Below are 144,179 nucleotides of genomic sequence, written 5' to 3'. Positions count from 1 at the left end.
CCAGACTTCCCTGTCCATCATCAACTCCCGGAGTTTATTCAAATTCATGTCCAGTGAGTCAGTAATGCCATCCAACAATCTCATCCTCTGTCATCCCCTTCTCCTGCCCTCAATCTTTCCCAGCATCAGGATCTTTTCAAATGGGTCAGTTCTTCACATCAGGTGGCCAAAGTATTGGAGTTTCAGCTTCAATATCAGTCCTTCCAATGAACACCCAGGACTGATCTCCTTCAGGATGGACTGGTTGGATCTCCTTGCAGTCCAAGGGATTCTCAAGAGTCTTCTCCAACACCACAGTTCAAAAGTATCAATTTTCAGTGCTCAGCTTAAAACCATTGCCTTTGTTGTGCAAAAGCTTTTAATTTTCATTAAGTCCCATTTGTTTATTTTTGCTTTTATTTCCAATATTCTGGGAGGTGGGTCATAGAAGATCTTGCTGTGATTTATGTCGGAGAGTGTTTTGCCTATGTTCTCCTCTAGGAGTTTTATAGTTTCTGGTCTTACATTTAGATCTTTAATCCATTTTGAGTTTATTTTTGTGTATGGTGTTAGGAAGTGTTCTAGTTTCATTCTTTTACAAGTGGTTAACCAGTTTTCCCAGCACCACTTGTTAAAGAGATTGTCTTTTTTCCATTGTATATCCTTGCCTCCTTTGTCAAAGATAAGCTGTCCATAGCTTTTGCACAACAAAGGAAACTATAAGTAAGGTGAAAAGACAGCCCTCAGATTGGGAGAAAATAATAACAAATGAGGAAACAGACAAAGGATTAATCTCAAAAATATACAAGCAACTCCTGAAGCTCAATTCCAGAAAAATAAACGACCCAATCAAAAAATGGGCCAAAGAACTAAACAGACATTTCTCCAAAGAAGACATACAGATGGCTAACAAACACATGAAAAGATGCTCAACATCACTCATCATCAGAGAAATGCAAATCAAAACCACAATGAGGTACCATTACACGCCAGTCAGGATGGCTGCTATCCAAAAGTCTACAAGCAATAAATGCTGGAGAGGGTGTGGAGAAAAGGGAACCCTCTTACACTGTTGGTGGGAATGCAAACTAGTACAGCCACTATGGAAAACAGTGTGGAGATTTCTTAAAAAACTGGAAATAGAACTGCCATATGACCCAGCAATCCCACTTCTGGGCATACACACTGAGGAATCCAGATCTGAAAGAGACACGTGCACCCCAATGTTCATCGCAGCACTGTTTATAATAGCCAGGACATGGAAGCAACCTAGATGCCCATCAGCAGATGAATGGATAAGGAAGCTGTGGTACATATACACCATGGAATATTACTCAGCCGTTAAAAAGAATTCATTTGAATCAGTTCTAATGAGATGGATGAAACTGGAGCCCATTATACAGAGTGAGGTAAGCCAGAAAGATAAAGAACATTACAGTATACTAACACATATATACGGAATTTAGATAGATGGTGGCGATAACCCTATATGCAAAACAGAAAAAGAGACACAGAAATACAGAACAGACTTTTGAACTCTGGGGGAGAACGTGAGGGTGGGATGTTTTGAAAGAACAGCATGTATATTATCTATGGTGAAACGGACCACCAGCCCAGGTGGAATACATGAGTCAGGTGCTCGGGCCTGGTGCACTGGGAGGACCCTGAGGAGTCGGGTGGGGAGGGAGGTGGGAGGGGGGATCGGGATGGGGAATACATGTAACTATATGGCTGATTCATGTCAATGTATGACAAAACCCACTGAAATGTTGTAAAGTGATTGGCCTCCAACTAATAAAATAATATTAAAAAAAAAAAAAAAAAAAAAAAAAAAAAAAAAAAGGGGGGTAAAATTTCCTAAGATATTAATATAGCAATAGGAATCAATAGAAGAAGCATTTTGCTTTAGTTAGATACATATAAAAACGTTTATTTTCAGGGGTCCAGAAATCATCAATGAGAATGCTATAGTAGGAATTTAAAGGACATTCTTTAAATAAAAAATTTATTTCTCCATAAAAAAAAAAAAAAAAAAAAAAAAAAAAAAAAAAAAAAAAACCATTGCCTTGATTAGGCGCAAGTAATGTCTCTGCTTTTTAATATGCTGTCTAGGCTGGTCATAACTTTTCTTCCAAGGAGTAAGTGTCTTTTAATTTCATGGCTGCAGTCACCATCTGCAGTGATATTTGAGCCCAGAAAAATAAAGTCAGCCACTGTTTCCACTGTTTCCCATCTATTTGCCATGAAGTGATGGGACTGGATGCCATGATCTTAGTTTTCTGAATGTTGAGCTTTAAGTCAATTTTTCACTCTCCTCTTTCACTTTCATCAAGAGGCTCTTTAGTTCTTCTTCACTTTCTGCCATAAGGGTGGTATCATCTGCGTATCTCAGGTTATTGATATTTCTCCCGTCAATCCCACACTGATCCTAATTCGGCCAATAACCCAAGTTTAAAAACTAAAATTCTTAGCTTCAAGTACCATTCATTAGGATTCCAGTCATCCAAATGATTTTGATCTGAGCTTGTTTTAGGTTCTGATCGTGTATATATGGATGGTGAATCAAGATACCTGTGTTGGTATGGTGTTGATCCAAATGCTGGAAACTTCATGACTGGACTGCAAATAAGAAGAAAAACTTCTTGAGGAGAGGCCCTCTATCCATCCTTCTCCTCCCATTCTTTGATATTTCACCCCACATATCTGTTTTGATTAGAGTGGAAAACTTTTAAAATACTTTTCTCCAGCAGCTAATTTTTTCCTTCTTCCACATTTATGTCCTTCTTCTGGGGCATCATTATCTGGGCCACTGAGAAGGCATGGGCATTTTCTGTTTGGGGCCTTATATTTAAAAAGTTTCATTAGTGCCCCATCTGGAGTTTAACTGAGAAAATGTTGAAAGTAGAGTTGGCTTTCAAAATCTGCAGGTTTCACATCCACAAAGTTAATTAACCTTTGATGGAAAATATTTGTTTAAAAATCCAGAATGTTACAAAAATTAAAATTTGAATTTTCCATACACTAGCAACAATTTATGTAGCTTTTACACGACATTAATTATTATAAGTAATCTAAAGATGACTTCAAGTATGAGGTAGGATGTGCATAGGTAATATCCATGCTTACATGCTCTGTTGCTCAGCTATGTCTGACTGTTTGTGACCCCATGGACTATAGCCGTTCAGGTTCTCCTATCCATAGGATTTCTCAGGCAAGAATACTGGAGTAGGTGACCATTTCCTCCTCCAGGTGATCTTTCTGACCCAGAAAGATGGCACCCACGTCTCCTGCATTGGCAGGCAGATTCTTCACCACTGAACCATCTGGGAAGTCGCACAGTGACATCCAATTGTGTGTTTCCACATGTTCTTCTTCAGAACTACAATTTCACTATAGGCAATACAACTTTATTAAAGCAATTTTCATATTAAAAGTATTAATTTTCCTTGTTTGTTGTTCTCTTTTGTACTAGATTGCAAGCTCCTTGCAGTTAGGACTCTCTTTCAATACCTTCTGTGTGACCAAAGTCTGTAAAGATATTATCATTTAAGTAGAAAGAGCTAAAAATATTTGAAGAACAATTAGAAATTTTGGCAATTTTGTGCTAAATCACAGTCCCTTTCCTTATTCTTTTAAAAAGTGATATTTTATAGAATGCCATCTTCTGCGCCTTTCAAGATAAAAGAAACCTGCACCTCTATAAATAATAATTGCAAATTAGATTATCTGCATAAAATAGCTCTTACAACACATTATCAAACTGAAATATACATAAAGGACTATATAGTTATTGAGGGCAGGAGGAGAAGGGGAAGACAGAGGATAAGATGATTGGAAAGATGGCTGGACAGAGGATAAGAGGAGACAGAGGATAAGATGGTTGGAAAGCATCTTAACGGGCATGAGCAAATGTCCATGTCGATGGACATGAGTTTGAGCAAACTCTGGGAGCTGGTGAAGGACAGAGAAGCCTGGTGTGCTGCAGTCTGTGGGGTCGCAAAGAGGCAGACACAACTTAGTGACTAAACAATGAAAACAAAAACAACAAAAGTAGTATAAATTGATGAAAGTAGCATAATTTTGTCAAAATTTTCCTTCAAATTTTAAGAAAATATAAAAGGCTCATTTTTCATTTTCACTACAAACTTTATTAAACAACCTTTTCACCATTTTGTTCCACTATATTTTGCCATTTTTTCAGGCAAATTCATAATCTCATCTTTCCAAAACTTTTTTACCCTTTTGAGCAAAGAACTATGCCAGGTGCCTTTTATGATCTTCCAGGGAATTGAAATTTTTTTTCATTAGAGAATTTTGTTAAGACCGAAATAAATTAACATCTGAAGAAGTAACATCTGGTGAATATGGCAGAGGAATCAGAACTTCCCAGCCAAGCTGTAACAGTTTTTGCCTGGTCATCAAGGAAATATTTGGTCTTGTGTTATCCTGGTGGAAAATTATGCATTTTGTTTACTTATTCCAGACACTTTTTTTCAAGTGTTGCCTTTAGTTGGTCTAACTGGGAGCAGTATTTGTCAGAATTAATTGTTTGTTGTCCAGAACCTCATAATAGAAGACTGTCTTCCAGCCTTACATATACACAACCTCATCTTCTTTGGCCGAAGACTGGTCTTTGTTCCGGTTGGTGGTGGTTCATTTCCCATGCCCCACAATTTTTTCCATTCCACATTATTGTACAGTTTCCACTTTTTATTGCCTGTCACAATTTGTTTTAGATATGGAACATTTTCATTACATTTAAGGAGAGAATTACATGTGGAAAATATGGTCAAGAAGATTTTTTTTTCCACTTAACTTATGAGGAACCCAAACTTCAAAGTGATTAATATAACCAAACTGGTGCAAATGATTTTCAACTCTTGATTGGGATATTTTGAGTCTGTCAGTTATCTCAGGCATGGTATAGCATTGATTTTTCTCAATCAATGTCTTGATTTGATTACTATCAGCTTCAACTGGTCTACCTGATGATAGAGCATCATCCAGTGAGAAACCTCCAGCACACACTTCACAAAGCACTTCTGACACTTCTGATCAGTCACATCACCTGTGCATACACTGCACAAATCGTTTTTGTGTGTATTTCAGTTGTGTTTTTACCTTTTTTGAAGTAACAAAGCATAGTATACTGCAAATGTTGCTTTGCTTTCATCTTAAATAGTAAAACAGCAAACAAAAATTCATCAGTTTTGATAAGTTCTTTTAAAATGCATACTATGACAGTTGTCACAATCCAACCTAACAAAATGGCTTTGAACGAAGTTAAAGACAATTAAGAGCTACTCAAGCCATCTTACAGAAAAAAAAAAAAAAAAGCAAATGAACATTTTGGCCAACTAATGTAAATATATATTAAAATTTAGAAAGCTATACATGAGATTTATATTTACATCAAGTAATTCAAAGGTATTCTAAATGATTGATCTTATCATATACCTTTCCTTCATTTTAAAAATAATCTGAGTTCTCATTTTTCTTGTTCTATTTTATTTCCCCCCAGATAAACTAGCTTTCAAGAACCATAAAGGTGCATGGCAGAGTGAATGGCCCAGAAGGTCAGGATTTCTGTCCTGAGGCAAATAAAGCAGACAAGCACAACACACTCTAAGTATGAGATTTCAGGAATGGAGAAGTGAAAAGGCACGCTGGCTTGACTTTCAGGAATGCTGCAATGCACTTAAAATTAAGGTCAAAGGCACTCATGCCGGATTTCCCTTACCATTCCTGTGTAGCAGGATTAAGCAAGAACAGATAATGTATTCATTAGGGCAAGAGTTAGGACAAGAATAAATAAACTTGGAGAACCCTCACACAAGGAATAAAATGATACTTGCTATTTTACCCTGAAAATGAAACAACTTATGGTTATAATTACATAATAAAATAGGCTGGCATTTTACGAAAAATGACACCAGAAAGACATTGCTTCCTCTTCAAACTCTTAATCATTATAAATTGATTCCAACGCATATTTTAAGCTTTGTGTTTAGACATTGAAACTTTATGTAATGGAATATGTGTTCTTGTGTTTACAACTAGAAGGGAAAATAGATCTCTTTTCTTACTTTCATAAGCAATGACCAAAATGTGGATTTGGGATATTGATTTTCCTGGAACTTCAGAAATAAAACTAAGAAATTTTATCACCCTCACTCTTACTATTTAATTGTATCATATTGGAAAAGTTTATTGGTAATAACCTGGTTGGGCAACTTTAATCTGTCCTTCACATCTTAAAAAGAAACTGAAAGAATTTTCAAAATGACTGTTACTACTTAGGGGTGTTCTATTCATGGCACCTAATTCTCAGTAGTTAATGTTAAAGCCTTGCCAGAATAAGCACTCCACGTGTTACTGTAACTTCAAATACGAATACTGTTTTCAAAATTGTACACTGCTATTTTAAATCATACATTTCAAATAGTCAAAATGTCATGATCATAAGTCCTTCTTGTCAGAACAATAACACTCATAGTAATCATCCGTCATTACTGGTCATTTCCCAGGTGGTGCGCGTTGGTAAAGAACCCGTCTACCAATGCACGAGACATAAGAGACAGTTTCAATCCCAGGGGCGAGAAGATCCCCTGGAGTAGGAAATGGCAGCCCACTCCAAAAGTATTGCTTGGAAAATTCCATGGGTAGAGGAGCCTGGTGGATTACAGTCCAAAGGCCTGCAGAGAGTCAAACATGACTGAGCACACACAAGCACACACATGCATCGGTTATTAGGATTTGTGATCATTACTAGTGTTAAAACTAAGAAAACTGTGTCTGTGACAAGAAGTTTTTATGTAATATTTCCTCCGTTTTTCACAACCACAGTATGAAGTAAGTATGTTAGAGTCTCTGTTTCAGTCTTTGAGAGGTTAAGTTATATATGTTCAAGGTTATACAACCCATCACCTAGGGCCAGCTGATGCCAAAACCTGTGCTATAAAGCATATTATTTCTATTATGTTGAGTGCCAAATGTATGGCCATTCTCCCTAATCCTTAATATGCTGCATTTATAGATGCAGAAACTGAAATACAGTCTGTAGATACTTCATCCATGAGCACACAGGCAGGAAGTGAATGATCCATGGTTGAACCCATGTATTGTTTTGTTTTTTTTTTTCCCCTTTGATGATAATGATATCACAGTTGAAACACAATAAAGATCACCTCTCCTTTGTAGAGTCTTCAAATTAATGACAGTTCAAAGCAAACTTAATTGTTTTACTTTTTCTAAAAATGATCATACTGATTACTGAAGTCAAGACTTCATAAAAATTATTGAGACTTACTTTACTTGCTAGTGATAAGTAAGTTGTCATTATCTTCACAGATTTGGCAAAATTTCCAGGATAACTGAATTCAGAGAAGCTTGTTTTCCAAGTGAAGACTGATGTTCAGAAAAGCTGAGACTTCAGTGAAGCATCCGCCAGCTAGATGTGGATTCGCATTTGATTCTGCCAGTGTTCCTCACTATAATGGTCATTAAATTCTGGTTATCATGGCAATTTTATGAATCTATTGTTAGAGAAACTATGTGTTTATTCTGAGGCAGAGAGATCCTGGCTATAACTCTTGAAATGAGTTTTCGACCACCAGAATAATCTGAATAAGAGAAACTCCTTTACCCTAGTCAATGTCTATAATGGGAGTTTTACTTCATAGGAGCATAGATTCAGTCATCACAGGCTGCCAAAAGAACCATAATTCTGTTATGTTAGGCAATGTTTCTGATTGCTAGTTTTCAGATTTGTGAAACAAGCATAGCAAAGTCTGTTTTAAGAGTGTGCGTCCTCTTTTCAGTTTAAATAATGTAAAATGTTCAGAGCAGCAATGACTTATGCATGTGTGTAAATAAGCATACATATGCATATAGCCATGCATATGAAATACTACAAAAATAAGACATGTAATATATCACATTATAACACCCATGTAATACATATAGTATTGCAGCAGTAGTAGTAATGCTGATGGTATTTCATAATGATGATGCATTATACAATGCAGCAGGTAAATATATATACAAGCAACAGAAAAAATAATTACAGAAATCGTACTGACAAATTCCAAATCCCACCTTCTGGCATACAACGTATTGCACAATCCACAGCCTGAATCCACGTCCAGACTCTTTCGGTAAATGAAATTCTTGGACCCTGTACTCTAGGAGCCGTGTGCAATCCCCTGACCTGCTCAGCACTTTTCTGTCAGTATCTTTGTTAATATCATTCTGGTCCTCAGAAATCTCTGGGAATATCTCCCCCTAACCCTTCACATCTTCAGAGGTTGTAGGTTTAATCTCAGGACAGGCTCTACCTATTCCTGAATTCTCATTCTGCAATGGTCGGTATGTTTTCTTCTTTACACTCTCTTAGCTTCTTGCAACATAGTATTGGTGTCCCTGATATAAGTTCTTTGAAAATGGACACCAAACCATGTTCTCATATGATTCCCTGATGTAGGAAAGTACTCCCTTTTAATCACAAATTAAGCGTCATTTCAGTTGAACGATTGGGTTAAATATTTTTCACAATTTTGCAACAGAAGAATACAGTTGAGCCCAACCTCAACAGGGATTAAGGAAGAGTCCTACCTTACTGCCAATCAAAATTTGGTATATTTCAAGACATGATAAGCAATAATAAAGATGGTTTCCAATGGTACATATATACAAACATTCTGTATTTTAATGTTTAAGCTGTTATACTAATGTTTATTTATTAATTAATAAACAGTAATTAATTTACAGTAATTAAACCATAATTACTTATTAAAATAAGAAATTAGCCTTAATTAATTAATCACTGTTTATTATACAGCTTAAAATTGAAGGCTGGAAAAGAAGGGGACGACAGAGGATGACATGGCTGGATGCCATCACCGACTCAATGGACATGGGTTTGGGTGAACTCCGGGAGATGGTGATGGACAGGGAGGCCTGGGGTGCTGCGGTTCATGGGGTCGCAAAGAGTCGGACACAACTGAGTGACTGAACTGAACTGAATACAGCTTAATTAATATTTAAGCTGTTATATTTAAGCTGCTATAATATTGAAAGAAGTATTATCAGCACATGCCTCTTTAAAATGTATTAATTTGATGACAAAAATTAAGTAACACTACAAGTGGTCAAATGTGTGGATGATACATGCTGAAATGAAGCTTTGGAAATGAAGTTCCAGGATAATGTGGTTAAACAAGAGTCATGGGAGGAAGAGAACTGATAAGTTAGCCCATTCTCCAGGTAAAGTATTTGTGGTCTGGAGGTGTTACTGTGAGCGAGTAACTTTCTCAGACTCTGCGGCATGGGAGTCTGGTGATAGGCTGTCAGGGCTCGCCTGCATTCGTTATGTCATACACAAAAGCAGTGAGACACATGCCAAGGATAGGCATCTCTGTCTGCTTGTAGGAGATCTATAGTAAATCTGAATCAGTGATTAGATTAAAATATTTTGGTCATTTAGTTCATTTTAAAGGTGTTAGTGTGAATGTGAATTTTAGAAAATACCTTTTAGGAAAGCTTCTGCAAATTGTTCCAGCTGTGCAACTCTAACTACTGTCCTTGAAAATATCCCTTACTGAAAAAAAGTTACAGGTTTAAAGTGTATGTACCTCAATGTGTACTTGCATTATACATTGTACGGTGTTATATATGTAAGCTAATCAACATTATGGCATTTTTCATATACGTGCAAGCCACATATTACTTCTTGTAGTTTTTCTTCTAGAAGTAATGCAATATTGTATGCTTCTTTGTCATCTCTCAATTTTCCTATCAAGGAGCTTAAATAGACTCTACAACGTGACTCCTTTAGAGAATACACATATGCACAAGAAGTTTTCTGTTAGGAAATCTGAAAAAAAAGCAAAAGCAAAACCACAAGCATTTGACTGAACAAAGTCCATGTGTAAAGCTATTTCTATGGAGCAGATAGTATATAAAAGACTGTCTTTAGAGAACCTTCCTTTAAATTGCTGAATAGTACAAAGCAAATGGTAAATAGTCCCTTTGGTGTATTGTTAAGTCATTTTTTTTTTGTTAAGTCATTTTATGGCCACCAATATCTCTCTGGGTGACACCTGACCATGCCTACTCTGTAAATTAAAATCAACAGATCTCAATTAGACGTAACAAAGCATGCTTGATAAACTAAGCATTTGATCATGGTTGTGTTTTTGAAATGCTGTCCAAATTGGCCTGATTATTGTTATGACTATTTTGAATTGCACTTGAAATCACTAGTAACATAAATATGAGCTTCTAAATTAATAAAACATATCATAATGGACCCAACACAAGCACTGAATATCTCAGCACAGGTATGAAATTTTGTATTGTCACTTAGAATGAAAATAGAGTTCAATTTAATTAATAGAATCATTGTGGTCCTTAATTATCTCCAGATATTTTTAAAAACTATTATGTATATTTTCTATTCACTAATCTTACTCAACTTGATTGAAACTCTAAAAGTCTTCTAATTTAATTTCTAGCAGATTTCTAATTATTTTGCAGAGAAAAACTCTGCAACCTAGCGCCCTTGATTCTTGGTTCAGATCAAGTTTGCTAGCTTTATTCAACTTAACTAGATGCATGGGCTTCCCAAGTGGTGCAATGATAAAGAATCTGCCTGCCAATGCAGGAGACACAAGCGATACCAGTTTGATCCCTGGGTCAGGAAGATCCCAGGGAGTAGGAAATGGTAACCTGCTCCAGGATTCTTGCCTGAAGAATCCCAAGAGGAGTCTGGCAGGCTACAATCCATGGAGTCTCAAAGAGTTGAACATGACTGAGTGACTAGCACACACATACACACGTTATATATGATTTTACGTATCTTATTTCTCTTGCTTGTGACATTTACCACATAAATACCTCTGCTCTTTACTCTGTAAATCCTACACACCCCTGAAGACTCCATTTTAAACTTGCTACATCTACATGATCTTTGTTATTTCCTGGGTGACTTCATCAATGGAGAAAATATTATTATGGTTGTATCAGGCTACCTCAGTTCCAGAAATCTGTAGTTTTATTTTAAGAGTTTCTGTCTTATATTGTTTCGTTTCAAAAATCTTGAAGTCATCTCTCATTTTCTCAAATACCATATTCAGTCTATCATAAAATGCTGTTAGCTCTTCCTTCAAAATATATCCTAAGTGTCTCACCACTTCTAGGGAGACCAACTTCTTACTACATCCATCCCTGCTACCCATGTCCAAGCCTCCATCATTACAAACAAGCATCTTTGCTGTGTTTCTCAACTGATTTTTTGGCAAACACCTTTGTCCCCCTAAAGTTAGATAATATACTCTGAAAAGGCCTTTTTGTTTCTTCCAAAAGAAAAATGAGAGAACTTACAATGGCCTAAGAGACCCTACAGAAATTGTCAATTGATGACATGTTTTACCTTATTTCCTATCAGTAACACCTTGCACGCATTGCTAGAATACACTGCTGCGTTCTCCATTTCTTGATCACAAATACGCCAGGTGATCCCACCTCACAACTGGTGCCTTATTTGCTCCAACTTCCAACGACACGAATCAGTGAGGTGTCCACACGCTGCTTTCTAATACACGCTACCTCAACCACACATCTCAGACTGAAACCCCATTCAACCACCAGCAGTCTCCATCCACCTGGGCCTGTGAATATTTCCACAGCACATAGAACTTACTAAGTATGCTATTTATTATTTATTATTCTTTATGGTTTGTGTTTCCTGCTTAAATATAAGGCACCCCAAAATGAGGATTTTCTTGATCTTTTTTTGTATATTGCCATAATCTTAGTGTACAGAAAGTTTAAGGTAGGAAATATTTCATATTTTGTTAAAATAATAATATGTAATCTTTTTATGTGCATATTCCAGTCTCCTCAAAAGGACTAGATAATTTTTAAGGTCAGTGAATGCATGCTAAGATGGTTTAGTCACTTCCAGCTCTTTGTGACCTTATGAGGTATAGCCCACCAGGCTCCTCTGTCCATGGGATTCTCCAGACAAGAACACTGGAGTGGGTTGCCATGCCCTCCTCCAGAAGATCTTCCAGGCCCAGGGATTGAACCCACATCTCTTTTGTCTTCTGCACTAGCAGGTGTGTTCTTTCCCACTAGCACCACCTGGAAAGCCCCTTTAAGGTCAGTGTGTGTGTGTGTGTGTGTGTGTGATAGTAACTCAGTCATGCCTGACTCTTTGTGACCCCATGGACTATAATTCATCAGCCTCCCCTGTCCATTGATTCTCCAGGAAAGAATATGGGAGTGGGTGGCCATTCCCTTCTCCAGGGGATCTTCCCAACCCAGGGATCAAAATGGGGTCTCCCACATTGCAAGCAGATTAATTACCATCTGAGCCACCTCTGGCTCTAATCCCCATTGAATTCCACTGCAAAAAGCGCTGCCACACTTCTCACAAAGAGGACTCTCATTAAACACGTGCTAATCAATGGATACTGTGGGTGTCTTAGGCTCTGGAAACTAGCCCTCCAAAAGCAGAGCTGCCTCTTTGGAGGCCCCCCCCCCCCCCCCCACATCATGCAGCATGATTTGATTTGATTGGACAAATCAAAGGATTTGCTTTGCCAAAATACATAGCTTCTGCTGATAATAAGTCAGAGTTGAAAGGGAGTGGAGGTAGAAAGTGTTAAAAAAAGGAAGCCACCTTGTTTAGTGGTGAGTAATGAGGACCAGGTAAAAGGCCATTTGCAAAAGAAAAACAAAAATCATTCCAGATGACAGTAATTGCAAAAAATGTGCTCATGCTGACTCCAAGTTTCAAAGGCTAAAGATGAGTAAAAGGATGAAAGTCGTTATCTTCTGTACAAGAATTAAGTAAGAAAAAGCCCTACTTTATCTCCTTTCTTTGGCTATTAGCATTGGAATTAGAGAAATATTCATGAGTTTTAGAAAGAGCCATTAAGAGGAAAATGATTCTAGACGCTATAAGATTTTTATATAATTTTCCTTAGTGCTTTAAATGATAATTTGTTTTCATTTAGAATTCCTTGATTTTTTATATACACACTACTTGTGAAATTAAACATATTAACATTATTTTTTAATAAGACCTGTGTTTTAATTCCAGGCCTGTTATTAATAGTTGAATGTCATTGGGAAATGTAGGTAACCATCTAAAATTTCTATCACCACCTACAAATTAACAGTAGAAAAGCACACTCCCTTCCCAGTGTTGTTTTAAATTTGACATTTGTAGGATAGCCAAAGCAAGGGAATTCCAGAAAACATTCACTCTGGCTTAATTGACTATACTAAAGCTTTGACTTTAGTATACTATACAAGCTTTGACTTTTGACTGTGTGGAATACAACAAACTGTGGAAAATTCTTAGAGATGGGAATACCAGGCTACCTTACCTGCCTCCTGAGAAACCCATATGCAGGACAAGAAGCAACAATTAGAACTGGACATGGAGCAACTGGTTTCAAATTGGGAAAGGTGTACTTCAAGGTTGTATATTGCCACACTGCTTTTTTAACTTACATGCAGAGTACATCTTGCAAAATGCCAGGCTAGATGAAGCTCAAGTTGGAATCAAGACTGTCAGGAGAAATATCAATAAACTCAGATATGCAGAAGGCATCACCCTTATGGCAGAAAGCAAAAAGGAACTGAAGAGTCTCTTGATGAAGGTAAGAGAGGAGAGTGAAAATGCTGGTTTAAAACTCGACATTCAAAAAACAAAGATCATGGCATCCAGTACCATAACTTCAAGGCAAATAGATGGGGAAACAGTGAAAACAGTGACAGACTGTATTTTCTTGGGCTTCAAAATCACTGCAGATGGTGGCTGCAGCCATGAAATTAAAAGACTTTTGCTCCTTGGAAGAAAAGCTATGACAAACCTAGACAGCGAATTAAAAAGCAGAGGCATTACTTTGCCAACAAAGGTCTGTCTAGTCAAAGCTATGGTTTTCCCAGTAGTCATGTATGCATGTGAGAGCTGGGCCAGAAAGAAGGTTGAGTGTGAAGAACTGATGCTTCTGAACTGTGGGGCTGGAGAAGACTCTTGAGAGTCCCATGGACTGCAAGGAGATCAAACCAGTCAATCCTAAAGGAAATCGACCCTGAATATTCATTGGAAAGACTTATGCTGAAGCTGAAATTCCAATACTTTGGCCACCGGATGCAAAGATCGAACTCATTAGGAGACACCCTGATGCTGGGAAAGATTGAGGGCAGGAGGAAAAGGGGACGACAGAGGACGAGATGGTTGGATGGCGTCACCGATTCAATGGACATGAGTTTGAGCAAGCTCTGGAAGATGGTGAAGGACAGGGAAGCCTGGCGTGCTGCAGTCCATGGGGTCACAAAGAGTTGGGTATGAGTTAGTGACTGAACAAAAATAAAAAAATGTTTTATTATCAAAAATACAATCAAATGGATAGACAAAAATAAACTAACTATCCAAAGGAAGATATTATTTATAGATGGTGAAAAGATGCTTAAAGAAAATTACCCACAAAATCTCACAGGTTGAGTGTAGTAAAAATGGAACTGAATTCAAATATTTTTAAGGTTAATTTTATAGTTTTCAACACGTACATTTTTGTGGACTACTTGCTTATTAGATAAATCATCACCCCAAAGTCATATCTGCATTATTCATATTTCCTCTGGAAGGAAATATTCTGAGAGGAAAAAAAAAAAGCTAGAAAGGTTTAGGGAAAATCAGATTGGTGAAAAGGACTTCAAAAAAAGTTATCACGTTTCAAACAACTTGAAAGCTATATTCTAGAGATAAAATTTAAAGATAAGATTCAGAAAGTGTGCCTAGAACTTGGGGGAGGTGAGTTTTAATTCCAGAAAATAGACCTTACCTTCTCAGATATGCTTAGCTTCACTTTTAGGTTTTTATTTTCATGAAAATGTGTGATATTGCCAAACTTAATCCTTCTCAAGTTAAGAACAGATTTCATGTCATATGTCTTCATTTACTATCATTGTTCACTTACAATTTGGCAGCTGACTGTCACATGTTGACAAGCTGTTTCTGTCTTCTCTTTTTTTCTATGCATTTATATTTAGATTTAAAGAAATGTCATCCTTTTACTAGGCAAACTTCAAATTGCATACCATGAAATTGTTTTTTAGCTATAAAAATAGAAATCACATTATTTAAATTGCCTTTCTATATCTCCCAGTCCTTGAAAATGTGTTTTTGTATTCCTCTTGAGTTTTTCCTCAAATCTATCATTTTTTTTCCAATTTATTTATTTAAAAGTCTATCCAAGGTCCATAATATAAGTAGAAGCTTATATTAAGTTTCTCTCTCTTTTTTTTTTCATTTATTTTTATTAGCTGGAGGCTAATTACTTTCCAATATTGTAGTGGTTTTTGCCATACATTGACATGAATCAGCCATGGATTTACATGTGTTCCCCATCCTGAACCCCCTCCCACCTCCCTCCCCACCCCATCCCTCTGGGTCATCCCAGTGCACCAGCCCCTGGCGTTTGTCTCATGCATTCTCTTTTGACCTTGTTGTTGAGTATTCCCTTTTCCAAAAGGACCCTTCTTTTTTCCCCATTTTTCTGTCTTAGAGACAACTTATACATGTGGCTCAGTGGTAAAGAATCCAGCTGCAAATGCAAGTAACACAGGAGACTCAGGTTCAACCCTGGGGTTGAGAAGATCCCGGGAGGAAGATCCCATTTCTTAAAGGCAATCCACTCCAGTATTCTTGTCTGGTGCAGGAACCTGGTGAGCAACTGTCCATGGGGTCATTAAAAAGTCATAAGCGACTGAGCACACACATATCATTTATTATTATTATTATGATCGATAAACCAATGTAGATATCTAGTGTTTTTTTTTTCCCCCAAAGCTTTACTAATCTATTGCTTAGAGAGCTTTTTTGGATAAAATTCTAAAGAAGAGTTCATTCATTATCTACTAGTTGATATCACGGATAAACACAATAATCACTACTCCTTATCAATTATTGAGGTCCTACCGTGAGCCAAAATCTATTATATATGTTGGTATATAATTGATTTAAATCTAACAATAATCTAGGAAATCAGGCTTTATTGTCTCCAATGTTTAGAAAAAATAAAAATTCAAAGAAGTAAGTTGGCTAATGTCACATGGATAGTAAGTAATTGAGCTAGGTTGAACCGAAACAAAAAACATATGTCTTTCTGACATCCAGAGTTGTCAGAGCTTGGCAGTGCCTTTGTTGACTGCACACCTCTAGAGATGCTGGTCCTATTAACCCTGTTCCTAATTCTACGTGCATCAGGCCTCTTGACTGCTACTATAACCTTGTCACTAATTATAAAATTTCAGCCTTCTGGATGTGAAGCACCAATGCTTGCTCTTTACTGTTTGCAACCCCTATCATCCCAATTGCCGTGATACAGCCAATAATGTATGACCCTTTCCCCAATCTGCTCTGCCGCAGAGGGTCACCACTGAAATTCTCACGGATATCGGGACTTCCCTGATCTACACTGACCTTAGCCAGCCCTTTAGTGAGCTCCAGGACAAATATATTCTAACAAGGTTGTCCCTCATGAGAATTAAGGGAAGGGGTTTGACTTCAATCCCACCAGCTATTAAATGTGGACTATCTCAGGAAAGGATGTGACCTTGGGTGAAGCATCTCTCTACAGATAAGAAAATCCTGAAGGATACAAAGTCTGAGCAGTCTGGCACATAACAGTTGTATAATTATTATTTAACAAATGAGTGAATGAATAATAAAATGAAGGCATGATAGGAAAGAACTTTCAGTAAACAGAATAGATTCATTAAACAATAATAAAACAAAATAGTAAAAAAAAAAAAAAGACAAAGTCGCTATCTTCACTAGTACTTATTTCTGAACTGCTAGTGTAAAATCTCAAAAATTTCCAAACCAATTCAACCATCGCTCATGTAATGACAAAACAAAGATTAAAATGGAACATATAGTGAGTCATCTGAAAGTGAATCCAAAACCCCACATCTGGCTACCCAGAACTCTTTCAGTGTTGGACTGAATGGAACTTTGCATCATGGCACTTTGGCTCAATGTAGACACAGCTGTTTCATTCTGCTGGAAAGTCCCAACTGTGAACACAAGATAGTGAAATCCTTATTTCCAAACAAAATGCTAAGCTTCATGCCAGCATTTCTTAAAGTTTCTAAGTGACCTTTTAATTATTGAGAATTTTTACAATTATAGTCATCCTCCTTTTGTTTCCTTTCATTGAGAAATGATTAGAGTGAAAAAAAAAAAAGTCGAGTTAAAAATGGTTTCCATTTAAACTTCTGTTTTTATAGGATTTTATTACTGAAAAATGACCCTTTTCCCCCTAATTCCAGGTCACTTTTGAAAGTTTGATTAACCATCTTCATCAGCCCTGGAACTGGAAATGCATTTCTGGAAATGTGTCTCTACTATTGACCAATGGTCATTCAGAAGATTGGAAGAAATGAATAGTAGCAGGATTCTCTGATTTAAACAGGCAGTTGAATCTTTCAAAGGATATAATGGATTCCAGAAACACTGTCGGGCAATGGTGGGTCTATTCATTTTCTAGGATTGACACAAAGTGAGGTTTAAAACAGTAGAAATGTATTGCCTCACAGTTTTGGAGGCTTTGAGTACAAGATCAAGTTTTCAGCAGACTATGGTCTCCCTGAAGCCTCAAGGGGAAGACACTTGCTTGCTCTTTCTCTTTTCTGGGGATTGCCAGCAATCCTTGGCATTCCCTGGCTTGTAGCGGCGTTACGACAAGCAATGTAATGGACAATAGAGCAACGTCTGCCTCTGCTATCACATGACATTTTCCCCCTGTGTCTGTCTGTCTAAGTATTCCTCCTCTTATAAGGACACCAATGGATTACGACCTACTGTAGCTTGGCATCCTCTTAATAGTATTATCTTAACTCGACTGTATCTGCAGAGACCCTATTCCCAAATTAAGGTCACAGTCTCAAGTGTAAGGATTAGGATTTCACTAGTTTAGACTAGGAGTAGGGGATTCAACTGAATTCCCCAACAGGCTATTCACATTCATAGCTCAAAGTCACATTTAATTCACAAATCACTTCAATTCTTTCATGTTTTCTAAACATCTTTGCTTTTAGTCATGTTGTACAGTTGTACAGTCAAATAACTGTGCCATCTTATTCTGTCTTCTTTCTAAAAATGAAAAAGAAGGCTGTATGTTTCACTGGAGAAACAAATTGTTGTATGGAAAGAAAACTCAAAAAGCTTGAAAACTGCAAGAAAAACAACAAAACAAAACTCAAAAGGCTTCAAAAAGGCAATGCATGCCTGCGTACTAAGTCATTTCAGTTGTGTCCGACCCTTTGCGACTCTGGACTGTAGCCCGGCAGGCTCCTCTGTCCATGGGGTTCTCTGACATGAATGTTGGAGTGGGTTGCCTTGCCCTCCTGCAGGGGATCATCCTGACCCACAGATGAAATCTGGGTCTCATGGGTCTCTTGCTTTCGTAGGCAGCTTCTTTACCACTAACACCACCTGGGAACCGCCAAAACTGTAACATTTGTATGTAAAAGGCAGAATGTATTAGCTTATTCACCACTTCATTCATTTATTCAGCAATTATTTTTAACACACCTAAAACAGCAGAGAATTCCTCTCTCATGCTTGCAATCTAATTGAGAAAAATGATAATGAATTTTTAACCGAAAAGACATGCTAAATTACAAATTATAATTAAGTGGAGGGAAGAGCAGTGCAGATGGCGGAAATGGCATGTGTAAAATCCCTTGGATGAGAAATGCATAGTATGCTTGGAGATCTCAGAATAAGCTTCTAGAGGCAGACAAGGCTGGGGTCAGCCTTGGAAGGATAGAGAGGTAGGCTAACAGAGAACATTTGAGATCTCAGAAAGCTGAGATCGTGGATATTCAATCATTATCTGGAAGCTAAAGAGGAGCATATAATTAAATCATGTGAAAATGATAGCATATGAATTATTATGAAGCCATGTAGGTTTCTTTAAAAGTAACCTTATGTTTACCGTGATGAAAGCACATATTGCAAATACATTTCCATTATGCTAATCCAGGAATGTTTCCAGCAGTGTCCTTTGTTAAACACAAATGTGAAAATATAGAAGATATCGGTCTCTGCTTCCTTTTCCTCTCACAGAGCAGAGACCAATAAATACATTTTATTCATCTATAGTCTTTAAATATCCTAAGATTCTTGCAAATTCCTAGGTGGTAAGAGCATAAGGATCTTCTTTGGCCCTAAGAGTTGGCTTTTGAACCTGTTTCCGGAAAGAGGACTCCAAATCCTTTGGAATTTCCAGGTTAAAGGAGGGTCTTTTGTTCTAATGATATGATCCTTGGTGGGCTCTTGGATAGCTTCAGGATGTGGACTGGCCCCACCAGAAGAAGCAAATCATGATTAGAAAATTGAAACTTTCATCCGCACCCCATTAGCCAAGAAGAAAAGAGGGACTGAAGATGAGGTAATACTTGATCATGACTAGATGGTGAGGCTTGCATAAAAACCCTCAAAGTGTGGATCTGGGAGGGTTTCCAAGTAGCTGAACAAAAGGAAGTCCAGGGAGGGTGGCATGCCCAGAGAGAGCATGGGCGATGCCCCTTCTGCTTCCTCTGCACCATGTCCTACACATCTCTGCATCCAGCTGTACATCTGTATTCTTTAAAATCCTTTTTTAAAAATGCATTTATTAATGATTGGCTGTGCTGGGTCTTTATTGCTATGAGGGCTTTTCTCTAGTTGAGGCAAACGGGGCTACCCTCTAGCTATGGTGTTTAGGTGAATTGCGGAGGCTTCCCTTGCTGAGCGTGGCCCCATGGCTCATGGGCTCAGCAGTTGTAGCTCCCAGGCTTTAGAGCACAGACTCAGTATTTGTGGTCCGTGGGCTTAGCTGTTCTGCAGCACGTGGGATCTTCCCAGACCAGGGATTGAACTTTCGTCTCCTGAATTGGCAGGTCGACTCTTTACCACTGAACCACCAGGGAATATCCTTTACTACCTTTTATAATAAAGTGGTAGATGTGTTCTCCTGGGTTCTCCGAGTACTTCTTTTGAATTATTAAATCCAAGGTGGGGGTTTCTGATGCCCCTGATTTTTAGCCAGTCGCTCAGAGGTACTGTGGACAACCAGGGGACTGGTGATCTGTGTCTGAAGGAAGGGCAGTCTTGTGGGACTGAGTGCTTTAACTTACGGGATCCGAGGCTACCTACAGAAAGTAAATGCCAGAATAGCTGATGTGGAAAACCCATCCATCTGGTGTCATGAATGCGAAAGTGAGCTGAGTCTTTCTGAAACAACATAGTAGAAAAATACCATCAGGCAAGTGAGCATATATATTTTACATTTAGCTGCGAGAATCACTTACATCATAGAAGTCATTTTTATTTTAGACGAATACAGATACATACAAATAAAAGTCTCCATGATGAAGTTAATCTACTTAGTTTTACACATTTCTCAGTTTAGTTCCTAAGTCTCAGAATTGTAATGGACTTGTTTTCATGTTTATTGGAATCATATTTCATTATTGATAGATGAGAATTCTAGGCTTCTACAAGTTAAAGGAGTTTCATCAGGTTATAAAGATTTGTATCAGCAGATCCATGCCCAATGTTAGCCAATATGTCACTTTTGAATAAATTAAAGAAAGAAAAAAGAAAACCAAAACAAAACATATTTTTTTCTTGGGAGTTGCAGACAGAGGGATGTGTGGAGCTGAAATCCCACATACCCTCCACTCACCAAGCCATCCCTCCCAGTGTGGGACCACACTTTGTATCCTCATCAGGGACACAGTCTACCGATGTGAGTATTCCTGAGCAAAAAGAAAATGAGGACCCAAGTTTTCTGATGCACATCCAAATGGCTCCACAATTTCTGTAACTGCACCTCAAAAAATACTTTTCACATAGAAGCAGAATGACAATCGTGCTGATATAATAACTAAAAATTCTCTAAGCCCTTTGTTCAGTTTCTTCAAAACAAAAATATAATTATTCCAGTCCATACTAGTTAACCCAAGCATTCAGGTCTGCGCACAGTCCTTTGGCAAGTTCTGGTATTCCCAGTGCTGTCGTAAATGCTGAATAAAATGTGAATGATTAAGTCTTCTGAGAAGCGTGGGAGAGACTGTGCGGCTGAGACCTAGAACAGAACTCTCGGTACATAACTCTGTCCAGATTCTGAGCTAAGAAGTGGACCAAACTTTAACACGGCTTCTAGCAGCCCGAGTCCAAGTCGTTTGGACAAGCCTGAGACTTTTGGAGTTCCTATCTGAAAAAGCATCGTCAAAAGAATTTAGTGCTTGGTCTAGTCAACACACGATGATACACCTTTACTTTCCTTTCTTATCATTTACTGAGAAGGTATTACGATTGTGGATTCTTCCTCTAACCCTTCGAGGTATTATGTATTTTCTACAACTCAGGGGTGATAAGACTTCTGTCTCCAGGTCTCTGCAAGAGGAAGCAATCCTAAGTGAGATAACTGAGAGCTAGCAGACATAGCTGACCAAATCAGTATTCACACCAGCCAACCCTTTGTAATTTTTCACTTCCTTGACTCTCATTGAGCACTCTCTCCCTCCTTCTCCCTACTCCATCCTTCTTCCTTTAAAATGCCAGGTCTTATCTATGCAAAGCAGAATGGAGCTCAGCTCTTTCTCCTGCTGTTAGCAGTTACTGAATAAAATCTGTTCTCACCACTTTATCAAATGTTTGAATTTTTTTTTCCTTTTTGACACATCTAATAACTTTCAGGAGGAAGTAAGCATCCTTCAAAACACATGACTTAATGATCTCAGCAATATGTGATAAAACCAAACAGAAGATACAATAAACCACGTCATTGCTAGGGAGCGTATGGCTAGCCTGAAATGTACATTTTTCTATAAAGGGATGCTCTGTTTTTGAATAAGGCTGATGAGCAATCAAATCCTCATATTTGAGAAGGCTGACCACAGATTCAGAAAAGAGAGGGACCCTGCATTAGAGCTGTAAAAAGAGAAGGTGGTAAGTCTAAATGGGAAAGAAGGAGGTATGTAAACAAGGAAAATTGAAACCAAGAAAAAAAAAATGGACCATGAAAGCTGAAAAAGGAAAAAAAAAAAAAAAAAGGAAAATGATAGAAATGATAGTTAATTGTGAGTGGAAAGGAAACACAGGCAGGGAAAGTAATGAGGAAGGAGTGGGGAGAGGAGATGCACATTTGTCTTGCAGAACTCCTTTGTGTACTGAGCTGAAGCCCAAGGAAGTCTTCCATGGGTTCAGGACACACACTTCTTCCTTATCTTATAACTTCTTTATATATTCTGAAGATATCTTCTCCATTAACCAAAGGAAACTGGATGCTTTTAAGACCTGCTCCTGACAGAGGCTAATTAACACCCTTAGAATTTAAGGACAAACCTCTTGCCCTAAAGGAGCTCTCAGGTTAATGAGTGAGAAATTATTAATACTGTCAATAGATGAGTTCAATTGGAATCTCTGGTCCCTTTAGCAACCTGTCATTTTGCTCTTAAAGGAATCAAGTTCTCAATTCTAATACATTTGTCAGGATGGCTAGAGAGTAATAGATGATTTGAAGTTGGGCAGATAGGAGGCCTGGTTGATTATGCAGAGCAGCACACAGCTCATGTAAAAGGTCAGTCTCACCCACAACAATTATACAGTCTCTTTTTATAGCCTTCATGCTTTATTGCTGACTTTCAAAGTTAGACAAGAGCATATGACAATGACAGAGATATGTAGATTTCATAATTTGATCACTTGCTTGCTTGTCTAATCCAGCCAAATTTTTGGAAAGCAATCATTTTAAATGTCCATCACTCAAAACAGAGCGTACCAATTCTAAACAAAATTTTGAATTGCTTGAGGTAAGTCTTCAGTATTCTTTTGTATTTTTTTAATCCCTTTTTTGTCTCAAAATAAAGGCCTCAAATTTCCTCAAGGTGATTGCCTCAAGTCTGAATTTCCCAGTTTCTTGTAATGAAACCCATTGTCTTATTCTTTATTCTTTTGGAAGGTAAATCGCTGCTCGATGTCAGCCTTGAATAAATCTTGAAATTTTCATGGAGATAATCTTTTCAGACAGGTATATTGCTTTGTAAATGACCTTGAAAATCCTAAATCAGGAATAATAGTGGGAACTTAAGCCACTATTAGAAGATGTTGTTCAGCAGGATTTGAATACATCAGGCTAGGCAACACTTGAAGAGCTTAAAAAATCATATCCAAAAATGAAGCCTCATATGTCCTTTGAGTAGAGCAACCACATTTATCTTTTGATTTCTGTGAAAGGCACTTCTACAAGTATTGTACTATTATCATTATGGCCAAAATTAATGAAGAGACATTTCTATTATTCATTTTTATAACTAATCATGTTTCACCTATGAGTTTTAGCATGATAATTTTTTTTAAATTTCCATTATATATAAGGTAAAATTGAGATACAAAAGAGTCCAAAAGTTTTTTTGGGGGGGTTTATACAATTAAAAGTCAGATCCGTGAAGCCAACTTCTATTTTTCTGGTATTTATGACAGTAGGAGGTTTATCAGGGCACGATAACTTCTCTCAGGCTTAGAATTAATGATCTAATAAAGTAGAAACTCTACACTCCTTTTGTAAGAGCAAACAAAAGCTGTTCTGTAGAAGAGAGATGGGCAAAACAAAAGACTGTATTTTAGTTTTTTTCAGATATAGTGGTTAAGAAAGACAAGTATATTGCTACAAATAACAGGATATGTTTTAAAAAGTCAGTGAATTTTACAAACAATTAATATTGGACTGGCCAAAAATTTAATTTCAGCTTTTCCATTAGATGTTGTGGGAAAATCCAAATGAGCTTTTTGGCCAATCTAATGATTCGATTATTGATGACTGAAATCTATCGGATGAATGCATACAAAGAAATAAAGTAGAAATCTGAAGCAAGGCCTCAACGTGAGATCAATCTAACCTGTATTATCCCAGGGTTTTCATGGAAACATTAATATTCCCTTCAGGTTATTAAGCATTTTTTGATAAATATTTATTTTATCCTTATAATTTTGATGGGGGGTTAAGTGAGGCAGAGATTTGAGTGTTCTATTATGATCTAGAAATGCACTAAAGGCTGAGATACTGATTCCGTCAGGTCATATCAGAGACAGGAGAGAAGTCAGATCTCTAGACTAGAAGATCAGTGTTCTTTCTAGGAAATCACCTAGAGAAAGGTGGGTCTCAGTTGATGGTGACTCAGGAACCTTCCCCTGAGGTTCTCAGCCCCTGAAAGCTGCTGCCTTCCAAGTATAAAGGTACCTACTGCACATCTACACTTTCTTTTCTCTTGGAACCAGAACCAGTTTAAATGGTTTTCTAGCTCTGGCCTTCTTTGATTCTGTGGGTCCAGCCAGGTGTCATTCTCTGCCTCTGTTGATGATTGAATTCTTCCTGAGTCACAAAAAAAAAAAAAAAAAAAAAAAAAAGGTCTCTTGGTGGAAGCTGTGATGAGCTACTCAGATACCTACCCCACAATGCGGGAGTTAAAAATCCTGGCTTTCTCCCTTGGGACAGTTAGGAAGGATTAGTTCATCTTTGGGATCCCCTCTAGGGTTCGCTGAGGCTTCCCTTGAGGCTGCACTCAACTCCCCCCTTCGCTCACCCCCGCTTCCTTCCCTGTCCTCGCCCCTTGTCGTTCCCCAGAGTCCTCCCCAGCAAGCCCCCTGTGCACCCGAGCCTGCCTGTCTCAGGAACCACTTGTGGCAGAACAGGGGAGCCCAGCGGGCTGTGAGCCAAGCAAGGCAGCGCATCCATAATGAAGTTCTGCAAGTCACTGATCTCTCCGGGTCTGCATGCTTTTATTCACCAATGCACATGTTAGATCAAATGATGTCTAATTGTCAGTAGTCAAAAAGAGCTACAAAATCTTCCATTCTGTACCCTGAGTAGCACTGACTTCTCGCAAACTGAGTACTATACCTACCCTCTGCTTTATTTGGGCCAGGGAGCTGGGGAAGCGGGGAGGTAGTGGAGACTTTCTATCTATTGTTTCCTTCTCCTCGTCCTCTCTCTGATTTCCGCTCCCCGCCCCCCCCCCCCCCCCCCCCCGGTCTGCTTTTCCTAGATTTGGCTTTTCGCAAATCACAGCCTGTCTATTCTTGTCCCCGTTTACCCTGTACCCTGAGAGCTGGTGTCAGGAGTCACAGTCCCTGTCTATCCCAGCCTCACTCAACCACCAGCCCGGGTGCTCTGCGGCAGACGGTGCCAGCAAGCCCCCAGTCCCTTCTGCATAAACCAGTGTTACACTGGGTGCTCTCATCTTAATTTGGGGTTATGGAAGATCAGGGGTGTATCTGAGATGGGTCTGAATAACTTAAGTCTGCATGTGGGCTGTTCAGTTTGGGACCCGAGACTCTACATACTGTTCATTTTTTTTTTTTTTTTTTTCTTTTCCCTATTCCTTCTCTTTTATCCACGGTCCTGGGTTTCTGCCTTTGCTCCTATGAATTACAATCTATTTTTCCTTAAAAATGAAGTTTTATTCTAAATTCTACTTTAGCTGTCTGGGGTCATATTAACTGTACCGAAAAGCACCATTTACTTGAATAAGGGTTTCTGCTCTTCCCCACCCCATTTATATTCTGTACAAGTTTTTGTTAGTTGTTTAGACTTGGTGAAATATGAGTATGAAATATGCAGAAATATGTTCTAATGTGAAGAATAATAGAAACCATAGACCTGATTTTGAGGCTCATCTTTGAATAGGAGCTATTGCATTCACCCCACCTACCAGCTCAGACTCACATAGCTTTATCCCTGGTGATACCATCATTTAGATAGAGCTGACCTCTCCCCCCACCACAGAGGATTTCTACAGATTAGTTTTTATGAGTTCTCTTCCCATGTTTATAGTTAAGTTTTATAACATTTCATAAAAATAAATAATGTGTATTATTTCATAATAATATACTGTTCATATCATTAATATATGAATGTTTTCACATATTTCATAACAAAATATAAATGATTGGTATGAGTTTCATCAATTTCTGCTTCTAGGCAGACGTTTTTTATATATAAGATTGATTAGACTTTAGGATTTCAACCAAAAGGCTTTCATCTTCATTCGTAGTGTTTCCAAAATAGTCTCTTAAAGAAAGAGTAATAAAAAAAAAAGAAAGAAAGAAAGAAAGAAAGAGTAATATTGTAAGACATAGGGTTTACTGCCTGCCCTGGACCAGCATAAGTTTACAGTGTGAAATAGGAAGACAAATAACATGTAGATGCTCAGAGAACTACATGTAGGGAAAATGAAAACCTATGGGTTTTTAGCCCAAACACACACACAAAAAATCACTAATCAAAACAATATATTTGCATTCAACCAATAACACTAGAAATTTAGCTTATTGTAATATGAGGAATAGATACACTTACAGTTAGAAAGAAAGAATATAAATTAATGTGGCTTCATTTTGCAGGGATGAGTTAAGACAAACCAGTTGCTAATACAGACAAGTTTTCTTTGATCTTCTGAAAATGTGGGTCAACAGCTTTAAGCAATGCTGAAGAGAAAATAACTTACACTGGCATGTGTTGGCACTTCCACGACTTTAGCTCCCAGATAAGGCTAAATTTAGAGAGAATAAGCATTTCTCCTTTCATATGATCTATCTCCACTTCTAAAAGATGACTAGAAATATGAGAACATTTGTGAAATATGGGTGATTGCTGAAAAGAATGTTACCAATAACCCATGTCTGTTCTTAGAAAATGAAAGATAGAGTGAATACTCTGTCAGTACTGACTTAGGTGCATCCATTAATTTGATCCAAGCCTTTGTCCCTTTTGAAAAGAGGCTAATCCTCCGAGGGAAATGCTCGAGTGTATGATGGGAGTGGATAATCAGACATTGTTCATCCTGACATTTGGGGGAGAGAAGTATAATCTTGACTTTAATCCAGACCCATCCTTGAGAAAGTCACACTTTGCATAATTACACAGGCTGAAACAAGGAAGCATAAATAACTCTTGGCTTTTTCAATATTTTGTGACCACTCACTGGGGACAGATAAACATTTCTGTACAATAGCCACAGATAATTACCCTATTGTCTGGTTTTACAGAATTGTGTCTACCATAGGGTTCCAAATGTTTTCTTGCTTTAATAAGACCTTTAAGAGTGCAGAAATCCAAGGGAGAAGATACAGACCTTTTGTGGATAAAGAAAGATTCAGAGAACATGATCAGTAACAAAATGATAAACTAAGGGTGAAATTCAACCTCAATTCCAAGGAAAATACAGTGTTAAGGAAAAAAGTATAGACTGAGTATTCATGTTAACAAGATTGAGCATCTCAGCTCCGCACAGCTACAGAGGGCATCTTGCAGAGCATATTAGAAGGAAGGAGAACAACAACAGAAATAAAAACAAACAAAGCATTTACAGCAAATATGTAAGGAAAAACAAAGGCATTCACAGAGAAGAAAATACCCTTGGCACATACAACTTGGTCAAAGAAGAATAGGATTTAAGACGAGGACCCAAAGGAATTAAAAATGATCAGAGATATCGTTGGATTAATGTCCACCATGCTTTTGATGGTTTCCTATTCATTTGTCCTTTGTGTCTTTTTTATTTTTGATTCTCTCTGCCTCCTCTGTATTTAATTGAACATTTATGATGCCATGTTCTTTCCTTAATTAGCATATCAATAGAACTTCTTTTTAGATAGCATCCACATAGAATTTGCAAAATACATATGCAACTAATTGAAACCCACCTTCAAATAATACCAGACTACTTCAAAGCAGAAATCTGATGATGAAATATTTCTAGTTTCTCCCTTTTGTCCTTTAAATCAGGGCAGTCAATCATTTCATTTTCCCATATAATTAGTCTATACATGTGTGGTCTCAATAGACCAATGAAAAGGCAAAGACTATTGCTGTGGATAAAAATGAAGTTGCAACTATATGTTTTCTATGAGAACCTATGTTACATAAACAAAGGGGTCAATTCTTTAAGAAGTCGTAATACTGTATATCTATCTAACAACCATGTTGTCAAATACATGAGGCAAAAACTAGTACAGTTGCAGGGAGAAATAGACAAACTTCAGGGAGAAATAGAGCTGCAATATTAAAAAAAAAAAAAAAAAGAAAACTTATGTATGTTGGGGAGAATAAATAAAGCTAGTTTTGCTCACATATGAAATGAATGTCTATATAGAGACAAATGATATACAAAATTCACAACTTCACAAAGAACTAACAGAAAATTACTTAAACTCAACAGTGATTATAGCAAGGTCACAAGATATAAGATTAATATAAAAAAGTGAACTGCTTTTTTTAGTATATTGACAATGAATATTTGAAATTTGAAGTGTAAACAGAGTACCAGTTAAATTAGTATAAAAATGAAATACTTAGGTTGATTTTAACAAAATATATATATAATCTCTATGAAAAACAAATTAACAAATGAAAAAAAACAACAAAATATAAAACTCAGATGAGAGAAGATCTAAAAAAATGGAAAAAATATACCACATTCATGAATTGGAAGACTCAATAGTGTTAAAATGTGAACTCTTCCCAAATGGTCTATAGATTCATAACAATCCCAATCAAAGCTCCAACGAGCCATTTTAAAGACATACAAACTGACTGTAAAGTTTACATGGAAAGACAAAAAAACAGGATCATCAAAAAATACTGAATCAGAAGAACAAGTTTGGAGAACTGACATGAACCTGATCTAAGCAATGTGATCTTGACGAAAGAACATACAAATTCATTAGCTCAACAGAATATAGAGCCCAGAAATGTCAAAATGTCAAAACAAATATAGTGAAGTTATCTTTTTAAAAAGAGCAAAGGAAGGTGGACAGGGAAAGGGCATGTTTTTCTAACAAATGGTGGTGAACAATTAGATGTCCTTATGTTAAAAAAGAAAAGAAAAAAATAGTCTAGACCCAGGATTTTTACTTTTCACAAAAGTTAACACAATAAATCCCATAAAGGTAAAATGCAAAACAATAAAATTTCAAAAAGACAACATAGAAGAAAATCTCTATTTGATTATGAGTATTTAGATACAGCACCAAATACATAATTAATGATAGAAAAATACATACTTAGCTGTACTACAATTCAAGACTTCTACTCTGTGAAAGATACTATTAAGGGAATGAAAAGACAAGCTAAAGAATGTGACAAAATATGTGTTCAATTTATATCTGATAAAAACTTGTGTTCAGACTATACAAAAAGTAGTTTTTTCTTAATTTTTTAAAATATGAAGTACAGTTATTTTTTGTAATTTTAATCATTTCAGGTGTACTACATAGTAATTCAATATCTTTATTGATTGTCCTCCATTTAAAATCACTATCAAATACTGACTGTATATTCCATGTGCTGTAGGTTATATCTCTGCAATTTATTTATTTTGTACTTAGTGCTTTGTACTCTTAATCTCCTTTACCTATTTTGTCCCTCTCCCTAACCCCTCCTATCTGGTTACTACTAATTTGTTCTTTGTATACTAGTAACTTTCTCAAAAATAAGGCAAAAATACTCAATTAGAAGATAGAAATAAGATCTAAACAGACACATGACCAACAATGATAGATAGATATCATCATTTTCTCTCACCTGCCTGTGTGATACAGAAATATGAAAAGATTCACATCATTAAGACACTTCAGATGAAATTAAAAAAATAAATAAATATACCATGAAACATCTATTAAATTGCCTAGCTTCTTGATGAAAGTGAAAGAGGAGAGTGAAAAAGTTGGCTTAAAACTCAACATTCAGAAAACTAAGATCATGGCTTCTGGTCCCATAACTTCATGGCAAATAGACAGGGAAGCAGTGGAAACAGTGGCTGACTTTATTTTTGGGGGCTCCAAAACCACTGCAGATGGTGACTGCAGCCATGAGATTAAAAGATGCTTCCTCCTTTGAAGAAAAGTAATGACCAACCTAGACAGCATACTAGATAGCAGAGACATTACTTTGTCTACAAAAGTTCATCTAGTCAAAGCTATGGTTTTTCCAGTAGTCATGTATGGATGTGAGAGTTGGACTATAAAGAAAGCTTAAGGCAGAAGAATTGATGCTTTTGAACTGTGTAGAAGTTGTAGAAGACTCTTGGGAGTCCTTTGGACTGCAAGGAGATCCAACCAGTCCATCCTAAAGGAAATCAGTCCTGAATATTCATTCGAAGGACTGATGTTGAAGCTGAAGCTCCAATACTTTGGCCAACCGATGCTAAGAACTGACTCGTTGGAAAAGATGTGAAGGCAGGAGGAGAAGGGGAAGACACAGGATGAGATGGTTGGATGGCATCACCGACTGGATGGACATGAGTTTGAGTAACCTCTGGGAATGGTGATGGACAGGGAGGCCTTGCGTGCTGTGGTCCATGGGGTTGCAAAGTTGGACACGACTGAGCGACTGATCTGTACTCTTACTTACCAGAGCTCCGTTTATTTGCACACAAACACACACACACACACACACGTTAGAGGAATTTCTCATTGATTACCTTTGCTTTCAACTCACACACAGAAGGAGGAAGGGAATCTCCCCCTCCTTCCTCTGCATCACACAATGCCATGTTTTGCGTTTGCCCTGTAGACTCCCAGATACGTTGTCTCGTTGGGATCAGTTCAGTTCAGTGCAGTCGCTCAGTCGTGTCTGACTCTTTGTGATCCCATGAATCGCAGCATGCCAGGCCTCCCTGTTCATCACCAATTCCTGGAGTTTACTCAAACTCAAGCCCATCGAGTTGGTGATGCCATCCAGCCATCTCATCCTCTGTCGTCCCCTTCTCCTCCTGCCCTCAATCTTTCCCAGCATCAGGGTCTTTTTCAATGAGTCAATTCTTCGCATGAGGTGGCCAAAGTACTGGAGTTTCAGCTTCAGCATCAGTACTTCCAATGAACACTCAGGACTGATCTCCTTTAGGATGGACTGGTTGGATCTCCTTTCAGTCCAAGGGACTCTCAAGAGTCTTCTCCAACACCATAGTTCAAAGGCATCAATTTTTCTGCGATCAGTTCTCTTCACAGTCCAACTCTCACATCCATACATGACCACTGGAAAAACCATAGTCTTGACCAGACGGACCTTTGTTGGCAAAGTAATGTCTCTGCTTTTTAATATGCTGTCTAGGTTGGTCATAACTTTCCTTCCAACGCGTAAGTGTCTTTTAATTTCATGGCTGCAGTCACCATCTACAGTGATTTTGGAGCCCCCAAAAATAAAGTCTGACACTGTTTCCACTGTCTCCCCATCTATTTCCCATGAGGTGATGGGACCAGATGCCATGATCTTAGTTTTCTGAATGTTGAGCTTTAAGCCAACTTTTTCACTCTCCTCTTTCACTTTCATCAAGAGGCTTTTTAGTCTTCTTCACTCTCTGTCGTAAGGGTGGTGTCATCTGCATATCTGAGATTATTGATATTTCTTCCGGCAATCTTGATTCTAGCTTGTGTTTCTTCCAGCCCAGCATTTCTCATGACGTACTCTGCATATAAGTTAAATAAGCAGGGTGACAATATACAGCCTTGACCTACTCCTTTTCCTATTTGGAACCAGTCTATTGTCGTTGGGATAGCCATCTACAATGTGTCTCTTGAAGAGCTGTTATGCAGTACAGTTTTCTGTACTTGATTTTTGACATGCTTTCAAGAATTAGAAATAGGTTCAGTGCTTCTGTGTGTGCTCAGTCATATCCGATGTTTGTGACCCTATAGACTGTAGTACACCAGACTCCTCTCTCCATGGAATTTCCCAGGCAAGAATATTGAAGTGAGTTGTCATTTACTTCTCCAGGGGATCTTCCCAAAAGTGTGTGTTTTTCTCTCAGTCATGTCCAACTTTTTGCCACCCTATGAACCGTTGCCCGCCAGACTCCTCTGTCCATGGGGTTCTCTAGGCAAGAACACTGGAATCGGTTGCCATTTCCTCCTCAGGGGGACCTTCTTGAATGTACATGAAGGAGACTTCATCAATGTACATTACAGGATACCCCAAGTTAACCTGTCATAGAAAACTGTCTCTTGAGCCTTTAAATTCTATACTGGTTCGACACCTCTGGCTGGCAGGTTGTTTGTTTATTTGGGTTTTATGATGAAGACCTAGGGCTGTATTTTTCCATCAATCTGATTGTGAATCTAACGGCAAAGTTGAAGTGTCTATTTTTCTTGGTATCCTTAGAAAAGATGGTTGCAAATTACTCTATGGTTATCATTCTGTTCAGCTTATAAGTAGCTTATTATTTTTGCAACCTATTTCTTATAATAAAGTAGCACAAAAAATTAAATAGAAGAAAGTTCAGTTGCCATATAGGCTATGAAAATGATTTGCTGCTGGTGATTTTCAAGCTTGATTCTAAATAGATTTACTATGAAGGGCACTTGGAAGACGTGATTCAAATTTTGCTCTGTTAAGGTATCTTGAAATTATAGAGTCACTCTCCTAAAATTTTAAAAAGTGTACAGCTTAGGCCCTTAAGGGTGTAGCAGTGATAAAAGCTTTCATAGACATTTTTAAAAAGCAACACTTCATAGTTTTCTCTCTCCAGTAGTTATCTAGTATACTTGTAGAAGGAAGGCAATGGAAACCAAGAATAAAAATAGCTGAACTCTCCACAACTGGGCTTCCTGCCTCCTTCCCCTGTTCAGAGAAAAGAGGAGACACCATCTTGCAATAGATGTTTCACAGACAGTTGGGTTTCCCCAGTGACAGTCGGCTTTTGGTGCCCCGTATCTCTTGGTTCTTGTTGTTGCCAAATGTTGGCCTGGGAATGGTGGTGAAATGGGAGCAATTAATCTGTAGATGAGGAAGGGCTTCCTTTAGCAGTTGAAGGGTACCGTCTGGCACAATTCCAAAGACTTGTAGTGTTTTTAGTGTGGGAATTTCTCGAAGTTCAAGTAAGTTTCAGGCATTATTTCATAGCACTCACTGAGTGATAGATGTTGGAGGTAGTTCAATTGGTAAAATTCTGGAAAGCAGTCATTTTTTCAGCATGACAGGGATCAAATCCTCATCTCCTGAGTCTTTTGCTTTGGCAGATAGATGCCTTACCACTGAGCCACCTGGGAAGTCCCAGGTTCAGTCCTTCGTGGGATGCTAATGCCACAACTCCCTATACTAAAAACACCTTGTAATTTAAAACAAATCAACTGTAATATATGTTTAGAAATAGATATGCGAATTTCAAGATTCCCATGCCTTATCTCCCTAATTATTTGATCACTTTCACTCTCCAAATATCTTTCATTTCCTTAGTAAATACATTTAGCAATATATGTCAGTTCAACTCCCTATTTTATTTTACTTGCTTATTCAGCTTTCTCTGCTAGTAGCTAATTTCCCTGGAGTGAAAATACTTGTTTCCCTTTAAATGCCTTCTATGTGGATTTAGGACCCTGGCTGGATTCACTACATTACTTTCTCATAAGTTTCTTGATTGTGCACACACATTGTTTCTCTTTCACCATTCCTGATAGAAATGCTACTTTATTCTTTTACTAGTTGCTGAAAATATTTCAGTAACACACTGCAAGGACTTACATGATCACCACTGCCGCCACCTTCATTTTTGAAACCTTTCAATGGCATAACAAATCTCTTAGAAATAAGTCAACTTTCCCTAATTTGACTGTGCTAGGCAGAGTTTTAAAAATCCCTGCCTCGAGATGTCCGTCTCCTCGTCCTTCAGTTAAACTCTAACTGCTGGAAGAAGACTTTGCAGATATAATTAACATTGATCATCAGCTGCCTCTAAAATAGGGATAAGATCATGTATTATCCAGGTGAGCCCAGTGCAAGCACATGAGCCCTTACAAGTTGAAGAGGAAAGCAGACGTGTTCATCAGAGAGACGCAGGTGAAGGGTAAATGAGGAAGTTGTGAAGCTTGACCCATGGTTCCTGGAAGATGGTGTTTGGGAAAATGGGAGGAGATGCAGGTGGCCTCTGGGAGCAAAGTCCAGTGTACAGATGGCAGGCAACCAGGAAACAGGACCCCACCTTACAGCTGCAAGGAACTGAATTCTGCTCATGACCTGAGTGATCTCAGAAGCAGGTTTTCTTCCAGGGCCCCCAGAAGGGAAGGCAGGCTACCCCACACAGATTTCTGCTTAATGAGACTCTGAGCAGAGGATACAGCTGAGCCCATCAGGCTTCTGACCTACAAGACTGCGAGTTCGTATTTGGTTGTTGTTGAAAGTTCCCACATTTGTGTTTGTTAGTTGCAAGAGAAGATGAATACCAGCCCCTCTAGCCCACTCTTAGGGCTTGCCAGGTGGCCCAGTGGTAGAAGAATCTGCCTGCCAATATAGGAGACACTGGAGATGTGGGTTCAATCCCTGGGTCAGGAAGATCCCCTAGGGAAGGAAATGGCAACGGACTTCAATATTCTTGCTGGGAAAATCCCATGGACAGAGGAGCTCAGGTAGAGTCCATGGGGTTGAAAAGAGTGGACAAGACTGAACAATGACAGCCTACTCTCAGTCTCACTCACTCTGCCTGAGTCATTCTGGTTTTCTTTCTGTTTTTCTATTTTTTATCTTATTTTTCTATTTGTTTTCATTTGCCATTTTTTTTCTATTTGTTCAGATTGGAATATTCTTTTGAGTTTGTCATATATTTAGCATTTATCCATTCTTCAGATTCTGGGAAAGACTGAAGGCAAGAGGAGAGGAGAAGGGAATGACAGAGGACCAGATGGTTGGATGGCATCAGAGTCTCAAAGGACATGAGTCAAACAAACTCTGGGAGATGGTGAAGGACAGGGAAGCCTGGCAGCCTGCAATCCATGGGGTTGCAAAGAGTTGGACATGACTGAGCAACTGAACAATAACAAATCTTCAAATCACAGTTCAGGGTTAGCTCAGGGTTAGAACTTCAGGAGAGGAATTATGTTAAGCTGAATCTTCAAAAATTTGAATTTCCCTCATATTGGCAAGTAGCCATACATTTGTTTTAGCACTTTGATGAGTTGTCATTGTACATTTATTAAGCTGAACTGAACTGAGCTATGTTATTGATTGATCCCTTAACTAGACTGCAGGCCTCAGGAAATGAAGATCATCTGCATTTAATCACTGTTACATCCTCAGCATCTAGTATGGGCTGAGGAAATCTGAGGTAAATGAGAGAATGAGCTAATGAATTGAGGTATTATGTATGAAATTTGCAAAACCAGATCCATGTAACATCAATTTAAGTTGAGCTCCCACCATGACTAGTCATCATTTTAGGGAGGATGAAAATTCTATTTTCTATGATCTGACATCAGATCATATTTTCTATGATCTGATAAGCTTTGCATCCTTTTGATTATACATTTGAAAATATCTAGGTGATAAAAAAGAAAAGAAAATATCCAGGTCTAAATTTAAATAAACTATATCAGATATTTCTATTCTTCCCAGTAAGATGACAATATAGACAGAAGAAGTACAACCTTGCTTTACACGTTACTAGATTCATATTTATATCCCTCACATATTCCCTAATGAGATGTGGCAAAATTTAACTGTAACACTGTGAGCATACAGCATCTCTGACATTAGAGAAGATGGTGGGAGTGGAAAGACGATAGAGAAAGAGAGAGAGAAGCAAGTCAAAGAATCTAACTAAAACACTGATATGAGTGTAAAGGCCTAAGTAGGCCAACAGCAATGATTCCATGCATTGTATTTATAGCAAGAAAAATAAGCAGATCTAACCTCCCACAGGAGGCAACCTATGAATTGGCAGCAGCGTGTTGGAGAAACAAAAAAAGGAGGCCACGCTGATGGATTCCAGGTCTTTGGCTCACCTGGCAGAAAGGGGAGGCAGGAAGTGCTGCCAGCGCTCCTGGAAACCCTTGAAGGAGGGGAAGGAAATACTGGACTTCCCCCTTCCTTGTATATCCCAGCCTCCACCAGCACCTCCCAAACTCGGACATAAAGGAGCTGACATAGGAAAACAGTAGGAGCAAAGGCCTGCAGAGTTCAGTTTTCCTATGAGACAAAGCAGCATAGGGGAAAACAGAAATGGATCCAGCAAATATAGGCTGGATCAACGACCTCTAAGTGCAAGATCCTGCCTCTCATTTTATATATCCACGTATAAAGAAATCCATTTGCTTTATACTTTAAATGCAACAGAAATAGGATTAACTCAAAAATTAGTTTTTTCTTCATCTCCTTGGGAAGGGCAAGCTACAATCTAGCGACACTTAGTGATAACATATTGCTATTGTTCAGCCAAGACTTGATCAACAATAACCTCATTCACCAAAGTTCACTTTGAACTCTCATGAAAAGTCGTAAGTAGTCCTAACTTTGGCTATGGTCCGTGGGGTCACAAAAAGTTGAACACGACTGAGCAACTAAGCACAGCAGAGCAGCCGTCATAACTTTAAGGAAAACTGATCGTTATTGCACTGGAGTAGATGCTGTTAATAATATCTAGAATGGACTCTGTGAGCAGATTTATTTAATTTTTACATTTGCAGTATATCTAATATGTTTCCTTGAGCTGAGGAAGAGAAGGTTCTCTAGCATTAAGAATAGATTGAAGAGGACAATAAGGTAAGAATATGATCTCTTTATTCAATCTAAGTTTATACTAGTCTTTAGACCAGATTCCCTTTCTTAACACTTATGTGTATCATTTAGTATGAAATGCATAAAATTCTGTTCCAGAATATTTACTTTTTTAAAAAGACTTTATTTATTTAGAGAATTTTCAGGAAAAAATTGATAGGAAGACAGTGAGGTTCAAAATTTATCTCCTGCCCCCATACATATTAGTACATAACCTCCCCTATCATCAATATCCCCTACCAGAGTGGCACATTTATTACTACTGATGAAAATACATTGAAATATCACATCACCCCGAATCCATAGCTGATAATATGTTTCACTCTTGGTATTATACATTGTATGATTTTGGACAAATGTGTTAATATAATAACATGCACTTATCTTTATTGAATCACAGAATATTTTCACGACCCTAAAATTTTTCTGTGCTCCACTTACTCATCCTTTACTCACTCATGATCCCTGAAAACCACTGATTTTTTCACTATCTCTCTATTTGTGTCTTTTACAAAATGTCATGTAGTTGGAATCACATAGTATGTAACCTTTTCCATTGGCATTTCTCATTGAGTGAAGTGAAGTGAAAGTTGCTCAGTCATATCGAACACTATACAATCCATGGAATTCTCCAGGCCAAAATACTGCTGTGTGTAACTGTTCCCTTCTCCAGGGGATCCTCTTGACTCAGGAATTGAATTGGGCAAAAATTCTTTACCAGTTTAGCCACCAGAATAATATGCATTTAAGTTCACTTCATGTCTTTTCATTATTTAAGTTCATTTATTTTTAGTATTGAATAATAGTCCATTGTTTAATGTACCACTGTTTGTTTATTCACTGAAGAACATGTTGATTGCCTCCAGATTTTGACAATTTTGAATAAAGCTGCTATAAACATCCACGTGTGGGTTTTTGTGTGACTGTAAATTTTCAGTTCCTTTGATTAAATGCCAAATATATAATTGCTGAGTTATATGGTAAGAATATGTTTAGTTTTTTTAAGAAACCACTGAACTATCTTTCAAAGTGGGTATACCATTTTGTATTTTTACCAATAGTGAATGAGAGTTGCTATTGCCCTGTATCTTCACTAGTATTTGATGTTTTCAAAAGTGTTCTGAATTTTGGTCATTCTAATAATCATGTAGTAGTATCTTGTTGTCATTTTAATTTTCATTTCCCTGATGACATATGATATGGGGCATCTTTTCATATGTTTATTTGACATTTATATATTTTCTGTGGTGAAGAGTATGTTAAGGTCTTTGGAAAAATTTATAATCACGCTGTTTAATATCTTATTGTTGAGCTTTAAGAGTTCTTTGCATATTTGAATAATAGTCCATCAGATCTATTTTTTTACAAATATGTTTAACTAGTCTGTAGCTTTTCTTCTCATTTTCTTGACATTATCTTTGCAGAATAGAAGTTTTAAAAAATTAATCAAATTCAGCCTATTCTGTTTTTCATGGATTGTAACTTCGGTGTTGTATCTAAAAAGTCATCCTCAAACTCAAATTCATCTAGATTTTCTCCTACATTATCTTCTAAGAATTTTATGATTTTGCATTTTACACTAAGGCTTGTGATTCATTTTGAGTTAATGGTTGTGAAGAGTGTAAGATCTGTCTCTGGATTTGCTTATTTTTTGCATATGGATCTCTGTTGTTCCAGTGCCATTTCTTGAAAAGACTATCTTACTTATATGGCTTTTGCACCTTTTTCAAATAATAGTGCCCTCCATTTGTGTGTATGCTGTCTCTTCAGTTGTGTCTGACTCTTTGTAACTCTATGGACTTTAGTCCACCAGGCTCCTCTGTCCATGGGATTCTGCAGGCAAAGATACTGGAGTGGGTCACCATGCCCTTCCCCAGGGGATCTTCCCAACCCGGGGTTTAAACTCACATCTCTCACATCTCCTGCGCTGGTGGGCAAATTCTTTACCACTAGTGCCACCTGGGAAATTCCATCGTTCTATTTATTTTTAGTCTATTTATGGGCTCTCTGGTCTTCTCCATTTAACCTTTTTTCTAGTTTTTCATTGATATGATGTTTTAATTACTGTAGCTTTATAGTAAGTCTTGAGATCAGGTAGTATGAGTTTCCAACCATATTCTTCTCTTTATAAATCAAGTTGAAAGTATTAGTATCTTGACATTATTGAGTATTCCTATAAATGAACAGGAATATCTATCCATTGATTTGGTTCTTGTTTGATTTTGTCCATATGGGTTTTCCCATATAGCTCTTGTACATGGTTAGACTTTTACCTAGGTATTTCATCTTGTGGATAGTAATATAAACAGTATTGTTTACAATTTCAAATACCACATAATCATTGCAGTTATGTAAGGTATTTATTGACTTTCATATATTAGCCTTTAATCTCACAAATTTACTATAATCAATTATTACAAAAGTTTGTTTTTTTTTTTTTTGCTAATTCTTTTCCTACATATTCAATCATGTCATCTATGAATAAAGACAATTTTGCATCTTCCTTCTCAATCTGCATACATGTTATTTCCTTTCTGGTCTCATAGCATTGACTAGAGCTCCAAGCAAGGTGCTAAAAAGACAATGGGGAGAGGCAACACCCTTGCCTTGTCCCTGATCTTAACGAGAAGGCCTCTAGTTTCTCACCATTTAGGATGAAGGAGGCTATAGCTTGTTTGCAGTTATTCTTTCTCAACTTGAGGAAGTTCCCCTCTAGTCCTACTTTTCTGAGATATTTTATCACGAATGGGTGTTGGGTTTTGTCAACTAGCTTTCCTGAGTCTATTAATATGCCCTTAGATTGTTGATGCAGTGAACTGCATCAGTTGCTTTACATATGTTGGACCAGCTTTGCATTGGTTGCTGTTGTTCAGTTGCTAAGTCATGTCTGACTCTTTGTGACCCCATGGGCTGCAGCACACCAGCTTGGCAATAAATACTACTCGATTGTGGAAGACAATTCTTTTTAAACATTGTTAGTGGGTTTTTTTTTTTTTTTTTTTTTTTTTTTTTTTTGCTGATATTTCGTTGAGGACTCTTACATCTATGTTCATGAGAGAGATTGGTACAAAATTTTCTTTCTTTGTAATGTCTTTTTTTGTGTTGGTATTTGGGTGATGCTCCATATATATATATATATATATTTAGGACATCCTTGGTGGCTCAGATGGAAAAGAATTCACTCCTTGGTTCAATACCTGGGTTGGGAAGATCCCCTGGAGAAGGGAATGGCAACCCCCTCCAGTATTCTAGCCTGGAGAATCCCATGGACAGAGGAGCCTGGCAGGCTACAGTCAATGGTGTCACAAAGAACCGGACATAACTGAGTGACTTTCACTTCACTAGTTTAGCTAATGGCTTATCAATTTTATTGATCTTAATTAAGAATCAATTTTTGGTTCAGATAATTTTTAAATGGATTTCCTGTTCTCAGCTTTGTTGATTTCTGCTCAAATTCAAATAATTTCTTTTTTCATATGCTCACTTTAGACATAGTTTGTTCTTCTTTTCCTAGGTTTCTAAGGTGAAATCTTAGATAATTGATTTTAGATTTTTCTGCTTTTCTCATACATATTTTCAATAATAGAAAATCCCCACTTGTCATGTTTTTGCTTCATTCCACAAATTTTGTTAGATTGTATTTTTATTTACTTTAAAATATTTAAATTTTCATCTTGATTTTTCCTTTGACCTATGTATTATTCAGAACTGTACTGTTTAATTTACTTACATTTGGGATTTTCCATTTATTCTTCTATTTTTCATTTCTAATTTAATTTCATAGATCTAAAAACAGACATTATATGATATCTATTCTTTTAAATTAATTAGGGTATGTTTCATGGCCCAGAATGTATAGTATCTTCATGAATTTTCATGGGAGCTTGAGATGAATGTGTATTATGTTGGATTAAGTAGACTATAGATGTCAATTAAATTGAGTTGGTTGACAGTGTTGCTGATTTCAATTATGTACTTACTGATTTTCTGCCTGATAGATCTGGCCATTTCTAACAGAGCAGTTTGAAGCCTCTATTGAACTCTCCTACCACAATAGTCAGTTTATCTATTATTCTTTGCAATTCTACTAGTTTTGCTTCTCTTATTTTGATATTTTCTTGCAAGGCATATACACATTAAGGATTGTTATGTCATATTGAAAAATTTAGTCCTTTATTATTACATAATACTCCTTTTTTTACCCCTGATAATTTTCTTTTCTTAAAGCCTGCTCTCTTTGAACTGTGGTGCTGGAGAAGACTCCAGAAAGTCCCTATGACAACAAGGAGATCAAACCAGTCAAACTTAAGGGAAATCAACCGGAATATTCATTGAAAGGACTGATGCTGAATCTGAAACTCCAGTATTTTGGTTATCTGATTTTAACAGCAGGCTTATTAGAAAAGTTCCTGATGCTGGGAAAGATTGAGGAGAGAAGAAGAGGGTGTCAGAGGATTTGTCTGGATGGCATCATTGGTGCAATGGACATGAACTTGGGCAAACTTCAGGAGACCATGAGGGACTGGGAGGCCTGGTGTACTACAGTCTATGAGGTCACAAAGAGTCGGACATGACTAAAATCCGTTCAGACCAGTTCAGTCACTCAGTCGTGTGTCTGACTCTTTGTGACCCATAGATTGCAGCAGAGCAGGCCTCCCTGTCCATCACCAACTCCCAGAGTTTACTCAAATATATAAGGGAACTTCCATAACTCAGATACTTGCATTTATTCTGCTGAAAATGTTATAGCATCTTATCAGTTTAGATCTACTTCCATAGATATTGTCATTTCATAGATGATAAAAAGAAATAGAAACATTTTCAAGAAGGTGATTAATATGTTACATTCATTCAGTACATTGCTCTCAGTTATTTTTTATTTATTATTGTCACATAGTTAATTTTTAAAATTAATTTTTAAAGGGACAAATGAAGGAATGTTTGTTTTATTTGTATATCTACTGCTCACACATGATTCCTCTAATATTGTAAAAAAAAAACAAACCGAAAAAAACAAAATTTTCAACTAACAGGAGAGGAGGTGCAACACAGAGGTCAAGAGCATGGACATAGAACCCAGTAGCTTAGTTTTAGAGTCCACACTAGTAGTACAACTTTGGGCAAATAAATCAGTTTCTTCATGGGTTAAATAAGACAGCCCTCATTTCATAGGCTACTCATTATGAGCTTAAAAAAATGCATTTATAATGTTTGGAATTCTTCCTGGAATACATTTTTGGTCTTACAATCCTCAGCAGAGGGAAGACACCCAGAGAGTGCTCTGCTTGGCAAAACTGCCAAACACAGGCCATGGGTGGTCACGGCAATGAAACTAACACAGTGACAACTGAGAGCTCACAGAACCCACCTGCCAGTGCAGGAGACCCAGGAGATGTGGGTTCGATCCCTGGCTCAGGAAGGTCCCCTGGAGGAGGAAATGGCCACCCACTCATGTATTCTTGCCTGGAAAACCCCATGGACAGAAGAGGTTAGGGGCAGAGTTCATGGGGTCTCAGAATTGGACCTGATTGAGCAACTGAGCACTTCAGCAATTGTTAAGTTATAAGAATACTAATTTATTAATTCACACAAAACTTGGCTTCATATTTTTTATTGCTATCCCCATTCTGTCAATGATGAATATAAACTTAGAAAACTTAGATAAATTTATAATTGTCCTATACAAATTTAATGATAAAAATATAACTGATATCCTTTTTAAATGTTCTTACCTACTCTGAATATTTGTAATAAATTCATTCTTAGAAGTCCTGGATATAGCTGATAGTTAGTCATAATTAGATTGTCCATTAGTTTTGTTCTTGCATCTGGGATTTTTTGCAGAAGAAGCAAAGAAGGCTAAGGCAATTCTCTTGATATCATGGCTGAGAGAACAAACTTGTCGTCCTTCTGGACACATATACTTGCTCTGTTTACTCAGTAGGAGATTACAATTAAAAGTTAAACAGTAAGCAGATGTATCTCTACCTTGAATATTGATATCACATCATTGATTTTATTATTATTGAAATAAATATTTTCTAACCTTGTTGCTTGTGTTTTAACTGTGCTTGGCAGGAATGTAAACTGCAATAATCTGACCCATGAGTCTAATAATTAACATGCAATGTGATAAGGCAGTGATAAGACATGAGCACTATGTTATGGAAGAACAACAAAGACAAAAATCTATCAATATAGTGATGAGGGGAGAGTGATATCCGAGGTCAATCTTGTTAAAGAGTTTCTTAATAACATAAGGTGAGAGAAACAGCAAAGAGAGTCATACACTCAAAGTCATGGGGCATTGAAAGAAATATACATAATTTGGCATAAAGAATCATTGGTACAGCGATAAAGAATCTGTCTGCTGGTACTGAAGACTCAAGAGACATGGGTTTAATCTCTGGGTTGGGAAGATCCTCTGGAAAAGGAAACGATCGCCTGCTGCAGTGTTCCTTCCTGGGAAACCCCATGGACAGAGGAGCCTGGTGGGCTACAGTTCATAGGGTTGTAAAAGAGTGGGACGTGACCTATCAAATGAGCACACACACAGAGAAAGACGCAAAGTGTCTTTGCCACAATGGGGAAGAATGTAGACCAAGACATACCTATGGAAGAGAGATACTACAGATTTAGGCAAAGAAAAAGTCTTGATAGAACACAAATGGTTTTCTTGGTTGATCCCTTTGGCTATGGAAAGTGAATGCAGACTATGAGGTAGAGAATAAAGTGGTCACTTTGAATTTTAGAAATATAATTCTTGTGCAAAGGTTTAGTGATGAATACCTAGAGATAGTAAAATGTTCAGAAGCTTTTAAATAGCTTTTAAAAATAATGTATATAAAAGACAGTAAAACATAAGGTGGCCAAAAACTTTGGCTAAGAACAGAAAGTGTGTGCTTATTATCATGGCTTATCTGTGTGGCCAGTCAGGGCACCTCTGATGTAGAATGTCTTTGGTTAATCGTGAACTACAGCAAAGCAGGAGATTTGCCAATTTTGTCTACAGGTATGTAGGAACAGATTAGTTATGAATTATTTAGAACATGTAAACAATATAATGACTAATTATAGAACACCTTCAAGCTTAGAAAGCAAATTTGTAAAAATAGATGGAATGCTGGGGCTTCCCAGGTGGCTCAGTGGTAAAGAATCCACCTGTCAATGCAAGAGACATGGGTTCAATCCCTGGATCAGGGAGATCTCCCAGAGAAGGAAATGGAAATCCACTCCATTATTCTTGCCTGGAGAATTTCATGGACAATGGAGCCTGGTGGTCTACGGTCCATGGGCTCGCAGAGTCGACCATGACTTAGCGGTATGTGTAACATCACATGAATCCTGTGCTGATATGGGTAATCCTTCTAACTGGCATGAACACTGTAGAGGTTTTCATTTGTGTACACACCATCATACTTTCAGTGCATATATGTGTATCCACAGAAAATAATGCTTTTTTATTCAATAGTATATATTTATGATATTTGCATGATGTTAAATGTAGCTTTGATTTGTTCATTTGAACTTGTGCATACCATTCTCCATTTCATGAGTACATAGAATGTATATTTACCATTCTCCTGTTTTTAGGCATTCACAGTTTACCAGGTTACACTTTTACAAATACAGTTATTATCAACAATCATATACTTGCTAACTGATGCAGTGATTCTGAATGTTTTGCTCTGTATTTTTGTCAGAAGTTGATGGCACCACACTTTTAAGTGCTCATCAACATCTCATGTGTAAAAGAAGGAGTATGTCTTTTCATTATTGATTTTTTAAAAACTTTAATTGTACTCAATTCCCATCAAAATGAACAGCTCGCACTGGAATGACCATACTCCCTAAAATCTGGTGGAAATTTATCATTCATTAATGTATCCAGCAAAACACCTTTCACATTTCTTTTTATTTTTATTTTTTTTTTTTGTGAAACGAAAACTACAGAGGTGGTAGAATGTAGAATTTATCCAGGTTGTTACTGTATAATTCATATAATAAAAATTTGGATTCGTTTTTGTTAAGAAAAAGTAATAGAGCTCTAGGATTTATTTAATGGGAATGTTTATTTTTCAAATATCCATTTTAAACCATTAGACAAATGTTAATTTATCCTACTATAAAAAGTGACATATGTTTTTGTAGTGAGTTTCAGATTAATATTTTTGACAAAAACCTCAATGTTAAACAATATGATTAAACTCTAAATGAGAAGGTGATGGTGCAAATAACAGCAAGTTTCTGCATACAGATCATGTATCAGCCCTAAACTAGGATCATAATGGTGATCCTCGTTATGTAAGGCACTTATGGTTATGTAAGACACTGCTACTTTTGTGAATGCCGTTGTCCACTCTGTTTTATACTCCCAAGTTCTTTATTTTTTAAATGATTCAATGACTACTTGAAACATATTGTTCTACTGTTATCTTAACATCTTGCTACTGACAGTACAGTTAATTTGGGGGTTTTATGTGTACGTGCTTCTTCTTTTAGGTAATGTATTATGATGGCTTTAGGATCTGTAACATCCCATGCTTATGCAAAAGATATAAAAATATGCCAGTCAGCTTTAGTTGAAAATGAGCACTCATTTTTTGGGAGGTTTGGGGTTTTGTTTTTATTTTTCCTAGCAGGAAGAGTTGCCTGAGGAACAAGTCACAGAGACAAGGGAGAGAGACTGCACATAAAAGTCAAAGGTCTTAGCATCTGAGTCACCAAGCAAATAGTTAGGTAACTCCACCACTATTGCTTTTCTGAAAATAAGAATGATGCTCACTCCACAAAGTTTCACTATGTCCCTTTAGTGTCTTGTTGATGAGTGTTCTAGTCAGAACATTAATCCAATGTGAACGAATGTTGTTAATAACAAATGACATAAAAACAAATTTGTAACATGTCACACTATGCCACATAGCACTTCTGAGTGCAAAGTATTTCTCTACAATGGGAATTTATAAGTTACTACTTCTTAAACAGCTTTCTAGATGCCAAGGATTTGGCAATGTTTTACACTTTCATGTCCGTACAATTGAGACCAAAATTTATTAAGTACATTCTGAATCATCAGAATAATTTGCACATAAGCTCATGTAATTATGCTGGTTACATGCACGTTTTTTATTTTACTTGTATTAGATATAAATATTAACAATACTAATTTTATTGACACAGGTTAATAATAGACATAAAGGGAAGTATATACTGATTGTTAACTAAATGAGTTTACAAAATTTGATTCCAATCCCATCACTTCACAGAAAACAGAAGGAGAAAAAATGGGATTAATAACAGATTTTATTTTCCTGGGTTCCAAAATCACTGTGGATAGTGACTGCAGCCCTGAAATTAAAAGACACTTGCTCCTTGAAAGGAAAACTATGACAAACCTAGTCAGTATATTAAAAAATAGAGAGAGCACTTTGTCAACAAAGATCAGTATAAGTAAAGCTATGATTTTTCCAGTAGTCATGCATGGATGTGAGAACTGGGCTATAAAGAAGGCTGAGGGCTGAAGAATTGATGCCTTTGAATTGTGGTGCTGGAGAAGACTCTTGAGAGTCTGTTAGACTACAAGGAGATCAAGCCAGTCAACCCTAAAGAAAATTAACCTTGAATATTCATTGAAAGGACTGATGCTGAAGCTGAAATTCCAATACTTTGGCTATCTGATGCAAAGAACCAAATTGTTAAAAAAGACCCTTAGGCTGGGAAAGATTTGAAGGAAAATGGAGAAGAGGACTGTAGAGAATGAGACGGTTAATTAGCATCACAAACTCAATGGACATGAATTTGAGCAAATTGCAGGAGATAGTGAAGGACAAGACAGCCTGGCATGCTGCAGTCCATAGGGTCACAAAGAGTCGGACACAAGTTAGCAACTGAACGACAACAAAAATCCCTTTTTTAAAACAAAAGTTTGAAAAAAAATACATGTGGTAGAAAAACTGTTTCCTATAGCATAAGCCAAAATGGACGTAATCCAAACAGCTAGGCATTATCTCAGCCATTGTCATAATCACATATGAGTATCAACAGCTGATACAAAGATTAGATTCAACAGCTGAACTGTCTCATAAAAAAAAATGTATTACAGGAACCAGTTTAAAAAGGAGGTTTCATGTTCAAATCTAGGAAAATTCGGGCATCAAAATAATTGAGGACTATAATGAATCACAAGTCTATAGAAAAATGATGAAATCATGAGTCTGTACAACTAGTAAGGTAAATCAATAAAAAGAAGAGAAGGAAAACCTCTTACTATAGTAGAATGCTGAGTGCTGCAGTAGATGCCTCATCAGTTTGTATGTTTATCAAATTCACCACTTATATTTCAATTGTTAATTGAAATATTATTATCATCATGGTAAATATTGGATAGCAAAAGCAAAATAAAAAATTAGATGCCCAATCTAGGGCAGGGTTCCCCAAACTCTGGACCAAGGGCCAGTATCTCCTGTCAGATCAGTGGCAGCACTAGATTAGAAGCAAAGTGTACAAATCACTGCAGATGGTGACTGCAGCCATGAAATTAAAAGACACTTGCTCCTAGGAAGAAAAGCTATGACTAACCTAGACAGAACATTAAAAAGCAGAGACATTACTTTACCAACAAAGGTCCTGGTGGGGAAGATACCCTGGAGAAGGAAATAGCAACCCACTCCAGTACTCTTGGCCTGGAAAATTCCATGGACAGAAGAATCTGGTAGGTGACAGTCCATGGGATCGCAAAGAGTTGGACACGACTGAGCAACATCATTTACTTAGTCAAAGCTATGGTGCTTCCCATAGTCATGTATGGATGTGAGAGTTGGACTATAAAAAAAGCTGGGCACCGAAGAATTGATGCTTTTGAACTGTGGTGTTGGAGAAGACTCTTGAAAGTTCCTTGGACTGCAAGGAGATCCAGCCAGTCCATCCTAAAGGAGATCAGTCCTGGGTGTTCATTGGAAGGACTGATGCTGAAGCTGAAACTCCAATACTTTGGCCACCTGATGCAAAGAACAGACTCATTGGAAAAGACCCTGATGCTGGGAAGGATTGAAGGCAGGATGAGAAGGGGACGGCAGAAGATGAGATGGTTGGATGGCATCACCAACGTGATGGACTTGAGTTTGAGTAAGCTCCAGGAGTTGGTGATGGACAGGGAAGCCTGGCGTGCTGCAGTCCATGAGGCAGCAAGGAGTTGGACATGACTGAGCAACTGAAATGAACTGAACTGAATTGAACTGAAAGTGCACGATACATGTAACAGGCTTGAATCACCCTGAAATAATCCCCTACCCTTGTCTGTGGGAAAACTGTTTTCCATGAAACGGGTCCCCACAGCAAAAAAGCTTAGGGCCCTGATCAAGGGAAGTGTTTGGTAAGGAGCAAAATATTTACATGACTCAAGTTCCTTTGAATTTGGTTTTCAGTAGCTTGCTGGGATTTGAGCATAATTTAGACAGTATAAAACAGACTTTGTTGAATAAATCTAGGTTGGTGAAATCATTTTCATTCACTCATTTTAAAGTATTTATTGAGTACTTAGATGTATCACGAGCTGTTCTAGACACTGGATACCAGAATTTTGCCTTTTTAACACTCTACTTTGTAGCAAAGTCTTGGTTTGTGATAAAAAAGACCTTCTTGTCACCTCTTTCATCAAATGCTTGAGAACATATTCTCTGAAAGAGGCACTGCATTGCTAAGCGTGCATTCCATAATTTATTCATTGGAGAGACAAGACATAAACTTGAGACAATGTATTGATATGTGCCAATAAACTTTAAAGAAAAAACAAAACAAAACCTGACAGTGTTTATAACATAAAGTTATCCTTATTGACTCTAATAGTGCCAGCCTTGAAAACTTGCATGGAAACTGAGCATGAACACTCCTGGATGGAATTTCACTCAAAGCCTCTGCATTCAATCCAGCAATGAACCCTGTGGGTGGGTTTGGTTCATAAAATTGTGACCACTTTCGAAGGCATTCACAGGAGTCTGAAGCTCTTAATACTGTTCCCGTACAACACAATCTACTTTGGCGGTGGTAGGAATCATTAGTCATTCTGGTTGAAAGCTAATGTATTGGATTTAGGTGAAAATTACCATAATGCAAAGCTCTAAAAAGCAATATTCTTCCAATCAGTCTTTATGTAAATATGAGTGATGCTGATTAAACATTGAGTATAAAATCTGCTACTACCTGAGTACAAAATTCAGAGACAGGTTGGTGAGACTGTCATCAACCACCTAATATAATTAAGCAATATAAAAAAAGTAAAAGAAGACACATCAAGAAAGTCATAATTACATTTTGCTCTTAATTTCATTGAAGCAGCATATAGTTCCCTGATTTTCCAGGAAGGAAAGGAGTTGAGTTTTATGCCATGTTTAATTTGTGTTCTGCCGATGACCTTTTAGTCTGCATGCTTAGTTTATCATGTCTGTGCTCTCCTCTGTTTTTCTTCACTAATAATTTACTAGAATACATTTATTATCTTACAAATTATACAACAGTAGAGTGTGATGTCTGACATTTTTGTAGGAGTATTAAGCTTAAGGATGTATCACATTTTATGTACTGTGTGTAATGAGTAATGAAATATTCTAATACTTTTTGTACATACAGGTTTAGTAGACTAAATTTCCAGACTCTTTCTAGATCAGACTAATTAATTATTAACATTACTTGTAGCTATATCATAACCCAAATGATGGAATCATATATAGATATGTGTTTATGTATCTATTTTTATGTATATACATATACATGTATATATCCATACCATTTTATATAATTTAAAATTTTTAAACATTTAAAGTTATTCTGTTATCCATTGTTCTTTCTTTTCTTCCTCTACTTCCTAACCTACTCCAGACCTCTGCCTTACCCCAAAACCAAAGAGAAAATCTTTGCTGTGTTTTACTGAATATTTATTTTTCAATCCAGCATTATGCATAATCACAGAGAAAATGTTTCTCCTGTAACAGTATTTTCTGATTCCATATTCATACTCCATATTCCATATTCCATACTCCATATTCATACCCATCTTTTTTCAGTTATATCTTCAAATTGAAAAAAATTAAAAAATAAAAAACTGAATTAAATAAAAATAAAGCAAAAATACTTTTTTGTTCAGTAAAAATTGGATTCCAAATCATAACTTCTGGAATAGGAGAAAGCTCAATGACAGATTTTGTTGAATATGACCCTACATATTTGTCATAAAGTAAGTTTCTAGTGAATTTTACATATTTTCACAGAGATGACAAATCTCAATGCCTGAGGATATCAGTCTCATATGTAATATTTGCAGGATTATTACTTTAAGCTTTAAAGATTTTTAAAAAGACATAGACATGCGGATTAAAGCAAATACATTAGCTTCAGTAAAGACCTGATCGAGTTGCTCAACAATACTCCTGAAATCCTGCTTTCAATCTGCCCTCACTGTGCCTCCCTATGTACATTCCAGATGACTTTATTAAATCCAAAGCTACATACTTCCTTGTTCACGTCCAGCGAGAAAGAATATTTGTCTTCCTTCTACTTTCAATGATCTTTCAACTAGATGGTCCAAACTTGGCTTGTTCTGTGTCTTATCAAAATAATCACTAGAGAATTCCCTGGCAGGCCAGTGGTTAGGTCTGTATTCTGTGCTTCCAAAGCAGAGGGCACATGGGCCATCCCTAGCCTAGGAGCTAAGAAGCCACATGCCATGTGGCTTCCAAAGAAAAAAAGAAAAAAACTTAATCATTAGCTAGTGCAATGAAGTGCACTGATTTTTTTTGTCCCAAGTTCCTACATCCCTACAGTAACTGGCTTTTGAACACTTTCTCCACTAGAGACACAGGAAGCCTGGAATGGAAACTCAATTTGTTAGGAAAGAGAAGGGGAGCATAAATGCAAAATATTTCTACAGTAGACACTATTTAACATGACATGTTATATGACTGTGCTCACTTATAGAAACAAAAGCACCTCTCCTTAATACCAAAAAAAAAAAAAAAAAAAGGCACTTAATCCTCAAATTCTTTACGTATTACACAGTGCAATGTAATCCAGGTTACAGGCATAGATAAGACCACACAGATCTTCTAAACATGTCACATTATGAATAAGTAATGGAATCATTAATCCAGAGAGATAAAATTAGTCTAAAGCCAAACATCTAGATGGTGGCAGACTGGAACCTATTCATTCCCAGACTGATACTCCTTATATTAAGTGTCTCCTGAGAATTATTTGGAAGCAATGAATAGAAGACAGAAAATCTCTTCTGCTGCAGTTGATGAGAACAGAAACACTTGTATCCTCCCTTTGTCAGTGGGAACTGGAATTTCAAATGTAAGTCCTTCACATAATGGTCTTCTAGTTTGGAAATCTCTTGTTGTTTAGTCACTAAGTCATGGCTGACTCTTTTGAGATCGACATGGACTGCAGCCCACCAGGCTCTTCTGTCCATAAGATTTTCCAAGCAAGAATTCTGGAGCAGGTTGCTATTTCCTTCTCCAGGAGATCTTCCTGACCCAGGAATCAAACACACATCTCCTGTGGCTCCTATATTGGCAGGCAAATTCTTTACCACTGAGCCACTACTATTTCAGTTTGGAAATAGCTCTAAGTATAACTTTCCAAATTAAGAGCATTCACTTAAAATAATGAAACCATATGTACTTTTTTAAAAAGAAATACAAGCAGTCATTATGAAAATACATTGCTTTGTACTTAGGAATTAACTTGTGTTAGTAATAGATCCATTATACAAGCACATAATTCTTTACTTGGGGATTAACTAGTGTAAGGAGGAAAAAGGATTTTTCCATTAAGTTGCTTTATTTGTTAACTGAGTATAAGTACATCACTTTGAAAAGACATGTATTATTTCAAAGCACAAAAGAACAGTTGGTTAATAAATAATTCTCTTGTGCAATGATCTCTAACCTTTCTGGAGGTGCCTAGAGATAATATATCATAATTTGTTTGATTTTGTGATTTCCTCCAGTCTTTCTCTTGGGTCTAACTGAAATTCTACTTCTCTATGAAGCTTTAAAAAATTTTTTATTTAAACTGACAATTCCAAACTTATCTGTTTTCTCCCAGATCTAAACTTTGCAAAACTTGAAACTTATGTACCACAGAGCTTGGCATTTAATTGTATTTTGTTGACCTCATGGGACAAAATCTTGCTTCTAAAATATAATCATAAGCTACTCTATTTTCTAGAAACTGAGTATTTCTTTCCAACCTGACAGCTCTGATTTTCACAGTATTTAGAACATAATATATAATGAATACATGATGAATGACTAACTGAATCCAGAGAAAGAGAAGGATTTTAGTTTTCTTTCTTTTTTTTTTTTTTTTTGCAAAAAAAGTAGCCATTATTTTATTATATTTATCAAGATTTTTGTGCCCTGAGAGAAATAAATAAATCCAGTAAGTATCACAAAAGTGGATGAGGCTCTCTTAACTAAAAATAAATAAATAAATAAATAAATAAATAAATAAAAGTTTGAAATTGTATTTATGCATACAAATATTTGAAGTATTTTTCAAATTTGGGCAATACAAGCGTAGAAATGTGCATAAAATATAAATGTAGATTTTAATGAATCATTTAAAACTGAACACTTAAATAAGAGCCTCCCTTGAGTAGAAACAGAATACTGTTAGCATCCCTTCACATCACAACCCCTCCCCTCTCCCTAACGACTTTTAAAGCCTACTTCCTATCCTTATTTTTCTCATTATTTTCGCTACATAAATATACATGACTGAACACTACCAGCATGCATGGCTCTCTGCCTCTCTTGCTTCGATCAACCTTATGTTTATAAGATAAAATCATGGGTTGTGTGTAGCTAGAGTTTGTTTGTTTTTGTGGCTGTGTAGAGTACAGACTGGGCAACTGAACAAGGATGCCATAAGCATGGATTTACCACCATTTGCGTATTCTATAGTCAATAGACATTCGACTGGTTCCAAATTTAGACTTCATAAACACTTGACAGGGTTCTATGTGTCTCCTCAAGCATGTATACATGCAGTTTTGTAGGTTTACTACTTAGGACATGTTTTCTCAATGGAAGCATATTTGGATATTTTGGGCACTACAATTTTTTCCTTTTTTTTTTTTTTCTTTTTTAAATTTTATTTTCAAAAAATTATTTTCAATTGGAGAATAATTACTTAATAATATAATGATGGTTTCTACCATGCATCAACATGAATCAACCATAGGTGTACATATATCTCCTCCCCCTTGACAATAATTCTTTTTTAAATAGCTATTCCGTGAAATACAAAATGTCTAGCCCGTACCCACTGGGTCCCAGTGTTATTACCACCACCACCATCAGCCCTAGATGCGAGCAGCCAAAAATGCCTCCAGGCACGTCCCTGGTGGTCCAGAGGTTAAGACGCCCTAATTCTACTTCAGGGACCTTGAGTTCGATCCCTGGTCTGGGAAATTTCCCACATGCCTTGCAGAGTGGACAAAACACAATGCCTCCGGATATTGGCAGATGTCTTGGGGAAGTGGTGAGTGACAACTGCCCCAGTTGAGAAATAATGACCTTAGGAGAACTTCTATAAATAATAGCAAATATATTTTTCTAAGAGAAATTTCCAATTTTTACTTCAACCTGAGATTTCCCACTACTCACCCTTCTCACTAATGCTTGATGAATTTGTTTTCTAGGACTGTCATAACAAGCCCACAGACTGGGTGACAGAAATTTATTTTCTCAAGTTCTGGTGACTGAAAGTCTGCGATCGAGGCGCTGAAAGGACTGGTTCTCCTGAGACCTCTCTGTCCTCGGGATTCAGATGCCCACTTTCTCACTGCGTTCTCATGTCCGTTTTTCTGTGCGTGAGAATCCTGGTGTCTCTTTCTCTTACAAGAACACCAGTCTTATTGGATTAGAACTTCACACTTATGATCCCAAATAATCTTAGTTACCTCTCTAAAGGCCCTGTCTTCAAACACAGTCACATTGAGGGTCAGGGCTCAAACACAGGAATTTTGAGAAGGGCCGCTTCTTAGTACCTGACACTCTGTATTATCAGCGTTTCAGTCTGCAATTCTGGATATGTGTCTTCTGTCCACAGTGAGCCTCTCAGTTATGTCCTCTTCTTTGCAACCCCATGGACTGTAGCCCGCCAGGCTCCTCTATCCACGGAATTCTCCAGGGGAGAATACTGGAGTGCGAAGGCATTCCCTTCTCCAGGGGATCTTCCTAGCCCAGGGATCGAGCCAGGTCTCCTGCATGGCCCGCAGATTCTTTACCCTCTGAGACACTGGGGAAGCTCCTTCTATCCATAGTCATTTTTATTTTTATTTTCTATGTTTCTTTTTTTTCCCAATTATTTTTATTAGTTGGAGGCTAATTCCTTTACAATATTGTAGTGGTTTTTGCCATAGATTGACAAGAATCAGCCATGGATTTACATGTGTTCCCCATCCCTATCCCCCCTCCTGCCTCCCTCCCCATCCCATCCCTCTGGGTCTTCCCAATGTATCAGCCTTGAGCACTTGTCTCATGCATCCAACCTGGACTGGTGATCTATTTCACACTTGATAATATACATTTTTATTTTCTTAATAATTAAGGAGCTTGACACTTTTTCAAATGCCAATCGCTTATGCAAATTCTTAAGTAAGTGACCTTTCTGTTAAAATCTTTCAGTCAATTATTTCTTTTATAATATCTTTTAAATACTTCTTTTTTCTTATTGATTTGTCAAAGTGCTCTAAACATTCCCTTTGTCAGTTATTGTCATTACAGGTATCCCCTCCCCCTTTGAGGCTTTGCATTTTAGTCCCTTAATTGTGTTATTGAAGAAGTAAAATTTTAGTTTAACTGTAGCTAAGTTCTTCAGCCTTTTTCATCCTGCCCCTTGATTTGTGTATGTGGCACATAATGTGAAGTTACAGTCAAGTTTTGGGTTTTCTTTATGGATGTCCATGTGACAGATATTATTTAGTGAAAGACCATCCTAGCATGTTTTTCTGTAATGTCTAACTTTGTCATAAATCAAACTGAAGTAACTAAAATTACTCTGTGTCCTGTTTTTTTAAAAATACATAAAATTAGTAAACCTTGGAGTGTGAAATCTCTCTTTAACTTGCTTTGAACAGCATTCAGTACATACTTCTAAGCAGAAGTATTTTCGGCAGCATGATTAGGTGGAAAATTTGATAAATTACAAGAGATTGTCTCTCCTTTTACATACTTGGGCTCTGAGCTCAGTGTTCTGTTTTATTTCAGCAACATTGGACAGAGGTTAAATTCCTAACAATTGAAAACTGTATGGAAATTTCATTCCCAGAAGTTGGACCAAATTATCATAAGCCAACTTATATGTCACAAAAGGGCTTATTTAAGGGAGTTCATATCATGTCAGATATTAATAAAGTTATTATTTTTAAAACTTTTAAGATTTAATAGGCACTGACTTTATGTCTTTTTTTTTTTTTTTTTTTTTGTAACCCTCAAAGCAGCCCAATAAATTAGGTCAATATAATAGACTTGCTATCTGGTAGGAAACGTGTGTGCCCAAAGTTTTTTTCAGCCAGTAATGTAAAGTCCAGATTCAACTCTTTTCTGCCTTAACCCAGAGTCTGCATTCCTGAACAGTTATTTACAATGTATCCAGATTGATAGGAAAAAAAGAAAAAAAAATACAAGAGGAACCCTCATTAAATATTTTGGAATATTTGAAGTTTCATCACTGAGAAATATTGTAATATTCCAATAATTGGAGACCAACTATTAAGAATTTTAAGGTGCTAGATTTTGTCTCTATCTTAGAAAAAAATCAAACTTAATTGAATAACAATTCTGAAAACAAAAACAGCTCCCTTAAGACCTGAGAGTTTTCTGGCATCGGTGGCATTTTAATGAAAAAGCTAGAAGATTAAAAACAAAAAGCTAGAAGAAATTTATTCATTGGATGGGGTGTCTTAGTAAAGGACTTCTAAGTGTTCTCTAGATTAAAGGTGTTGCAATTTATATTATTAAATATTATATATACATATAATATTTATTTAGCTTTGTGTTCATGGGATGAAGATTCTGTTAAAAAAAAAGCATATATCTACCTTCTATTGACTTATGATAAAGAGTTCACAAATATAATTGGTAGATAATAGATTTAAACTGAAATATTTAAAAATAGTTACTATACTTGACTTAGATACTTGACAAAGATAACTTTTAAAATTCATCTCTTTATGTGCATGAGGAACTTCCCAGGTGGTTCAGTGGTAAGAATCTTCCTGTCAGCGAAGGATATGCAGGAGACGCAGTTTCAATCCCTGGGTCGGGAAGATCACCTGGAGAAAGAAATGGCAACCTACCCCAGTATTCTTGCCTGGGAAATCCCATGGCCAGAGGAGTCTGGTGGGCTACAGTCCATGGGGTCACAAAGAGTGGGACACGACTCAGGGACTGAGCGCGCACGTGAATGATAGATAATGGAGTTTTCATTTCTCCCGATGGAGCTGTTTACAAAATGTTATACTGCTTAAAATGTGAACCAGAAACCCCATGCCATTAATACCATGCTTATAAAGCTAGAAAGTTTATTTCATTGAGGCATGATCAACTGGAGATGTTATGCAAAATAGAATTATAATTTGAAAAGAGTACAATAACAACAAAGTTAGGCCCTAATAGTTTTCTTCTAATCACTAAGTTCATAAAGATTACAAATGTGACATTAATAAATATTTACACTCTCAAACATTTCTGAAAATTTATAATACTATGTTATATTAAAATAATTACTATCTATACATTTTTCCCATATAGGTTAATCCATTAGCTACTGATACTGTACAGAGGGACACTGATAAGATTAGGATAGACTATACTTTTACAACAAACATCTCCTGAAACTAAGAATATTTGCTGAAATGTATGACTTGCACAATGCCTACTGTAGATTGGGACTTCTCTATGGGACAGCTCTCCCCTTTTCAGGGAACTAGACAATTGATTAAGTTTCACATTTTGGTTCCATTATATGAAAACATAATCATAGCAAGTGAAGTGATAGATTCCACCAATTACAATTACATAAATTTGTTGTTGCTGTTCAGTCACTAAGCCATGCCTGACCCTTTGACGTTCCATGAATTGCAGCATGCTAGTTGCCTATGTCCTTCACTATCTCCCAGAGTTTGCTCCAATTCCTGTCCATTGAGTCACTGATGCTATCTACCATCTCATCTTCTACCACCCCCTTTACATAAAATGTGTAAATAATTCAATAGTTAATGCCAAACCATGATGATAAAAAAGTTTAAAAAGGAAGATACATCTATTTCACATTAAATTGCTAAAAATATGATCAAAGACCTTGATTGCTTTAAATCAGAGAATATAGTTTTCATCTGTATCTTGTGTTGTGATTGAATATGAAAGGAAAACACAAGGATCTTAACAAGAATTAAGTTCTGTGCATTAAGGAGAAAATGATCACATGAATAGCCATAAGCATCATGGATGAAATATATTCGTAAATTCTTGGCAGACATACTGTTTAGGGTTATGGTCATAGAATTGTACTTATCCTAAGTAATAATGACATCCATTAAGGTCAAAATCATTAGACTAAATCTCTGTATGCTAGTTACACAACGAATTTGTTTCATCTGGCAAAGTTCAGTTAAACTGTAATTCATTATTTTCTTTTTTCAAATTTTATCACATATTACTACTTAGATAATAAAATATAAAATAATTTAAATACACTTTATTTTTATTCTATGACACATAACTTATTAGATTTGAGGGAGACATAAAAGTGGAATGTGACACCAGTTGAGGTAATAATTTGAAAAATTATTTTGCTAAAGTATCATTTCAGTAAAGTTTAACAGAAAAGATAATTAATAAAATGCCAGTTCACACTCCCATTCTGGAAATCAGACCTGATGTGTTTCAGAATTTAGATTTTTCTGATTTGAGAAAGATGATGCAGAATTCAACAGCCAAACACTTTGAAATTTCTCCAGCAAATATAAGAAAATTAAATTAAAAAGTCATACATAAACCATACACATTGCCATATCTATGTGGGACAGTTTTTTCAGCATGAGTTTTGGTGAGGTCAAATTTGCCAATAAATGAATTTAAAAAAAAAAACAAACAAACTGGATTTTCTGAGTTTTTTGGATTTTAGCATGATGGATAAAATTTGTAAATGTGCATTAATTTGTGCCTGTTAAATGCATAGACAATAGCAAATGCAGAGTTATTTTTGTTGGTTTCATAGAGAGTAGTGATCTGTTCATGTAATTGATCAGTGAGCTGGATTGTCCTTAGTGGCGACCAGCATCCCTTTCATCTTCACCTTGTAAAGCTCGAGTGTAATAGATTGCTCCAGAGAAGAGTCTGGGGCTATATTTCCCGAAACTCTCTTCTTCCTTTGACAAATAGTCATTCAACATTTAAAAGATGGAAGAGAAAGATAACTGTTTCAACTGAGGTTAACTGAGTGGGTGAATGAATGGCAGGAGTACATTTCAAAGTGGTTTGTTGATGAGCGCCTGAAAATCACACATCCAAGTGCTACATTCCAAAACAGGGTAAGGCTCTTCCTAAACTAACACTTTTATTTTCAGATGTTCCAGCGGACCCAGAGAGTTTCTCTGTGCGCTGTGGAGGACAACCCCACCCATCCTTTTGAGGCTGCGAGTGGAGACCTTGGCAGTAGTTTCCCTCTAAATCTAGCTGAAATCCTTAAAACCAAAGTGACTTGCTTTTCTGAGTGAATCCTAAGTACACTCAGTGAATCAAATATAGTCAATGAAGGACTAGTTTCAAATAGTTAAAAGGGCTACAATTTGTTATGTTAATTTTTAAATTTATTTAAAAGCAAATAGAATGTTAATGTAATAATCTCAGATTTTCTATATTTAACTTAGCTAACCTATTTAAACAAGGGAAGTTGCATTGAGCATTCTTTCATGCCCACAAGGATCTTCACTGTAGACTCATGCCTCCAGTTTTTGTTGTTGCTGTTGTTGTTGTTTTTAATAAAATGAATCTGTTTTGGCTCAAACAAACAAGAAATTGTTAGAATTATAAATATCCTGTTCTCTGAAGACATTTATTATTATTATTATTATTTAGCAAAAAATACCCTCTTGTGATTGACCTTTACCAATCAACCCTATTGTTTGCTGTTGGTTGTTAAGTAGCGTCCCACTCTCTGCAATCCCATGGACTGCAGCATGTCAAGCTCCTCTGTTCTCTCTCTTCTGGAGTTTGCTCAATTCATGTCCATTGAGTCACTGATGCTGTCTAGCCATATCTGCCTTCCCCTTCTCCTTTTGCCATCAACTTTTCCTAGCACCAGGGTCTTTTCCAATGAACAAGTTCTCTTCGTATCAGGTGGCCAAAATATTGGAGCTTCAGCTGTAGCATCAACAGTCCTTCCAATGAATATTCAGGGTTGATTTCCTTTAGGGCTGACTGGTTTGATCTCCTTGCAGTCCAAAGGACTGTCAAGAATCTTCTCCAACACCATAATTTGAAAGCATGAATTCTTTTGTGCTCAGCCTTCACCAACCCTTTGATGAATCCCAAATCAAAATCTTCAGTATAAATTTAAGTTCTTTAGGGTTAACTTACACATTAAAGAATTTTGCTGAATGATGATTTTATTATATGTCTGAAACTGCTAACACAACGCTCTTTAGGGTTAACTTAGACTTGAAAATGGTGTTGCTGAATTTATGAAAGTGTATTTCTCTATTCCAAAATAAGAGTTTGTAAAATGAAGTGTTAATCAAAGTTAAATGCTTCCAAAGACCTCCATGTGATATTACTGCTAATTTAAGATTTATGCTACTAAATATATGCTGACTAATAAATCCGTCCTGGAATTATAACCCTACAGACGATTTGGCATGGGGACAATTATTCACAGCTGCATGCAAGACGCCACTAAATGAAAAGTGGCATAACTACTTATGTTTGGCATACTGTTAACCACCTCCTGTCAAAAAATAAAAATAAAACAAACTAACCAAACTCTATTTTTTCAATGAGTTTCGAAGAGGGGGAAAGAACCACAGCTGAATAAAAAAAATAAAATGGAAAAGATAAGTTCTACAGACATGTTGGAGAGAATTGATTCAACTGGGTGTTTGCAGGGCTCATGGACACCATCTCTGTCTGTTTCATAATATAGACTGAATTCCTACCATAGGAGTGCAATTGTAACCTGAGATCAGAGACTGACAGAGATGGGTAAACAAGTCCTCTCTGGGTAAACGGCACCTTACTTACAGGTGAGTGAACTCACTGACTGTTTCATGCGATCTTCAAACCCTGTTGATGAATTATGCTCAATATATATATAATGTTAATTTTCTAGAGACTATCTTTTATTTTCATTTGTTGCCAGACTTATTTTCTCACATCACTTTTATATTCCTTCACTCTTCTGCAAATTTCACTGCGATCTTTTAGAAAATAAGAAGGGGTTTCCACTGAGAAAATGTTTGGGCTGTGTTTTAGGTTTGTTTTATTTTAGGTTAAGAAATAAATTGCAAACTGTATTCCAATATTGTTACGGTAGAAATTAAAACCAGCCAGCAATTTTTGAAATAAACGCTAAAGAAACAAGTATGTGCCAAATGTTTAGCTGTTAACTTCAAACGATGATCTTATTATAAACACCAAGATGACCTTTGAAACTTAAAGTCTTTTATTTAAACATCTCACAACCTATTGCATGACTATTAACTTTCTCAGACAAATCAGTAGCTTTTTCAACATCATATCATTCTGAAAATTTCCAAAAAAAAATGGTGTAAAATATACCATTGAGAATATACTTAACAATTATCATGATAAATTATATTACAAGCAGATGCTTTTTCTTCCAATGAGTTGACCTCCTGTTTGAGGAAAAGGAAAGAAATAAACACATAAAAAAGTATTCTTTTATTTTGGAGTTAAATAGTAGAAAGCAGAATAAGTCCTACTAAAGTGAACCTTTTTTCAAATGCATTGAATTTACAGAACAGGCTAAGGCAGAGTTGGCTGTCAGCAAGCTGTTAGAGGTTGTTGTGTGTTGAACTTCACGTTATCTCTCCTAAGATGACCTTGACGGAAACTACAACTTGAAAAACTACAGTAGTTAAATAGAAATATTGCCATGTCCAAATTAGATTTTATATTATTATGTGATATTATCAAATACCAGAACTATTTTTAAAATTAAATAAATAAGAGTGATTTAATTTTGCCCACAACAAATGGTTTTCCTGAATTTTTCAAGGGGGCTGCCTTGTGGAGAAAATATCATTCACGGGGATTTGGTTTAGATGAGCTTATTATGCACTGGAGAGCAATAGGAATGGAAAGACAAGATACTGATAAAATATTTTATCAAGTGTCTCTGGTTGAAAATCACATTTTTCTCAAGATTTGAGAGAATAAATTTAGCACATTTTGTGTTGATTGTAGGATGAGAATAATGCATGAATGTAAATTTCTGTCATCACTGAGCATCACGGCTACTGTGAATTTACCTTTGATGATGGCACTTCACTCTCAAGAAAATGTCTATTCTCTCAGCCCACTCGAATTTGTTGTTATTGGTATTTAGCTACTAAGTCATGCCCGACTTTTTGTGACCCCATAGACTGTAGCCCACCAGGCTCCTCCATCTATGGGGTTTCCCAGGCAAGAATGCTGGAGTGGCTTGCCATTTCTGCTCCTGAGAATCTTCCTAACCCAGGAATTGAGCCCACATCTATGCATTGGCAGTTAGGTTTTTTACTGCTGAACTACTGGGAAGCCCAGTCTTTTTTTTTTTTTTTTCCCCTTTAAATCTTTTTGTCACTTTGCAAAAGAAACCCTTAGCTCTCTACTTTATAAGCACTGAGTTGACACCCTCCTGTGACTCTTCTGAGGGATTTCATTTTAAAGTTCTGGCAGTGTCAGTAAAAACAGACACAGATGGCATTGACCTGTTCTACATTCATAAACATTACTGATTTTTCTTTAAAATTTTTACAATAAAGTTGAATAGACAAGATGGTAGCCAATTATTTAAAACTGCTTTTTTGAAAATGAATCTTGACTAGCTCTAATGCCAAATAGAATATATTTTGATATCACCATGTGTGATAAAACTGAACTTGTACTCTTTACCTGATGTCAATAGGACAGGTATTATTTTTTCCAGGTTTTGTGACATCCCTGGAAAGACCAATAGTCAACAAATGGCTAGTTTGAGTGAAGACAAACTTCATGGAAAAGTTCCCTGAACTTTCTGGATCTTAAGTTGCCCCATTTCAAGTATATAATCAACTGAAATATCAGGCATAATTCAAACATTAAAATAAGCATAGACTCATATTTTTTCTTTTGATAACCAACCTAGACAACATATTAAAAAGCAGAGACATTTACTTTGGCAACAAATATTCATCTAGTCAAGGCTATAGTTTTTCCAGTAGTCATGTATGGATATGAGAGTTGGACTATAAAGAAAGCTGAACACCAAATAATTGATGCTTTTGTACTGTGATATTGGAGAAGACTCTTGGGAGTCCCTTGGACTGCAAGAAGGTCCAACCAACCCATCCTTAAGGAGATCAGTCCTGGGTGTTCATTGGAAACTGATGCTGAAGTTGAAACTCCAATACTTTGGCCACCTGATGTGAAGAGCTGACTCATTGGAAAAGACTCTGATGCTGGGAAGGATTGAAGGTGGGAGGAGAAGGGGACGACAGAGGATGAGATGGTTGGATGGCATCTCCAACTCAGTGGACGGGAGTTTGGGTAAACTCCTGGAGTTGGTGATGGACAGGGAAGCCTGGAGTGCTGCAGTCCATGGGGTCGCAAAGAGTCGGGCACAACTGAGCGACTGAACTGAACTGAAATGAAAGTGTACAATAAATGTAACTGGCAAATTTGGCCTAGGAGCACAGAATAAACCAGTGCAAAGGCTAATAGAGTTTTGCCAAAGGAACGCACTGTTCATAACAAACACCCTCTTCCAACTACACAAGAGAAGACTAACTCTGAGCTTTGGATTAAGAGGTTAAAACCACAGTATCTTAATTAAAGGTCCTTAGAACATACCTAGCTACATGGACTTCTATCACTAGACATTCTCTATGTACAATCTCTTGATGGGTAGTTCCTTTTAAAAATATATAGTTACAAGATATTGGCTTGTATGCTTTTCTTTTTGCAGATATAATGTTTACATTTTTTTTTAATGTTGTACTAGTACAGGCCAATTGCCCTTTAGTCCTCTTTTGACCATTGCCTTTAGTCCTCTCAATCGAGTGTAAAATATGATTTTATCACAGGAAATGGCCATTCACATATTTGATGAATTGGTATGCCCCTGTGTATCAAACTGAACTATGAAACAAATATTGGCAAAAAAAGAAAAGAAAGAAACAAGGAAAAGAGAAATAAAATGAGGATACATTGGATCATCACATAGCCAAACACAGGCAGGGCAGAAATGCCACTATTAGGGAATCATGGGAACAAGAATTGGTGCCACTCGAGCTCTTTCTCTGGACTGTGCTTCTCCATGTGTTTGACTGAAGTCCTAGTCTTCTTCGCTTAAATTGTTGTGGATTTTTTAACCTATGTAATTAATCTAGAAGTAGGAACTTACATTCATCCATTATCATAATTTAGTTTTAAGAAAAAAGTCAAACTGCGTTTAAATTGGCTGAAATAAGAAAAAATGTATTTCTCTCTAGTAAAAAGAAAAAAAATCCGTAAGTTGCTGATATGGGGATGGCATGATCAACTATCATTCATTAGAACCACAGATGCCTACCTGAAGAAAGATGCTGGGTCTCCAGCTCTCAGCTGTATTTCTGCCAGCAGAACGGAAGTTCCAGAAGTACAACATGCCCAACTTTGATAGAGAATTGCAAGAAACTCATAGATCATATCTTTCAGCTCCTGCAGCTACAAGGGAGCCTGAAAAGTGTCACCTTTTAGGTGGAGAGCAATGTACTGGTTATAAATGTGTGTTCTGTTGCTAAGGAACCAAAAGAATAGATGTGAAAGCACTGAGTGGTCTCTGCACCATGAAAATATGAATATATGTGTTGTTTGATACATTTCTTATTTAAAAGCTGTAGTGAAAATAAATGTATAATTGAATTTTTCATGGCACTTAACTGAGAAACTTTAAATAAAGGAACTCTAAGAAAGGCTTTTTTGAGAAAGCAAAGCCCTGAGTTCCTTACTAGTTTTGCTTAGCTATAAAAGTTAGTCTACAAAACATTTACATTTTAGTTACTATAAAATTTAAATCTATGTTATTTGTATTTTTTTTCATGACTTCAATTTTCTGGATGTTTTCTCAAATGTCCAATAGATTTTCTATAAAAACTGCATAAATAATCCCAAGGATCATTAATTTGTTAACTTCATATTATTTAGGGTATTAAATTTATTAGAATATATCTATGGAAAACTTTGCATTTTCATTTAAATTTGGGACCATATTTGAAATAAGAAGTTTATTTTACTTGCCCACTTTGTAATAATTAGCCAACTCACTACAAACTCATTAATATTTTTTGGGAGGCAACTATTATATAGCACTAGAAAATTTTTGCAGAATTAGTTTTATATCTGTATATATATGGGTTTCCCAGGCAGCACGGTGGTAAAGAATCCACCTGTCGACTCGTAAGATACAAGAGACACAGGTTCCATCCCTGGATCAGAAAGATCACCCAGAGTAGGAAAGGACGACCAGCTCTTATATTCTTGCCTGGAAAATTCCATGGACAGAGAAGCCTGGTGGGCTACCGTTCACGGGGTCACAGAGTTGAATACAACTGAACACACAGAGTGTGTGTGTGTGTGTGTGTGTGTGTGTGTGTGTGTAAACACAATGCACAGATATATATTTTTCAGGCAAGATAATTTCAGTGTATTAATTTTGAAACACAGAACAGAATCTTCATTTTCTACAAAATTAATTGCTAGTTTGGCAAGACAAAATTTTCGCTGTGTTGTCAAGTATATATGAGATGGTTTAATGGCATCACCAGCTCGATGGACATGAGTTTGAGCAAGTTTTGGGAGTTGCTAATGGACGGATAAGCCTGGTGTGCTGCAGTCCATGGGGTCACAAAGAGTTGGGCGTGACTGAGCACCTGAGGAGAACTGAATATTAAGAATCTTTGACATAAGAAAGGGAGCGAGTCTAGGTTGCTGGATTCATCTGTGAACACGTGTTGAGTGTAATCAGTCAACTAACACGGACACTTCGCAACTGTATTATCAGTCATGCTAGATTCATGATGTTATTCAACAGTCATGCTGTTATCCAAAAGCTTATCACAATTTGGTTTATAAAATGCCTTGCTGAAATGAAAATGAGCTATAGATGCCATTTTTCTAGAAAAAATATTATATCTATCCAAAAGAAACAAGGTCAATTTGAATTATTCTTAATGAAACAATGATGGCCTTTAGAAACTGAACTTTAATTTCAAACCCTTATAAAATATCAGTTCAGGTTCTTTTTCATAATCTTACCAGGCATTGTGTCCAGTGAATTAAAATGGTTTGCATGTTTTATTGTTGTTGAAGTATAATTGATTCACAAATTGTATTAGGGTCAGGTGTACAACATAGTGAAAATTTATTTAGGTTATACTCCATTTAAAGGTATTATAAAATATTGGCCATATTCTCCATGTTGTCCAATATATCCTTGTAGCTTGTTCGTTTTATGCAAATTAGCTTGTACCTCTTAATCCCCTACCCTATCTTCCACCTTTCTCCTTCCCTCTCCCCACTGGTGATCACTAGTTTGTAGCAGGATAATTTACAACAGCCAAGACATGGAAGCCCCTTAAGTATCCATCAACAGATGAATGGACAAAGAAGATATTATTTATATATATATATATATATATATATATAGCAAAGCCATAAAAATAATGAAATTCTGACATTTGCAACAACATAGATGGACCTAGAGAGTATTCTACTTTAGTGAAATAGACCAGATAAAGACATATACTGTATGTTATCATTTAAATCTGGAACTAAAAAATAAAGCAACCAACTGAATATAACAAAATAGAAATACGCTGGTCCTCATTTAAGGACTGACCTCCTTCTGGTCTTCCACTGTCATAAAAATTGTGCTGCAGCGGCCACAATACCACTTTCCAGACAGAGGACTCCCTCTGCCAGGGGTCAGGGCTGTGGCTGGATGACAGCTGCAGTCTTCACTCTGCCTTTGAGAACTGCCCTTGGCTAAAGAGGAAAGCTGGCCCAAGGTTATCCTTTTGCTTCCAGCGGTACCACATTTGCAATGACTGGTTGACGTGGCGATTGAAAGGCCCAAATATTTGGACCCTTTAATCCCACATGGGCACAACTCAGATGGACTCGCCCCCAGCCTCAGACTATATCTTATGGTTTCCTATGATTGCAACTGAAGAGTTCTTTATTACCTAGGATTTAATTTTCTTGAAATGGCAAACCAAAGCTCATTTAATATAGTAACAACTTGGCACTCTTTTCTCATAATTATGTCTATTATTAACTTCATAATTTCCAGTCAAATTTGCTTTATCCAGAATACAAAAGCAAAAAAGTAGATTAAACTATTATTCTCCTTTATTCTAATGAGAAATATCTATCTTCTATCCTCTATGCATTATACAAGGTGAAGTTTTCCAAGAAAATGAAAGGTTGGCTTAACATCTGGAAATAAATTTAGCATCTCAACAGAAAAAAAGGAAAAAGGTTATTTCCATAGAGGCATGAAATGGCATTTATTAAAAGCCCAGTCCCTGCACCAAACCCCCTGCCCCCAACACACACACATAAGCAAACAAAGAAAAGACATTCTCAGTAAATAAAAAATAGAAGGGAACTTTACAAATGTGAATTTACCTACCAAAAAAGAAAAAATCTACAGTCTACAAAAACTCTATAGCTAAGATGATATTTAACAGGGAAAGGTTGAAAGCTTTCCCCTTAAGCTGGGAACAGGGCATGAGTGTCTATTCTTACTATAGCTACTTCTTGGGGTTCTAAGCATCACAAAAACAGAAATAAAGGGCATCCTGTTTGTAAAAGAATAAACAACACATTCCTTAATTGTCTCTTTAGAAGATATCATGAAATCAGTAGAAAAGCAACTAGAACTAATAAAAGCTTTTGTATGGATATAAAATCAATATACAAAAACTGATTATATAAATATATATTTGCAACAGACCAGATTAAAAATCTGAATTCAATTTTTAAAATGCCATGCAAAATAGAACCAGATTCCGATATCCTAAGACATTAAGCAGACAATGGCTGTGTAAGAGCTGTGCATTGAAAACTATAAAATTTGCTAAGAGAGTTTAAGAAGACATAGTTCAGTGGAAGACATTCTGTGTTCTTGGGTCAAAAGAAAGAACTTTGCTAAGATGAAAATTCTCAAATGAATTTGTAGATTCAACAAAATTTAAATAAGAAATCTCATAGCATTTTGTGCTAAAGATTATGTGCTGTGCTTAGCTGCTCAGTCATGTTCTACTTTTTGCAACTCCGTGAACTGTAACCCACCAGGCTCCTCTGTCCATGTGATTCTCCAGGAAAGAATACTGGAGTGGGTTGCCATGCCCTCCTCCAGGGGCTGACTGGAGTTCATCCAGAGATGAACCGACTCTAAAATTCATATAGAAATTCAACGAAGTAAAAAGAAAAGGCAGTTTTTCAGGACTTATACTATCTGAATCCTAGTCTCGTTACAAGTCTACAAGATTCAAGAGGGTATGTACGGGTGTCAATTTAGATTGGTCAACAAAATTCAACACAGAAATAAAATCCAGAAAAAGACCTACACATATCTGGTTAATTGATCAATTCAGCTGGAGCAGTTAACTAGCAATATGTAAAAAATATAGTCATGAATATATGCTTCATACCATTTAAAAATGAATTTAAATGGGTCATAGGTCTTTACAAAAAGTGTATAATTTTAAAGCTTCTACAAGAAATAAAGGAAGAAAAGTGTTTTGATTCTTCAGTTCTTGCATAACACAGAAACAAGATTCATGAAAAAATCATTAATCAAATTGCTTACATGTTAAACCACCTGTTCTTTAAAAGAGCTTTCCCCATGACTCAGATGGTGAAGAATCTGCCTGCAGTACAGGAGACAGAAGATCCCCTGGAGAAGGGAATTCTCACCTGGAGAATTCCACGACAGAGGAGCCTGGCAAGGGTCGAAAAGAGTTGGACACGACTGAGCAACTAACGCTTCCCTGTTAACAGAATGACATGACTGTCTTCATACTTGGAGAAAATATGTGTAAATGACATATCTGGAAAGGAATACATGATTCCAAATACATAAAGAAAGTAAAAAATAAAAAACAATAAAACATAAATAGCAAAAAAAAAAAAAAATGCTTATCATTCTATACTCACAATCTTTTACTTCCTTTTCCTCTCTTTTTGGTACATCAGCACCAAATGGCTTTGATTTCATACATACCATAAACTCTTGAGAATTTTATCTTAGCTGTAGCGTAGCATTCTGTTAATCACGCTCATCCACCCCTGCTCTTCATTTCGCTAATTAACACTTTTTCCTCAAGTGGCAAACCATCTGTCTATGACTCCTTCACCCAAGCTTGTTTTAGATGATCCTCTTCTGTGTTCCAATAGCATTCTCTGCATATTTCTAGCAAAATTCTTAAAGGCTATGTGCACTTCCTTTCCTGTACTTTTGGCTTCTTCAAGTAGTGACCCTGAATCCCTTAGCCTCTAGCAGAGGGAAAAACGCAAAGGAGGCATCATTTGAATGTTTGTTCGGCTGAACTGAGCTCTACTTCCTTCATGAATTGCTCTGTTCCTCGGGAGAACCAATAAAATTGATGTGAGTTATTTTCAATGTATGTGCATAGTTAAATATCCAACTATTATATTCATCTACAGGTTCTTATCTCCACAAAACCCCAAGAATTGGGATTAAAAAAAAATCTCACAAGATATGTAAAGTAAAATGAAGTCATGTGAAGGAAGTAGAAAAAATAGTGTTTTGATTACCTAGGTTAAGCCACACACAAATCAGGAACCATATTTTATTCTCAAATGGAGTGATAAAAGAAACAGGTTAGGTTTAGTGATATTTTGATGATGACATTTATCAAACATTCATGTGCAAAATTTTATTATTTTGCTCATAAATTATGACATTAATTATCATATTAATCAGTAATTATAAGTATTAAAAATGATACATTAAAAACAAGTGTATGTAATATAAATAATATGTTTAGTTAAAATTATAAATATTTTATAATTTATGGAGAATAATTCAGCCTATATTCATTACTTTTGTTTTTGAAATATAAGTCATGTAATGGAAAATATAGTGGAATAAAACACCCCTTTAATTAGATCATTTTATATTAACTGTGCTAATAAAAAATTAGATATTGGATCATAATTCTGGGAAGACATATCTTGGAGCTCCTGTGATCATACCTGCATCTCTTCTATTTCTGATAATGTAGCAACAGTTCAAGGAGAAAGGGGATTGCTGGTGACTGCCAAAGTCACATGCTTGTATTTTTTAATACTTTGAATCATAGAAATATGTTTGTGTTATTTGAATTCCCTTGATTTGTACTACTCAACCTCAGTTTCATAAAGTAAAAATAAAATTTAAAAATTTCTTGAAAGTGTGACTTATTTGACAGAAAAACATGGTAAATAAAACCAGTATCCTAGCATTTCTGAGGGCTTCCTTTGGAAATGCCTCTCTAGTCCCATTGGGAAATTTGTACAAGTTTCAGGAATCAGATATGCCTTTGAAAGTCTCTTCTGTATATTATTAACTGGAAGTGAAAGTGAAAGTCACTCAGTTGTGTCCAACTCTTTGGGACTCTAGGCCTAAGAATACTAGAGTGGGTAGCCTATCCCTTCTACAGGAGATCTTCCCAACCCAAGGATCGAACCCAGGTCTCCTGCATTGCAGGCAGATTCTTTACTAGCCAAGCCACCAGGGAAGCCCAAGAATACTGGAGTGGGTAGCCTATCCCTTCTCCAGCGGATCTTCCTGACCCAGGAATCGAACCAGGGTCTCCTGCGTTGCAGGCGTATTCTTCAAAGCGCCAATACAAATAAGGTACTGTTATGCTAATTTATTTCACAACAATTCCTCTTGGGCAAATGTTCTGAAGTCTTTAGCATGTTTTTGTTGTGATCTGCTCACCTGCATGTCCTCTGATGGCCAATTTGAGCCACCCTTCTCACATAAACTCTCCCTGCTCCTACTACACTTTCACAGAAGTACAGTTGTAGTTGAATTGCCAACATGATATTGTTGCTGGCTAAAATCTTGGCCTTCTCTGCCCCCCAAAGCTGAATGAAGAATATAGAGACGGAGTCTGGAGAAAATAGAAAGGTGACTTTAATTCTCAGCCTGAGGAAAGGGCAAAACTTGTAGGTTCATGCTTCAAGAACTGTGCCCCACCCCTTTCCACGGGATTTTCCAGGCAAGAGTACTGGACTGGGTTGCCATTTCCTTCTCCAGGGGCTCTTCCTGACCCAGGGATCGAACCTGGGTCTTCGGCATTGCAGACAGACGCTTTACCATCTGAGCCACCAGGGAATTCTCCAGGGGAGTCTAGGGGCTTTTATAAGATGCGGGCTCACAGTCAAGAATGAGGGATGAGGAACAAAGGTGTTAGGATCTTGATTTCTTCCTCTTGCATTGTTTCAAATACAGTCATAGACCCAGAGGGGTCGGGTAGAGAGGGAGGTGGGAGGGGGGATCGGAATGGGGAATACATGTAAATCCGTGGCTGATTCATGTCAATGTATGACAAAAACCACTACAATATTGTAAAGTAATTAGCCTCCAACTAATAAAAATAAATGAAAAACAAAACAAAACAAAACAAAGACAGTCATAGGTTGGCATCAGTAATGCAGTAATTGAGTCTGGCAGTTCAGTGCTCTGTGACCTTCTTTCTGATAATTAACTACAAGGGGAAGGGTGTGGTAAGGGTAAAGAGCAGATACGGGGTGTATTCAGCATAGTGAAAGTGAAAGTCACTCAGTCATATCCGACTCTTTGCAACCCCATGGGCTGTACAGCCCATGGAAATCTCTAGGCCAGAATACAGGAGTGGGTAGCCTTTCGTTTCTCCAGGGGATCCTCCCAACTCAGGGATCGAACCCAGGTCTCCTGCACTGCAGGTGGATTCTTTACCAGCTGAGCCACCAGGGAAGCCCATTTAGCATAGAGCCAAAGGAAGATAGGAGAAGGCAATGGAAACCCACTCAAGTACTTCTGCCTGGAAAATCCCATGGACAGAGGAGCCTGGTAGGCTGCTGTCCATGTGGTCCCTAAGAGTCGGAAGCGACTGAGCGACTTCACTTTCATGTATTAGAGAAGGAAATGGCAACCCACTCCAGTGTTCTTGCCTGGAGAATCCCAGGGATGGGGGAGCCTGGTGGGCTGCCGTCTATGGGGTCGTGCAGAGTTGGACACGACTGAAGCGACTTAGCAGCAGCAGCAAAGGCAAATGGGTGTGAAGTGTAGCTCCTGCAGATTTAGGGGGGCAAAAAAGCAAACTTACAGATACGCAGTTAGGAGCTGTTAAAGTAAAGAAACTAGGAGTGTTCAGGGAAAGAAAAAAAAAAAAGATTCCTCTTCCCCACCGCCTTTGCACTGCAAGGATATGGAAAGTTGACACTGGAGTGACATCGTGAGGGAGGCGTTGACGGGGACCGCCTGCCCCCACCAGGCACAGCCGTCCCCACCGGGTCCCGGGAAGGGGCACACACTCACAAGCCACCACCCACCGGGAGACTTATGGCAGAGCAGTCCTCCTGGGGTCCCCCACCCTACCGCCTTTTGCCCAGGAGCCCCGTCATAATCAAGTCTCTTGCACACGTGTCTCCTTAGAAAATTCATTCCTGAGTGTTACACAAGAGCCCACTCTTGGACCCCAGAAGGGGCCCCCCTTCCTGCAACAATAAGATGTTCTAATGAGTGAGAAACTCAAGCAGATGGTGAAGGACAGGAAAGCCTACAAAGAGTCAGAAAGATTTAGACGTAGTGACCAAACAGAAACAGTGGGGAAGTGACTTTTCACCAAGTGGGCTTTAAGTGTGGGGATATGAAAGGATGACTCTATGGCTTAATACTCTTTACTGACACACTTCTTCATTTTACATATAAATTCAATACAGACGGTAATGAGGCATGTATACCTCCTTATAGTTTGTATGACATTGTCCCCTTAGTTCTATGGAATACTCTGTGAAGAAAACCTACTTTAATAATATTGTATTGTTTCAAATCTATTTCCAATTACTTTGAGAAATAGTCTCTGTATAGCAACACATTTTAAAAACAAATCTTCTAAGACAAACAGGTTAAAATGTCCTTAATTTTGAAAAATTGGGATAAATGTGGCAGAGAGTGCCTTATAATTTTCCTTGTCTCTGGCTTTAACTGCAAATCAGTGTGGTACGAGTCAAACTGAATACCAAACAAGTGTTTTATTTGTGAGTCTGTCTATAATAAAGCACACACACACATTTAAATTTCTAACAAGGCATTGTAGGAGCCAACTGCTTACTTCAAATGACTAAGGGAAAGTTTTGAGGTTTTGAGTTTCTTAATTGTATATTCCAAGGGTTGAGAACATAAGTGGAAAACTCTTTGTGACTCATAATCAAAGACGTGACAAAACCAAGTCTAAAAAAGATAAATATACCCAATTGAGAATATTATTTTCTCCAATCAGCTTGTCTGTTTGTTAGGAAATAAAGTAGCACAGGCATCATTAATGGTGAAAAACTTAATGTAATGTCAGGGCACATGGCACTGACTGGTTTGCATGCGTAAAATGAGAAACGAGTCCATAAATCTCAACTGTAGATGGTGGAGGGGGGGAGGATAAAGCTAGTTCTCTCTCTTGCCATACCTTAGTAAATGAACTACATTAAAACATAGCAGCAATATCCAGTCTACTTTTCTTTCTTTCTTTTTTTTTTCAATCTACCTTTAAAGTGAAAGTGTGTGTTAGTCATTCAGTCATGTCTGAATCTTTGCAACCCCAAAGATCCTAGCCCACCAGGCTCCTCTGTCCATGGGATTCTCCAGGCAAAAGTACTGAAGTTGTTAGCTATTCCCTTCTCCAGGGGATCTTCCTGACTCAGGGATCGAAACTGGAATCTTCTGCATTGCAGGCTGATTCTTTACCATCTAAGCCACTCAGTTCAGTTTAGTTTAGGTCACTCACCCAGTCGTGTCCAGCTCTTTGCGATCCCATGGACTGCAGCAAACCAGGCTTCCCTGTCCAACACCAACTCCTAGAACTTTCTTAAACTCATGTCCATCAAGTCGGTGATGCCATCAACCATCTCATCCTCTGTCATCCTCTTCTCCTATTGCCTTCAATCTTTCCCAGCATCAGGGTCTTTTCAAATGAGTCAGTTCTTCACATAAGGTGGCCAAAGTATTGGAGTTTCAGCTTCAGCATCAGTCCTTCCAATGAACACCCAGGACTGATTTCCTTTAGGATGGACTGGTTGGATCTCTTTGTAGTCTAAGGGATTCTCAGGAGTCTTCTCCAACACCACAGTTCAAAAGCATCAATTCTTCAGTGCTTAGCTTTCTTTATGGTCTAATTCTCACATCCATACATGACCACTGGAAAAACCATAGCCTTGACTAGATGGACCTTTGCTGTCAAAGCAATGTCTTTGCTTTTTAATATGCTATCTAGGTTGGTCATAACTTTCCTTCCAAGAAGTAAGTGTCTTCTTCCTTTCAAGAAGTAAGTGCAGTCATCATCTGCAGTGATTTTGGAGCCCAAAATAATAAAGTCTGTCACTATTTCCCATCTATTTGTCATGAAGTGATGGGACCAGATGCCATGATCTTAATTTTCTGAATGTTGAGCTTTAAGTCAACTTTTTCACTCTCATCAAGAGGCTCTTTATTTCTTCTTCACTTTCTGCCATAAGGGTGGTATCATCTGCATATCTGAGCTTATTGATATTTATCCAGGCATCTTGATTCCAGCTTGTGCTTCATCCAGCCCAGCGTTTCTCATGATGTACTCTGCATAAGTTAAACAAACAGGGTGACAATATACAGCCTTGATGTACTCCTTTCCCGATTTGGAAACAGTCTGTTGTTCCATGTCCAGTTCTAACAGCTGCTTCCTGACCTGAATACAGATTTCTCAAGAAGCAGGTCAGGTGGTCTGGTATTCCCATAATTTGAAGAGTTTTCCACAGTTTATTGTGATCCACACAGTCAAAGGCTTTGGCATAGTCAATAAGGCAGAAATAGATGTTTTTCTGCAGTTCTCTTGTTTTTTCGATGATCCAGCGAATGTTGGCAATTTGATCTCTGGTTCCTCTGTCTTTTCTAAAACCAACTTGACCATCTGGAAGTTCACGGTTCACATATTGCTGAAGCCTGGCTTGGAGAATTTTGAGTATTACTTTACTAGCATGTGAGATGAGTGCGATTGTGCGGTAGTTTGAGCATTCTTTGGCCTTGCCTTTCTTAGGTATTGGAATGAAAACTGACCTTTTCCAGTCCTGTAGCCACTGTTCAGTTTTCCAAATTTGCTGGCATATTGATTGCAGCACATTCATAGTATAATCTTTTAGGATTTGAAAGAGCTCAGCTGGAATTCCATCACTTGCACTAACTTGTTCGTAGTGATGCTTCCTAAGGCCCACTTGACTTCACGTTCCCGGATGTCTGCCTCTAGGTGAGTGATCACACCATCGGGGATACCAGCAGCAAATGGAAGATGTTAACTACTTAATGGGGGCACTCTTCATTCCAGAGAAGGTCAGTTTGCCCATCATCACCTGGCATCAGATGATTTCTGGAATAAAGAAATGTGGAGCCTGCAGGGCAACCTGATCCTTATCGGCAATCCCTCCCCCTTGAATATAAAGCTCCTCACAGCCCCTCAAGGGGGCACACAGTTTTGAGGGTTTTAGCCTACTGTGACCTCCTTTGTCTGGCAACCCATCAAAGTTATCGTTTTCTACATCACCCGAAATTCTGCCTCCAAGATTTAATCCAGTGTCTGGATACAGAAACTGGAATCGGCTTCAGAATCATAGAGCTCAAGGCAGATCAGAGTCTCGTTGTCTGCCTCTGTGTTTGGGTTGGCAATATGTATCTTGCTATTCTTGATGATGTCTCATGTAAATTTTTATCTGAGATGAGCAGAAAAATATGTCTCTTGCTTTTATAGACTTTTCACTCATATAATATATGGATTTTTAAATGATCTCAAGAGGATACATTGCTGAAACTGAGATGCATGCATGTGTGCTCGGCTGTGTCTGACTCTGTGACCCTAAGTACTGTAGCCCACCAGGCTCCTCTGCCCATGCGGTTTTCCAGGCAAGAATCCTGGAGTGGCTTGTGATTTCCTTCTCCACAGTCTCTTCTCTGACCAGGGGTCGAACCTGCATTTCCTTTATCTCCTGCATTAGCAGGCAGATTCTTACCACTGAGTCTCCTGGGAAGCTCCAAACTGAGATACCTTCCAAGTAAAAACAACAGCAACAAAGAAACATAGAAAATAGAGCATAATCAAAGTTGGATTTCCTTGACAGTTTCACAGTCTGAGCAAATATCATCTGTTTATTTTACAGACTACAGTTATTTTTTCAAATCTCTTTTTAAATAATTTTTCTACCAAATAGAAGATCAAAAGTAAATCCGTTAATTGCTAAGTAGTTATTAAGATTAAACATGCCTCTTTGTTAGCAAGGTCCCTCAATTGGCAAACTTCTTTGAAGGACGTTTGTCTATAAAGCAAGTGTCATTTATGCTAGTTCAAGCCAAACTGCCCTTAGGCAAATACACATTAGAATGTACCTATTGAAAATTAGAATTTGATAACTTTGTCTGATAAAACTAAGTATTGGTTGAATTTGTTTTCCCCTGGGTGGATCTCATCATTTTATCTGTACGTTTTGCATACATGCTAAGTCACTTCAGTCGTGTCCAACTCTTTGCAATCCTATGGACTGTAGCCCACCAAGCTTCTCTGTCCAGAAGATACTCTAGCAGGAATACTGGAATGGGTTGTCCTTTCCTTCTCCAGGGGAACTTCCCAACCCAGGGATCTAACCTGTGTCTCTTAAGTCTCCTGCGTTGGCAAGAAAGTTCCTTACCACTAGTGCCAACTGGGAAGCCCTATCTTTTCTTTAGTCACAATTAAACTGCTATTAGAATGTACCTATTTGAATGTACCCTGATATCAGGGCTTCCCTGGTGGCTCAGATAATACAGAGTCTACCTGCAATGGGAGAGACCCAGGTTCAATCCCTGGGTTGGGAAGATCCCCTGGAGAAGGAATTGGCAACCCACTCCAGTACCCTTGCCTGGAAAATCCTGTGGACAGAGGATCCTGGTAGGCTACAGTCCAAGGGGTCACAAAGAGTCAGATATGACTGAGCGACTTCACTTTCACTAAACTGCTATTACTGCATCATAAAACTGTTATTGGCTGGGCTTCCCTGATAGCTCAGTTGGTAAAGAATCCACCTGCCATACAGGGGCCCTGGCTCAATTCCTGGGAAAGGAAGATCCAGTGAAGAAGGGATAGGCTACCCACTCCAGTGTTCTTGGGCTTCCCTGTGGCTCAGCTGGTAAAGAATCCACCTGCAGTGTGGGAGACCTGGGTTCAATCCCTGGGTTGGGAAGATCCCCTGGAGAAGGGAAAGGCTACCCACTCCAATATTCTGGCCTGGAGAATTCCATGGACTGTATAGTCCATGGGATCACAAAGAATTGGACGGGACTGAATGACTTTCACTTTCACTTTCAAACTATTATTACCTTAAACTGCATTAAAGGTGAACTGAACAAGGATGAGCTGGACAGAGCCAACTAGAAATAAGTGAGCGAGTAAAATTACAGTTGCTTTTCCTCTAAAATGAATTACTCTTTTAAACTTTAAATAAAAACCAAAATTTGTTTTCATGATATACCTGTTTGAAATCCTAGTTTCTGTTCTTTCAAATTCATTTAAGAAAAAAAAAAATTAACATAATACTGTAGAAAAATTCAAAGGTTTTACAAAGAGTAATAAATATTTATTAGAGTAAATAAATGTAACTTTATTAGAGTAGCCAGAAACTTTCTTATCATTTAAAGTATGCCACGTTAAGCTGCCACACTTCTTGTCTGAGGTCACCAGTGATTTGCTGAAAGAGCGTTGTGCATGGAGAGCAGTGACAGGGAAAGACAGACAGACTTAACAGTAGCTGCTTCGCTTTATCTTGGCCGTTTGGTATTTTAATCTTTAACTCCATCCAGGAAAACAATAAAAAGGCCAAAATCAACATCATATTTAGTTACAGGTCCAATCTTGTTTTCCACACAAAGTGAATAGCTTATCTTAAATGTAAATCAAATACATCTCTTTTAGAGAGGGGTATTTCCTCATTGTTGAGTCACATTCATATTCTTGCCGATGGATTCACCTGAGAATTCAAAGACAGGTTAAAAAGCTTATTTGCCTAGGAAAAAATAAGCAAAATTTAACAAATATTTGAGCCAGAAGTCAGTTAGAAATTAATGAGATATTATATGATATTAGATTAAGAGCTCTGTAGTAAATACTAAACCCACTCCAGGACTCTTGCCTGGAAAATCCCATGGATGGAGGAGCCTGGTAGGCTGCAGTCCATGTGGTCGCTAAGAGTTGGACACAACTGAGCGACTTCACTTTCACTTTTCACTTTCATGCATTGGAGAAGGAAATGGCAACCCACTCCAGTGTTTTTGCCTGGAGAATCCCAAGGACGGGGGAGCCTGGTGGGCTGCCGTCTATGGGGTCGCACAGAGTCGGACACGACTGAAGCGACTTAGCAGCAGCAGCAGCAGTAAATATTAGGACTTCCTCATTGGCAAAAGTAGTAAAGAATCTGCCTGCTAACGCAAAAGACTCAGGTGTGATCCCTGGGTCAGGAAGATCCCCTGGAGAAGGAAATGGCAACCCACTCCTGTATTCTTAATTGGGAAATCCCACGTGCAGAGAAGCCTGACAGTCCATGGCATTGCAAACTAGCTGGACATGACTTAGCAAAGATCTTCATGTAGTCTATCTTTCTAAATAAAAGAAGTTAGAAATTAACATGAATAAACATAATTAACATTGAAACTCATATATCACTTTCATATAAGTTCTTGAAAAATGCACATTTTTGACTGATCAATTTAACCTACTGAAGTGGAATATATTAACTGCTACATACATTACTATTTTTTGATTCTGTAATCAGTCATTTGCAATGGGCTATTTCAACCTGAGAAATTTGGACCACCCTGGAGGTCAGAGGAAATTGCAGTTGCTTCTGCTTCCCCAGAGCAATTTTAGCAGCTAAGTTGCCACCCAGGGAATGACATTTTTATGTTCCATTAGTGATAAGTGTTATTTCTATACAGCTCATAATCATTTCTCACTCTACTTATATATGTGCATTTATCTATACTACCCTCTCCCCATCCCAATTATTTCCAATAGTAAAAACTATGTAGTACATCTCAGAAATTCAGAGGTGGATGAGAAGCTAACAGAGGGCAATGTGAAAGCTGTGAGTGCACAAAAATGAACTATTGTATAGTTATTGATATTTACTATCATCCAGTACCTTTTGTATGGAGAACTTTAGTAGAGAAGACAATTTTCAACACATTTTTGGATCTCATTATTGCCCTGAAAATCAGTTACAAATATAGAATTATCTAAGCTTGTAAATAACAGATTTTTTTTTTTTTGGCTTCAAGGATATCTTAAAATATGGATGCATATGAACAGAATAAGATAAATATTGCCTTAGGTTGAATTTAACTAAAATTTAAATAATTGCAAATTTTAAGCCCCTATAGTAGCCCAGGCTTTCTGCAGTGGGAATGATCCTTTTGAGTTTATGCAGTATGAGAACCTTGCATCTTTACAACTGTTTGTTGGACTTCTACACCTAAAAATATATGAAGCAACTCAGCTCAGTATGCTCCATATTACGCTCACCATTGTGTTCCTCACATACAGCCTTCTTCATATGATGCTTAACTTGCTGAATGGAAGCACTCCCACCAGTCGTCCACTTGCCCAAGGCAGAAGTGTTCTGAGCATCTTTTTCCTCATCTCCATTGTCATTGTCTAATCAGTTCCTATTGACTTGACCTTATTAAAAAATCACTGACAACGATCAGAAACTACGCTAAATACGTGTATTATTCCATTCAATTCTTATAACAATCATATATAAGGTAGACATTACTGTTAATTTTGTTTTGGATGGAGAAAATGATATATAAAAAATCTGCCTGCAATGCAAGAGACCTGGGTGAAATCCCTGGGTCAGGAAGATCCCCTGGAAAAGAGAATGGCTACCCACTCCAGTATTCTTACCTGGAGAATTTCATGGATGGGGGAGCCTGGTGGGCTACAGTTCAAGGGGTCCACAAACAGCAGAACATGACTGAGTGACCAACACTTCTTTTCCCATTTAGAAAAGTTAGCTACCAAAGAAAAAAGAAAAGTTAACTACCAGATCAAATATCATGTGGCTAACAATGGTGAAGTCTAGATTTCAGCTAAGTCAACCTGACTTCAGATTGCACATACTTTCCTACTAAATATAAAACTTTCAGGGCATGCTGATGACTTATAAGTGGACAGCTGTGGTTCAGAGAGAGTGCCAAGTATCCTTGTAATCTTTTCTTGAACAACTGGACAGATTTACTATCTATGGGGACAACTGGGAGAGTAAGTGCAGGGGCAGGAGATATCAAGTGTAAAATTTGACATTTATATTGGAAAATCATATGACAGTTGCATATGTGGGTCTGATGTCACTGTAAAGATAGAGCAGGAGGTAGACATTTGGGAGCAGTGGACATATATAAATTGTATTTAAAACTCTGGGCCCAATGAAAGCTTTTATAGCTAATGTAGATGGGAATAAATTTTTTCACTCTTTGTATTTATTCATTTCATAAACCAAAACAAGGGCTTCATAATCTTTGTTGAATAAGTGAATATATAAATAAAATTCCATTATGTGCCAGGTACTAGGCCCATATTAGGACATAAAGAGCTCATATGTTTAGCTGTTCCCAGTTCTGTTTATGAGGTAAATGGGTAAAATAAAACATGTCATACAGTAAAATACAAAAGAGCCTAAGGACTTTATTATAAAATTCCAGTTTAGGAATCAGATATGATATTTGATTTTTGGCAAGTAACTTAATGACTAATATCATGGTTGTGTATCAATAAGCTGAACTGGATGGCCTTTCTAACTTTAAGATTTTAGGAAAAGGAGATTAAAAAATATAAACTAAGGTGAAACAATAAAAACACATTTACTGGCAAACATAGACAGCATATTAAAAAGCAGAAACATTACTTTGCCAACAAAGGTCTGTCTAGTCAAAGCTATGGTTTTTCCAGTAGTCATGTATGGATGTGAGAGTTGGACTATAAAGAAAGCTGAGCATCGAAGAACTGATGTTTTTGAACTGTGGTGTCGGAGAAGACTCGTGAGAGTCCCTTGGACTGCAAGGAGATCCAACCAGTCTATCCTAAAGGAGATCAGTCCTGGGTGTTCATTGGAAGGACTGATGCTGAAGCTGAAACTCCAATACTTTGGCCACTTGAGGTGAAGAATTGACTGTTGGAAAAGACCCTGATGCTGGGAAATATTGAGGGCAGGAGGAGAAGGGGACGACAGAGGATGAGATGGTTGGATGCCATCACCGACTCTATGGACATGAATTTGAGCATGCTCTGGGAGCTGGTGATGGACAGGGAAGCCTGGTGTGCTGCAGTCCATGGGTTCGCAAAGAATCAGACATGACTGAGCGACTGAACTGAACTGAATCAATGGCACAGGGCAAGAAGGTGAATGTGTCTCAGATAAGATATCAAGGAAGTGATTTTAATTAAAAAATATAAATTTTGGTTTATATAAAAGACAAGGATTTCAGAAGAGTAAAGGGAGTTTGTTGTTGCAGTCTGATGACCCCCAGCTTATCAACCTTATTTCTTGGGATGCATGCCAATAAATAATCTTTTTAATCATTGGAGAAAACATTATTATCATAGAGATGTATGCTGCTGCTGCTGCTGCTGCTGCTGCTAAGTCGCGTCAGTCGTGCCTGATGCTGTGTGGCCCCATAGACAGCAGCCTACCAGTCTCTACCATCCCTGGGATTCTCCAGGCAAGAACACTGGAGTGGGTTGCCATTTCCTTCTCCAATGCATTAAAGTGAAAAGTGAAAGTGAAGTTGCTCAGTCGTGTCCGACTCAGCAACCCCATGGACTGCAGCCTTACAAGTTCCTCTGTCCATGGGATTTTCCAGGCAACAGTACTGGAGTGGGGTGACATTGCCTTCTCCAGAGATGTATTCATCCCCTGGTAAAGGTTTTGTGAATTGATAGCCACCACTTTTGCCTCCATGGGTCTTAGAGTTATGCAGCAAAACAGTCCTAAGGATAATTAGGATCCATCATGGCTAATGACATTGATATCAATTTCCTTTCTATATTATTAGGAGAAGAGTAATTTCTCTTGAGTTTACATTTTCAGTAACTTTTGTTGATAAAACCCAGCAATTAGTGAGATATGATCATTATTTTTATATGCTAGTGAAGAGTATTTGTCCATTCTTAAAATTAGCTCAAGGAGATCCAACTAGTCCATCGTAAAGAAGATCAGTCCTGAGTGTTCACTGGAAGGACTGATGCTGCAGCTGAAACTCCAATAATTTGGCCACCTGATGTGAAGAGCTAACTCATTTGAAAAGACCCTGATGCTGGGAAAGATTGAGGGCAGGAGAAGGGGACGACAGAGGATGAGATGGTTGGATGGCATCACTGACTCGATGGACGTGAATTTGGGTGGACTTCGGGAGTTGGTGATGGACAGGGAGGCCTGGCGTGCTGCGGTTCATAAGGTCGCAAAGAGTTGGACATGACTGAGCGACTGAAGTGAACTGGACTGAACTGAAAATTAGCTCATATATACAATTAGCAGAAATACATGGTTATCAGGAGAAGAAATGTCTTCCCACTCCTGCAAATATCTCCCCCAAACTGGAAATTTCTCACAAAGGATTTAGAAGAAAAGGAAAGAATGGGAAGTCATAGCTGTTCTTTTCCAGCTATGTCTTTTATATATTCGGATATTTTTCAAACATCTCATACTTATAGATAGCATAAATATAGAAGAGTACTTACTTAGAAACAACAAAGTGTCAATTCAGAAGATGTTTGCCATACACCACTTCTGAAAAAGAATCTGTGATAGATCTCTATTCCTTTTATTTGGACTCATATTGGACTAATAATGAGTTTAAGTGAGGAAAATTCCACTCAGATATAAAATTTGAGTCCAAATTATTCTTTTCCAATACAGCTGCCAGATTCATCCCAAATCTGTAGTGTATTAGTTCTAACAAGGCAATTACTTGTTTAGTTTTTTCTCTCAGCATCATCAAATGGTTAGGTAGGTCTGTACAATGATCTATTATTTTTATTAATTCTTCTTAGATGTTATTAGACACTAATGATGTGGACCCCAGGGATTTTACCTTAAATTTAGTGCAAGTTGTAAAATAATGAATGGGAGGGGGAGAATAAGCAAAGCTCCAGGAATCAGAAAGCATTGAAGATTCCCTTCTACTCTTCTTTGTGCTCTCCAATGACTATGGAAATCAGTGATTCACATGTATACATATATAGTTGGATTACCTCATTCTGCATTTAATAATCACAGACAACATTATTCCAATGGGAACCTGCCAGACCAGGGAGCAATTAAAACATTTTTTTTTTAAACAGAGTTCACAAACTCCTCAGATTTTGGAAAATTTCAGTTGCTTTAGTGTTTCAAACTTCTCTTCTTTCAAAACATTCATTTTTCACTTAACAATAGCAAATATTAATATAATAAAATATTATTCTGATACAATGTTGTGAGAATGTTCTACCAAATAAGAAGATTCATCTGCTCCAATACAAATACAACATCAGATAGGCATACCTCTCTCCACTCAGATTTTGGGGAAGCTGTAATATGCAAACAGATGATGTGGAAAAAAGAAAACGTACTACACAGAGTAAGACAAAGTCCACTGCAGGGATGCACATTGATGTGAGTTAGGTCAAATCCACTCACCTGGCTATATTTATTTAAAAGTGCATTTGTTGTTCTAGTTGTTTATGTCATCTGTGTATTGTTCTCGATTTAAACATAATCATCATAAAATTCTAGTATTGAGCATGATGTTTCATGCAGGTTCTTCTACATTATGGAAACCATTTTTATTCTCATTACACTATCAGATTTTTATCTTACATATTTATTTAAAATTATGCCAAATGCTCTATTTTGAATTTTTTGAGATCCTTATTTTTCTTCTTTATTCCAATTAAGTAATAAAATTCATTAGTTCATTTTTCTAACTTTGAAACAACCTTACATTTTTGGAATAAACCAATTTAGTCATGGTATTTTATTTTGCTTATACATTACTGAATTCATTTTCTCTTTATAATCCCTTCTATTAACATTTTTTTGGAGAATACATACACATCTAATTTTATTGTGTAGCTATGTTATTGTTGTTGTTCAGTCCCTAAGTCCTGTCCTTTTCTTTGCCACCCCATGGACTACAGCACACCAGGCTTCTCTGTCCTCCACTATCTCTCAAAGTTTGCTCAAATTCATGTCCATCAAGTCAGTAATGGTATCTAACTATCTCATCATCTGCTGCCTCCTTCTCTTTTTACCTTCAGTCTTTCTCAGCATCGGTTCTTTTCTAATATCAGCCTTTTGGAGAAGGAAAAGGCAACCCACTCCAGTATTCTTGCCTGGAAAATCCCGTGGACAGATGAGCCTGGCGGGCTACAGTCCATGGGGTCACAAGAGTCGGACATGACTTAGTTTAGTGACTAAACCACTAAACCACAACCACCATCTTAGCATCAGATGACCAAAGTACTAGAGCTTCAGCATCAGTCCTTCCAATGAGTATTCAGGGTTGACTGCCCTTAAGATTGATTGATTGGTTTGATCTCCATGGCTACAGTCTATGGGGTCACAAAGAGTCAGACGTAACTGAACACAGAACAGCCCAATGGAATAAGTAATTATCTGACACTAGCCCCTGAAGAATGGATGGCACTGCTTGCCCATTCTGTCAACTGTCAATATCCATCAGTTTTCTTTAAATATTTAGAAGTGATGTTGAGTAAAAACAAATAAGCGCAAATAAGTGCTATGCATTCTTGGATTTCAGTAATTTATTTGATATTACTAATAACACATATTCATAATACTTTTAGGGCTGTGCATTTGGGCATGTGTCTTCTGATAAAATGTACAAATAGAAAGCTTCATATTTACTTTCCATGGACAGAACCAAGACAAAAATGTGAAATTCAACTCTACACAGAAGGTCAGTTGTGTGCATCTTGTTGTATCGTGGGCTTCAAGTGGTTGTTTTGAGTTTAAAAAATGCAGACCAAAAAAGAAAAAAAAAGGAAGTAAATACCAAGTGTAATACAAGTTACTCAAGAAAGATTCATATCTTAAATGGGTCAGAACCAGGAAAAGAAGGTAGTCTTAAAGTGAGTCAGAGTTTGTTATCATATTTCCTAAATTATTTTTGATACCAAAAATTTTGAGAGGATTTAATGACAGCTTGGTAGAAGAAAGAAAAGTAGAACATATTAATAAATAGGCACACTGCTAAAACACATCTTTGATTTCAAATGTTTAAGATGATGTTGCATGTTATAATACAGGAATATACACTTGTCATCAAAAAAAAAAAAATCAGATATTACTCTTCTGCTGAGTCACAAGTATGTAAATAGAAAACACAGAATGCTTAGACATGCATTCAGAAATGACAAAGCATTTCAGTTTAGTGGGAAATTGAATACCTGTCTAATGAAAAGGTATAAAGAGAAAGCTCAGGAATCATAGAGTCATGTGCACTGGAGAAACCCATAGAGACCACAGATGAATGAATAGAAAAAATATTCAGGGTTAGTATAAAGGGAATTTTGTAATTAGATGCCACGTTCCCTGTTGGTGAGGTAGCCACTGAAACATTCTAGCTGTGTTGCCTTAATAGGGTGCTGACCTATTCAGGGTGCAAAACAAATCCAGGAGCCAAAAAGAGTTGTCCTTGCTCCAATTCTCAGGTCACGTCCTGAGATCATTAGTTTTATGTGTCAACTTGAGTGGCCACAGATTGCCCAGGTTAAACATTATTTCTGGAGGGTGAGGGTGTTTTTGGATGAAATAAGCATTTGAATTGGTAGGCTCAGAGATGTAGGCAGCAGCTCACCCCCATGTGGGTAGGCGTCCTTCAATCCATTGATATGAATACCACCACCAACAGAAAAAGGACAACTTTGCCTTTTTTTCTGCCTTACTGAATGAGTTGAGACATCTCATCTTATCTTCTACCCTTGGGCCAGAATTTACACCATCAGCTCTGGTGGTTCACAGATCTTTGGACTCAGGTTTCCCCAAGTCTCTAGCCTGCAGACAGCAGTTTGTGGGACTTCTCCACTTTCATAATTATGTGAACAAATTCCTCATAATAAATCTCCTTTTATATTGGTTCTATTTCTCTGGAGAACCTAATCACACTTGGAAGGCACATTGAATGCTTTGTTAATGGTTGCTGCCAGGAGACATACTATTTATAGTCATCATCATGGTCCTTGATAGGCATTGGACTGTCACCAGTTTCCTAGAATTTTATGATCTTTGAAAAGGTTGGAAATATTTCCATTTTATTGTCCTCCATAACAGAGGTTCTAAATCTGGGTTCTTTTTCCACGAGTACTGTCTAGAGTTTCCAGTGACATAATGTCTCCCATATTTGACTATTTCTTGATCTCTATCTGAGATATACATACAGAACTAGGCAAATGATTTGGACCATAAAGAAGTCTGAGTGCTGAAGAAGTGATGCTTTTGAACTGTGGTGTTGGAGAAGACTCTTGAGAGTCCCTTGGACTGCAAGGAGATCCAAGCAGTCCATCCTAAAGGAGGTCAGTCCTGTGTGTTCATTGGAAGGACTGATGTTGAAGCTGAAACTCCAATACTTTGGCCACCTTATGTGAAGAGCTGACTCATTTGAAAGGACCCTGATGCTGGGAAAGACTGAAGGACGGAGGAGAAGGGGACAACAGAGGATGAGATGGTTGGATGGCATCACTGACTCAATGTACATGAATTAGAGCAAACTCCAGGAGATGGTGAAGGACAGGGAAGGCTGGCATGCTGCAGTTCATGGGGTCGTAGAGTCAGACCTGACTTTGCAACTGAGCAACAACAGTCAAATGATTCATGATACAAGGATTTCCCCATATCTAAGTTTCTATATATCTGCACTAATGCTCCTAACTTGGCCTTATCTCAGATGACTATTGTTCTGTTACTGTCATGAATACCCATATTTGTTTAATGTTCTGGACCCTTTCAGTATTAGTCATATCTTCCATCAATCATAAAACCAAAGTTGTGTTCAGCTTGAGAGATTAGTGGGAGTAAGTGATGGGGGTATTTTCTTTCTTTCTGTTTCATGGAACTCATTTTAAATTCTAATTCCTGAGAAAATTATTACCAACATTCATATTTGAACTCTTTGAAACACTGAGGAAGTGATGAGCAGGTCCTCAGAACTATTACTGACAGCCTTGATGATAGAGACTACATCTGATAAAGGATTGTGCCATATGACTGATATGTTTAAAATTTGACAGTGTACATAGACTTGCTCTCATGTTTCCTAACAGAACATGCTGGAACTATTCAATATAGTGGTATAAAAAATAAATGAAGTTATTTACTAGGTACTGTAAGCAAACTTTACCTCAAGTCATTAATATAAATGAGATCTATGCTTTGTAGTCCTTCATATATCAGCAAAGTAAAAATAGCTGGATCATACTTTATCTGTAAATTATGCTAATTTCTTTTATGAAACTTTAAAATTATCATTTTCTCATTGAAAAAATATATTCTAATATATAAGTATCTGTATGACATGAAAGAAATGACATATAAAAGTTAAAATAAGTTAATTTAATGGAAAACATGATACCCAAAGATGTGTATGGTAAAATTAGATTTTGAACTGATCTTTGAAAGCAGTTTTTTTCTCTATCCCACAGCTTTTCTTAAAAATTTTTGTGAAAAGTGGGATCTATACAAACAATGCAAATAAGGTTTTTGTCAAGGTCATGGAATAAATGATAATAGTTTTGAAATGAAACATCAAAATGGATACATACAATGCTCAATTAAAATCTGTGATACTCATCAAATGACAATTAATCTCAACATATTTATATGCAAATTGAATTGAAACTACTTCCAAATAAGAACTGCCTATTGACTATTGCCTATTGCCTGATGAAAACCAGGACAAAAGAAAATTAATAAAATCATACTTGCTGACACTTTTTGTTTTGTTCAGTGGTTGCAGATTCACTTGTGCATAGTTGTAAAATGATATGTTAAACCACTTTAATTTTATAAATATTTCCTATATACCACAGTATCAGTTCAGTTGCTCAGTCTCTCCCAACTCTTTGCAACCCGATGGACTGCAGCATGCCAGGCCTCCCTGTCCATCGCCAACTCCCGGAATTTACCCAAACTCATGTCCATTGAATTGGTGATGCAATCCAACCATCTCATCCTCTGTCATCCCCTTCTCCTCCTGCCTCCAATCTTTCCCAGCATCAGGGTCTTTTCCAATGAATCAGTTCTTTGCATCAGGTTGACAAAGTATTGGAGTTTCAGCTTCAACATCAGTCCTCCCAGTGAACACCCAGGACTGATCTCCTTTAGGATGGACTGCTTGGATATTCTTGCTGTCCAAGGGACTCTCACGAGTCTTCTCCAACACCACAGTTTAAAAGCATCAATTCTTCAGCAATCAGCTTTCTTTATAGCCCAACTCTCACATCCATACATGACCACTGGAAAAACCATAGCCTTAACTAGACGGACATTTGTTGGCAAAGTAATGTCTCTGCTTCTTAATATGCTGTCTAGGTTGGTCAAAAACTTTCCTCCCAAGGAGTAAGCCTCTTTTAATTTCATGGCTGCAGTCACCATCTGCAGTGATATTTGAGCCCAGAAAAATAAAGTCAGCCACTCTTTCCACTGTCTCCCCATCTATTTGCCATGAAGTGATGGGACTGGATGCCATGATCTTAGTTTTCTGAATGTTGAGGTTTTTTTATTTTTTTTATATTTTTCAGTGGGTTTTGTCATACATTGATATGAATCAGCCATAGAGTTACACGTATTCCCCATCCCGATTCCCCTCCCACCTCCCTCTCCACCCGACTCCTCTGGGTCCTCCCAGTGCACCAGGCCCGAGCATTTGTCTCATGCATCCCACCTGGGCTGGTGGTCTGTTTCACCATAGATAATATACATGCTGTTCTTTCAAAACATCCCACCCTCACCTTCTCCCACAGAGTTCAAAAGTCTGTTCTGTACTTCTGTGTCTCTTTTTCTGTTTTGCATATAGGGCCATCATTACCATCTTTCTAAATTCCATATATATGTTTAGTATGCTGTAATGTTCTTTATCTTTCTGGCTTACTTCACTCTGTATAATGGGCTCCAGTTTCATCCATCTCATTAGAACTGATTCAAATGAATTCTTTTTAACGGCTGAGTAATATTCCATGGTGTATATGTACCACAGCTTCCTTATCCACTCGTCTGCTGATGGGCATCTAGGTTGCTTCCATGTCCTGGCTATTATAAACAGTGCTGCGATGAACATTGGGGTGCACGTGTCTCTTTCAGATCTGGATTCCTCAGTGTGCATGCCCAGAAGTGGTATTGCTTAAAAGCTTTTGTGCAAGAAAGGAAACTATAAGTAAGGTGAAAAGACAGCCCTCAGATTGGGAGAAAATAATAGCAAATGAAGAAACAGACAAAGGATTAATCTCAAAAATATACAAGCAATTCCTGAAGCTCAATTCCAGAAAAATAAATGACCCAATCAAGAAATGGGCCAAAGAACTAAACAGACATTTCTCCAAAGAAGACATACAGATGGCTAACAAACACATGAAAAGATGCTCAACATCACTCATTATCAGAGAAATGCAAATCAAAACCACAATGAGGTACCATTACACGCCAGTCAGGATGGCTGCTATCCAAAAGGCTACAAGCAATAAATGTTGGAGAGGGTGTGGAGAAAAGGGAACCCTCTTACACTGTTGGTGGGAATGCAAACTAGTACAGCCACTATGGAAAACAGTGTGGAGATTTCTTAAAAAACTGGATGTTGAATTTTAAACCAACTTTTTCACTCTCCTCTTCACTTTCATCAAGAGGTTCTTTAGTTCTTCACTTTCTGTCCTAAGGGTGGTGTCATCTGCATACCTGACATTACTGGTATTTCTCCCGGCAATCTTGATTCCAGCTTGTGCTTCTTCCAGCCCCGCATTTCTCATGATGTACTCTGCAGATAAGTTAAATAAGCAGGGTGACAGCCTTGACATACTCATTTTCCTATTTGGAACCAGTTGTTTAAAACAATTTATTTCTATTTACAATAGCCAGCCTAAGTACAATATACCTGAGATATGTTCTGCTGCAAATTTGAGTCAATCAAAGCACAGGAAAAGAAAATTAGAGCTTTTGTGGCATACAGCCATTATGTCTCTAAGTGTAAAATGCTTGTCATGTGCCAGCACAGTGCTAGATGGCAAAGATTTGATGGTGAATGAGACATAATTTCTAGTGTTCAATAATAGTATATGGTTACAAAAACATCAGCAAATGCAAAAGCTACAGATTACGCCACATGTTAAATTTTCATTCAGTAGAGTCAGGCAGTGGAGAGTGGATGAATGCAGTAGAAGCTAACCCCAGGGAACTCTGTAATTAATTGCAATATAAAGCCAAAGAAAGTCATAACTCGCTATGTCTCATGTATCATAATATCTTTAGTGCCTTGCAGAGTATGTGGCACATGGTCACTCACAGCTGATACTCATGAACTGAATAAATGAATGAGTGATTTATTTTTCTAGAATGGCAATGAATATCCTTTCTAAGGACATCACTTAAGTATAGACTTGAAGCATGAGGGGGAGTCCCGCTTGAGAAGAAGGAGAAAAATGTTCAGAAAAAAGATACAGTAGTAAAATGGTCAATGGTAGGAAAGACTGCAAATCTGAAAGGCTAGTGTGGCTTGAGTAGGCTTATCAGCGGGGGATATAGCAGAAGCTAAGCTGGAGTGGTTATCAGAGCTTCTTTTATGTATAGTGTTACAGGTCATGGCAAATTTAGGTGTTTGTCAAAGTCATGAAGGGGAATACATTTCTGTTAAAAAGCTTCTGAAAATTTTTAATTTATGAGATGGTCCCAATGGATTATATTGGATTATACCGTCCACAGGGTCACAAAGAGTCAGACACAATGGATTATAAAAGAGAGGACAATGTAGGCCTTAGGCTACCTCATTCCCTACTATTACCCACATCCACTGAATATTCTATTTGAATAGCACAAGTTTAGGGTGAGTTTGGATAAAGAAATATGACTTTATTTATTTTTTCTAAAAAATTTTTTTTGAGTTTGAAATAGTAGGTAGTGGGATGCCAGAGAGTAAAGATTTCCTTGAAAAATATAAAGTCTGTTGAGTCCTGATTTCACATAGTGAGAGATTAAATAGCAACATCTGGGATGACAAAGATTCTCTGAGTGCAAATTATACATAAGAAGTTTCATGCAGGAAGAGGATAAGGTTTTTGAAAAAGATGGGGTTTTTCTTGAATCAGAGACCATATGAATGTATTTCACAATTCAAGATGACAGTCTGTTGGGGAGAAACAACTGGATCCTAGGATAGTTAAAAAATACCTTATACTTTTTTATTTATTTATTTTTTGGCATGCCATATGGCATGTGGGGTCCCTGTTCTCCAGCAAGGGGCCATACTTGGGCCTGCACTGGAAGCACAGAGTCTTAACCACCAGACTCCCAGGGAGGTCTTTACATTTTAAAAGCTGGTAGATGGTTTAGCCTCCAAGTCGTGTCTTACTCTCGCAACCCCATGGACTGTAGCCCACCAGGTTTCTCTGACTCCCGGGTTTCTCCGGCAAGGATACTGGAGTGTGCTGCCATTTCCTTCTCATTTTAAAAGAGAAAGGAACAATCCATTTACACACTGATACAAATGGAGAGGAAAGGATTAGTCAGCGGACTGAAGGGATGAGATCTTCAAGCAGAGCTGCAGAACCATTGTATGGGCATAGCAATCAGACGGAAATTCAAAGTGCTGTATAGAGCAGAAACTGCAAATTGGGCCACATCATGTCTTACTGCATTCTTTTTTTTTTTTTTTTTTAAGAATTGAGGCACATAGGTAAATATGGAAAACTGAGCAGTGGCCACAGGACTGGAAATGATCAGTTTTCATTCCAGTCCCGAAGAAAGTGAAACTCCCCCAACCATGTCCAACTTTTTGTGACCCCATGGACTGTATAGTCCATGGAATTCTCCAGGCCAGAATACTGGAGTGGGTAGCCTTTCCCTTCCCCAGGGGATCTTCTCAATCCAGAGATTGAACCCAGGTGTCCCACATTGCAGGTGGATTCTTTACCAGCTGAGCTACCATGGAAGCCCAATTCCCAAAGAAGGGCAATGCCAAAGAATGTTCAAACTACTGCACAATTGCATGCATTTCACATGTTAGCAAAGTAATGTACAAAATTTTCCAAATCAGGCTTCCACAGTACTTCAACCAAGAGCTTCCAGATGTCCAAGCTGGAGTTAGAAAAGGCAGAGGAACCAGAGATCAAATTGTCAATATTAGTTGGGTCATTGAAAAAAGCAGGAGAATTACAGAAAAATATCTTCTTCTGTTTCATTGATTATGCCAAAACCTTTAACTGTGCAGGTCACAACAAACTGGAAAATTCTTAAGGAGATGGGAATACCAGAACACTTTACCTGCCTCCTTTGAAACCTGTATACAGGTCAAGAAGCAACAGCTAGAACTGGATATAGAACAATGGACAGGTTCCAAATAGGAAAAGGAGTACGTCAAGGCTGTATATTGTCACTCTGCTTATTTAACTTACATGTAGAGTACATCAGTTGAAATGCTGGGCTGGAAGAAGCACAAGTTGGAATCAAGATTGCCAGGAGAAACATCAATAACCTCAGAAATGCAGCTGATTCCACCTTTATGGCAGAAAGTGAAGAGGAACTAAAGAGCCTTTTGATGAAGGAGAAAGAGACTGAAAAAGGTGGCTTAAAACTCAACATTCAGAAAACTAAGATTGTGGCATCCGGTCCCATCACTGCATGGCAAATAGATGGGGAGACAATGGAAACAGTGGCAGACTTTATTTTCTTGGGCTCCAAAATCACTGCAGATGGTGACTGCAGTCGTAATACTAAAAAAATGCTCTTTCCTTGGAAGAAAAGCTATATTAAAACTAGACAGCATATTAAAAAGCAAAGACATTACTTTGCCAACAAATGTCCATATAGTTAAAGCTATGGTTTCTCTAGTATTCATGTATCGATTTGAGAGTTGGACTGTAAAGAAAGCTGAGTGCTGAAGAATTGATGGTTTTGAACTGTGGTGTGGGAGAAGACTCTTGAGAGTCCCTTGGACAGCAAGGAGATCCAACCAGTCCATCCTAAAGGAAATCAATCCTGAATACTCATTGGAAGGACTCATGCTAAAAATGAAGTTCCAATACTTTGGTCACCTGATGCCAAGAGCTGACTCATTGGAAAAGACCCTGATGCCGGGAAAGATTGAGGGCAGGAGGAGAAGGGGGACGACAGAGGACGAGATGGTTGGATGGCACCACTGACTCAATGGATATAAGTGTGAGCGAGCTTGGGGACATGGTGAAGGACAGGGAAGCCTGGTGTGCTGCAGTCCATGGGGTCGCAGAATCAGGCATGACTGAGCGACTGAACAGCAACAAAGTCTTAAGTTAAAGGCTTCCCAGGTGGGGTTAGTGGTAAGGAACCTGTTTGCCAACGTGGGAGGCATATGAGCCTGGGTTCTATCCTTAGTTGGGGAAGATCCTCTGGAGGAGGTCGTGGTAACCCACTCCAGTATTCTTGCCTGGTGAATCCCATGGACAGAGGAGTCTGGTGGGATGCAGTCCGTAAGGTCACAAAGAGTCAGACACAGCTGAAGGGACATAGCACACAGGCTGAGTTAATCACAGGGCTCACCACACTTTATGATGTGGTACCATTTCAGTTGTCTATATGTAAGTGACTTCCTGGCCATTGTTAACACCTGAGTTTAGAAGTCTGGAAGAGAAACTGAAAGAAAAGAAATAGCTTTCGTATATATATTATTACATGTGAAATAGATGTGCTCTGTGTTCAGTTGCTCAGTCCTGTCTGACTCTTTGAGACCCTTTGTACTGTAGCCTGCCAGGCTCTTCCTCCATGGGATTTTTTTGCAAGAATACTGGAGTGAGTTGCCATTTCCTCCTCCAGGGGATCTTCCTGAAAGCCAGTGGGAATTTGCCCTATGATACAGGGAGCTTAACGTGTGGCTCTGTGACAACCTAGAGGCTTGAGATGGGGTGGGAGACTGAAGGCAGGTTTAACAAGGCGGGTTCATATGTATACCCATGGCTGATTCATGTTGATGTATTAGAAAACCAACCCAACTTTGTAAAGCAGTTATCCTCCAATTACAATTTTTAAAAGGGGAGTTTTCAAATGCACTCTACATAGTACTCTGCTAAGTAAAAGGTGTGGTCCCTAAACATTTATTCTGCCCTTAGAAATAATATACATCTGAGTTCAGCAAACTCTAGCCCAAGGGCCTTTCTGCAACTTTATTGTGTTTTTTAAAGAAAGTTTTGCAACTTGCTGGTGGTTTTTAAAGAAACTTCCTTGAGACACAGCCATGCATATTCAATTGCATATTATCAATGGTTGCTTTCACACTACAGTGGCAAAGGTCATGTTGTCTGTAAAGCTGAAAATATTTAGTATTTTGTCTTTTCAAAGACAAAGCTTGCCAGTCACTGAAATGATATAAGCTTATTTAATTATATATTAATATTGATACTGTCACATCAATATACACAATATACAGGGAACTTCCAATGTACTTTGTGCCTGTATAGATAGATCATTTATGCTCTAATTTGTCCAAAAATACCCTGCATGAATCTAGAGACATAAATGGAACTCATTTGCTGGTTTATCAAGAACAACTCTATGAGTATCATTCTCCAATCCACCTACATGTTGTTTGGTGGACTCTGAAGGGATCACTACAGAGAAGATCAAGCTCTTCACATGTCCTCTTAAAATAACACCCCACTTGCATAAAACATAAATACTTGAAGTTCAGTACAAACGAGAATGCTGAATTTTAAATTAAGTTAAAAAATAATAGTTAAAAAAAAAGTATGGCTTGAAAATAAAATAGATTTTAAAAATATAATGATATGCACACCCTGACCTTAATATCTCCTGTAGATACTGGCAAGTAGAAAGAGACATGAATAAATCATAGCACTCCAACTTCATTTTTAGTGTCTGTCTGTCTATCCGTTTGGCTTTTAAAATAAAGTGCAGGCACATATTTTAAAGCAACCCACAACATGATTAATAAGGGCAGCACAGTAAAGAAACATAAAATGGCCCTGTCTCCTTCATCTGTTCTTCTGGTGCAGTGATTAACCTTTGAGTTTATGAGTATTTTTGCACTTGCTTCAGATAAAGTATTTTATGAGTTCTTCCCTCCCAGGCAACTTGGATTAAACTTATCAGGCCCAGGAAGATAGTGACCCATAATGGCTGTTCCCTTTGAAATCTTAATCTTCCCCCTTGCTGCATTATCTGAACATTCCTTGCACAAACCAGATGGAAACATCAAGGCAGAGATAAGACAACTTGTTAAGGTCACATTCTACACTATATACATCATTCATGCTTAATTGATTTGCAGCCCCACCTAAAGACAGATTGCCATACATTATGAAGCCTAAGAATATGAAAAAGATCATTTGTGTTCCCCATTAATTCCCATTTGGAATGGCTCCTGACTTTACAAAACTTTTTGGCAGCACACTCACTGATGACGGATCACTCCTTTTCAGAGTAGAAATAGGGCAGAAGCAGGGAGATTTATCTTTCAGTAAATTTCTAATGAAATAACAAAGTATGTTAGGCTCACTCCAGTACCATACAACCCTACAAAGATAGCAAGTCAAAAATGACTGACTTCACCACTAGTCTGAAATTCTGCAGACTCTCATTTAAAAGGCACTTGCTCAACTAGCACCTTGTCACGCCAAAGGAATTCGGTTGGTTTCTGTGTCCACATCCTGACAGCCTGCATCTTCCTGTGTGCCATGCAGGCTCACCATCCCGTCACCTCTGCCAGACCTGGGTTTTCACCAGGATCAGTGCACATCTGACCTGAGGTAGCTCAGGACCTCTTTAACATTCACTGGACCCTGTGAGCTGCCCCTGCTCCTCCTCAACTTGGATAAAGGACACCAGCCAGAAAAATAGAACTGAGGAAAGAATGTCCATGGACCTTTACTATCATCTGTGCTTTCTAGTGAATTAGTGTTCTAGGAAAAAAACAAAAACAAAAACAAAAATACAGACAGAGACACAGAGGCTTACAGTAGTCAGATGGGATGACTCTGAAGTCAAGTAGAGACAAGACTTAAAAAAATAGTCTTGCAGAGAATGCTGCATCATCAGAAAAAAAATGAAACAAGAGGATTTCCTGGTGGCACAAGTTGTGTCCCAGGAAGAGCTTCTGTTGAAAAAACAAAACAATACACACACTAAACATAATCATTTTTACAAGCAGCATGTCATAATAAAGGGGGTGTATGAATGAGCTCAGAGAGGATTCCAAGCAGAAATTCAGAAACTGAATACATAACAGAGGCCAGCATGAGCAGCGCCAGTGCTGGTTATAAGATGCTGACTTGACCTGTATCCAGTGAGAATGGGAATTACAGTCATTATCATGCTCATATTCACCACACAGTATCATGCAGTTAACTTTTGCCCAATGATACTTTCTAATAACTCTACTGCTTTTAAAACATTATTTTAAGAAGTTTTATATATAAGCAAAACAGGGATCTAACAAAAGGATGTACAAAGTTAGGTTTTTAATAGAATTTCTAATTAATTGGTCTCTCCTTGGTTAAAAAAAAAGCTAAATTCTTCTATCCAAATCATGAATCACAGAAGGAAAGTATGAAAAACATTCTGGGGCTAATTTTAAATACTTGGAGAACAGATACATAAACATTTCTCAAAATTGCAGTATTTGTTTTCCTAAAAAAAAATATCAAGCCAATAGTTCCAAAAAGAAACCTATTGTGCCAAAATCTATTCTGCTAGTATAAACATCATGTACATGCATCTGTCTCCATGTTGTGGTGGTTGTTCAGTTGCTCGGTCATATCAGAATCTTTGTGATCCCATGGACTGCAGCTCGCCAGGTTTCTCTATCCATCACTACCTCCCAGAGTTTGCTCAAACTCATGTCCATTGAATTGATGATGCCATCCAACCATCTCACCCTCTGTCCTCTCCTTCTCCTCCTGCCCTTAGTCTTTCCCAGCATCAGGATCTTTTCTAATGATGTGGCTCCTCACAGCAGGTGATTAAAGTATTGGAGCTTCAGTTTCAGCATCAGTCCTTCCAATGAATATTCAGGACTGATTTCCTTTAGGATTGACTGTTTTGATCTCTTTGCAGTCCAAGGGATTCTCAAAAGTCTCTTCTCTCGCAATATAGTTCTAAAGCATCAATTCTTTCAGCCTTCTTTATGATCCAACTCTCACATCTGTACGTGACTACTGAAAAAACCGTAGCTTTGACTGTATGGACCTTTGTCAGCAAAGAGATGTCTCTGCCTTTTAATACAATGTAGGCTTGGTTTATTAGAGAAGCATACTGGTCTGATGGGGAAATTAAAAGGATAAAGACGAAGTTCTGGTTTGGAGTTTGACAGTCCTACATGGGCAGACAACAAGACTGTGTATGTATTGTCTGGGAAACACTCCCCTCTGGGACTGCTACAGCGTCTATCAGCTGAGTCTGGTGGAGAGCAGAATTTTATATGCCCCTGAAAGGGAAATCCTGTCAACGGACTTCAGAGTCACCACTATTCTCTGTTTTAGAATCAGCAAGACAATTATTTCTTTCCTTTATCAATATTCTCACCAATCACCAAAAAAAAAAAAAAAAAAAAAAAAAAAAAAATCCTTGAAAAACACAGGTCATTCAGATAATGGTGTCAACCATCGGACTTTATAAATCCATCTCTTCCTAACTCTGAAATGTATTCCTCTGTGCTCTCTGATAGTCATTCTGTCATCAGCAAAATCCCTTACAAACAAGAAAATGCATCTGGAAATTTTCTTTATCATCTGTTTTTAGTGGAACCTTGGTGCTCTGAGTTCATCTTGCCTTGGAATCCTCTATGTAAACTTGACTTTTCTTCTTACTTTGCCTTATCACTTCACCTGAAGTGAAAACAGCAACCTTTGAATGTCCTAGCATCAGGCAACACCATACTCATCTCTGCGTATAGAAGTCATCCATCCGCCCATTCCCAGGACACTTCTCTTCCTTTGTGGATGCTTTACCTTCAGGATCACTGTCCCTTTTCCCTACACGGTTTCTTCCGGAATACTTGGTGATTTCTACATCCACGTTGATGAAACTTCCAGCAAATTATTGTTGTTCAGGCTCTAAGTTGTATCTGACTCTTTGTGACCCCATGGATGGCAGTACACCAGGCTCCTTGTCCTCCACTATCTCCCGGAGTTTGCTCAAAGTTATGCCCTTTGAGTAGGTGATGCTATCTGACCATCCAGGGAACTGGCCTCTCAAGGTGGTTATATTCTTGTTTCTCATCCCATCAAAACCACTCAATATCATGGTGATACTCTAGGAGAAACTACTCAAAACTTTAACCCTCCTTAACCAGAATTACAAAAACTCCTCTCTCTGACAAACAATTCCTAGCTAACTAGTTTACTCTATCTACTTCCTTCCATCCAATAATCTTTGCAGCAACTGACATATTTTAAACTGCATTTCATTTATTTCCAATATTTCACTCTGCTGGTTCCAATCATTATTCTCTCTTTTCTCCTTACTTAGCCTAAATTCAGTATTCAATCATATTAAACACTTTTTTCTGATACCTTGAAATTCCTCTTTATTCTATGTTTTTGCTTTGACAAAATCACAACTCTGATTTTACCTCTTTTGTTTTTTTTTTTCTTACATTGTTCCTGTGTTAGTGGCAAGCAATTCAGAGGGATGGAAAACACAGCTATGATGATTGCTCTGACTTTAAATGTATAATCACTCATTGCAGTAAGTCACATCGGTGTTTCTAAATGCTACACTTCTCTTATCTATTTAATTCCTAAATCATCTAAATGATTATTCCATCTTACTTAAAAAAACTTACCTTTCTTTTCAGCTTTTGATCAGTTTTCTCCTTCATTTATGAAAGCATTTCTAGGAAGGAAATCCTTTATATTCCTATGAAGGAAATCCTCCTCAGTTTATTAAACTTTTACCTTTGTTATTCCCCAGGGTCTGATCCCTATGCCTCTGTGCTTTTCTACCTTTGGCCTCATCTAACCTTTTTGTTTCAGAGAATATCTATTTACTGATAACAAATACAGAGTCAAGAAAGACCCTGATGCTGGGCAAGATTAAAGGCAGGAGAAGGGGATGACAGAGGGTGAGATGGTTGGATGGTATCACCAACTCAACCGACATGAGTTTGAGCAAGCTCCAGGAGTTGGTGATGGACAGAGAGACCTGGTGTGCTGCAGTCCATGGGGTTGCAAAGAATTGGACACAATTGAGCAACTGAACTGAACTGAGCCAAGAACAATTTCCCCTTGAAATACAGACTTCTAAAATCCATTTTCTACTTGATGGTAATTTCTGCTTAATTGTCTAATGGCCACCTTGACTTTTACAAATTCAAAGTTCAAATCTGCACCTCTCCTCCAACGCTATTCTTTCTTTGTCTTTTATGTCTCAGTTTGCAATACATCCTTTCTTCTACTTGCCCAGGATGAAAGCTGTGAAGTAATCCATTCTTATTTTTCCCTTACATTACATATCCAATCAATTATCATATTGAGTTTTTATTCAAAATACACCCAAAATTCTCCTACTTTTTCCATCTTTCAGACTACTGTCCTGTCCCTATACAACATGATCTTTTCCTCCATCACTTGCTATCGCCTCCAAATTGATTTTTGTGTTTCTACCCTTGAGAAACTTTAGTGTAGTCTCAATATCGCGAAGTCCTAGTAAGAGTAGATCAGATTCTATTGCCTCTGCTGGATGCTTTCCCATTGCTCTTCATTTCATCCAGAGACAAAGTGAAAGTTCTTACAATGGCACATAAAGCCTTCCAGGGTTTGAACCCAGTCCAAGTCTGACTCATATTCACTACAAACTGAATCCTAGTCTCTTGTTTGAACATGCCAGGCATGTTTCAGCCTCAAGGTCCTTGCACCTGCTGTTCTGTCTACCGATCTCCTAGACACCCACTTCACTCACTTCCTCACCATCTCTAAGTCTACAACAATAACACTTGCTCTAAAAGGTTTCCTTTATTTCCAACATAAAACTGGACTTAGCATAACCCTTGATTTGTCTCCATAGTAGCTCGTATTAATATAAGGTATTATGCACTTTATTATTCTTTAAAAATAATTTTATCTTTCTCCAACACAAATGTGAATTTCATGAGGGAAGGAATTTTAGTCTCTTGTATTTCTTTCCATATCTTTCTCCCCACCCACAGTCACACCTAGAACAGTGCCCAGTTCATAGTATATTCTCTATAGCTATCATCCGAATGAATGAATAAAAATACTATTTGTCCTTCACTCAGTCCATGCCCAATTTTGAGTTTCAGGAATAGAAGCAAAAGAGAACATTTCAACTTAGAAAACAATTTGTGAAATGTTGACTACAGAAGATTCAATGAGTTATAGAACTCAAGTAATAATATATGCCACACATGAGAAGAGAAAGCCCTTTTCCCCACTTCTCTCCAGACCCCCCAGTTAATCTGGCAATCCTAAAGACCAGCATTATTTTGAAAATTACATTTTTGATGAGGAATGATTGTAACAAAATTTTCTACTTTATATTAAAGGACAGGCTGTATGACTTTTGGGGGCGGGGGTGGGAAATGAAAAAATAGTGTGTGAATCCTGCAAATGACAAGTTCTATGGCAGCATAGACAAAACCAGAATTTTGCAGCCTCAGAAACAGCTAGTAGCTTTCTGAGAGATAGCTGATCTCCAGCAATATAGCTTGTGGGGGTTTATTCCAGAGTTTGAGAAAAGCAGTAAGTGTCCCCCTATAAACATGTAAAGATAGGGTCAGTAATAGTGGTTTTGCACAATATATTAACTCACTGAAATTTCACTCATCCAGAAGTGAAGCTAAAGATCTTAGTTCAGAACACAAGGAATTTTATCACCGAGGGTACTTACAGAAGCTTCTCTCCAGGGGCAGGAATGCTGCAGACAAGCTGACACTGTCCTTCCAGGGGCGTCGGTCACATCAAAATCTTGTTGTTGTGATTTAGTTGAAAGGTTACCCTCTTCCTCAACAACACATATTTAGTTCATGACTTAAATAATATAGAATTTTTTTTAGGAATTTGCTTTAAAATTATAATGCATAGATATAAGACATTTGCTTTATAGTCTTAAAAATCTGTGAATAGTTTCTTCCTTAAGAAAAGTATTAAAATACATAGTAAATCATGACTCATGAGGTTACCTCCAGTTATCATATGTGTTTCTATCTTTGAGACAATCTCTGATCACTTGTGTAGGATTTGTTTTCTTATTGTATTTGTAGACATCAAAATATTATTATGTATACATAGCTGTGTTTACTTATAAGTGGGAAATGAGGGATTTAGGGAAGAGTATCACTCCCATTTTTGCATACCAAATACATTGACAAGAGATATTTTTGTTTGCAAGTTACAGATAGTTAGAAAAGAATATTTTTTCTTGCCCTTACTGAAAAAGTTTATTGCACATTATTTTAGTGTGAGGAAAACATAGTTTGTAGAGTTATGATTATGAGTTTGGCTTGTTTGAAACACCATCCACGTTTAAAAGTCTTTCCTCGTGGCACTAGTGGTAAAGAACCTGCCTGCTAGTGGAGGAGACACGAGATGCAGATTCAGTCCCTGGATCATGAAGTTCCCCTGGAGGAGGGCATGGCAACCCACTCCAGTATTCTTATCTGGAGAATCCCATGGGCAGAGGAGCCTGGTGGGTTACAGTCCACGGGGCCACAAAGAGACATGACTGGACTGAGTGATTAACACTTTCAGTTTCACTTCCACATTTAAAATAGGACTGTTACTATTTCAAGTTGTAAATTCCATTTTAATACCAATTTTACATTTACTTAGTGTTGATTAAAGTGACAATTCTGTGGCAGAAGTAATTTTGTAAATAATCTAAGGCTCTATTTAGTGAATAAATAATTTAAGAACATCAAGATGACTGAGGTAGCCGTCTCAGGAGAAAATGTTTTAAAATTCAGGGCGACCTACTTTAGTAAACAAAAAGGACACCTTTATAGCTAAATTTCTTTTCTTTTCTTTTTAGACAGCATGTTTTGTGGGACAAAATTCCTCATGAGGTTGGGGACTGTGTTTTGTTCATCACAGTGCAATCTGGTGACCAAGAGAGACCTTTAGTAAGAGTTTGCATCCAGGAAGGAAATTGCTCTCTCGGTGGCGTGGGTCTGAACGGAACAGCACGGTTCACGCAAGCAGGCTAGGAGAGAGAAGGGTCCAAGTTAACGTGTCTATGTCGCCAGGGCCTCTTGTTCTATTACATCCATCCCTTTCTGAAAATGTGAACCAGATGGTCTCTGACCATGTAAGACCAGGGCTCCGCATCCAGGAGGAATCTTTCTTTTGTTTCTGTCTGCAACTAACACCTGCCTCATTACCTTTAACTCCCCTAAGAGCCTTTTGTGTGGCATTCAGGGATAAAAAGCCAAAAAAATGATTAGGAATTGGGAAAAGGGGAATCTGCCTTTCTGCAGTTTTCCTGACAACTGCAGAGATGAGATGCTCAGTCCCACCGAGGAGCGGCCAGGGTAGACCATACAACGCAAAAGAGAGTTTATTTATTGAGCTCCACCCTTTAGATATAAGCTGTCATTTCTTCATGGCAAGATGTCCTCTCTCCCTTTCCACTTTGCTCAAAGGAGCTGTCAGGTCAGGAAAGGGGAAAAACGAAGCAAATGCTTTTTCCCTTTCAATTTCCCAGCGGGGGAAGCCCTGTTGAAATGCCAGGCATGCCCTGCTGCTTTCTGCATCAACAGATGGCAGACGGCTCCATTCCTTGCGTTTGTTTCCCATTCAGCAAATTGCAGGTCACATCTGGTCCAGCCTCTGCTTGGTCTGAGCAGATGGGAGTTCACATTCTTTATAGGTGGCTGGCTTAAAAAAAAAAAAAAGAAAAGGTAAAAAAGAGAGTGCAAGAGGATAGAAATAAACGAGAAAGACAGAGAAGCCTTTAAAATGGTGACAAGAAAATCTGAACAGCTGGTGTGATTTCAGTATCAGCAAACCATTTAACTAGACCCCAGCCAACACTGAATGGAAGAGAATCTCACTTAGAGACAGCCAAGCAGTCCAGAACAGTGAAGAGCAAACTTCCAGATGTAGCAAAAGTTTACCCTCCAGAGATGCTGAGCTTTCTTCTGCCCTGATGTTTTATGAGTAAGTCTTAGGAAAATCGCTTATGCTTTAGAGTGTTAAAATACACTTCTACTGTATTGTTCTAATTGACTCTAGTGTTGGCTGAAATTGATGAGCATTCTGCTAAATGACCATCTAGGCAAAACAGTAGACCAGAGAAGTCATGATGATGGGCTTCAGGGAAATAAGATTGTTCCTGAGCTGAATTTGTGATGTAAATAAAACAGTTCTCAAATTTGGATATTCATGATAAACGTCAGTTGTGGTTATTAGACATGCGGACATCAGAGTCACAGCCCAGCTATTCTGATTCAGTGGGTTTAGGCCAGTGTTTCTAAAACTTGCCTGTGTGATCAGTTGTCCAACTGCTTGTGACCCATGGACTATAGCCGGCCAGGCTCCTCTGTCCATGGCATTCTCCAGGCAAGAGTATTGGAGTGGGTTACCATATCCTTCTTCAGGGGACCTTCCTGACCCAGGGATTGAACCCCGGTCTCTTATGTCTCCTTTACTGACAGGTGGGTTCTTTACCACTAGCACCACCTGGGAAGCCCCTTCTAAAACATACTTTGCATAAAAATCACCTTATGTGTTTGTTAAATAGGTTTAATAAACATGGGTTCTGGGCCTCAAGTAAATCTCCTAAGACTCTGCTTCAGTGGTTCTGGGAAAACAGTAACATACATTTTTCATAAATATTCCAAACTAGTTTTATACAAATGAAATTTGAAAACCTCTGGTTTAGAAAAAGGCTTTGAGGTCTTGCTATGTTAAGAGAAGTTCATCAGTATCTCACTTACAGGTGAATGTTTGGCAATACTGTTTAGAGTGTACAACATCAACCCTAATATGGGTGTTTCATCATCAAAGTATCACTTATTAATCCTGGTCATCTTCAGACACATTGAAATTTCCTAAAGAAGAAACAAGGGGCAGAAGAGTATAATTATTAAGTAAGTTACTTCTGTGTAACAAAGGATATAAGCATGCATATCTGTATTCATGATTGTTTGTACAGTCAGCTGAGCCATAACACTTGTTTTGAAAATGTGTATTTGTTCCAATGCGTTTGACATATTAGAGAGCAATTTGAGCATAACTTGAATTTCACATTTGCTTAGGCATGATTTGTCTGCAAGAAACACTAGAAAAATACAGAAAACAGCATCTAGCTTAGCCAAGTAAGAATGTACAAGATGTGAAGGTACACGCGCATGCAGGCATAGAAACACAAGCGTGCACACACCCCTGCAGCAACTGCCAGCTGCAGGCACACCAGTTCACCTCTGCCGTTAGGAGCCACGCCCGTCCACATGCGGCCCCAAAGCTTCCAATCCAGTTTCGCTTAACCCTCCTCTGCAAAGTCACAACAGCTCCCAGGATACAGCCCTTCAGACACAGCCAAAGACCCTCCACTCTTTTTAGTTCGATTCACTTTTTTATCAGCTTGTTTCTTCTTTCTTTTCATCAATTTTTTTCCTATTTTTATTTCTCTCTCTCTCTCTTTTTAGTAGGCAAGGTAGCAGATATGGGAGTCCAGTGGGAAGGCCATACGAGAATGGGGGTCCTTTCCACCAGGAAACTAAGGTTGTTTTTGAGGTAAAGCGCAACTTATTGCAGTATTTAGGAATTTCTTAGGTATTCAGTATGTGTCAAATTGTTCTACCTTCCTGTAAGTTTCCTTTTTTTTTTTCCTTTTTTTTTAACATGTTGCTGCCAAAGTTTTTGAATGTTGCACTGTAATCTTATATTTAACTTAAGCCCTATGTATTTTCTTTTAGTAAACTTTCATTCCAGCAGCAGTTTTAGATTAATAGAAATTATGAAGAATGTGGGGAGAGTTCCCAGATATGTCAAACCCAGATTCACTTACAATTAACATCTTGTGTTAGAATAGGCTTCCCCAGTGGCTCAGAGGTACAGAATCATCTTGCAATGCAGGAGCTGCAGGAAAGGAAGGTTTCATCCCCGGGCTGGGAAGTCCCCTAGAGGAGGGCCTGGCAACTCCACCTCAATATTCTTGCCTGGAGAATCCCATGGACAGAGGAGCCTGGGAGCTACAGTCCACGGGGTTGCAAAGAGTCAGACGTGACTGAAGAGACTTTGAACCCATGTACATTAGAATGGTCCATTCGTCATGTATTTGAACCAGTATTAATACATTATCATTAAATAAAGGTCATACTTTATTTTCATTTCTCTTGTTTTTCCCTAGTATCTTTTTATTGTTTTTCCCCCAAGATCCATTCCAGATCAATACATTACATTTAATCCTTATGTTTCCTTAAATTTCTTGACTTTGACAGTTTCTTAGACTTTCCTTGGGTCTTACAACTCTAACGTTTTAGAAGCATTGGTGAAGTGTTTTGTAAAACACCTCTCAACTGAGATATATCTAATGTTCTCCTATGATGAGACTAGAGATGTGTGTTTCTGAGGGAAAGCCACAGACAGATGAAAGTGCCTTTCATCATCTTATGTCGAGGACATATACTATCAGTGCAGTTTATGACTATATTAACCTAGATCCCTGGATGAGGTTTGGCAGATTTTTCCATCATAAGGCCTCTTTTTTATCCCCCTTCTCATGCTGTGTTCACTGGAAGGTTTTATTATCTGTTGTTGTTGTTTAGTCATTAAGTTGTGTCCAACTCTTTTGTGACCCCATGGACTATAGCCTGACAGGCTCCTCTGTCCTTGGGATTTTCCAGGCAAGAAGACTGAAGTGGGTTGCCATTTCCTTCTCCAGGGGATCTTCTGGACCCAGGGACTGAACCCTCATCTCCTGTGTTGAAGGCAGATTGTTTACCACTGAGCCATCTGGGAAGCCCGTTAAGTATGTATTGCAGATTTCAGGACTTAAACTCTCTTCTTCTATAAGAGCAAAATAATTTATCTGGAATTTTTCTAAACAGGAAATTTTTTTCTCTCTTGTCTTTCATCTATTTGTTTATTCAACCACTTGTTTTTACCATTTTCTGTGCATGTGGTTCTAGCACAGTTTTTGCTGCTATTTTTTAATTAATTAATTAATTTTAATTGGAAGTTAATTACTTTATAATATTGTGGTGGTTTTTGCAAACATTGGCATGAGTCAGTCATGGGTGTACATGTGTCCGTTCGTCCCGAACCCCACTCCTCCCTCCCTCCCCGTCCCATCCCTCCGGATTGTCCTAGTGCACCGGCTTTGAGTGCCCTGTTACATGCATTGAACTTGGTTGGACTGGTCATCGATTTCACCTACTTTTTTACTTTCCAGTATTACAGACACTCAGGCTCTTTTTATGTGCTCCGCCCCTAGTCTTAGAATTAGTCATTTCTCCAGGGAGGCCTGGCTGTTTTTATTGGAGAATAGTATTATAAAGCAAGACCTAGGTTCTAGCTGTGCTGCTGCGGTCCTTGTTTCTAGGGCCTCTCAGCTGAGATACCATGAAAATTCTCTGTGTATATCAACTTGTATGTATGCACACGCCTACCAACATGCCCAAGGGTAAAGCTCTGTGTCAACGCAGAGCAAAACCAGAATTGGCACTGATCTTCTGAACTGTGAGGTATTATCACATGGGTCAGTCTAGCCTCTTTCCCTTCCTTATCTGTAGCTTGCCAGCACATCAGTGAGAAATCTGCTTCCTACCATCTGCCATTCATTTACTTAATTGTTCATTTTCAACTTACATGAATGATAGTATCAGATTTGTTAACCCATACACGGGAAATAATTTTATCAGCTAGAGTCAGGCTTAATGGCTGGTCTCTTTTGTCTCTACTCTTCCAAACTTCACTTATTTCTCAGGTCAGCAACTTCAGTCACATTGTTTTATACATCTGTAATACATTGTATTATATTACATTATACACTGTAATTTTGGGGGCTTCCGAGGTGGTGCTAGTGGTAAAGAACATGCCTGCCAACGCAGGAGACGGAAGAGATGCGGGCTCAATCCCTGGGTTGGGAAGATCCCCTGAAGAAGGGCCTCTAGTATTCCTGTCTCCAGAATCACATGGACAGAGAAGCCTTGCAGGCTCCGGTCCACAAGTTTGCAAACAGTCGGATATAACTGAAGCATCTTAGCATGCACACATGCAATACAGGTAGGTTGTTTTACCATACCCTGCCTTTTAATTTTGAACACTGAATCTACTAAATGTTTTCTGTAAATTTATGTGAAGTTCACTCTACGTGATGTCAGGTTCTGTGGGTTTTGACAAATGTGTATTGTCATATACCTGTAATTACAGTATCACATTTAGCTTTACTGCCCTAACAAATCCTGTGTTCACCTATTCAATACTCCTCTGTGCCCTTCAAGCTCCTAGGAACTGCTGGTATCTTTATAATAGCTGTAAGTTTTCCCTTTCCAAAATGTTATATAATTAAAACCATATATTGTATAACATTTCAGATGGACTTCTAACATGAAGCAATACACCATTAAGATGAATCTGTGTGTTTATGTGGCTTGATAGCTCACATGTTAAAATAATTGATATTATCCACAGGGATATTTCAGTTGTTTATCTGTTAATTCTAGGGCAAACTGGTTGCTTCCTTTTTTTGGCAGTTACGAATTAAACTCTACAAACACTAGTTTCTCTCTGTGTGTGTGCACGCACATGCACCTGCGCTCTGTCACTAAGCCATTTCTGACTCTTTGCGACCCCTTGGACTGTGGCCCGCCAGGTTCCTCTGTCCATGGAATTTTCCAGGCAAGAATACTGGAGCAGCTTGCCATTCCCTTCTTCAGAGGATCTCAACCCAGGGATCGAAGTTGCGTCGCCTGAGTCTCCTGCATTGGTAGGCGGATTCATTTACCACTGAGCCACCACATGCAGGAAGATAAATTAGCTTAAAAATAGGAGCATAAGAACTGGATCACAAGACAGGACTCATTAAGAACCTATGACATAGTCTTTCAAAGTGAGACTATAAATCTGAATTTTAAAAGTAATAGATGAGAGATTCCAGCTGTTTTTCATCTGTGCCAGGAACTGGCACTCTTCGGGGTTTTTTTGTTGTTGTTGTTTTTCTTTTTTTTATCTTAGGGGCTTCTTTGATGGCTCAGCTGGTAAAAAATATGCCTGTGATGTAGGAAACCCAGGTTCAGTCCCTGGGTTTGATCCCTGGGTTGGGAAGATCTCCTGGAGCAGGGAATGGCAACCCATTCCAGTATTCCTACCTGGAGAATTCCATGGACAGAGGAACCTGGCAGGCTACAGTCCAAGGGCTTGCAAAGGTTGGACGTGACAGGGAGACTTACACTGTCACTTTCACTTTAAATAAATGATAGTCATGTCTTACTGATGTTCTAATTTGCTATCCCACAAGGAAAAGGAAAGTTAAATGTCTTTTCCTATACTTATTTTCCATCTGAATGTTTTCTTTGGTGAAGTGTCTGTTCAGATAATTTGCTCATTCTTAAAATGACTTATTTTCATGTGATGACTTTTAGGAGTTATTTGTATATTTCAGATACTAAAACCTTATCAGATGTTTGTTTTGAAAAATCTTCCCAGTCTATGAGGTTTTTTTTTTTCCATTTTAATGATGTCATACACATTGTCAAAAATTTTAATTTTAATAAAGCCCTACTCAGCAATATTTATTTCCTTTTCTATTTTTCTTCATAGTCCTATCAGATTCTTTTCTCATATATTTTGATATTCATATTAGTTGAATAACATTAAAGTAATAATGTCTTCTTCTAGATCAGGCCCAGTTACCATTAGGATATGCTTCTATTTTTCCCTAATAATTTCCTTGTCCTAAAATCTGTTTAGTCTGAAATTATTATAGCTGTTCCTATTAAATTTTAATTGGTGTTATCATGATATATCTCTTTCCATTAAAAAAATTCAGAATCTTTATATTTTAAGTAATTTCTTATAGACAACAACCTATAGCTATCTAGTTTTAATATTATTGTTGCTTACTAATGAATATATTATTTTTGTAGGCTACTCTATTATTTTATGACTGAAAAACTCTGCTTTTCAATTTTTGTATCTAGACAATTCACTTTTAAAGTGATTATTTAGAAACGAACATTTATGATGTAAATGTTTTCCGTTTGTTGTATCTGTTTCTTCTCCCCATTTCCTGTGTTCTGCGGCTTTAATTGCAAATTTTAAATGATTCCATGTTATTTTCTCTTGTAGCACATCACAATACTCTTTTAAAACAAACAACGCTTTCTATAGAACATGCAGTATACCTTATCAACTAGTCCAGGTCCATTTTGAAATAACATTATGCCATATTTACACATAGTACAAGCCTTAGAGTATTCCTAATTCCTTCCTCCTATTATAAGATGGCTGTGATTTATTTCACTTATCCTTATGCTAAAATTTTAACTTAAACTTAAGTACATAGCTCTACTACTAAAGTGTAAGATATTAAAATTTCCTTTCCTTTAAGCAATGTTATACATGGAGATGTAAGATCTTCAGAGGAGCAATGTAAATAGGGAAGCCATCATACACAAAAATAAACTCAAAATATATTAAAAATCTAAATGTAAGACCAGAAGCTATAAAACTCAGAGGAAAACATAGGCAAAACACTCTGGCATAAATCACAGCAAGATCCTTTATGACCCACCTAACAGAGTAATGGAACTAAAAACAAAAATAAATAAATGGAACCTAATTAAACTTAAAAGCTTTGTACAACGAAGGAAACTATAAGCAAGGTAAAAAGGCAGCCTTCAGAATAGGATAAAATGATAGCAAATGAAGTAACTGACAAAGAATTAATCCCCCAACTATACAAACAACCCATACAGCTCAATACCAGAAAAATAAACAACCCAGTGAAAAAATGGGCCAAAGAACTAAACAGACATTTCTCCAAAGAAGACATACAGATGCCTAACAAACACATGAAAAGATGCTCAACATCACTCATTATCAGAGAAATGCAAATCAAAACCACAATGACGTACCATTACACGCCAGTCAGGATGGCTGCTATCCAAAAGTCTACAAGCAATAAATGCTGGAGAGGGTGTGGAGAAAAGGGAACCCTCTTACACTGTTGGTGGGAATGCAAACTAGTACAGCCACTATGGAGAACAGTGTGGAGATTCCTTAAAAAACTGGAAATAGAACTGCCATATGACCCAGCAATCCCACTGCTGGGCATACACACCAAAGAAACCAGGATTGAAAGAGATACATGTATCTCAATGTTCGTTGCATAACTGTTTACAATAGCCAGGACATGGAAGCAACCTAGATGCCCACTGGCAGATGAATGGATAAGGAAGTTTTGGCACATATACACAATGGAATATTACTCAGCTATAAAAGAGAACACATTTGAGTCAGTTCTGATGAGATGGATGAAACTGGAGCTTATTATACAGAGTGAGTTCAGTTCAGTTCAGTGGTTCAGTCATGTCCAACTCTTTGAGACCCCATGGACTGTAGCATGCCAGGCCTCCCTGTCCATCACCAACTGCCAGAATTTACCCAAACTAATGTCCATTGAATTGATGATGCAATCCAACCATTTCATCCTCTGTCATCCCCTTCTCCTCCCAACTTCAATTTTTCCCAGCATGTCTTCTTTTCAAATGTTCTTCACATCAGGTGGCCAAAGTGTTGGAGTTTTAGCTTCAACATCAGCCCTTCCAATGAATATTCGGGACTGCTTTCCTTTAGGATGGACTGGTTGTATTTCCTTGCTGTCCAAGGGACTCTCAAGAGTCTTCTCCAACACCACAGTAGAGTGAAGTAAGCCAGAAAGAGAAACACCAATACAGCATATTAACCATATTTAAGGAATTTTGAAAGGCAGTAACAACAACCTTATATGCAAGACAGCAAAAGAGACACAGATGCAAAGCATAGACTTTTGGACTGTCTGGGAGAAGGTGAGGGTAGGACGATCTGAGAGAATAGCACTGAAACGTGTATATCACCGTATGTGAAATAGATGACCAGGGCAGGTTTAATGAATGAGACAGGGCACTCAAAGCTGGTGCTCTGGGACAACCCACAGGGATGGGGTGGGGAGGGATGTGGGAGGGGGTTCAGGATGGGGGGACACATGTGCACCCGTGGCTGATTCATTCTATGTATGGCAAAAACCACCACAATGTTGTGACTAGCCTCCAATTAAAATAAATTAATTAATTTTTAAAAATAGCCCAGCCAGACAGGCAATAGATGACAGAAGGTAGTGTGAAACAATAAAATAGTTTAAAGTAAAGTGACATTAAAATTCTAAAGTAAAGTAACATTCTGCCTCTCAGGTCCTATATATCTTCTGTTAAAAGAACTAGTCTTCAAGTTTATATTTGGTAAAATGTGACTGATAACAGCACTGACTATTTTTGTAAGGATAAAGCATTCTTATAATACAGTGCCTGATGTTATATGCATGCATGCTAAGTTGCTTCCGTTGTGTCTGGATCTTTGTGACCCTGTGGACTATAGCCTGCCAGGCTCCCCTGTCCATGGGATCTTCCAGACAAGAATACTGGAGTGGTCTGCAATGCCTTTCCCTAGGGGATCTTCCTGACACAGGGGTTGAACCCGTGTCTCATGTCTCCTACATTGGCGAGCGTGTCCTTTACCACTAGCGCCTCCTGGAAAGCCTGATGGAGTAGTGCCTGATGGAGTAGTGCCAAAGAAAAAGATGATTGTAAATATTTTATTGCAGTTTATCATAGCTCTATCACTGGGGACATATCGTCCCCTTCTATTATCCCTTCCACCAAGATTATGATTGATAGTTATACTTTGCTTAATTATTCTTCAACATGCGCAAACTCTTCTTCCTCACTTTTGCTTCTCCTGTTTTTCAAGACTCAACATTCTTCAAAGTATCTAACTGAGGTATCTATCTAGATCTCTTGTTTAACCATTTGCTATTATCATTTTTACCTAAATCTAATACATAGCACTTAACCATTCCATGGATGGCCTTCTCACCTATATAATGGTGTAATTTGTAGAACTTATCTCAGAAAATTGTGTAAGTATGAGATGAAAAGTCCATACATGAGCTGCACAAAAACAATCACATACATCGATGGAAGATAGTAGAGAACCCAGAAATAAAACCACATGTAAATGATCAATTAACCTACAAAAAGGCAAGAATATGAAGGGAAAAAAAGACAGCCTGTTCAGTAAATGGTACTAGAAAAAGTGGACAGCTACATGCAACAGAATGAAAATGGACTATTTTTTTTCACATCATATTAAAATAAACTAAAAATCGATTAAAGACTTAACTGTATAATCTGAAGCAGTAAAAGTTTTATAAGAAAATATAGCATTGAAAAGATTCTTAGCAATATATATTTGGTTCTGACTACTTAGTCAAGGGCAACAAAATTTAAAAAGTAAACAAAATTGACTTCATCAAATTAAAAACCTTTGGCACAGTGAAGGAAACCATCAATAAAATGAAAAGACAAACTACTGAATGGGAGAAGGTATTTGCAAATGATATTTCTCAGGAGAGGTTAATATAAAAAATATGAGCACACATACTTCAATATCAAGAAAACATTACTGATTTACAAATGTGCAGAGAACATAAATAGATTTTTTTTCAAGGAATACATACATATGACCAAGAGGTACATGAAAAGATGCTAAACATCTGTAATCATCAGGGAAATACAAATTAAACCACAATAAAATATCACCTCACACCTGTCAAAATGGCTATTATCAACATGATGAAATAGCAAATGTTGGGGAGGATATAAAGAAAAGAAAACCTCATGAACTGTAGATGGGAATGAAAATAGGGGCAGCCACTAGGGAAAATAGTGAGGATGTTCCTCAAAAAAAAAAAAAAAAAAAAAAAAATTCCAAATGGAACTACAATAAGATTCAGGGAATCTATTTCTGGGTATTTATGAGAAGAAAACAAAAACACTAATTTGAAAAGATATACTCAACCTCAATAGTAATGCATGAATGTGACAGCTGGACCATAAAGAAGGCTGAGAGTCAAAGAATTGATGCTTTTGAACTGTGGTGCTGGAGAAGACTCTTGAGAGTCCCTTGGACTGCAAGGAGATCCAACCAGTCCATCCTAAAGGAGATCAGCCCTGGGTGTTCATTGGAAGGACTGATGTTGAAGCTGAAACTCCAATAATTTGGCCACCTGATGCGAAGAGCTGACTCATTGGAAAAGACCCTGATTCTGGGAAAGACTGGGGCCAGGAGGAGAAGGGGATGACAGAGGATGAGATGGTTGGATGGCATCACCGACTTGATGGACATGAGTTTGAGTAAACTCAGAAAAATAGTTAAGGACAGGGAAGCTTTGCATGCTGTAGTCCATGGGGTCCTAAAAAGCTGGACATGACTGAGCGAGTGAACAAGAAGGCAACCCCATGTTTCTAGAAGTGTCATTGTAAGTAGTCAGTATGGAAGCAATCTGAGTGTGTCCAGCAATAAATGAATGCATTAAAAAAAAAAAAAAAAGATATGAGATGTATATATACCACAAAACAAAACAAATCACATGGACTTGCCCTAACATGTAATCTACAGACTAGAATTGAGCTTTGACTAGATATTAGTGGAGCACTAATAGCATCTAATTTGGAAAGATCCTGATGCTGGGAAAGATTGAAGGCAGGAGGAGAAGGGGACGGTAGAGGATGAGATGGTTGGATGACATCACCAACTGGATGGACATGAGTTTGAGGACATGAGTGATGGACAGGGAGGCCTGGCATGCTGCAGCCCATTGGATCACAAAGAGTCAGACACAACTGAGCGATTGAACTGAACTCAACTAAATAGCATCTAATACAGTCTTTTGCTATGTGTGAATATCCATACTATTCGTTCAAACCAGATTATCTTGTCATTTTCTTTTTAATTACTAAATATTAACTTATTGTTCCTAACTCATCTCAAGAGATACCTCCTCTAGAAATCTTCATGATATAATATCTGAAGCAGCTGTCCTATGCTTCATGATAACAGGTAATGTGGGCATGATAACATCCTGTGCTTTCTTCAATGAAAAAGTAAAAGTGAAAATTGCTCAGTCATGTCCAACTCTTTTCAACCTCATGAACTGTAGCCTGCTAGCTGCCTCTGTCCATGGAATTCTCCAAGCAAGAATACTGGAGTGGGTTGTCATTTCCTTCTCCAGGGGATCTTCCTGAACCAGGGATCAAACCCAGGTTTCCTGTTTGCAGGCAGTTTCTTTCTGATCTGAGCCACAAACCACAACTCTTTCTTCTATAACACCATTTAAATGAGCATGTTTTTAATGATCAATTAGCTTCTCTCCTACCAGCGTTTAAACTCCTTAAAGGCAGAGATGTGTTGTTGTACATGGAGTCTTGCATGGCATTTGGCATATAGTTTCTTCTCAACAAGTATTAGTTAGATATTTATTTATAAATATCAAATCTTTAAAAATCTTTCAGCACAATCAAGGGTAATAAAAATGACATTCACTGAATTCCTATTAGAAATATATATCTGAGGTCAGGCTATTTACCTTTGTTCACAAGTGAAGATATTTGCACTAAAATAAAATGCTATTCTCTTTTGTGATCATTTTAAGCAATCGTACAAATGACTCTTTTAATAGGAAAAAAATGGTAACTTTCTCAGCAATATAACAGGGATATTTTTTTTTCGCCGACATCATTCTCTGTTATTCCCTATTCCAAGAGTATACCCCCCTTTGTGTTTCTGTATTCTATGTTATGCCATTAATATTGCCTGCAAGGAATGAGATTAGCTCATGCTAAGTAGTTTATAAAGCTATTCAAGCAGTCTTCTTTGTTATGCACAGAAGTGAAAAGCAGCAGGAAAGTCCAACCCAGCCATCATAGATTCTATTCTGAGTTTAGGAGCTCCTAACATTCCATCAATGCAAATAATGTATCAAGAGATGCAATTCCTGGAACCCTGGTGTTTACTACTCTCCCACATATATCACTATAAAATAAAATAGCACAGTCTTTCATAAGAAGGGAGAAGGAAGATGTAGGTACAGATGATCCACAGTCCTTGCTTGTTCAACAATAAATGAGTTCAGAGAATCACCAAACCACCAAAGGGAGTGGAAACAATAAACTATAGATGATAGATAGATATTAATTTACAGTGTTGGAATTCTGTCTTATTACTGCAGTTTTCATTAATTGTACTAACACTAAAATAACTTTTGTGTAGCCCTCAATGGAATTTTAAGTATATATCAAATTTGTAGAAAGAACAATTTCAGTAACTGTAACCATCAACAGATACCTTAATTGGTTTTATTTTCGTGGTTTTTTTTTTTTTTTTTTAAAGTATACAATCAGAATTTTCTGTCCTTGGGAGGAATTGTGGGAATGGAATTTTTAAAGGGTTGCAAATTCTTGATGAGAAATGGACTTAGATATCTTGGGAGTTTTATTTTACCCATAATCAAGATTATTCATCCCTTACAATGTTTTTCCCCTATATATAAGAATATCTAACAAAGCTTATATTACACATATACACAGATATTAGTTGTTAAACACATTGTTGCAAAGTCTTTTAAATTAGTGAATAAATGAAGTAGAACATTAATTGCAAATGCATTTTATGCATTCTGTTTCAAAATCGGAAAAGAGATTGTTCTGTAGGTTTTTAGCTCCCATTTCTGACATCTTAAACACAGAATTCTAAAATTAACTACGAATTCTACTGCAGTTTATGTGCTACACAGCAAGCATATGTTAAATTCTGTCCAATAGTTTTTACTCAGTGGGAGATTAGCTGATTTACTTATAAAGATCAATTTTCTAATATATAAAAGTGCTTTATGTAAATTCATTCAAGTTTGGGTAGATTGCATATGAAAATGCTCACCAACATTCTTTCCAGCTTTGTGTTTTTATACCTTACCTTTAATCAGACTTTGGAGACTGTTTCTATGTCCATTGAACTAAGATTGCTGTTATTTATGTTGACCATCAGAATATGGCAAAAGTGATGAAGTGTAAGTTCTAGAGACTAGCTTTTAAGACATCTGATAGCTTCCCTTTAGCTCTGTGGAACCCAGACTATTGTCTAGTTCTCTAAAGGAAGAAAAGACATTTGTGGTCTTGTCTCAACCAATTTTCTTGCTTAGTCGCTAAGTCCTGTCCAACTCTTTTTGTGACCCCATGGACTTCGGCCCACCAGACTCTTCTGTCCATGGGATTTCCCAGGTAAGAATACTGGAGTCAGTTGCCATTTTCTTCTCCAGGGTATATCCCCGACCTGGGGATTGAACTCACATCTCCTGTTTGGCAGGAAAATTCTCTACCACTAAGCCCCCAGGGAAGACCTCAGCAGTGCCAATTCCAGGCATGTAAGTAAGGCTATCTTGAGACTGTCAGGACCAAGTGCTCCCATTTGCAACTTCACAAGTGGCCAAAAGAGAGACCAGCAAAATAGCTGACCCAGCAGAGACCATCCTCATTGGCCTTACGAAAAATCATAGACTGGTTATACCTTAAGTCACTTTGGACTTCCCTGGTGACTCATATGGTAAAGCCTACCATATTGTCTGCCTACAATGCGGAGACCTGGGTCCAATCCCTGGGTCAGGAAGATTCCCTGGAGAAGGAAATGGCAACCCTCTCCAGTTCTCTTGCCTGGAGAATCCCATGGACAGAGGAGCCTGATAGACTACAGCCCATAGGGTCGCAGAGTCAGACACCACTGAGCAACTTCACTTTCTTTTCAAGTCACTTTTCTTTGTGATAACTTGTTGGCTAATATGCTATCAGGATTGTAAACTATTGCCTTTTTAAAAGACATCCCTCCACTGCTAAAATCATTCCTGATGAGTCCTGAGTAAAACCATGAAGTTTCCCCTTTATGCCTCGGCAGCCACACGCTGCTTCCAGGCTTTCACCATGAGAATGCCATGCGATGCTTTCTTCTTCCAGAGTATCTCACTGTGCTCCCTGGGCCCAAATGCGTCAGATTTATCTGGGGTGATCGTGAAATTTAAAATCTCAAACCATTCCCTTGGCCTGCTAAATCCAAATGATAGGAAAGAACCTAGGAAAGTGTATTGTAAACCAACACACTTGTTTGCCATGTTTTTCTCTTCAGTGAATTATTGGCAATAACTCCCATCTGATCCATGCATTTTATCAAAGCTAATCTGTGCATCACAGTCAATCTAAGATGTTACTAACGGGTGAATGTTTAATATGAAAAACTTCCAAAATACTATTCACTTTTTAATGTTACCCTACAATGACTTGCCCTTGTAAAGCTGGATTTACATACTCTGGGTGAGAAAGCTTTGAGGCTGGGTGCTGATTTTAGGTTTCTCTTCTAATTTTGTAATATAGTATGCAAATCACTCCTAGAGAACCTACTTACCAGGTCAGTGAGGAAGGAAGTTTTCACCAATGTTTCTTAAGTTCAGGAAGACAGTGATTTGTTCTAGAGATGAACACTCCTGGTGTGTAACACTGCACTCAGAGTACTCTGAAAAATGACATGTTGTAGATCCACCCCTTATGTGGGCTAGTGCCTATTGCAGAAACAAGGATGCAGCTGGTTTGATTAAGCTGACAGCACCAAGATATGTGAGAATTTATGATGTGATGATTTTTATATATACTTCATCAGCCAAATATGAAGATAAATTGTATTGAACTAGCAGCTTTCCAGCTGAAGAGTTTAAATTGTTAGTGTGAAACCGAAACTTAATAATGCCAGGATAAGAGCCAGGTTTTATTATTGGTGATAGAGTTCGGGTGGATAAATTCTAACCAATTCATTTAAACTTTCCAACTTTATATTATGCGTGAGATAGAATGAAATGGAAAAAATATAGCAGAAGGGGAATGTGAAAATAAAAGAAACTTTAAAAAATTCAAAGCATTACAAAGGTTAGCTTCTCTAGGAGAAAACAAATATTTCTGTATTTTAAATTCAACCATGGAGTTTGAAAAGAAATTTATATCATTTGGTCCTACCCTAAACTTACAGAAGGGAGAAGATCAACTGAAAAAACTGATTCTCTTTCTGACTTCATCAGAACTTTTCTGTGGGATCCCGGGTATATTATGCATCTCTCTGGACTACAGTCTCCTTTTATTTAAGTTTAGCTCAGTAAATAAGATTTTGCATCCCCATGGACTGTAGCCTGTCAGGCTCCTCTAGTCCATGGAATTCTCCAGGCAAGGATACTGAAACGGGTTGCCATTCCTTTCTCCAGGGGATCTTCTTGACCCAGGGATTGAACCCAGGTCTCCTACACTGCAGGCAGATTGCTGTCTGAGTGACTAGGGAAGCGTGAAAAGATGAGCTGAAAGCCCTTGATTTTGGAGAATTTTGTTGATAATCCATAGAGACTTAGTGTATATAAACAAATTACTTTAAAAATAGGTTCTATACTTAAACAATATTTAAGTTAGAAAAAGCCAGCTCAAAAAATTATGAATTTTATTGAGAATTTTTAATTTACCAATCACTGTTCTCAGTTATTGATATACATTTTCTATTTTTAACATTCACTGCAATAGCAAATTGTAGTGTAATCTGCCCAGTTTCACAAATGGTAAAGTTGTAGCTTGGGTACCCCAAAGATTGTGACTATGAAGTTGTGGTCTTAAAGATGTTGCCATTATAAACAAGTTATAGTGTGTGCTTGTGTCAGAATAATGAAGCCATCTTTTAATTCTCTAGCAAATACTTGATGGAATAGATTCCAAATCACAATTTGCTTTTTTCCTTCTTTGCTACCTGTCCTTATTAAAGGTTAGTGTCTGTCAAGCATGTCCTGAAAAAGTAAGTGATGAAGGTTGATTAATTCTACCAGATATGTGAACATTCTATAAAATCTCTAAAATTAAAATAGTATAAAACTGTAGGAATAGACAGACTAATTGTATGGAATAAAAAATTCAGAAAGAGAGCCAAGAATATTTGAAAATTTTTTGTAAGATTGGAATTTCAAATACTGCAAAAATATAGATTAACATTTTAATAAATAGCATTGGAACAGCTATATAGTCATTTGGGCAAAGAAATAGTTGGATCCAAAAAAAAGAAAAAAGAAAAAGTTGTATCCATAACACACACTATGCAACACAGTAGCCCCCAGCAACTTCAGTGATATAAATATAACTATAAAACCATACAAACAGGAGAAGTAAACATGAGAAAAATGTGTTACCTGGGATTGGAGTCAGCTTTCTAACTTTGAAAAAACCAAAGGAAGCAAAAGATAATTGGCTTCATTAAAGCAAAACAAACAAACAAACAGAAAAAAAAAAAAAAAAAGTTTTGCATGACAGGAACACCAGAGTCAAAATCAAAAGACCATAAGCTGGAAGAAACATATCTGTTACCTTTTATTTTTATCTTAAAAAAGAAACTAATAGACCCAAGAATAAAAATACTAAAAGTCACTTAGCAATAATTTTACAAAATAATGCACAGATTTCAAAGATTAAAAAATGTTAAAAGCACCTATGAGCATATGAGAAGATGTTCAGATCCAAATTAAATTTTTCCAGAGATGTAACTGTTTATATTTCTGATTGGCAAGATCCAAAATTTGTCAACACACACTCTTTAGCAAAATGATAAAAAACCTGACATCTTCAAAACTGCTCATGAGAATGCAAAATGAAGAATATATTATGGAAATTATCTGGAAATATTTAATAAGCTTCCATAACCTTTTATATTTTATCTAAGAATTTCATTTAAAAAAATTTTCATGACCATATTATGCCAAAAGAAAATGTATACGCAAATTTATTTGTAAAAGAAAATATTAAAAACAGCACAAACATCCTCCCAAAAGAAGCTAATTGAACTTACTCCAGCATAGTCACACAATTATATACTAAAAAAATAATTCATTAAAAAAAATGAGGGTCTATAATTATCTTAAGATTTGTGCTTAATAATTTTTTTTCTCTCACTTGCCAATAAAATTTATTTTTGAATTGTTATACAGGAAAAGAAGAAATAGACTTTACAATTCTACATACATATACCTCCCTTTTATTTCTTGATGTATCTTCTTTGCTTTTGACTGCATCCAGAAGGAAAAAATGAGTGAAATGATGGAAGTAGCTACTCCTTATGTATTTAGGAGTGATGTGAAAAAACCATTAAATACAATAAATCTTAAGAGAAAATAAGATTAAAATGTCAATAGCTATGACACATACATGTATAAAAAAATTTCCTAAATTGTGATTTGGAGGCTTTTCCTATTAACTGAATCAGCTCCACTAATGTTCAGAAATTTAGAATAGTTCCAAAAACTCTCCACTATTTCTGTCAAGGCTTGTTTTATTTTGCATTTGTGTAAATCAGTGTGGAATTAGAGATACCATAATTATTTAGTTTATGTTGCAAATATAATTGAAATAAAGCCAAAAACAGTGTTACATTGCAAATATTTAAAAAGTATTTAGAAGAAGAAATAAGAATCAGTTCCAGTTAATAAAGAGTATTTTTGTTTGCTTTAGCAGTCACAGAAAGAGGTTAAAATCTAGATTGAATGAAATATAGACTGATATCAATAAAATGGGTGTTAGACACTCCAAAAGTCATTCCTCAATAAAATAAACTAAAATGCTGGCAAACTCATCAGAATCAAATTTCTATAACTCTATCAAAAGAAACTTGGAAAGCAGTTTTTAAAAAGTGGCTGAAGAGCAGTGAGGGCACAGCTTTGTATGGCTTTAATTTGCCCTTCTCCCATTTCCCGCTCCCAACCTCGGTGGTAGACTCAGAAATTACAGCTCACTGTATTGGTAGCAGTAGAAACCAAATTTCTAGAAGTACACACTCACCTGACACTGAGTCAAAGAGAAATGGAAAATTAGAGTAAATCTATAACAAGTAGAAGGATCGAATCAGTTAAAACAAACAAGCTTCCAACAATAGAACACAGGACCAAGAAGACTTCACCCGTGAATTCTGCCAAGTGTTATAATGAAGTTAATGCCAATCTTTCACAAACTTCAAAAGAATAGAAGAGGTAGGCACATTTGCTAACACAGTCCATGAGGCCAGCATTGCCCTGATACCCAACCCAGACAAAGACATCACAAGAACAGGCCAATTATCTTATATCTTACATAAATATTAATCCCTGACAGATCCCAGCAAACATGTTAAAATTATTGCACACCATACCAGCTGGGATTTATCCCAGAATTTCGAAGGTGGTTCAATACGGAAAAAATTGGTCAGTGTCCATACCATATCAATAGATTTTTTTAAAGAAAGTAATCTCTGTAGATGCAGAAAAAGACCTTGATAAAATCTCACATGCTTTCATGATAAATAAACCAAAAAAAAAAAAAAAAAATTAAGAATAGAAGGAAATGTTCCCACTCTGATAAAAGGTAAATATGAAAATTCCACACATTATTATACTTAATAATGAAAGACTCAAACTTGTCCCTTGAGGTCAGCTCTAGTCACTTTCATTTAACATAAAAATAAATGCTCCAGCTGTAGATATGCAGATGATACTATTCTAATGGTAGAAAAAGAAGAGGAATTAAAGAGACTCTTGATGAAGGTGTAACAGGAGAGTGAAAAAACTGGCTAAACCTCAACATCCAAAAAAGCTAAGACCATGTGACATCTGGCCCCATCACTTCATGGTAAATAGGTGGGGGGAAAAATGGAAGTAGCGACAGGTTTTGTTTTCTTGAGCTCCAAAATCACTGCAGATACTGACTGCAGCCATGAAATTAAAAGACACTTGTTCCTTAGAAGGAAAACTATGAAAAACCTATGTAGCACAGCAAAATCAGAGACATCAGTCAATCAGTTCAGTAGCTCAGTCTTTGAGATCCCATGGTCTCAAATGATAGCTTTGACTAGGTGAACCTTTGTCAACAAAGACGGACCTCTGTTGGGAGAGACACGACTTTGCTGAAAAAAATTCCATATAGTCAAAGTTATGGTTTCTAGTAGTCATGTACAGATATGAGTGTTGGACAATAATGAAGGATGAGCACCAAAGAATTGATGCTTTTGAACTATTGTGCTGAAGAAGACTCTTGAGAGTACCTTGGACTGCAAGGAGATCAAACCAGTCAATCCTCAAGAAAATCAACCCTGAGTATTCTGTGGAAAGACTGATCCTGAAGCTGAAGCTCCAATACTTTGACCATCTGATGCCAAGAGCTGCTCACTGGAAAAGACTCGTGATGCTGGGAAAGATTGAAGGCAGGAGAAAAGGGTGCCAGAGGATGTGACGGTTAGATGGCATCACTGACTCCATGGACATGCATTTGAGCACACTCTGGGAGATAGCGGAGGACAGGGGAGCCTGGCATATTGCATTCCATGGGGTTGCAAGAAGTTAGGCATGAGACTGAGCAACAACAACAAAGCTAGCCAGAACAAGTAGGCGAGCAAAGTTGACATTGGAAAGGAAGAACTGAAGCTAGTCTAATTGCAAATAACATGAATGTATATAGTAAAGGACAGGAAAGCCTGGCATGCTGCAGTTCATGGGGTCACAGAGTTGGGCACGACTGAGTGACTGAACAAAAAATGAGCTTATATATAGAAAAGTCTAGTAAAGTCATACTTTGAAAAATCTGTAAGAGATAATCAGCAAATTCAGCAAAGTTGTGGTATGCCAAATCAATATACAAAAATAGTTGTTTCTGTGTTTCAGAAATGAGTAACTCAAAAATGAAATTAAGAATACAACTCCATTTACAATAGCATCTAAAAGAATTGTCTGGTAATCACATTTTAAGAGAAGAAAACAGAGAAAATGTTTTAATAAAATATTTTATTTGACACAAATGTCCAAAATAGTACCATCTTAACAGATCATTGATGTAAAACCATTAATGAGTAATTTTGCATTCATTTTTCATAATACCTCCAAAATATTATGCGTATTTTACATTTCAAGCATATCTCAATTTGTATGAATCGCATGTTAGTGTTCAATAGCCTCTTGTGACTCTCGTGACTAGTGGCAATGACTAGTGGCAGTGTGGATTTAGATGTTTTAGGAGAATTTCTCTTAGCACTACTGATATTTGTGGATAGATAATTCTTGGGGGCTATCCTGTGCATTGTAAGATGTTGGTAGCATCTGTGGCCTCTACTTACTAGATGCCATCAACCTCACACTCCAGTTGTGACAAACAATATGTATTTACGCAGACACTGCTGACTGTGTCCTGAGGAGCAAAATTATTGCCAGACAAGAGTCACTACACTAGGGGAAGAGCTGTTCTTTCTCCTGAGACTGCCGGCCATAGGAATGAAATGAGCCTAGAGTCCCCGGGGCTATCAAGTGGACACTGAGTATGAAACCGATAGAGCAATAGCCGGGACACAAAAATGGGAAGATTGGAGTCTTGGTGACAAGTTTTTAGTCACTTGATCAAGACTCACCTGAATGCTATTATATTATCTCTGGATCTTTCTGTGAAATAAGCACATTTCTTTCCTTGACCTAAACCACTTTGAATGGCTTTCCTTTAATTGACAACTGAAATAAACTTAAGTAATTTGTCATTACAACCTAAATACATAAATGTTCCCGTTCATGTGATTTATGATAACTTTCAGTTTCCTTCCAAGAGTTACCATCTACAGGACGAACGTTATTTTGCATGCTTTATGTTTCAGGTAAAAGTATGCAACTGCAAACCTGGGTTCTTTGCTAAGGTATCTGCTTTAACTAGGTCCATTGTTAACAAAATCTATTCATCAAACTCTATGATAAGAGAGGCTGCTTATATAACCTCAATTGACTATTACTTTATTTATTTCCATGCCTTCAAAAGATGAAAATTATGCATCAAATGTGGCAGTTCCCACTGGGAATAAAATTTTAGTATTTCTTATATGATCCAATTCACTTTTATCTGAGTTATACTCAACGATTATGTTATCCTTGGGTTGTTCTAAAAAATGGAGATGTAAACTGAATAAAGTTTTAATCATGGAGTGACTATGTGTCACCCTCACTGTGTCTGGTGTTCTAAGAAAGATACTGGATTTTTCTCTAAAGAGTCTGCTTGGTTACTATTAAAAATTGAACACACTTCTTTGAAATAGATGTAGATAAAATAATAATTATTTTAAAAGTAAAGATGGATAAAAGTATGACTTAAAAGAGGAAATTTTATCTTAATTATATTACTTCTTAACTCAATTTCAAGTATTTTAACTCAATCACATGATATTTTCCTCCACATAAACTCTGCAGGGCTTTCACATGTACATATGCTTCTCAACATGTAATATATGAAACTATTTCTCAAAAATTACACTAGAAAAGTTAGTAGAGAGTATTTTGAATGAGATATAATGTGTCATATTCCCCTTCTTAAACTTATTATATTTACCCACAGTGAAAGATTTTACTTTCTTGGGCTTCAAAATCACTGCAGATGGTGACTACATCCATGAAATTAAAAGATGCTTGCTCCTTGGAAGGAAAATTATGACTAACCTAGACAGCATATCAAAAAGCAGAGACATTACTTTGCTGACAAATGTCCATATAGTAAATATTATGGTTTTTTCAGTAGTCAAATATGGATGTGAGAGTTGGACTATAAAGAAAGCTGAGCACCGAAGAATTAATGCTTTTGAACTGTGGTACTGGAGAAGACTCTTGAGAATCCTTTGAACTGCAAGGAGATCCAACCAGTCCATAGTAAAGGAAATCAGTCCTGCATGTTCATTGGAAGGACTGATGGCTCCTGGTTTAGAACACAATATTCTCAAAGGAAGCTACTAGATACCCTTCTATTTCCAAAAGAAGGGGAATCCTTGACACTTCAAACACAGTTCATTGCTGCTGTTATCTGGAGAATTTAGAATGTGTTTTGAGATTCTCTGAGAAGAGGAAAAAATAACAACAAATAACCAAAAACTCTTGACTTTGTCTAATTCATAACAATCTCACTCAGTCAAAAAATGCTAAATTAAATGCAGTAGGTGTTAAAAAGAAAAAACAAAAAAAACCAGAGCATATCTTTAATTACCAAAATTATAGCCTTAGCTGTAGTGTGTGTGCATGAATTGGATGAAAAAGAGAATCATGTAATTCTATAATTAAAGAATTATATAATTGAAGAAATAATTTTATTTAATTTATTTAAAAGAATTTAAATGATTAAAAAAATAAAGTAGAAAAATATCCTATTCTTATTCTTAGTAGATGCGTATGTGTTGATGGTGATGCAACTTTATGGATATTGCTGGGAGGAGGAAGAGAGAGGTATAGGAATGGGTGTGGCAGTATATCCTGACTACCTGCTTTGTGTTTCACCAATTTTCTTAAACAATAAAAGTTTTTTTATGTGAAATACTCTCACAGGTTATAAACTGGAATCATTAATAAAAACCACATAAAAAGCACCAAACGAGGACCTGAAAATTCTGCTTGTCAAAATTTTCTATTTTCCATTCCGGTGTGCTCCAGTGACACAAGCTAGAAGCAGGGCTTCCCTGGGGGCTCAGCGGTAAAGAATCCGCCTGCCTTGCAAGAGGGGCGGGTTTCATCCCTAAAGGTCCCTCTAGTCAAGGCTATGGATTTTCAGGTAGTGATGTATGGATGTGAGAGTTGCACTATAAAGAGAGCTGAGCACTGAAGAATTGATGCTTTTGAACTGTGGTGTTGGAGAAGACTCTTCAGAGTCCCTTGGACTGCAAAGAGATCCAACCAGCCCATCCTAAAGGAAATCAGTCCTGAATATTCGTTGGAAGGACTGATGTTGAAGCTGAAACTCCAATAACTTTGGCCACCTGATGCAAAGAGCTGACTCATTTGAAAAGACCCTGATGATGGGAAAGATTGAGGGCAGGAGGAGAAGGGGAAGACAGAGGATGAGATGGTTGGATGGCATCACCGAATCAATGGACATGGGTTTGGGTGGACTCCGGGAGTTGGTGATGGACAGGGAGGCCTGGTGTGCTGCAGCCCATGGAGTCTCGAAGAGTCGGGCATGACTGAGTGACTGAACTGGAAGACTCCCCTGCAGAAAGAAATGACATCTCACTCCAGTATTCTTGCCTGGGCAATGCTGTGAACAGAGGACCCTGGCAGGCTACAATCCATGGGGTTGCAAAGAGTTGGACACGACTCAGCAACTGAGTTTGCACATAATCCACCATACAGAATAGATTGATAATCTGACTCAAATTATAGATTGGAAGAGGTTCTAGCAGACAATGATTCCAAAAAATGAGGTTCCAAAAGAAATTACCTCTTTGGGCTGATTTCAGGCAAAATTTAATTTGACCAGTTCAGGAAGTTATTAATTCTTGTAAAACACATAAAAGTCTGATTTGTCCTGATTGAAAATCGTGTTGGTCGCTAAGAGGTATTTCTGAGCAGAGTACCATGTTTTCTTAGCTGTTTTGAACCTAAATATTTAAAAGCAATGCTTCCCCATGAAAGGAAAAAAAAAAAAGTATTTTATCATCCAGCTCAAGCCAATTTTCTTGTATGATTTTCTCAAAGTATGTTGTGATAAATATTTGTTTCATAATGCTTTTCAAATTCTATGTAGGGGAAAACTAATCATTTCCAAATTCAGTCTCTCTTAACTGATTGCTGAGAGACTAGATAGAGCTAGAGCAGAAAAGGAAGAATGACCCAGGCTCGTGAGAAAAGTTTTCCCTTGAAAGGAATAAGACCCACTTTTGCTGCTCCTAGAAAAGTAAATTTTAGGTACTTTTGCCTAAAAAGCAAGAGATTTTTACCTTTTTATAAATCAGCTTTCTGAATTAATTCATCTATTTTCTCCTTCCGGGATCATTTTATTGGATATATGAATTTCAGGTCTAAGGAGTTATAAATTTCAAATGAGGAGCATATTTCAAATGTTATGCATAAAATAAAACATTTAAGCTCATGGAACAGTTTTTGAATAAATTAGAAATGTTTCAGTCTTGATCCAGCTTTGTATTTCATAAAAATAAAAATTTATATCACCTTCATGTTTTCATACATGCTACTAGTTGAGGAAACAAAATGATCTTGAGACATGCAGAGTTGTATTTATGATATGTCAGCCATCATATTCACAATCTAGAAAGTCAATATGGCAATTCACTAAATTGTCTGTGATTCAGATTGGGACTTTTACTTGCATTCAATGGTTTTAGGCAAAATGTTTTGATTAAAAATAATAAATGTAAATTGGCTTCCAATAATTCTGGGATCCTAATGCATTGATCTTATTGTCTATATACATGTTGTTAATTTTTGGCATCAATGCTTTTAACAAAGAGGTTGGACTGATTGGTGTTACATCCATTGAACATTTGATTGCCAGTTTTCTTTTTCAGTGAAGAACAAGTGATATGCTTATTAAGGTTAGTAAGTTATGGTTATTAGATCTCAGAGCATACCACCTATTAGATGAGGCAGTTATACAAATGAATAATTACAGTAGATAGTGATATGTGCTAAAGGGTACACCCACAAAGCTTTACAACCACAAAGAAGGTGGTGAATGAGGAGTGTGTAGCTCACTGCAAGCCTTGCTAAGGAGATAATCCTTGAAATAGGCTTGAAAAAAATGATGCTTATCTAACGCACTTCTTTCTCTTACTCTACTCCTTCCTGCCCAAAGCCTGTGTTTCAGTTGCTTCCCTAAATGTGGTTTCTCAGATCCTCCAGAATTATCACAGATCATCCTTGATGCTTTTACAACACATCTGCATGTATGATAGTATATTTGAGTCATAATGTCAATCTGTCTCATCACACTGATCTTGATGACCATAGGAAAACAGTTTTATTTTGAATAGCAGCAACATATGAAAAAATGTCTGTGCTGACATTAAAAAGAATGGATGAATAAATTAATATAATATTATGTGAAAACTAGGAGAAAGGTCTTTTCTGAAAGCTGAAATAGCACCTACAAAATGTGGTGAAGAACATAGCAAGAATTATTTTGTGACACTAAAACTTTGTATGGTTGCAAGTTCCTTACCTTCTACTTTTTCATTTTCCAGAACATCAACTTTGGATAGTTTATGTAATTTATATAGTTATTGCATTAATTTTCTTACCCAATTAAAACGCAAGATTATCAGAGTAAGCATCTAGTTCTCTTTTGATTTTGATGTCCCACCAGAACCAATAAAAAGTCCAATGACAATTTCAATTAGACATTATTAGAACTGAAATTCAAACTCAGGTCTCAGCTATTCATAAAGTAATTTTTCGAAACAAACACTCAAAAATAGACATAATAACTAATGATACTCTTCACAATTTATTTCAACTAAACAATAGCATATTGATAGTTTACTATCTTCAAAATGAATTCTAATAATAAAATGTGCAAAAATGAACAAAGTAGAGTCTATTATCTTGAGATAATCATGTTCTACTATGTAATTCAGATAATTACAGATTTAGTTACATGCAGAAGAGATATTAATTATGACGAGGATAAGAAAGCATTCTATGAAAGAAAAGAAATCAATCCTATTTGGGATGATTTTTAAAAGGTTAGTAGATGAGATTGTACTTGAGCTAAAACTTTGAAAATATGCTTCTGTTTTAAAATGAACTGATAAAATATAAATCCATGCTCTCCGAGGCTGACACCAAAATAATTTATACATAATAAGAGAAGTTGTAGATACATTTTCTGATTATATGTTTATCACCTGAGGTCCATCATTCAGTTATTTATTACCTGACAACACTTATTCTTGTCTCAGGGATGAAAAATGAGAAGTACCCTATGGAAAGACAAATCATGAGAAATAGAGTCTTGCCTAAACTTTTAACTTCCCATGCCTAGGTGAATTTTCTCTTTGCAGTGAAAAGTTCTATAGAATTTGTTTTATTATTCTTTTCTAAAGAAATATGACAGTTTCTTTACAAAGTGCAAAAATTTAAAAACAGAAACGTGGCATAGACCTTTCAGCCTGAAGAACATCAGACACAAAAACACAACCACGCAAAGGAAATATTGGCAAAACGGAGGACGATTCCGAAGTTAACTTGTGGGATAACTGTGATATTGTGTAATGGGACAATGGGAAAAGTAGACAAAGGAGTGAATTTCCAGTGACACTGATATGTTGGATTTGATTAAACAAGCAATAGGGAGCTGTGAATATGTGCCAGTTTTCAGTGTAACAGCTGAATTGGAGATCAGAAAATAAACACATAGATCCTCAGGATAATATTTCATCAAGAAGCTATTGCCCCAACTAGCGCAACAGAAACCAAGTAATGGGTGTGAGAGTTCTGTGTGGTTTCTATGGAACTTCAAAACAATAAAGTCCCAGAAACACTGAAGAACAGAAAGCAGTGAGTGGCTTGTCTTCTTCTGTATTATGTCCAGTGAACTCCAGAGACACAACATGAACCTAGAAAAGATGTCAGGGCTAAAAGTTGTCATAAAATTATCTCAGAGCTTTATAATAATGAGATGAAGTTCAGAAGGTCCTTTTGAAATAGCTGAATCCCAATATAAATTGGCCAAGCAAAATCACAGACATTGTGAACTTGATAATTTTCTTTCTAAAATCCCCCTCCCAAAGATTTTCAGTTAAGAATAGCAAAACTAACTGGAAAAAAAAAATGCAATCATAGTTTAATATCCCAAATATGTAAATCCTCTCTGTATCTGAATGAGAATCTTGGTAATGTAATAGTAATAAATACAGTGACGGACTCCAGTAAGATGACTTAAAAGATACTTATCTGTATATCACAAATGTTTGCTTTATATTTGACTTTATTTACATTTTGACATGCAAACATTTCATGGGTGATTAATTATTGTTCTGTTGTTTGTAAAATCTTATGTACACTGAGCCATCTATATTTCTACTTTTGCTTTCAAAAATAGAAAAGCAGTCATCAACTTGAGGTAAAAATACTGATAATTATTCAGATTTTTTCCCTAGTTGTATTATTTTAGATGTATGTATTTACCCTTTTTAACTAAGTGACAGCCTATTTTCTGATACGTTGCAAGATAAGAATCCAGTACTATATTTTCAAAATGGTTAGTTTTAGCCTCAACATCATTTATCCAATGTTCTATATCTCCCTCATTGAATTCAAATGTGTTTTTGTTATAAAATGACTAATTACAAAAACATTGTCAAATCTCTTTATTCACTGATAAATAAAAAAAAGCATTCAAATGAATATATTGAACATATAGGCAAGACCTTACAAGAAAAGAATGTGAAAGGCTATTAGTCTCTCAAAACTATTCAACTTTGTTATGCTAACAGAGTCTATTTAATCTCCCAGAATGTGTTTATAGCCACTGAAATGCTTTTGATCTTTGTGCCTTATTTTTGTAGGGGAAGGGGTGTTTGCTTTCTTTTTCTTTTTTTTGGGGGGGATGTTTGCTTTTAATTGGAAAAAGAAGGGGTCATTTGACTTGGAAAGAAAAAGACAAGAAGTGGACTGACTGAGGAAGATAGAGTTTAAGGGATGCTATCTCATCTTCTGCTCCTAGATGATTCTTTGGTCTGCTGTGGATATAAGAGAAAAGACTCCAAAGAGACAGAACTGTGCATGATGGACTTTGTAGACTATTGACATAGCAAATCAGCTCTGAGTGCAGATGATAGACTGGGGTGAGAAACTGCTCTGGCTGTCTTTTAGGAATCCAGCAGCCTCTAGAGCACTGGGAGATTCAGGCAAAGCCAAAGATTGCCCTCGGCGGACTCTGCATTTCTTACTTTGCCCCGTGGAAGCACAGGTTTTGTATTAAGTGCCTTTAGTAGGGGGCAACCCAGGTGGCTCAATGGTAGAGAACTCGCCTGCCAATGCAGGAGACACAGGAGACATGGCTTCGATACTTGGGATGGGAGGTCCCCTGAAGGAAGAAATGGCAACCCATTCCAGTATTGGGGTTGTCCATGATGGACAGGGGAGCCAAATGGGCTACAGTCCATAGGATCATAGTCTGACAGGACTGAGCTAATGAGCCTGCATGTCTTAGTAGGATTAAGAATAGGAAAGGGAGAATAAACTGTTACTTACAGTTGCATCTGAGGCCAACCGATGAGAATTTAAGCAAATACGTGGTTGCTCTTTCTCAGAAGTCAGCCTTATCTCTTACAATATTGGCTGGTGGGGATGGGAATCTCCACACTTTTGCCTGTAACATCAACTGCTATTCTTTTTTTTTTTTTAATTTTATTTTGTTAGTTGGAGGCTAATTACTTCACAACATTTCAGTGGGTTTTGTCTGCTATTCTATTTTGTAGAAACAGAATAGATATCAAGGATAAATTTGAAATCAAAGAAATCCCAAGGAAAGTATGGGTGATCATAATGGCTAATATGGTTTGAACTTTCATTTTGCTAGACGGTGTTCTATGCACTGTGACTATAATTTATTCTTTTCATATCCTTATATGGAAATGACTGTCTTAAAATATGTGATGACAGTAGGTTTGTAGGTTTGTGGCAGACAAATGCCAACCATTATACTTTAAATATCTATAGTAGCCCTACAATTTAGAAATTTTAAGAACATAATTTAGAATCACATGAAGCAGTAAGTAGGCTAGTTGAATTCACCAAACAGTAGAGTCATCTAGATTGATGATACTCATTGTAATCTGATCTGAAAATTAGGTAATTAGATGGTTTATTCTCAAGTATGAGGGTTTCTACTTTAACTTTTAGCATTTAAGAACATAGTAACTGTATAAAAAAGCTTAATTGATAATATATTTATATATATAATATATATATATTATATATATAATCTCTTTAAAATGGATAGTTTTATGAAAAACTGAAAGTTTCTAATAAAGTGAAACCTCTTATGTTTGAGCAATGCCACTCCTAGGTATCTACCTTAGATAAATAAATACTTAATGTTCACATTAATTCCAAACATAGATGTTTAGGATGGCTTTATTTATAATTGTCCCAAACTGAAAACCATTCAATGCCCTTCAGTGGGTGAAGGAATAAACATACTGTCTTCATCCATAAAATGGAATATTAACAATTAAAAGGAAAGAACAATTGATAAACACAAGGGTTGAATCTCAAAGCATTATGCTAAGAAAGCAAGCTGGTTTCAAAAAATTAAATTTTATACTGTGTGATCTCTTCTATATGACTTTCTAAAAAGCAGAACTATGGTCCAAGGGAAGAATTTGGTGCTTTATGAGGGAAAGTATGGCTAAAAAGGGAAACACAAGATAATTTTGGAGGGTGCGATAGTGGAAATTTGCGTCCTAATTGGCTGCACACAATAAAATTCATGGAATTGTAGATCACAAAAGAGTCAATTTTATTTTGAACTAACTTTAAATAAGCTATTTCTTTGAAGAACTTAAAACATTGTACTAATACAATATGCCCCAAGCATAAATATTTACTTATGAATGAGCAAATTTTAAATCAGGAAAATTCAGAATTGAATGAAGAAATATTTTAGAAAAACAAATACTTCATTACTTTACTAAAGGAAAGGAATCTTTTCATCTGAGATAAATTGAGTACAAATAATTACTTTATAAGAAAATCTGTTCTATAAATTTAATGTTATAGCTTCATAACTGTAATTTCAAATATGTTGTGGGAAAGTGAAAGTGTTAGTCACTCAGTAATGTCCAGTTCTTTGCGACTCCATGTGCTATATATAGCCCACCAGGCTCCTCTGTCCATGGAATTCTCTAGGTAAGAATACTGGAGTGAACTGCCATTCTCTTCTCCAGGGAACCGTCTCAATCAAGGAATGGAATCTGGGTCTCATGCATTGCAGGCAGATTCTTTACCATCTGAGTCACCATAGTCTATTAAGAATTTTCATTAGAAATGCTATTGTTTTTATAAAGCATTACAATGTCTCCAACAATTTATTTTACTATATTTATAAATTTTTTGTACTTTTATAAATTCTTAAGGAGGTATAAATATTTTAAGTCAATTGATGGAATGATTTAAAATATAATGATATAAATTTAACTTAGAATATTCTACCTTTATTTATGTGTATTAATGATGCCAAGCATTATTCAAAGGCCATTTAAAATATTTTTCACATTTCTCAGCCTTGTAAATACAATGACAACAATCATGAATTGAATATAAAGCTTAAGAAGGATCTAGGCAATTAGAAGATGTGTTTACTATTTCTAATGCCAAAATAACACCTAAATGACCTTTCCCTAACAAAAATTTCCTGGAGGAGGAAATGGCAACCCACTCCAGTATTCTTGTCTGGAAAATCCCACGAACAGAGGAGCCTGGTGAACTCCGGTCCCCAGGGTCGCAGAGTCTGATACGAGCAAGCGCACACACGGCACTAACAGAAATTTACTCTCAAAAACATCCAAGACCCGACACAGACAGGGCTTCTTATTTTTCCCATTTTACAAATGAGGAAAAAGTCATAGACAGACTAATTTACATGTCTCACGGCAAACAGAAATAGCATCCGATACTCCTGGAAGAAGTAAGAAATTAGAGCCTTTCAGTGGTTCTGTTATTGTAAATTATAAAACCCTGGAGGGCAATATAGCAACATAAATTTTAAAACATATGTCATTGTATCTGATAATTCCCTCACTGGCCATTGTTGTTGTTTGATCGCTAAATCATAGCTGACACTTTTTGCGACCCCCTGGACTACAGCCAGCCAGTCTCCTCTGCCTCTGGGATTTTCCAGGCAAGAATACTGGAGTGGCTTGCTATTTCCCACTCTAGGGGATCTTCCTAACCCAGGATTCGAACCCACATCTCCTGCAAGTCTCCTGCATTGCAGGCATATTCTTTACCACTGAGCCACCAGGGAAGCCCTTCTTGGAAAGATATCATGACCCAAATCAGATTTTTGAAGATTTCTACCTTTCCTCAAAAGGGCTGGAGGCACCCTTGTTCCTCTCTTCGCTGTCTTCATTCAGTCAGCTCGATTTTTCAACAGGGTCAAGTCCAATGTACCAGAAGAACTTTCTTCTGAAAATAGCATTTCCCTAGCAGCGGTTAATCAATAAAAGGCTCAAAATTAAAGGAAATCTTTAGACTTCAAGTAACATGAAGCAGGGATTTGGAATAGTGTGTCAATCTTTTGTTTTGCTTTTGATATTTAGATCCCTTCTTGATCCCACTTAGACCTTTGCTAGACCTCCATGTATGCGAGATGAACTTTGTTTAGACATCACAGTTCAAGAGGAGAGTGTAGAATGCCAATGAGCACTTTGAGCTCCAAAGAACATGATTAAGCTATAACTGGTAAGCAGAGGCAGCTCAGCGAATAAGCAGTAGGAAAGAACACTCAGCCTAATAAATAAAATAAAAATAATGTCATCTGATCTGTCCTTTCTTTTTTATTTCTCCTCTTTGTTTTTCTGATAATAGTGGACAGCGAATAACAGGAAGCCCTGAGTTATTGATGTTTTTGGAGAGGCGGCTGATTAAGATAAAACCCATGGCACGCAGAGCAGATTAAATATTTGTCACAAGAAATTGGAATAAAAGATCACAGACCCTGAAACAGGGATAGCTCCAGTTTGGTGACAGCACAGAATACACTATGACATATCATCTACAGCACACTGCTCATGAAATTGTTTCCCCGACTGCTGATACAGCCATGTGTGGGGGTCTGTTGGAGTCTGTGGTCCACCCTCCTGCATCCAGCCAAGCAGGCCCTGAGACCCAGGCTGCAGCTCCAGGGAGTGAAGCCATTCATCTGGACAGTGGCTCGACCCAGACTCAGTGGGAGGAGAATCCGCTTGCCAGTAGTGATCGCTTCACAACTAGCCAGCCCCTATTTGTAAGGAACTGAGAAAAGATTGACATACAGGTTACAGGATGAAATTAAGACTGATACTGAACCGCTGCCATGGAAGAATCTACTGAATAGCTCTCGGTCCAGTGTTCTGAAAGCTACATTAGAACAAGGCTTTCACCATTAAAAAAATAGAAATAAACAAATACAACAAAATATTCTAATCTAGCTCCACCTTCCATCTTAAATATCAGAGAGGGTCATGGTGGATTTCGCTATTTTTTTTTTTCTAACCTGAAATTTAATTTAGAACAAGTTGTGTGTGTGTGTGTGTGTGTGTGAGAGAGAGAGAGAGAGAGAGAGAGAGAGAGAGAGCTTGGGTCGTATCTGTTGTACCATTGTTTCTTTATGTCTTTATGGTCATGTTTGTCACTTGTGAAATCAGTTTAATGGGTTAAGTAGAGTGTAAAGTCCTTTCCAGCTCATTAACATTATCAATTTTACCAGTTCCTTGGTTAAAGACACGTAATGGGTTACATTAGCTAAAGTTTGTCAGAGAAAATGATTTATTGTTTGATTTTCATATGCAATATAAAAGAATTTTCATCCTTTTAAAGTTAAAAATAATTTATACATAAAAGTCAATTTTTTTTCCTGACAAGCTAAGGAAATATGTGAAAGTTTCTTTAATAAAAATGTTTGCAAGAGATTTTTGTCAGTAATAGAGTACTGTCAAGTCCTGCAATTTGTTCCTGCTCACAGTTCTTTAAACAATCAGTAATTTGCTGTTATTAACAATGACTGCTCCATTTTGCCAAATTCTAATAACTGATTAATGTTAGCTATCCTCTTTTACAGACTCTATAACCTGATTGGTATTCACATATTATTTATTTATGAGTTTATGTGTTAGAATATCACTATGTTATAATCATTTATATTTATCCAGATTTTTAAAACAACTTTAATGAAGTATGATTTACTTGCAAGGGAAAGTTGTACATAGGTAATGTGTGCAACTTGATGAATTTGGAGACAACCATCATCATAGTCTATGCCATAAACATGTCCGTCACTTTCAAAAATTTCCTATCTTATTTATTTATGTTTACTGCTGTTTTTGTTATAAAACAACATAAGATTTACTCTCTTAGCAAACTTTTAAGTATACAAAACAGTGTTGTAAACTATAGACACTGCTATACAATAGATCTCTAAAACTTATTCATCTTACATAACCCACGTATTATTCCTTGACTAACACCATCCCCATTAACCCCCTTAGACCAGGCCAACCACCATTCGACTCTCTGCTCATCTAGATTTTACATCTTTAATTTTTGACTGTGAATTGATCCCTAGGGTAAATTTTCTGTGGTTCTGTTTCTCTTATCAAACTCTCTTGACAAGATATATGTTATAGATATTAAAAAAAAAAAGATTTGGGGTCTGACTATACAGTATACACATATTTGCATCTTGAACCTTCATTAATATTGCATAATAGATATTTTGGATGTCATTTGTTGAAAGAAATACTTTATTAATAATTTATTTTATGCACCATTTTCTGTCATGACATGAATGGTAATTAGTTTAATATTACCTATGTATTGTTTCCATAATGAACAAACTTATGCAAGATTATTTATGCAATTTCTGATTATGTCCTTACCTTACATTTCTAGATGCAGATTACCATGTTAAGTGCAAGGACTTTTTTAATATTTCTGTACCAACTTCATTCCAGAAATGCTAATATTTGCACCTACAGTATGAGAGCTCATCCTATACCAATAGTTTTTATTCTAGTTTCTCAGACACCCTTTTTCTCTCAAGATGCAAAGTATATTTATATGCATTTCATTTTACTTTATTTTTCAAACCTTATCCTGCTGTTTAGCTTACTTTTAATTACTCAAAATATGTGAAATTTCTTCTTGTTTAAAGTAAAAATCTAGTTTTATTTTAACCCAACTACTTCACCAAATATTCCACCACCTGAAAAGTTGTTTTAAAATCATCAGTTTAGTTCAGTCATTCAGTCATGTCTGACTCTCTGCGATCCCATGGACTACAGTACAACAGGCTTCCCTGTCCATCACCAACTCCCATAATTTACTCAAACTCATGTCCATTGAGTTGGTGATACCATCCAATCATCTCATCCTCTGTCATCCCCTTCTCCTCCCACTTTTAATCTTTCCCAGCCTCAGGGTCTTTTCCAATAAGTCAGTTCTTCACAACAGGTGGCCAGAGTATTGGAGTTTCAGCTTCAGCATCAGTCCTTCTAGTGGATGTTTAGGACTGATCTCCTTTAGGATGGACTCACTGGATCTCATTGCAGTCCAAGGGACTCCCAAGAGTCTTCTCCAACACCACAGTTCAAAATCATCAGTTTTTCGGTGCTCAGCTTTCTTTAGAGACCAACTTATATCCATCATGACCACTGGAAAAACCATCTTGACTAGATGGACCTTTGTTGGCAAAATAAAGTCTCTGCTTTTCAATATGCTGTCTAGGTTGGTCATAAATTTTCTTCCAAGGAGTAAGCGTTATTTTATTCCATGGCTGCAGTCGCCATCTGCAGTGATATTGGAGCCCCCCAAAAATAAAGTCTGCCACTGTTTCCACTGTTTCCCCATCTATTTGCCATGAAGTGATGGGACCAGATGCCATGATCTTAAGTTTCTGAATGTTGAGCTTTAAGCCAACTTTTTCACTCTCCTCTTTCACTTTCATCAAGAGGTTCTTTAGTTCTTCACTTTCTGCCATAAGTGTGGTGTCATCTGCATATCTGAGGTTATTGATATTTCTCCCAGCAATCTTGATTCCAGCTTGTGCTTCATCCAGCCCAGCGTTTCTCATGATGTACTCTGAAGGCAAATTAAAGAAGCAGGGTGACAATATACAGCCTCAACATACTCCTTTCTCAACTGTGAACCAGTCTGTCGTTCCATGTCCAGTTCTGACTGTTGCTTCCTGACCAGCATACAGAGTTCTCAGGAGGCAGTTCAAGTGGTCTGGTATTCTCATATATTTAAGAATTATCCAGAGTTTGTTGTGGTCCACACAGTCAAAGGCTTTGGCATGGTCAATAAAGCAGAAGTAGATATTTTTCTGGAACGCTCTTGCTTTTTCAATGATCCAACAGATGTTGGCAATTTGATTTCTGGTTTCTCTGTCTTTTCTAAAACATGTATGACCTTCTGGAAGTTCACGGTTCACATATTGCTGAAGTCTGGCTTGGAGAATTTTGAGTATTACTTTACTAGCGTGTGAGATGAGTGCAGTTGTGCGGTACTTTGGGCTGTCTTTGGCATTTCCTTTCTTTGTGATTGGAGTGAAAACTGACCTTTTCTAGTCTTGTGGCCACTGCTGAGTTTTCCAAATTTGCAGGCCTATTGAGTGCAGCACTTTCACAGTATCATCTTTTAGGATTTGAAATAACTCAACTGGAATGCCATCATCTCCAGTAGCTTTGTTCATAGTGATGCTTGCTATGGCCCACTTGACTTTTCATTCCAGGATGTCTGGCTCTAGATTGTTGATCACACCATCGTGATTATCTGGGTTGTGAAAATCTTTCTGATGCAGTTCTTCTGTATATTGTTGCTACCTCTTTTAATATCTTCTTTTTCTGTTAGGTACATACCATTTCTGTCCTTTATTGTGCCCATCTTTGCATGAACTGTTCCCTCGGTATCTCTAAATTTCTTGAAGAAATCTCTAGTCTTTCCCATTCTATTGTTTCCCTCTATTTCTTTGCATTGATCACAGGGGAATATTTCTTATCTCTCCTTGCTTTTCTTTGGAACTCTGCATCCACATGGGTATATCTTTCCTTTTCTCCTTTGCCTTTGGCTTCTCTTCTTTTCTCAGCTGTTCATAAGACCTCATCAGACAACCATTATTCCTTTTCAAATTTCTTTTTCTTGGGGATTGTCTTGATCCCTGCCTCCTGCACAACATCATGAACCTCTGTCCGTAGTTATTAAGGCACTCTATCAGCTCTAATCCCTTGAATCTATTTCTCACTTCCACTGTAATCATAGGGGATTTGATTTAGGTTATAGCTGAATGGTCTCGTGGTTTCCCCTACTCTCTTCAATTTAAATCTGAATTTGGCAATAAGGAATTCATGGTCTGTGCCACAGTCAGCTCCCAGTCTTGTTACTGCTGACTGTATAGAGCTTCTCCATTTTGGCTGCAGAAAATATAATCAGTGTGGTTTTGATATTGACCATCTGGTGATGTCCATGCGTAGAGTCTTCTCTTGTGTTTTGAAAGAGGGTGTTTGCTATGACCAGTGCGTTCTCTTGGCAAAACTCTGTTAGTCTTCACCCTGTTTCATTCTGTACTCCAAGGCCAAATTTGCCTGTTACTCCAGAGGTTTCTTGACTTCTTACTTTTCATTCCAGTCCCCTATAATGAAAAAGACATCTTTTCTGAGTGTTAGTTCCAGAAGGTCTTATAGGTCTTCATAGAAACATCCAAATTCTGCTTCTTCAGGATTACTGATTGGGGCATAGACTTGGATTACCACGATATTGTATGGTTTGTCTTGGAAACAGAGATCATTCTGTAGTTTTTGAGATTGCATTCAAGTACTGCATTTTGGACTCTTTTGTTGACTTTGATGGCTACTCCATTTCTTCTAAGGGATTCTTGCCCTCAATAGTAGATATAATGGTCTTCTGAGTTAAATTCACCCATCCCAGTCCATCTTAGTTCGCTGATTCTTAGAATGTCAACGTTCACTCTTGCCATCTCCTGTTTGATCACTTCCAATTTGCCTTGATTCATGGACCTAACATTCCAGGTTCCTATGCAATATTGCTCTTTATAGCATCGGACATTACTTCCATCACCAGTAGCATCCACACCTGGGTGTTGTTTTTGCTTTGGATCCATCTCTTCATTCTTTGTGAAGTTATTTCTCCATTGACCTCCAGTAGTATATTGGGCATCTACTGACCTGGGCAGTTCATCTTTCAGTGTCCTATCTTTTTGCCTTTTCATAGTGTCCATGGGGTTCTCAAGGCAAGAATATTGAAGTGGAATCATCAGAGCATTTTATAACATAAACTATATGCATAAAGAATAAAAAATAACCTATGATTCCATTTTCTGATAAAAATAATTATTCCCACTCTGATTATTATATTCCTTTCAGATATATGCCAAATAAATTATCTAGAAAGTGGTGAGTGGCATGTGTAGACACTATGTGTGCATATATGCATTTTTAATAGTATGTGATGTGTGTGTTGGTCACTCAGTCATGTCCCTCTCTTTAAGACCCCATGGACCAGGCATGGACCAGGCTCCTCTCACCATGGAATTCTCCAGGCAAGAATCCTGGAGTGCGCTTCCAGTTCCTTCTCCAGGGGAGCTTCTTGACCCAGGGATCGAACCTGGGTCTCCCGCATTGCAGGCAGATGCTTCACAATCTGAGCTACTAGGAAAGCCCAATAGTATATGATAATCATGATGTATATCTTTTCTACTGTAGTTTTATTAGTTACTTCTTATTTTAGCTATTATACAAACTCTAAGATGAGTCACACATATATGTAAAGTTCTGGACACATCCTCTAATATTTCCTCAGGTTAACTTTGAGAACTGAAATAACCAGAATAAATAATTTTTCTTTCTCTTGAAACTCCAAAATTTCACAACACTGTTCTTTAAGAGTTCAGATTTTCAATTTTTCTTGGGTTAATGAATGAATCTATTGATTTACAGATATAGGTCTCAAACACTGGATAATTTTCTTCTGTTGTATGTTTTACATATTTTCTTTTATTCTGTTCTAATGCCTATAGATGTTATGTGTGTTTGTGTATACATGTTACATACAGCATACATATGTGAACATACGCACACACACATGCAACATATGAATACATTCCTTATTGATGACATTTTTGCTCTCATTATCCTCTTTGACATGTTCCTTAGGAATCTTCTCCATCATGTCTCACTCCCAATTGATTGAATGAGATACACCACAAGGCAATGAGATGAGTAGGGATCTGAAATGCTCATGGCCATGTTATGCATACCTCAATTGTAAAGTGGCAGAAAATAAATTAGATGCAGTAGCTGAGCACATAATTATTTTTTTTAATCAGCATTTCTATCAAATGCTGGGATCCTCTAGAATATCCTGTGAAATACCAAGGACTAAGACTTTATTTTCAGATATCAATAATTAAAACAGAAGCCCAAAGACTTTACTGATGTATCCGAAGTCACACGAAGAGGGTGATCCAACTGAAACTAAATATAAGGTGACAGATTTGGACATTTCTGCTGGCCTTAGTGTAGCATACTATAGAAAATAAAATAAGCCTAATCCTCATGTTTTATGAGCTTTACTTCCTATTGGCAAATCATTTCATGCCAGTCTGTATATCATCATGCCGCATATTTATTTTTAACATGAAACCGAAACCAAATTGTTGGCATTGCCATCAAAATATTCATTTGATTATGAACACAGTTATAACTTTTGAAGATCTTTAAGGTAAACAAAATGGAGTACTCCATTTTAATTTATTGCTGACAATATTGTGCCATCCCCTACGTCTAGGGGACTATGGCTGGTTGTTAATAAGGCTGAGGTATAGCATTCATGATCATAACTGCACTTCCATTTTTGGACAGAGGTCTCATGACTGCTGCTGCTGCTAAGTTGCTTCAGTCGTGTCCGACTCTGTGCGACCCCATAGATGTCAGCCCACCAGGCTCCCCCATCCCTGGAATTCTCCAGGCAAGAACACTGGAGTGGGTTGCCATTTCCTTCTCCAATGCATGAAAATGAAAATTGAAAGGTAATTTGCCCAGTCAGGTCCGACTCAGCGACTCCATGGACTTCAGCCCACCAGGCCCCTCCGTCCATGGGACTTTCCAGGCAAGAGTACTGGAGTGGGGTGCCATTGCCTTCTCCAGATCTCAGGACTACAAAGCTCAGCTACATATTCTGTTAATTTCAGAGAGCAAAAAAGAGAGCTGGCTGTTGATCGAAGACTAGCTCTTGGTATTTGTTGCTTGGCTACAGTTTTTTCTCGTGTTGGTTCATTATGTACACTTACATATAGAGCCCCTTAAAATGTAGGCTTGATTATGTTGCTTTTGTCCAAGATGATGATCCTAGTAACTTTAAATAAAATATTTAAGAAGATCGGCTGTCTTTGCTATAAATCAGCAGAATGCAGATTTTTTTATTGTGATTATGCATTTTTTTAATTGATGTTTATTTTAAATTTGGTCATATATGCTGTTGGAAAAGGTTTAATTACAATCAATTTTTCTACTTCATAGAAGTTTATGATTATACTTTAAATATTGTAACTGTAGAAGATATATTCTTAGTTCATTCTTTCATTAAATATGAATATATGTGTGTGTGTGTGTGTGTGTGTGTGTGTGTGTGTGTATTCCCAGCAATATAGATATATACATAGAGAGAGAAAGAGGTTAGATATAGATTATACCTACAGTGTGCAAGCATTGTTAGGAAATTTCAGATAAAAATTTCTTATTGGTATATCACAGCTTATCTTCACAGGGCTAAATAGTAATTTATCTGCAAACATTTTCCCTGTCAACCAAGACTGAAGATGTAAAAGGGGTTTTCTAATATTCACACAAATAGCTGAACAGATAAATGTACTACCTTTTAATAAACAAGAGTCTCTTTGCATGTGACTAAGCTTTTGTTACAAATATAAAAACTATATATTTTGCATCTGCTTATGGGTCATTGAGCAGAATAAAAGTCAAAAGTTTCAATCAGATTGAGAAGAAATGTGCTCTAATAGCTGACATTGCTTAGATTAAGACCCTTTTCATCAGTTATCTGAGTTGAGCTTCAATAAGCTGAGAACGTGTGACAGATCATGCACAACACTGCAGTGTAATTCTTTGTCCACACTGACTTACAATTATTTAAGAGTCTAATAAAGACTCTACAGAATGCTAATAAAGAAGCTGCTAGTTACCCCATGTAGTACATTTCCTGACTTTATTTCTTAATTTACAAGGTGTCACCTTGAAATTGGTGGTGTTTTTCCTTCAAATATTTGAGTAAAGTAGAAAATTATGTCCAGGTGGATGTTTGGAAACAAAACAAGATGAGACTTCAATCAGAAAACAAGGATATATTTGCACAGTCTTTGTAACTTTACTTATTTGGGAAATGGAAGATCAGGTGTTAAAGCAAAGTGGTTCCATGGCTGTGTGCTTTGTTTTGTTTTTTGATTCGTGAAAAGATAGTTATATTACAGCAACTAAATATTTATATTACTGTTCCACATATTTGGGCCACGGATTTGATAAGACTAAACATATATTAAACTATACTACCATTAAAGTATCTGATAAGCAAATGGTAGTTGCCCAAACTCTGTAAAAGTCTAGAAAATCTGTCAGATTGAGGTTTGAACTAAATGATGTGAAATCATATTCTTGCTTCTATTGTTTTGATTCACACTATTACTTTAGTTCGTAAAATACTACCATGATTGGGCACAGGTTTTGTTTTTCTTTCTTTTTTTCAAATTTGTATTGAGGACCCTTTCTCATACGAGAGAGTCAACTCTTAGGCAGGTTGATAAGAAGTCTAGGGGTCCCCATTGAGAGAGGGGTCTGGAATTCACAAGTAGGAAGAAAGGACAAAATTCTTTTTCCCCTCTACATTCCTTAGGATTATGTACCAATAGTGTATACTGCCTGAGGACAGTCTCTGGAAAACCCTTCTGGCTAATCCTGTTATCTCAAAGTGTGAATCATGGGAGTGGGTCTGGTGAGGCCTTTACAACCTCTAGACATTCTTTTGTTTCACTGTAATAACTAATTTGAGAGTATATAACTCTAGTGCTAAGGCTAGAAGGGGGTACTCTTTCTACCCCCTCCTGATGTCTGTGTCAGAAGCTTTCTCTATCTCCTTTAAACTTTAATAAAACTTTATTACACAAAGCTCTGAGCGATCCAGCCTCGTCTCTGGCCCCGGATTGAATTCTTCTCCTCCGGAGGTCAAGAACCCCGGCATCTTTGCAAGATTCAGAAACAACCTTTCAGTACTTGGAATTGATCTCTCTTTTTGTACACTTGTCTCATATACCCACTTCAGTTTAATGCACATAATGATTGTTGATGCATGTGTCTTCTCCCATACATTTGTATATTCCTTATAAAAATGAGTTATTCTTTCCAGCTACCCAGAATCAAATATGCTGCTGTGTGAATAGCATACATTGAATCTTTGTTGAAACTTTCTGAATTTTTTCTTCATTGAAATAAATAAATGTCTAAATCACATGTCACCAATTAATACTTATTAAACACAATGAATATTATTAAAACAGTTAAGCAGAGAGAAGCAGTGTATATTCCTGACACCAAGTTTAATCCTGTCACTTCACAAATTTTTCATGAAATTTCCATAATCCTAGTGGGGGCAATAATTTAGCAGACATAAGTGACAATAAACACTACACATATTCTTTGTTTGTTGTTGTTGTTTACTTGCTAAGTCATGTCTACTCTTTTTTTTTTTTTTTTTTTCATGTCTACTCTTTAGTGACCCCATGGACTGTAGCCCACCAGGCTCCTCTGTCCATGGGATTTCCCAGGCAAGAATACTGGGAGTGGATTGCCACTTTCATCTTCATGGGATCTTTCCAACCCAGGAACTGAACCTGTGTCTCATGCTTAGCATGTGGATTCTTTATCATCTGAGCCATCTGGGAAGTCCTATATACTTTGTTAACAGGTTTTATTTGCTCATAATTCTATGATTCTTTACTATCTGACCCTTGACATCAATAGATGAGACAAAGATTTCCAAGAATGAAAGTTAATTTTGTTAAAATTCAAGCTGTTAGCAAATGGTTAAATTTATGCTAGATATTGTTTCAGTTTGAGTTATGATTTACCTGCAATGCTATTTATGACTTTATGAACTTTGAGTAATA

The sequence above is a fragment of the Muntiacus reevesi genome, chromosome 7 (assembly GCF_963930625.1).
Source record: "Muntiacus reevesi chromosome 7, mMunRee1.1, whole genome shotgun sequence".
Taxonomy (NCBI): domain Eukaryota; kingdom Metazoa; phylum Chordata; class Mammalia; order Artiodactyla; family Cervidae; genus Muntiacus; species Muntiacus reevesi.
The sequence above is the reverse complement of the archived record's forward strand: the minus strand, read 5'-3'. Positions refer to the sequence as shown.